The sequence below is a fragment of the Jaculus jaculus genome, chromosome 10, assembly GCF_020740685.1.
Source record: "Jaculus jaculus isolate mJacJac1 chromosome 10, mJacJac1.mat.Y.cur, whole genome shotgun sequence".
In the NCBI taxonomy this organism is placed as follows: Eukaryota; Metazoa; Chordata; class Mammalia; order Rodentia; family Dipodidae; genus Jaculus; species Jaculus jaculus.
In genome coordinates this window covers 76,398,566-76,542,744 of record NC_059111.1, presented here as the reverse complement: position 1 = coordinate 76,542,744, position 144,179 = coordinate 76,398,566, and the positions used below count along the sequence as shown (strand labels likewise).

Sequence of the window (144,179 nt, the reverse complement as noted above, 5' to 3'; positions counted from 1 at the left end):
TATCCAAAAAAGGACCTTGTATCATGACTTTTTCTGTATTAATAATTAAGCATGGATTATTAAAACTTTTCAAAACAGGGACAAATGTGGTAGGATTATATCATAAAAGTGAAAGAATTAGTCCCTTCAGTGTTCCTTAAGATTTAAAGACCATAGAAAAGACTACTAGTAGCAAGCTAAACTTAGAGTTTTCCTTAAGAATCATCTTCATATGAACATTGTTTTAGCTGAGCCACAGTTTTCAGACATTTCTGAATTTTTGTCTAGAAAGTTTTAAAGCAGCCATTACTGTGACCCCTTATTGGTACAGACATGCATCAATAATGTCCTCTAGCATTTCCTATCTTTGAGTTATGGCTTAAGGCTTTTGAGTGATTTACTATATATTTTAATTGCTTTTCCCTACTCTCTTCTGCAATCAGTGGTAGTTTAAAAGTAAAAACCCAGGGCTAGAAAAAATGGCTTAGTGGTTAAAAGTACTTACTTTCAATCCCATTGGCCAAATTTGAGCCGGATGCAAAGTACCACAAGTGTCTGTTGTCCCAACACTTCTAAAAGCAACAGGAAGAAGAAGTGGGAGTATCCTGAAAATCTGGAGCCAGCTAGACTGGTGCATGCAGCAGAAAACAGCCAACAGAGAGACCCTATCTAGAATGAAGAACACAAATGTGGTGAGGTTGTCTTCAGACCTTCACATGAACAACAAAATACTAATAAATTATATGAAACCCTCTCTCTCCAACTATTTATTTATGTAGCCAGTTGGGTCTGAAATTGGGATAAATAGTTTAAACATTTTTAAAACTAACCCAGTTGATGGATCCAGAAAGCAGCGTATGTGTTAAATATATTTAAAATTATTACTTTCCACCATTATCTTCTTTTCTACACTACAATGGGAGCATATTGCTTCTTTCTCTACATTGTTATTAACTTTCCCCCTTTTATCAAAAAAAGGATCTTACCTTCTTTGATGCTCTTACTGATATTTTAAAAGGACTACCCTCCTCCTGCCCTCTTTTTCTGTCTCTCTCAGGCAAGTCTCATCTCAATTGTCCTTTGTTGTTCATTGTTAGGTTTTGTGTCTATACTCTTAACCCAGCTTAATGTGTTTTTTTTTTTCTCTCTGTATTTTTGGGGGTGGTGGTTTGGTTTGTAGAAGTGTAAGGCATTTGCATTGGGAGTCTTACATCAGTTTTATCCTTAAGAAAAATGCAATAATTCTTAAGTGGAAATTAGAGTATATACCAAGAAGTCAAGTTTCTTTGTTTTAGTAAATTGAAGTCTCATGCAACCCACACTCTTTTAAGAAAATGTAATACAGAACTCCTAAATCACTCATAACTGGAGTTTCCTGATCATGGGCTTTCATCCTTGCATGGAGCTGAGAGACATCTGCTTCAGTACTCCCACCTGGCTGTACACAGGCATCACATGCTCCGTATACATTTGCTCTTGTTTCTGTGCCCATCTGCTTGCATGGTATGCATTCACCATAACATATTTTCAGACCCTTGCTATAGGGCAGAAGTGCTAAGCAATTATTTGTTGAGATAGATAGCCCACATCATACTGTAAGTGCCATCTGTGCCTAGGAAATCACTCCCTGGTGGCAGCAGTGTCATCCTGACAGCTCACAGGAACATCAGAGTTGACATACAGGGACAATTGCATGCTTAATCTTAGCCTGAATTCTCACTCTGAAGGCATCTGATACCAGATGCTTTAGAGAGCCATGTAACCCCTTAGTTCTTTCTCTTGCTCTCTCTATACCAATGATAATTGGCAATACTACACTATGGGGAAAACGTCTCCCTGACCCCAGCTGGTAACCAAATTATACCCTAAAGCATGAACATTGACATACTTTATATTTTATTGCAACTATGATGGTGAAAAAAAGAAACATTTTCATGTTAGTATGCTTATTAGATTGACCTAAATAATAGCTCAAAAAACAAGTCCCAGAAATTACTCTTAATGACTGATTATTTAGCACAATCACAAAGGCAGAAGAATATTTTCTTCCTTTATGAGTGCTTTACAATGTTTGGCAATTAGTTCTGTTAAAAAGTATTTCATATAAATGGTAAGAAAAATGGGTGATAGTCTATAGTGACATATGGCTGGAAGCTTTGTATATAGGTATATTTAGCAAAAAACATATTAATTAGTTTTGAGAAAACTCTGAATTTGTTGAATTTTAGCTATTTAATGTTAAGAAGGTGGGTGGAAATTGAAGTGATAACCATAATTGATAAATATACAATACAGTATGCAAATAGGTCTTACAAAAATGATTCAATTTCCAATGTTATCTAAAGTGACACTGTTAATTCCTTCAAATCATCCTATCAGAACACTATTAGAACAAGAAAATTCCAAAACGTTATGAGGATATAATTATGAAATGCTTTTAAAATGAACTATTGAAATGAAACTAATATATTACACAATTGTTTCAATCAAATTACTCGTTTATATTTAAGTTAAACACTTGATAATAAGTTGTATTCATCTTATCTTGCTGTTCTTGCATCACCCTGAAAAAACTGGTGACTTCAAATAACTCTTTTTCCTCTTTATAAGTCTCTCGGTTTGAAGTACAAGGTTTTTACACCCATGTTGTTGGGTAACTGACCTAGAGACTGGTCATTTAGGAGCCTCACTCAAATCTTGCTGTACCTTGGCTGTTCTCTGGGCTCTGCACCTCTTGCAGATATCTTATCTCTGCCATTTGTAGCACGGATCTTAAAGCAGGAAGAGAAGACTAATATGTACTTTGCTTTAAACTTGCACTTGCATGATGTCCCACAGGCCAAGTCAACATTGTTTTATCCAAAATATATTTATATTCCTTTGTAATATGTAATAGAATAAATACAGGAATCAGATACAGGAAGGCACAACTTAGTAATTTATTAGGTACCTTATGATATCCTGTCTGTTGCTATCCAGAGTACTGAGTGGCAGAAACACACTTTCCTGGTTATTTAAGACAGTACAGCCATTACCAGAATGTTCTGTTAAATTTAGTAGATCTACAGTGAAACTTTTGGAAACATCATAAATTTTACATAAAGATTACTTTATCATTCTCTCTATATATTTTTGATAAATTTTAATTTACCAATTATTTCTTACAAATTTTGCTTTTGTGTTACCACTTTTAATTTGTTATTAGGCTAATGTTGCTCATATTTAAAAAGAATTTTTACATCAAACTCCACACATCAATATATATATATATATATATATATATATATATATATATATATATACACACACACACACACACCACTCCAGCCAAGGCTGATCTAGAATTTACTTCACAGTCCCAGGTTGGTCTTGAATTCACAGCAATCCTCCTACCTCTGCCTCACAAGTGCTGGGATTAAAGGCATGAACCACCATGCCTGGCAATGATATTATTTTCTATTCTTTTTTCATTGTGTTTGGCTTTTGTTATTTGGCTAATATTGACTTCAGAAAAGGATTTGGAATATATCATTTGCTCTGGAGAAATTGTGCAGAGTTGAAGCCAAATTTTAATGTTTGGTGGATTTCTCTGCTTAAGTCATCTATACCTACAGACGTTTTGGTAAGCTTTTAAAAATTACAAATTCTGTTACTTCAATAGTTTTAGGGTATTGACATCCCCAATTATAATTATGTATTTATCTAGCTTCCTTTCAGTTCTATCAATTTTTGTTATATATATTTTGATGAACCTTTATTGGATGTACATACATGTGGATTACTCTTGACTGCTATGTAATGTTCTTATTTATTTCTATTAAGCTTCGTTTCTCAGAATCTTGCTTTATTTGATATTAATATAACTGCTACTGCTGTAAAAATTAATGATTGCATGACATATCTTTTTCTCATTATTCGATCACCCTATATTATTAAGTTTTAGATAAGTTTATGATGGGTAGAATGGAATCTTATTATATCTTAATCCATCTATATAATTTTTGTTTTCAGTGATACATTTAGAACTGTGTTAATGCTAATATTGGTGTATTAGGGTTGAGCCTGCTATTTTGTTTTCTATTTGTTCAATCTCTCATTCTTCTGTCTTCTCTTCCTTTCTAGGGAATGTTTGAATGTGGGACATGTTTTGGAATTTCCTTTTGATTTATTTACAGTCTTTTTCTGAATATATATTGCTGTATAGCTTCTTAATAGTTGTTTTTCTGTGTTACAATGAGCATTTATCTACTGCTATGGACTATGTACTATAGTCTACTGGTAGTAATACTTTATTTCTTTGATTAAAGCATGGAATAACTATTTATATTCCTTTACTTTGTTCAATTTCTAAATAAAATTTCCTAGCTTTTATGTGTAAAATGAACACATGCATTAGAATTAACACATCACTGTTTTTTCATGATACATCAAACATGATTTTTAAATATATAGAACAAACTAAAAACTCAACAATAAGAAAATGACTCAATTTTTTTTAAAAAATATTTTATTTATTTGTTTATTTACTTGAGAGATAGAGAGCCCGATGGAGAGACAGCATGGGTGAATGGGCATGCCAGGGACTGTAGCCACTGTAAATGAACTCCAGACCTATTGTCACCTAGTGCATCTGGCTTTACTTGGATACTGGGAATTGAACCTAGGCCCTAAGGTTTTGCAGGCAAGTACTTCAACCAGTGGGCCATCTCTCCAGCCCCAAATGACTCAATTTTAAAATTGGAAAAAATATTGAAGTACTTTATCAAAGTATATACAGAAATGGAAAACAAGCATATATAAATAGGCTCAACATTGTATGTATTCAGGAGATTACAAATTAAATTGACAATAAAATACTACTATGTATTTATAATAATGGCTAAAACTTAAAATGCTGAAAGTATATAGTGCCAGTAAAGATACAAAATAGGCAAACATTTTGAAAGACAACCTGGTACTTTCTACCAGAGGAAAATATAGTCATCCCAAATGGCTAAGCATCATATTGCTTTGAATTTATCCAAAGCAGCTCTAAACTTATATCCACACAGAAAACCTGTACAGAAAGATGTATGTCACTGTTACTTATAATTGCCCAACTTAGAAGCAACCAAGACATTAAGTAAATTTGCAAACATGCTTTACTATACCCATACAATAAAACAGTATTAGTAAAAAGATAGTCTGTCATGGCACATATAGGTATAGAAAAACTTTATAATACTTATGTCTAAGAGAAAGAAACAAGTCCGAAACTTTATATGTTATGATTTTTCTTACAGGACATCCTGGAAGGCAAGGACAGTAAAATGATGATGGGTTTCTATGAGAATCCAAGAAATGGTAGAGGGATGGATGGCTTGGTGTATCATTTGCCAAGACAAATATAACTATGGGAGCAAAAAAGTGAACCCTAATGTAAAATATGAGCATTAGTTAAATAAATAATACTGCATCTCTATCAGCTCATCAGTTTTACTAAGTGGATCAGCATAACACAAGATATTAATAACAGAAAACTGAGAGAATGAGGAGAGAAGATATATAAGTGAATTTTTCATTTTCTGTGTAATATTTTATTCTATAAGACCAAGATAGCCATTAAAAGTATCTTTCATATTTTAGGAATTCAAGGCTAGTGTAGCATTTTTCAAACCCTTTAAAAGAAACTCAACTGGCCTTTTTTTTTTTTTTTTTTTTTTTTCTGAATTCCTAAGCCTCTTTCTGGCACTATCTTCTTTCTGGCTGGAGACTTCTTAGTAATTTTAAAAAATATTTTATTTTTATCTATTTATTTGACAGAGAAAGAGGGAGGGGAAGATAGATAGATAGATAGACAGATAAATAGATAGATAGATACAAAGAGAGAGTGAGAGTGAGAGAGAGAGAGAGAGAGAGTGTGAGTGAACACAAATGGGCACACCAGGGCCTCCAGGAACTGCAAACAAACCTCAGATGTGTGTGCCTCCTTGTGCATCTGGCTAACGTGGGGGTCCTGGGGAATCAAACCTGAGTCCCTTGGCTTTGCAGGCAAATGCCTTAACCAATAAGCCATCCATCCAGCCCAGTAATTTTTTTTTAACAGATAGATTATTTCAGATTTTCTTTTCATACTTATACTTGAAAATTATTTTCACCAGATATAGAATTTGACTTTGGCCAGTTTTTTTTCCCCTCTAGCACCTGAAGGTACTTCCTTCTGCCTCTCATGGTTTAACATAAGAAATTACTGTCATATGAATCAGCATTTAGTTATAGAAAATGATAATTTCTAGTTTCAATAACTTTGTTTCACAATAGTTTCTATTTCTTGCTTTAAAGTTTGATTAAGATTTGTTTTGGGGGGAGTTGAATTTCAAGTGATTTTTGTCTATTGACTTTTTGTGGGGCCTGGGAGGAATTATTTTCTATAATCTGAGTGGGCCTAATCTAATCAGTTCAATTTATGTAACAGCAGAACTGAGGCTTCCCCAAGGAAGAGTATCTTGTTGGTATAGAAGCTTTAGCTCCTGTCATAGTGGCAGAGTTTGAGGTTTTGAATTGGCCTACCTTTATTTTGCTGATTCTTAAACCTATTTATCATTTGCAACAGTTTGGGGCAAGTTTAAGCATAACTTAATTATTTTTCATGAACCCATGACACAGAAGCTAGATTTTTAAAATTATTAAAAACATATTTTGTATGGATTTATCATGTGTTGGTACCATCATTTCCCCCCTCCATGCCCCATTCCACAGGTGGCCCTCCTCAGTGGAGATGTTGGTATTCTGCATGGGGTTGTGGGTTATGCATTGTGGGAGCTGCAGTCAGTTACTGAGGGAGGCAGTGACTCTGGGCATGACATCCCAACCTGTGACTCTTAGAATCTTTCTGCCCCATCTTCCACAAAATTCCCTGAGCATTGGTTTGTGTGTTTTAAGTCTACTTTAGTGATGAACTCTTAGGAGCCTCTAGGTTTCTGCTTTGGTATGTGCTGAGCATCCTCAGAGTTTGCTTCCTTGCTGAGAGTCAGACTCACCATGGGAGCATCACTCTTGCTCCTCTCCCCAGTCCCTCTGTGGTTTCACCTGGGCCTGGACTGAGGTTTATCTCCTTGGGTCATGCTACCTTCTGAAAGAGAAAAAAACGGCTTCTCCAATGGAAAGTAACATCAGCATAGGATATTTGGATAAGCACTATTAATGTGGAGAGAGTTTGATGGGTGTAGACCCTCTTTTCACCAAAGACTAGTTAGAGCTTGACTTTGGAGATCATAATCTTTGTCTTTATAGGATTCATACCTTGTTTCCAGTTCCAGACATGGGTTCCTTTCCACTGAGCAGATCTCTTAGTCAATCTGAAAGCCATTGGTTACTCATCAAGATTGTGTGCCACCATTACACTGGCGTGCACTTCTTGACAGGGTGGTTGTTTCTGAGTAGCTTAGACTCCTGATTGTTCACACCATTGTTAGTCACTTTCTCTCCAGTAGTGCATGTAGCACTTACCAGCCCTAGATGGGCTAACTGTGTGGGGACTGGCTTGCTTCTGGATTTCAGCCAGGTCTCTCTGTGTTCTGTGTCCACAGTATATGGTGTCTTCAGCAATGGGGTCTTACCTTTTACCTCAGGTGGGTAATCAAGTGCTTTGACAGAAGCCTGTCTTGTTTTGGGGACCTAGTAGGTTTCTCCAATCAACAGCTCATTGTGGATAGCACTTATTTCTGGTATTGTGAATTACAGATTAGAGCCAAAGTTTTGTTTTGTTTTTTTTTAATAGTTTTTGTTCATTTTTATTTATTTATTTGAGAGTGATAGAGAGAGAGGGAGAGAAACAGACAGATAGAAAAAGAATGGGCACGCCAGAGCCTCCAGCCACTGCAAATGAACTCCAGATGCTTGCGCCTCCTTGTTTGTGCATCTGGCTAACGTGGGTCCTGGAGAATCGAGCTTAGCTGCTCAAAAGCCAAAGTTTTTTACGGTTAGGCTTCATCCACCTTCTCCAAGGCACTTCTTTTCAGACATTCCTACTATACTCTTGTTGAGAATTATATCTTTTAGTTTACCTTCAAGGAGAAAGGTTTCTGTAGTACCAGTGCATTTGTGGTTTAGTTTTGTGTTTATTTCCTCCCCTACTCTTCCACTCCCCTCCCCCCAAAAACCCTTCCATCCCTATTTTCTGGGCCTCAAATTATCTGTCTGGTATGCCATCAACTCAGGTCTCTGAAGTTCTATTGATTACTTTTAAAAATCAGTTTTTTTTTCTTTCTTGCTCAGAATAGATTCAATCGATTTGTCCTCAATTTCACTGACTTTTATGTTCTGTCATCTTTTGGTCTGACATTTATTTTTGCATTCATTCAGGAAGTTTTTATAAATTAGGCTATTGTATTTATCAGTTATGTAATTTCAACTTTGTTTCCTTTTTATGTCTATTTTCTAATTTTTTTTTTTGTTTGGTTTTTCAAGGTAGGGTCTTGCCCTAGCTCAGGCTGACCTGGACCTCACTATGTAGTCTCATGCTTGCCTTGGGCTCATAGCAGTGATCCTCCTACCTCTGCCTCCCAAGTGCTGGGATTAAAGGAGTGTTCCACCATACCTAGCCTATTTTTTTCTTAGGTTTATTATAATTTGATACTTCTGAAACATTGTTATAGTGTTGATGTGAATTCTTCTTAAGTGTCATCAGTTTTGGTATTTATTGATTGTCTGTTATCACTAAAACAGTGACTTTCCTGATCAATGTATGAGTGATATTTTCATTGGATTCTCAGCATTTTAGATTTTGGGTTTGGAAACTTTGGGTCTTATTTAGGTATTTGATTTTAGTAGGCAATATACATGTCTTACTATAAGAGTAATAGCAGTGTAAATAAATGAACAAGCATTAAGAGACTTTATGAAGAAATAGTATCTGTTTCTGTTAATGGATATATGTGTTGAGTGGTGGGGCTGATGTTAGGTGAGCTTATAAGGGAATAAATGCTTTAATACAAAATGCCTGGAAAACAGTTGGTTCTATGAGAATCACTGTGTTTCTTTTAATTAATGGAGAAATGTTCAAGTTGTGTTGAGTTTGAGGAAAGGCTAGGACAGTGGCAGAAAGTAGTATTAGGATTGGTCTTTATTTGGCAGTTATTTGCAGAGGTAATATATCTATGGGAAAAATAGAATCTTGTACTACACCCACAGTTGAAAGTATAAGACAGAGAAAAGAAAGAAAGACTGAGAATGGCAGATCACAAAGAAAATAGTATAATGCAATGAGGCTCAAAGAAAAAAATACTCAGGTACAGGAGACTTTCAAAATGCTATGGAAACTAATAAAAGAAATGTGCAATTTATAGATACAATTTGAGATAATTATAATTGGCCTTTGAAAATGTCATAATTTCAAACATTAGGAATAGAAGCTTAATTACACAATATTATTGAGAAACTTCAGAGAACAAAAGTTTGCTTTGAAAGTGAAAGGGGTGAAGGGAAAAACCAGATTACAATTTCAGAGTATATAATGGGCAAATTTTAGGATTAGGATAAAAATTATAGCATTTATGAGCCACACCACACATATTAGGTCTTACATATAAAGCTTGGATTGAATATATATTTGTATTTACATGTGTGTGTCCATATTTGCACTCATGTGCTACAATATAACCTTTCTATCCATTCGTGGGTCTACACCCTACACACACACACACACACACATTTGTTTGCACAGTTGCTATAGTTGCCTTAGTGGAAATGTTTTCATTTTCAGTAAAACAGAAAAACTTTGGGGTGCAGGGTATTAGTAAAGGTGAGTTAAGGCAGCAAAGTTTTGAAAATTCAATGGTTTTATGGCCAAATATTAGACTGCATTTTAAAAGGTCAGACTCCAAAAGGGATATTAAGTAACCAACTCTGTATTATAAATTCTGTAAATCTTAGATACTATTTTAATTATGTCTTTGCAAGTGGGCATTACACCTGTTAATTAAAGTTGAAAAAATAACCAGCATCCTCATTATTAGAACCTATAAGTAGCAATTCATCTGCTGGATATCTCAGGTATATATATTTAAAACACAATGTGCTGCATGAAATCAGTGATCCTAAGTTTAATTACCATCTGATGGGAGTTAGCAATTTGACTTCAATTTACAGCATAAAGGTTACGTATGGTGTGCTCATTCTACAGTGGTGGTGCTATTATAATAATGAATGCTAAATTGATCACTGAATAAAAAATAATAGTAGAGGAAATCTATCCATAAGCTGAATAATTTGGAAGGCTATCACATCCTGAAGAAATACACTCCTATTTTTAATTTTTAGATACATTTGTCATTACATGGTAATGCTTACAGGAAGCTAAAACTTGAATTTTAGTCTAGACCTGGCATAATGAGAAAAAGTAATCCCATGAACAGCAGTTGGCCTTATTCATTTGACTTCAAACCAGTTCTGACACTTATAAAACTGCTCAGGTTACCAAATGCTGGGGGCAAATTCTCTGTAGTGTTTATGATCTCATGCTTAGGAATCAAGATTATTTATGGCATTTTTCTGCCTCCTTGATGTACTTAAAACGACCTCATATGTTATTTTGTTGGTGTTCAATCTAGTGGTTTCTATGCTTTCCTATTTTCCTTGTACATTTTGGTTTTGTGGACTCATGCCTCTTTTAAAACTATTTTATTTATTGGTTTATTCATTTGTTTGTTTGTTTATTCATTTGAGAGACAGAAAGAATGAATGGACACATAAGAGCCTCTTGTGCATCTGGCTTATGTGGGTACTGGGGAATCAAACCTGGGTCCTTAGGCTTTACAGCCAACCACCTTAACTGTGAAGCCATATCTCTACCCTCATCTCTCTTTCTGTGTGCATGTCTGTATAGCTGTTTATATATGTGTGTGGGGGGGGGGCGGGCTGTGTATGCACATGTTTTCATGTATGTGTGGAGATCTGGGGTTCATGTATATGCCTTTTATATTGTTTTCCACCTTATGTATTTGAGACAGGGCTTCTTCATTAGACCATAAACAAAGAATTTAGTAAATATAGCCAGCTTTTCCTCAATATCTGCCCATGCCTGCTTCATGAGAACTTGGATTATACACATGCCTCCACTCTATGTCCAACATTTATGTGGGTGTTTGGGTATGAACTCAATTCTGCATGCTTGTGTAGAAAACATTATACTAACTGAGCCATTTCCCAAGTTCCACAGTGTTGTAGTTACTTTCTTGTTGCTGATACAAAACATCTGAACAAAATCAGATGATGGGAGGAATGATTTTATTTTGGCTTATACTCTAGAGGGGAATCTTCACGATGGCAGGGCGAAACATGGCACAAACAGACAACTCTTCCACAGCAAGTGGGCAACAACTGCAAGAGAGTGAGCCAAACTATTGCAAGGGAGAACTGGGCTATAACACCGCAGTAACACAGGTGCCCAGTAACACACATCCTCCAGCAAGGCTCCACTTCACAAATTTCCACAAACCTGAGGAACAAGTACACAAAACAAGTGAGTCTATGGGGGACATCTGGTTCAATCCATCCAACTCAGCTTACTTTTAAGATAAAAAGAAAATGAAACAAAGTAAAAACAAGCCATTTTATCTAAAAATTTTGTAAAGAAACTGTAGGAAGGCAATATAATGAACACAATCAATGTTTCTTTATAGGGTGGGTGCATTTAAGTATTGTGTGTGTGTGTGTGTGTGTGTGTATAAAGACAAGATCTAAGCCTATTGCTTTCTTTAAAACTTGAAATTGGTATGCAAATATAGTTATTTATTGGGTACTTGAATATTATTTGAATGAATTCATGAATTAATAAAACAGCTACAGATTCTTTTGTCTTTCTTAAGGATGATTAGTTTACTCATCCCGACTCTTGGTTTATATGATCATGAAGACATTTATTGGCCCATGTACTGGTTTTACTTGCACTTTGTTGCTGAGCCTATGGAAAATGATAAGTGACAGTTTTCCAGCAATATTGAAACTTCTGCAAGACAGTTTTGATACAGTATTAGAGCTCTAACTTGGACAGTGGTCAAATACTCAATGACAATTGAGGTGACTATTTTGTAGTCTTAAAAAATAGCAAAGGGAGAGAGATAGTGATTCCAAAACACACAAGTTAACTAATATACTAATGTGGTGAGTATCTTCATTAGCTATGGTTCTGATGTTAAATAATCTAAAGGAATGTTATCAAGTTAATTATTAATTTACATACATGTTTCAATTTTTTTTAACTTTTTTTCTAATCTTTTATTTTACTTTATTTTTATTAGTTTTCTATTCTGCAAGTACAGGCAGTTTGGTGCCATTATTAGGCTCATCCATGACCTACCCCCTCTCCCCATTATCCCCTCCTTGTTGAAGTATATGGGTCGTGCATTGTGGAGTTAGCCCACAGTTATTGGTATGATAAATGTCTCTGTATATCATGACCCAACATGTGGCTCTGACATTCTTTCCGCCCCCTCTTCTGAAAAATTTCCCTGAGCTATGTTGGTTTCATTTTTGGTCTGCTTCGGTGATGAGGCGTCGAGGGCCTCTGGGGCTCTGGGGCTCTGATTTGGTAGGCGTTGATTTTTCTCTGTGTTGGTCTCCTTCCCCCTTGTGCTGGTATCCTGTTCATCAGGAAAACAGCACCCTTGCTTGTTTTGCCAATTTTCCTTAGTTTCAGCTGGGTCCCTTTTGAGGTATGATGGGGTGGCTTTCTCCTTAGGATGTGCATCTATCTGAACAAGAGAAGCAGATTCTCCAACAGATAGTAAGTTAGCTCCAGGACAAATGAGATAGCCCTTACTTTTTTTTTTATAGAGAGTTTAATAGGTGTAGGCCCTCTTGTAGCCCATGATTGATGGTAGCTTGATATTAGAGAGTGGTCTTATGTTTGGATATGGTTCTGACTTGTTTCCCAGCTCCAGCTATGGGTCTGGTACAACTGAGGGGTTCAGTTAGCCTAATCGAGAGCAGTTGGTTCCCCACCATGGCTGTGTGCCACTATTGCACTTGTGTGGGCATCACAACGGGTTATTTGCTGCTAAGTAGGTTGGACCATGAGTTGCTTGGACAGATATTGGTCGTTTCCCCCAGTCGCACATGTAGCACCTTTTGGCACTAGATGTGCTGACTGGGGACTGACTCTCTCCTGGCTTCCAGCCATGCCGTTCCATTTTACATGTCAGCTGCATATGGTGTCTTCAGCAGTAGGGTCTTAGCACTAACCTTTGGTGGGTCATGAGGTACTCTGACAGAAATCTGTCATTTTTTTAGAAAACCTGGTAGGTTTCTCTGATCAAAGGCTCATTGTGGGTGATAGCCCCATGCTGGTACTAGGAGTTACAGGTCAGTGTCCCCTAAGAAAATGAGGAAAAAAGGTAACTAATAACTAGGAGTGGTATATATACACAATGGAATTCTATACAGCAGTAAGAAAAAATGACACAAAGAAATTTGAGGAGAAATGGTTGAACTTGGAACAGATCATTCTCAGTGAACTTACCCAATCACAGAAAAAAAATCGCCACATAGTCTCACTCATCTACAGCACCTAACCTGAATCTACCCAAGTTACCTTACATACCCAGCAAGCATCTCACGGACTAGACACTAGAAGGGATGGGGAGGGAAGGGAGGGCATCGAAGGGGTGGGAAACACTAATCTAGACCCAAATGGTAATGGTACCATACAATTCAACTTCCTAAAAGGCAGATCAAATGGCTGAAACTTCACCAGGCCCTTACAGGAAGCACCTGAACCACAAGACACTGGAGAGGGTAGGATCAAGTCTAACCTAAATCCTTTACATTGTCCCTCCCTCCCTCTCCCTCTCCCTCTCTCTCTCTCTCCTCTCTAACTCCTATATATTTGTTTCAATTTTTTTTTTAAAAAAACTTTGTTTCCTATAAATTAATCCTACTTGGAAAAAAACATGGTAGCTGAAGAGCAAAATGCTAAATATCTTATTATGTTCATTTTGCCTTAGGAAACATACTTGTTTTAGAATTGATGGAATACATGAAAGACATATTTGCCAAAATTTTTGTCTATTTAAGTCTGCAGTTCCAAAGCAATTTTTTAATCCTATTAAACCCAATTGAATGGACAGTCTACACGCTTTGTCAGTTAGGTGAAATTCAAGTTGTAACTAGTATTAAAGGAATAGAGATACAAGAAACAAAGTAACATCTAACTCCTGCATTTATTCTTTGTACTTGAACTTTAGAACATTGTACAAAGAGCAAGCACTTCCTGAGTTCACAGGACAATTCACTGGAGGTATTGACATGAGATTTGGTCTCTAAAGGACTATTAGTAGTATAAAAATGGACTCTATGTTGGCAAGTTTAATTGTGACTTTATGGCAGATCTAGTAGCTCTGCTGATCAACTCTTGTCTGACAGTGTGTCTGCTAAACCACCACTCAACAGAGCAAATATCTTCACTATTAAAATTTTGCTCTTGGCTAAAGTTGCCATCAAGTTTCCAGTCTAGAAGCCATTTTGTCTTAAAGGTTCAGTTTAGCCATTTTAACTTACAGGTAAAAGGGGTCAACGAAAATCTATAGCCTATGACTTTCCTTTTGATTGTAGTTATGAAATTTTTTAAATTTCCTGTTCTAAAATATTTTTTGGGGCCAGGATCTCATACTAGCCCAGGCTAACCTAGAATTTACTCTTTAGCCCCAAGACTGCCTTGAACCCAGAGTGATCCTCCTACCTCAGCTTCCCAAGTGCTGTGACTAAAACAAACAAACAAAAAATGAATGACATTTGACAGTAGAAGTTTTTCTATGTGTCTAAATGGACACATGAACTTATAAAGAGAGGAGTTTGAAACATGATATAGTTTCAGTCTCAGAAAGTTTTGCAAATCAAATAAATATGTTTGAATTCTTATTGATATTTTAAAGAAATATTTATGTGGGAGATGTTTCTTCATTGAGAGTACAACAAATTTAATTTTGACATTTGTTTTGAGGCCAGATATCTTTGTTTATAGAGGTTTTTGAGTCTCTGTTTGTAGTCTCTCATAGAAAAAAATTGTAAATAAAGAGTGCCAACTTTATAATATTAGAGGAATTACAAATGCTTATGAAATACCTGTGGGATGAATCTTTGCCTTTGGGGCAGCTCTGTGAAGGTGTTTCTAGGTAACATTAACTGGCCTTCCTTCCAAATGGGCTCCCTTTTCCTGGGAAACTACTTAAGGAAGTTCTAGGAAACTGCTAGGGTATTATATTTTTCTTTTTAAAAATGTTTGTTCATTTACTTATTTACTTATGGGAGAAACATAGAAGAGGTAGATAGAGAGAGAATGGGTACCCCAGGACCTCCAGCCACTGCAAACAAACTCCAGATGCATGTACCACCTTGGACATTCAAGGTTTGTAATTTTCTGAAAGAGATTTCTCTCCAGTAGCCATATAGTTCAATAGCAGAAAACCAAACCCAAGCTCTAACTACATGATAGGTGACCTTACAAATTAAGTTCAAGACCCAGCTGGACAGATGTCTGCAGCTAAAGTGAGGGCACTAATTGGAGGTGAGGTAGAAAGTGTGACCAATGAGGAGGTGTGAAAGAAAGGAACTTCAAGCATTTTCTAATTCATTCAAGCCAAGGTCTGGGACATAAGTGTGGGAATGAATTTTAAGGGTGTGGGATGATAGAAGAAAGAATGTAAAATTAAACTAAACTGAGTTTGTCAATATGGGCCCATTAAGCAGAGGTTCTAGGTTTAATAATGCAGCCCTCATAGTTTAAAGAGGGACCAACACTGGGTATGCTGGCTCACACCTTTAATCCCAGAACTTGGGAGGCAGAAGTGGGAGGATCGCCATGAGTTCAAGGCCACAGTGAATTCCAGGTCAGCCTGAGATAGAGTGAGATTCTACCTCGAAAAGACAAAAACAAAATAAAGAGGGACCAAAGGTTTATTTGATTGACCTACTGTGAATGAATTGGATCTTCCTTATGTTCCTTGGCTTGATGTTGATAAAGGGATTAAGTGTTTGTGGGAAATTGAACTGATGGGGGTAGATTTGCCATATAAAACCTTATCCTCCATAATGGGAGGGTCCAGAAGATGTGTTCCTCACTAAAACAAAAAGAAATAGATTTATAAGGAGCACCAGGATGCTTGAAGAGCTTAGTCATTCCTCTTCTTTGTAACATAAACCTTATAGGAGAAATTGTTGCAGAATGAGATGATTTTTATGCAACTCGTCTAACTGGATCCCAGTGTTGCAAGGAAGGGCCACATGACAACAGTGAATTGTCAAAGGTGAGGTGGGCATATTTACTGTAATAGGCAGTATGGACAAAGCAATATTAATAACTGTATGACTCCTGTAGGTCTTGCTGACTGATCAGCTATAATGTTGCCAGAAGTAAAATACTTAGGAAACCTACTAAGTTCTTGCTTTATCTGCATAAGCTGGAAAGATCCAAGGCAAACAAACAAAAGGCCACTTTGAGTCATATTAACAGAGATTCATGGCCTTTTCACCTATTTTCAGACTTGAGCTAGTTTATGGACCTATAATCCCTTGAAGGAAGGGGAGGGAGTTCAGGTCCTGTTGAGGAAGGACCATTCTGAAATGTTTTCATTATTAATCGTTCTCCCATTTGAAATATTGGCTCCAAATTGACATTGAAACCCCCAAATAGTGATATGGTTCTCCAGTTAAAGTGGGTTCTGATGGAGGTCAAGTGTTTAATGGAGTTTTAACCAAAGTATGACTCACAATGGACCAGGGTCCCTGAACCCATCCTTGGTTATTTTCACAGTCTTCAAATGTATAATTGGGATAGATACACTTATAAATTGGCAGAACCCCCACATTGGTTCCTTGACCTGTGGGTTGAAGACTATTATGGTTGAAAAGACCAAATGAAAACCATTAGTGCTGTTCTTACCATGGACAATATTGAACCAAGAACAAAATCATATCCCTGGAAGGATTTTAGAGATCAGAGCCACTGTAAAGGGCTTGAAAGGTGCAGGGATGGGGATTCCCACCATATCTTTCATTAACACTCCTATTTGACCTATTCATAAGACTGATGGATCATGGAGTATGGCAGTTGATTATCAGAAATTTAATCAAGTGGTGAATACAATTGCAGCTGCTGTACTAGAAGTGGTTTCTTTACTTCAGCACATTAACCTATATCTTAGCAGCTAGTATGCAGCTATTGATCCTACCAATGCTCTGCTCTGCATACCTGTCCAGAAAGGCCACTAGACAACTTTTTTCAGTTGGCAAGGCCAGCAATAGACATTTTCTGTTTTACTCTAAGGTTATATTAATTTTCCAGTCATGTGTCATAATTTAGTATGTAGGGATCTTGATCATTTGTACCTCCCCCAAGCTATCATATTGGTCCATTATATTGCTATATTTATGACATTCTGGTTATTTAACCATGGGGGCAGTTGGTTACAACCACTCTAAGTTGTTGGCACAGTATATGTGTATCAGAAGATGGGTCATGAATCCAACCAAAGTTAAATCTGAGTGAAATTTCTACAAGCCAAATGGTGTGGGGCATATATACAGTGATACTCATTTTAAGGTTTCATTTCATTTCATTCTACTGTGAAAGATAAGCTATTGTACCTAGCTCCACATAAGAAAGACCCCAATGAACTAAGAAAGAACACAATGCCTAGTGGGCCTTTTTGGATTTTGGAGGCAACATATTCCTCATTTGGATGTGTTACTGTGACTCATATACCAAGTGATTTGTAAACCTGCTAACTTTTAGTAGGGACCAGAATAGGTGAAGGCTCTTCAACAGAGCCAGGCTGCTCTGCATATTAGGTCATATGATCTAGTAGAGCTGATAGAACTTGAGATGAATGTGGTACCTTTTGGAGGTGGAGCGTTGGTACAGGAAGTGTGTCAGTGGAAGCTGACCTTGAAGTTTTGTTTTGGCTCACTTTATTTATTTATTCTGAGGTTTCACTCTAGCTTCAGCTGACCTGGAATTCACTATGTACTCTCAGGGTGGCCTAGAACTCATGGTGATCCTCCTACCTCTGCCTCCCAAGTGTTGGGATTTAAAGTGTGTACCATTATGTCTGGTGACCTTGAAGTTTTTAAATCAAGCTCTACTGGGTGTTGATGGGTGTTGACTAGTGTGTTCACTCTTGCTATCCTACCCTGCTGCTAATGTATGAAGATGAGAGTTGGCTGCCTGCTCTGCCATGCTTTTTTCCACCATGATGACACTTCCCTTGGAAACTATAAGTCTGAAATAAACCCTTTCCTTCCATATGCTGATATTTATGGTTGAATATTTTGTCTTAGCCATGAGAAATTCTGCTACACAAAATTAACTATGACTAATACTGTTATATATATATACATATATATATATATTATACATATATATATTATAGATATTAATATTACATACTAATGGGTTTCACTATGGCATTTTCATATATATGTAGAATGTACTTTGATCATATGCATCTACTTTTTCTTGTTCCTTTCCCACTCCAATTGATCTAATTATCCTGGACATTTTATTTTGATTGGATACAAATTTAGGAGGATGAATGCTAAATGTGGTCATTTTATTTAATAATATTCACCTGAAATGTTTCTTAAACATGAAATGACTTTGGTTTGTGAGACATTCTAGCAAAATGTTTAGCATATTTTTACATAGTTTATTCTGAATAAATATATTTTAAGTGAAATTTTATTGGAGTATAGCACTGGTGTGACTCAGTGGCATTGAGGGTTAGTTTGAAGGCATTATTATTATTATTATCTGGCTTTTTTTTTTTTGAGACAAGTTCTTACTGTGTAGCTCAATCTCACCTACAACTTGTATTCCTCCTACCTATACCCCCAATGTGCTGGGCATTATAGGAATGCCACCACATCCAGCTAGTTTGAAATTTAAAGCATTTATTGATATCTCTTGCTTGCAATTATCTTAAGATGATCATGGATCATATGCCAAATGAATTTGTCACAAAATTTCTAACAATGGTCCTAATCATTACAGATTAAGATTATAGGTTATTAATGTCTTATTGGAAAAGTGACTTAATTATTAGTGTGGCTGTTACAGGATGTTACTCATTTCTATATTTTCTGGACCAAGAGCTACCTCACCTATAGATCCAAGAAGAAATATTTAGAAACAAATGTTAGAACAGAATTGCTTACTTATAGCATTTTTGTTCTATCTCAATGAAGACGCTTACTAACAGCTTAGTTCATAATCATGGGTTGGTGGACCATACCACTGTCTCTGTTTGTGTCAAGCACTGAGTAACCATTTTTTTTTTAATTCCAGAGGTGGTTGGGCAAGGTGTTTTATACCTCTAATCCAGCACTCAAGAGGAAGGAGTAGGAGGGCTGCTGTGAGATTGAAGTAAGCCTGGAACTACAGAGTGAGTTCCAGGTCAACCTTGGCTAAAGTGAGAACCTACTTTGAAAAAAATATACAAACAAAAAAATTACAGATGTGATATCCAAATATCACCTAATACTCATATTATTCCTTAGCATTTGTTAATAATTCATTGAGGGAAGATGGTATTTTTGAATACTGCAGTTTGAGAAATATTCTAGGAAATGAGGACAAGGACTCTTGAATGGTCATTTGATAGTGACCTTTCACAGATTTTCTGGTCCTAAATGTTATACCAGTAATTCTGGGAATTGTTCATTGTGTGACTAATCAGAAATGGACAGAGATGTATATTTAGTTAGACAAGCTGGACATAGGGAGAGGATGACTAGAATTACTTCTGAGAGACTCAACACCAGTCTAGAGCACCCCTCTGTATTTCAGATATAGAAGCTCAAGTTAGAAAGGAAAAACTTTAGAAACATTCACTTTTAAGCCATCATTTACCTTTAATTTTCATTAAGAAAAGCAGCTACGTATGTTAATAAATCATGGAGAAAGAAGCTAAATTTAAAAGAGAATAATTGTCATTCTGAAAATGAGGACTAGACAAGCCACAGACAGTGAAAGATCTATTTTGCAGTGGTTATGTAAGAGACAATTAATTCTTGGAACTATTTTTTGCCATCTTAATGTTAATATTAGAGCATCTTATGAAAGAGAGGTTAAAAGGATACATTTAATAACTTTGGAATCATAGCTGGTTATTTTATCAGAGTGGGTTAGCTTTATCAAAAGGTCATTTGAGAAGTTCTGTCATTGATAACACTCCCAGATTGTGAGCTAACTAAATACACACACATAGTTTTAGCGAAAGGTGAAATCTATGTAACTGAGTGAATGGTATGTCTGATCTCTGTGGAGGTAATCATTTTATTTTAACTTCATTTTATTCTTGGGATATTTAATGAAATCTATAAACAAACTTAAAAAATCTTATTCTGGGCATGGTGGTACATGCCTTTAATCCCAGCATTCGGGAGGCAGATTGGTAGGAGAATCGCCATGAGTTTGAGGCCACTCTGAGTCTCCATAGTGAATTCCAGGTCAGCCTGGGCCAGAGTGAGACCCTACCTCAAAAACAAAAACAAAAGCAAAAATCTTATTCAACAGTTTTCTATGTGGGTTTTTAAACACATTTTCATTTACCATGAGCTTATTAACCAGTTCTTTTGATACTTACTTGGTGCCAGATGTGATTGGATCATCTCTTTAATAAAAATTAACAGATACAACCTTTTGGATAAAGTAATTCCATAAATTATACCTTCAATCCATGTCTCATGGGAAGGAGTACAGAAATCTAACATAGAAAAATATCAGATGTATGGAGCTTCTATTTAACAACTGATCCCTTGCTTTACTTTTTTCTTAGTCTAAAATGCTTTCATGTGGGCTGGAGAGATGGCTTAGTGGTTAAGTGCTTGCCTGTGAAGCCTAAGGACCCTGGTTCGAGGCTAGGTTCCCCAGGTGCCACGTTAGCCAGATACACAAGGGGGCGCACGCGTCTGGAGTTCGTTTGCAGAGACTGGAAGCCTTGGCGTGCCCATTCTCTCTCTCTCCCTCTATCTGTCTTTCTCTCTGTGTCTGTTGCTCTCAAATAAAAAAAAAAAAAATTAAAATGCTTTCATGTGTCCCTGCACAAAAATCAATTATCTCATTGTATCTTAAATAAAGTATAAATTATTTTTTTCATAGTCTAAAGCAGCCGAAAGGATGTGCTTCCTATCTGACTTCTGAATCTAGTCCCAGGCTCTTTTTTCCCCCCCTTTCATTGAGTTGCTCACTGGCCCTAATTCAGCTCCTCAGACCCAGCATGCTCACTGCTAGTAAGCGTTTGCACATAAGGTTCATTCTGCCCTGCTCTTTGCATGGCTGATTTCTTTTTCTTCTTGAAGATGATGGTATGTGTTCTCCTTTTCCAATGTAGCCTGTGTGGATTTATATGTAATGTTTATTTAATGATCTTTGATTAGCCTAAAGTTGACTAATTCTGTTTTTTCTCAGAAATCACCAGCCAATGCTTGATGCTTAGAAGCTGCTCAATAATTACCAATGAATACAATAACCAACAATGAATCTAGTGATTAGTTCCTGCATCTCTCCGAAACAAGTACCTTTTAAATTATTAGATACTTTTTAAAACCAAGACAGATAGAAAAATGGATATTTGAAGATTATGAAAAAATATTATAAAACCAGGTCTAGTGTTGTATATCCATGGAAACCCTTTTGTTTTTTATTAATTTCAGAATTTCTGTAATGACTAAATGTTGGGCATTTTTCAGAAGCTATGTAAACTTATGAGTTGACTTTTCAAAAAACTTGATAACTTAGAAGTTAACTGACAGAATCTGGTGTGTATATGGGATAAAAATCAAAATTTCTCTGAAAAGAAAACTAATAAATTAAATTAAAAAAATAAAGTGGAAAACCAAGTTAAAAAAATCAAAATTTCTGTTTAAATCTGTGCTTGAAAATGTGAACCAAATGAATTTTTATTGGATTGGACTGGACTGTGACTCAATACAGAAGGTTATAGTGATTTAATGTTGTTAATTACTTAAAAATTGGTTACATATTTTTTAATTATAAGTTTTGTGGTTATGACATAAGTAGTGCAGAACAACTTTTTACCATTAGAAGTTTTGGGAAGGTTATATCATGAAAAATAAGTTCTAATCAAACCATAATGTTGCCTTATTCTCTAGGTAACTCAGTGAAAATATTTTAGGCAAAGCTTGAAAAAAAATGCTGGAAGGTCAAGCAAAAAAAAAAAAAAAAAAGCCAAGAATTTGGTTAATTGGCATAATACAAGGTGGCTGGGCACAGTTGGTAAAAGTGTCAGTGTATGGAGAATCCTTACCAAGAAAGACGGTTTTTACAATTAGCTCTCTGAACTTTAACCCTTCTAGAATAATTAATGAGTAACAGAGGGGATCAAGACAAAGACACAAAGTGATATGGTAGATGCTGGAAAGTAATACATCAAAGGATGCTCATAATTGGCCCTGTGGCTTTCATTCTTTGCCCTATTTCTTTCAATTCATTGACTCAAAATAATGGGTTCAGGTTCATTATCAACAGGTTTTAGCTGTAAGAGTACAACATTGCAACAAAGCTTAGATTGTGGCAGAGCTAGCTGAAGGCTAAGAGTTTGCAGTTGATAACCACTCTTTAAAGAAGGAAGATTACATATCCCCTCTGAATGAACCCACAGCTGTTACACTCATATTTAGAATCTTGAAAGCTTTATATTTTCCAGCTCTACAATGCTAGGATATGGTTGCTGTGGACAGGTATGTATGTTTCCATTTCAGTGATGTTTAAAATCAGGGTGAGAGGGTTTGTATTATTTTAAATGACATTTAAGTTATTGTTAGATCATATTTAAATCACTATTTGCTCCCTTCAAGAATATGGTTATATAATTTTTATGTTTTTGAATAATACAGTTTGTAGAAGTTTTAATTCCCTTTGATTATTCACATTTGTGATTGTAGCAGGAGAAAAGTGGAAAGTTTATTAAAAAATTTCTAAGATGTATCCTTAATTTGTCTGTTTTAATAAGATATATTTCTTTTACAGGTAACTGATGTTTTAATTATAACTTAAATAGGCAACAATTTTAAAGACTTTTGCTTTGTTTTTTTAATTTTGTGTGCTCCCTTTGAAAGCCAAAATAAATTTTAGTTTTGAATTTGGTAACTAGGCATTATTTTCCTTTAGTAATCACTCAAAAGTCATTAGGAGAAGTTATCATTTTAGGCATTAATTTTGATTTTCATGCTATCATATCTATTTTTATTTTAGAAATTTAGGTAGTTATGAAATTTAACAGATCACCGAAATTAATCAATGCAGATGTTTATCATTTTACTTTAAAATATTTTTCAAAGTACTATTACTACTATTTTAAAAGGTTTTTAGAAACATATATATTGAAAAGAAATTTTTTGATAATCTTCTGTAGTTTTAATTATTATATTGTCTTTTACAAGCATACTGTAGATTGGTAAGACATATTTGTTGTTGATATTTCAGTAATATTTTGTAGAAATTTGAAGACAAATTGAAGGAAAATGTCAAATAAATTGAGTTAGAAATTTATTTTTATAATTCATACCCAGTAATGCACCTATTAAAATGTATTGAACATGACTGAAAGATATTAGACATTTAAGTAAAACCTTGTCTTGGCACTGGATTTGTGTATTTATATAGTAATGAAATCTGTAATCCTTACAGAATGTATCTATTAAATATTTGATAATTGCTAGCAGAAAATTTATGACACCATCTCTAATTCATATAAGCATATTAGTGGAAAAACCACTGATTCCCTATGAAGTCATAAGTCTGAAAACTTAGCTCTTATCGTTTCTGGCATATGGTGTTTACCATGGTATGTTTTCTTTATCTTAGTTCATACCTGCATGATAATTTTTATGGATTTTATTATCCTGAGTGGTAGAATGTACCTTTTTGATTTGGGTTGAAAAATGACTTGTGAATACCATTTATTGACCAGATATTTTCTCTTGGAAGTTAACATTCATTAGACTTATAACCTTAGAGTTTTAAAAGCTTTAGATACCAGCTTTTGACTACCAAATCTCAAGTTAGTCTAGTGGAAGTCCTCCTAGCTCAAATAGTCCATATTAAAATGGAAGTAGTGAAATGAGGAAGTTGGCATTTACCTCTCTGTTAAGGGAGCTCCTCACCTGAAGCAAATGTGTGTGCCCACACATTTATCACTCCTGTGGACATTCTGTGCTTGCATTAATAGTAAGTAAACCTTTCTTGGTGTAACAACTTTTGTAATAGATGGATTAGAAAGTCAGAGATGCATAAGTATGTCACCACTAAGCTCAGAAAAAGGAAACATAATAGCAGCCAATTCCATTCTTTATATGCATTATGCTAAAAACTAAATATACACACTTACAAATTTACATATTTATACATATATGTTCATCATAAACAGAAGATAGGAGCCAGTAAATCACATGAATGTAGTCCTAATGGACTTCATAAAGAGGTGACAGTTAGATATGGGTTGGTGATAGAAGGAGTAAACATGATATTTGAAGTGACGATGGCATAAAGCACATGCAATGTTCTCAAAGCAACAAATTTGCTTAAAAGATTTACTTGAGTCAGAGTATTGCATAGAAAGTTGTTGGATATTATGGTAATGTATGGTGGGGTCAGGTTGGAAAGTACCCCTGTTTCCTGGCTTCAGATTTTATACATCATTCTGGGGAGCTCTGGAATGAACTTTGTAGTGTGTGCTTTAGGAAGAAGGCAGATGTGTAGATAATGGGTAACTGTTGTGGACAGGGTAGAGTCTGGTGGCAGCAGCAAGAACTACTGAGAAGATGTTGTAAGTTAGGAGACACTGAAACATGGCCTACGCCACAGTCAGGGTCAGTGCTCATGGTCAAGGGTGGGCTGGTGCATAATAAATTGCTGAGAGAGATTCAAGGGAATAGGAGACTGAAACTTCAAGATAGTATCATTGAGGGAAACCATAATATTGTTATTTTTGTTTGAGAAATAGTTGGCGCAACATTTCTTTGTGAAAAGGTAATGGATATTAAAAGTACAATTCACTGAGATATAATTCATAGATCATTCAGTTGACCCATGTAAAGGGTTTTAATATATCACAGCTTTGCACAAACGCTACCACAATCTAACCTTAGAATATTTTCATCACCTTCTCCCTCAGAATACCAATTTCCAGCCACTCCTCATTTGTCACCATTGCCCAATGACTGCATTCATTTATGTTGTAGCATGTGTCAGAATTTCTTCATTTGTTTTTATTGACAAATAATATTTCATCAAGGTATACCACAGTTAATTTATTTATTATTGGATAGTGGACATTTAAGTTGCTTCTACTTTTGGCTGTTGCAAATAATATAGCTATAATATACATTTAGAAGTTTTGTATGGATAATTTTATTTTACTGATATATTTATCTATATCTATATATCTATAATCTATTTATAGCTATTTATCATCTGTCTGTCTATCTATCTATCTATCTATCTATCTATCTATCTATCTATCTATCTATCTATCTATCTATCATCTATCTACCTATCATCTATCATCATCAATGCTTCATTTTACTTATATACCATAGTGTATAATTTCTGGGTCATGGGGTAAGCTAAAATTTAACATTTTAAAGGCACTCCTATTTACCTTTCTTAGTTAGAAAGGGGTAAAAATTTATTTTTCTCTCTATCATCATTAAAATATATCCTTGTCTTTAAAAATTTTTTTTGTTTTTTTTAAATTTTTATGTATTGATTTAAGAGGGACAGACAGAGAGAGAAAGAGGCAGAGCAAGAGAGAGACAGAATGGACACACCAGGGCCTCCAGCCACTGCAAATGAACTCCAGACACGTACACCCCCTTGTGCATCTGGCTAACATGGGTCCTGGGGAATCGAGCCTTGAACCGCTTAATTAACTGCTAAGCCCTCTCTCCAGCCCTGCCTTTGTCCTTTCGTTTATTCATCCTAGTGCAATGGAAGTGGAACCTCACTGGTTTTGATTCTCACTTTCCTAATGAAGAATGATAACTACCACCTTTATGTATTTATCTTCTTTGGAAATTTGTCTTTGCAGATTCCTTACCCATTTTTAAGTTAATTTTTTTTTTGTGTGTGCTTTATTTCTCAGAATTTTAGCCAGTCTCTTGTCATGAATGTGCTTTCAAAGAACATTTTGTTTTTAATTTAAAATTTTTGAGTTTGTGTATTTGTGCATGCAATGTATCATGCCTAATTACCACCCTCACGCATGAATGCATAAATATGTATACATAAACATGCATATCTTTATAATTTTAGCTCCTACATTTAAGTCTGTTACCTGTTTTAAATCATATTTTCATGTGTTTGGTGTGATTAACAAGCCATCTTTAAATTTTTTTTTTAATTTGATTTATTAGTTTTCTTTTCATCAAATACAGGCAGTTTGGTACCATTGTTTAGGCACATCTATTATCTACCCCCTCCCATTAGACCCTCCTTGTTGATGTAAATGGGTCGTGCACTGTGGGGTTAGTCCCCCATAGGAACAGCCAAGTGTTCCAGTGCCATTTATGGAAGACATTAGGCCCATTTTGCTATCTGAACATCCTTGTAGAAAAGCAATGACTGTAAATTAAGGCTTATTTCTGGATGTTCAAGTTTTTCTCAATGATCCCTGATTTTCTTGACCAGTTCTGCAAAGTCTTGAAAACGATAGCTTTGTTGGAACTGTTGAAATTAGAAATATATCTTTAGGCTGGGAAGATGGCTTAGCATGTAAGGGGCTAGTCTGTGAAGTCTAAAGACTCATGTTCAACTCTTCAGGTCCCATGTAGGCCAGATGCATACAGTGATACAAGCACTTCAAGGTAGCTCATGTGCACAAGGGAGCACATGTGTCTGGAGTTTTATTGCATTGGCTGGAAACCCTGGTGCATCAGTTCTCACTCTCTCACTTTTGCTGTCTCATTTAAAAAATAAAGGCCAGCTGGGCTTGCCTAAAAATAAATAAATAAATAAATAAATAAATAAATAAATAAATAAATAAATAAAAAGTAGAAATTATATCTCCTAGCTTAAGTCCTTAAAAATTGTGTCTTTCAACTGATTGATTTTTTTCTTTATAAGACTTGTTGGCAATTCTGGACCCACAATTTCTAGGATCAGCCTGTCAATTTCTGCAAAGTAAGCCAGCTTGGATTTTTTAAGAATATATCTTATTTATTTGTTTGACAGGGAGAAAGAGGAAGAGAGAGAAAGGGAGAGAGAATGGGTGTGCCAGGATCTCTAGTCACTACAAACAAACTCCAGCTGGCTTACATGGGTCATAGAGAATCGAACCCCGATCCTTTGGTTTTGCAGGCAAACAAACACCTTAACTGCTAAGCCATCTCTCCAGCCCTGTCAGCTGGGATTTTGATAGCGATTTCATTGAATCAATAGACAACCAAGAGAATATTAAAATCTCCACAGAATTTCGCGTTCCTATCTATAACCATGAAATGTCTCACAATTATTTAAAGCTTTATTCTTTTCAATAGAATGTTGTAAAACTTTTATGAGAGTGAAAGCATGTGCACACGGGAGGAAGTGGGGGTGTAGGAGGGAGAGAGAGAAAGAGAATTGGCATGCCAGGCCTCTATCCCCTGCAAACAAACTCCACACGTGTGTGTCACCTCATGTGCACGTGGGACTTTGACAACTTGCATCATCATGTGTGTCTGGCTTATGTGGGACCCAGGAGGTTGAACATTGATTCCTAGGCTTCACAGCCAAGCTCCTTAACTGCTAAGCCATCTGTCCATCCCTTCAATAGCATTTTTGAGTTTTACAAATGAAGGCTTTTGCTATGTAATAATACGGATTTTTTTGATGTATTATAAATGGCATTGTTTTCAGGTTGCTAGTTTATTGAAATATTTTTTGTTTGTTGATCTTATATTTTGAAGCTTGCTGAATTTGGATTTTTCTTATAGTTTCTAGTGGATTCATCAGGCTTTTCTGTGTGCAACATCTTGCCATGTGCAAAACAATGATGCTTCTGTTTCTATTTTTTCAACCGAGAAGTATTTTGTTTATTTTTCTTGCCTAATGGCCTTAGTTGATTATCTAGTACAATGATGAGTGAAAATGTCAAGAGCGAGTATCCTTGTCTCTTGGTCCTAGGGAGTCACATCATGTCTTTTATCACTAAATGTCCCATTAGCTGTTCTAGCTAACCTTAATCAGGTTGCCCCTTCTATTCTTGATCTATGGTGGGCTTTGTGTTTTAAACCATGGAAGTGTGTTAGATTTGTCAGAGGCTTTCTCTGTTTCTATTAAGAATATCATATTATTTTGATAAGATGAAATTTAAATTTCAAGTTTAGCAGCTAATGGATACTCCTACTTAAACATTTCCATAATAAACACTTTTGACACTAGGCATTTTAAAGAAAAAATGAGAAAAAATACAAAAATTGAACTATATTTCCTATAATTCAGTGTTTCATACTGAGTACATAATTTTGTATAAATTTGAGTACATTTTTACCCATGATGTAAAAATTACTTTATAATCAACAATGAAGATGTAATTTCAAGTATTATTTATTTAATTATTTACTTGACAGAGGAGGGGGAGAGGGAAGAAGAGGTAGAGGTAGAGAGAGAAAGAGAGAGAGTGAGAGAGAGAGAGAGAATGATTGCACCAGGGTCTCTGGCCACTGGAAAGGAAGATCCAAACACATGTGCCACCATGTGTATCTGTCTTTTTGTGGGAATTAAACCTGGGTCCTTTGGCTTTGCAATGAAGTACCTTAACCACTAATTCGTCTCCTCAGCCCTCAAGTATAATTTTATGTATTTGAAATGAAGAAAGAACAGCCTTTATTTTTGGAAAATAAATGCACTCCTTTGGTCTCATATATATTTTTGCTATGAAAACACATATTTGTTAGTTTAAATTATGTATATTTTACTTAAAATTAATGATATATCCAACATAACTGAAAATAAGTTTCTGCCCTGGTATTTAATCTTGAGAATATACAAGCATATCATTATAGATAGTGAGTATTTTAATGAAAGCAGATGTTTAGATCAGAACAAGATGTGATTAGAATTCATTAGAGAATTTTTAAAAATAGAATCTGTCACAACTGCAGAATTCCTTTCACTATATCCTGATTATAAACTCAACTATATTAAGAAATATTTTTAGATTTAGTCAAAAATACCTTTTAAAGAAAAGTAAGTAAGGTAAGTTTTCAAATTAATAATTCTTAAAATATTAATTCATTTATTTAAAATACATTTCATTCTATAGTATATTAAAATGGCAGTTCAAGATAAATGTTTCTGTATTGCTCTATACCTGAGTTGCCCTTTAAACACCTAATACCTTGATACATATTCAGGTTTTTTTTTTTTTACTTTAGTCTCCCTGCTGTGATGAAAGAGTCATCTCATCTTGTATTAATTTTATTTGATATATGGAATATCATTATGTCATAGCTGTTGGGATAAGCTTAAGTTCAGAGACTCTCTAAAGTTTAAAAGTAATATTTAAAACTTCATTTTTGTCAGATATATTTTTCATTTTAATTTCACTTAGGTCTGATTTTACATCAAATACATATAGTAAAATTTTATGCATTTTATTGTAAATTCTTATTAGCTATGATAAATTTTTTAATAAAACAAAATAAACTATGTTGAAATGTATGCGTGAATACTTTATTATTGAAACTTTGTCCTTATTTCCTTTAATTATTCCATATGTAAGACATAGGCTGTGTTCAAGGTTTGTAACTGAGGATTAGATTTTAAGCACATTTTATTATTCACTATTTTAATGTTTTGTAGTGTGTATGTGGTGTATGTCTTTGTAGTTTTTTGCTTTCTTTTTTAATTCCATGCTCTCATTTTATGGGGTTATGTTTTTAGCTATATTTTGAAAGGAATATTATTTTCCTACTTCCCTGATAAAGATAAATAAAATTAACCTTGTTGAATTTAATACAGATATCTTGGAATGTTTTGTACCTATTCATGAAAGAACCACATTGTTTTAAAAGTGTATTTTGACAAAGAATCTAATAGACATCAGTGATTGTTGTAATACATATTAAATGTAACATTTCCAGATACATTACCCCAAAATATGTGTATTGTGAATTGTGTTATTTTTTTTTCCAATGTGTTAATATATAATGTTTTACTTCCCATTTTATGTCATGGCTTAGTCATGTTCATGTTTGAGGGCATAATACTATACAGTTTAGTATAGAAATACTACAATAATTAATATTTACATTAGCTAATTTCAAAGTTTATTTATTGAATATTTTTTCATAGAAATTATCATTGTACATGGTCTATTTTCCCAAATAAATACATGCTAGTGAACTTTTGTATGAAAAAAACATTTATTTGCTTCAGAGATTAATCTAACCTCTTGATTTTTCTGAGAACACAGAAATAATACATGAATATACACTATATTTTATCATAAGAGCAATGTTGAATTTTGTAACTTTTACTGAAAATTAGGGTGCATTTATTTGGAAATTTTGAAAATTTGCAAATGTATGTGCACATCATATATATATATATTGTTTTAAGTCACAGCAGTCACATGTATATATGTTTATGTATTTGCATATGTAAAATAAATACATGTATTTACATTATTTATCTATTTTGTGAATGATTATATATTTATATGTCGATGTACTTCTGTTGTTTTAAAAGAAGCAGATCTGAGTCACTGGAGGCAAAAAGTGGCCAAATATCTTGATATATTAATGTTACAGTAGACAAATTTGTGGTAAAAGTATAAAAATATTTTTTAATTTTAATTTATTTATTGCAGACAGAGAGGGAGATAAAGAGAGAGAGAGAGAGAATGAGCACGCCAGGGACTCTAGCCACTGCAAATGAACTCCAGATGCGTGCATCACCTTGTGCATCTGGCTTACCTGGGGCCTGGAGAATCAAACCTGGGTCCTTAGGCTTTGCAGGCAAGCACCTTAACCTCTAAGCCATCTCTCCAGCCCTAAAAAAATATTTTAAAATTAACTTGTAGAAAGATGTATTAATTGTGGTTTGCAAAAGAGCATTTAAGAAGTTTTCAGACTAGACACCATAAATCTACCTAAGGCAGGGGTGGTAAGAAGATTTTTAAAATATAATTAGCACATGTCTTGGTGTAATAGCCAGGAAGAGAAAATTATTATGAGTATATGTGAATAGATCACATCCACCTGAAATTGTAGTTAAAATTATGATATTAAACTATTAAAGTGTTGATTACTATCATGTCAGTCTGGAAGAAAGGTTCTCTGAATATTGCTGAAAATGCAGGTTTTAAATGCTTCCTCATTAACATCTTTGTCACCCACATGTCAATTGTTCTCACAATTGTAACCGTGTTGGGATTAGTAACATTGATGTATTATCTTTTAAATCTCCTTTAATCTGTAATTATCTCTTCCACCTTCTCTACCTTTTGATCAATATTTTCAAAGATTTGTCTATTTTATTAGTCGCCCCCAGTACCAATTTAACTCTTATTGATATTTTGGGGGGTGGGGTGGCGTTGTCGATTAGACCAGGACCTAGCATGTTCATGTTGACACTATTGAGTTACATCCCTATTGTCCTTGTTGAATTTCATTATAACATTTTTGGCTTATACTCCATTAAATTTGATAAACAGGCTATATGTTTCATTTCTGTACGAGTCCAGTCAGAACAGTCTGAACTCAGGATGTTAGCTAAAACTCAAAGTATGAAAAATAAAATTTACAACCTTCAACATAACTAGTCTTAAAGAATTATATTTACTTTTCTTATTTCTTTAAATTTGCATTCTTATTTCTATTAGTTCATTGTGTGCATGTCATATTCATTTTAGCTTTTGAAGGTTTTAAGGATTCAATATGTTCTTGGAAATATTCTTGGAAAATGTTGGTGTTTTCATGGAAGCAAGAAGATGCAGATCTTTGTTAAATAGTCTACCTTTGAATTAAAGAACTAGATATATCAGATGCAATTGGGTGCATTCAGGGTGGAACAGCTATAGACAAGACCTAGACACAAGTAATAGGCTTCCTACCATTTCTTTTTTGGCTTTGAAATGCATTTTCTTTCTGTTTACTTTTAGATTTATCATTTATTATTACAGGAGGATAAGCATTTTTTGGAATTGTTAAAATAATCATGAAACTTACATTTCAAAATGTTTCTGTTTATATACAACTGCATTCCTTCTTTATATTTAGTACAAAAATCTCCAGCCAAATTATTTTAAAAACTGTTGCTACAAAACATAGCACATATTAATTAGAACATTAGCATGTTTAGCACCAGGGACTTACTTTTTTTCTAGATCCAGATAGAAAATTTTCAAGTTTTTGCCTTCTCATTTACTGATACACCCACACTGAATGCCCATAATCTGGTTGCTTACCATTGCAGGGTTTTCAAGCCACATTCTCTAAATGCTTGTTTTTAGGTTTTAGTAACAGGCTAAGTAACATGGATGTTGCTTGTCCAGATCTAGTGAACTCAGGGCTGGGCTGATAGCAAGTGGAAGCACGTAGCATGCCAACAGACATAAGGGAAGTAGGGACTTCTCTCCTAACCTAACCGCTCTTAACACAGACAAGAAACTGCCTCAATTTTGTTGGAAATCCTCACTGCTTCTCATGAAATGCTATGAAATTAAACATTCATTTGAGGTACTAAATATTCCCTTTCAAAACAAACAAGAAAAAAAATTTCTCCTATGGTTAACATTTGTATGGATTTATTCTTTTTAAAGTATGGTGAGTTCATTGGAGAGATAAAGTAGGGCCTATGAGAGGAGGAAATGGTGAAGAAACACTAGGTCAAGATTTTTAGTGCAGGATATGTGTAGGTGACATATAATAGATTAAATTAGAAAAGAAATTACTGCATCTTCCTTTTTCTGCTTCATTGGGGTATTTATTAATGACCAAATTGCAAGCTGCATCCTTTAGGTCAATGGACAAACCCATTAGGTCAAGAAAGAATAAGTTGAAGAAGGACTTCAGCTAAGGCCAAGGTCCATTTTGACTACTTTTAGGTTAAGTAAGATTAAATTCGGGGATAATAATGATAGTTACTACATAGTAGATTTAAAAATGATGAAGTAGGTCTGGAGACATGCCTCATCTGTTAAGGCACTTGCATGCAAAACTTAACTACCAGGGTTTGATTTCCCAGTACCCATGCAAAGCCAGGTGCACAAAGGTGCACATGTATCTGGAGTTGTTTGAAATAGCTAGAAGCCCTGGTTCACCCATTCTCTCTCTTTCTCTTAAATAAACAAACAAAATATTAAAAAATAAAATAAAAATGATAAACTAGGACTGGAGAGATTGCTCAGCATTTAAGGCATTTGCCTGCAAAGCCTAATTACTAGGGTTTGATTCCCTGGTACTCACATAAAGCCAGATGCACAAAGTTGCGCAGGCATCTTGAGTTCCTTTGCAGTGCTTAGAGGTCCTGGGCGCCCATTCTCTCTCTCTTCTCCCCCCACCCTCTGCTTGCACACAAGTAAAAAAAAAATGATAAACTACCAAATTAATGCATATTTAATGAAGGGAGAGGCAGGTGTCAAGAAATTTACATGACTATGAGAGTCAGGCACAATTGCTCAATCCTTGACTTGCACCTGGTCTAAACAGCATGAGGGAAAATACAGTCTAGTGAAAACCCTTGTGGTACTGGATATGCAAAATGCTCTATTAAGTAACTGCACCTTTTTTGTTATTTCTCTTATTGTATTAGTTTCTTTCCACAACTTGTTTCTTAATCAAAGAGCTAAGAGGCAGACCAAAAGTGAACCCAACTTGGCTCAGAGAAATTGTGATTCATCATTTGCTTTTTGATCATTTGATTTTTTTTCTCAATACAAATATTTCTTAGATGAAAGAAATTTTAATTGTTTACTTGAAACCAGCAGTTGGCCAAGACAAGTTATGGCCCTTCATGGCACTGTAATTCAGTAGACCATGTCAGTTTATAACTTCTACTTATAGAACAATCCTGGCCTTTTATAAATTGAGTTATCTTCTCAAGACTACCAGAATATTATACAGCTCATTGAAATAGCCATCTTCACCACAGACATAACCATGTTCTACATTCAGTCCCAGAAATATTAAAAAAACCCCATAAGTACATTATAAAAATCACACACAAAACAATTACAATTTGGTTAACTTGGTTCATCTGAACTAGTTTATTCTTCCCCAATGAAGTTGACAGCTTTGTAGCATTTTACACTTTTCCCAGGCTCATTACAACTCAGAGCAAGATATATTTGGGATAAATATATATATTTATCCCAAATGTGCTTTGACATTTAAAAAGTAGAAGATATATTGTTCTTTAGGTTTATCCCATACACTTACTCCCTAGTAGTTTTGAAAACATGATACTATTTCATCTCTACTAACCCATAATTACAAACTAAAAAATCCTATTTTATAGCATATTAAATGTTGATGAATCTCTCAGGGACAGACTTACATTAACCTAGATCAAAAGAAACATGTAACTTACATTAATTTCCAATGAGAAATGCAACTATCACAGGTTGTGTCCTCTGAGGAGTACATTTGATCTTTACAGGTCAGCTTGTGATGGGTCTGGGATCAGAGTGAAGGCAGCTGGCTAAGTGACTCAGACATCTAATGTAGTGGGTAATGATACTTGCCTGTCCTCCTGACCTCCCTAAGGGCAGAATGTTCGTGGGCCATAAAACTAGAAGCATAGTGTATTCTGCCGTCCATGGTCTTTTGACAATGTCAGCATTGGCCAGTCAAATTCTTATTTGACTTTGTCTTACTTACCCATATGAGTATCTGATTTACTGGTGTTTTGCCTAAGCTAATAACCTTACCAAGGTTGCCTTTCATTGTCTATTTAATTGGCAAGACCTTTTTCTCTGTATTAGAGGTTGCTGTGGCGTGATCTGTTATGCTCCCACTCTGCTGCAGAGGGCAGTACAATTCTCCTTAGGGATATGAAGGTTCATTAAACTTATGCATTCTCCACATTATATCCATACATAAATGAGTACCTACTCATAGGCACTTTATTATTATCCACTCATATGATAGGAGATGAAGACCATGGAAACTTCAAAAGATGAAGTGTTCTTTAAGAGCCAATTTATAATTCATATCATTGTGTGAATGTGCTATATTTAAGTGTACTGGATATAAATCTTTTTTTTCTTGCTGCATGCTATTTTTACTAAAGTTATCCATACGTAACTAGTTCACCATACTGTTAGCAACACCAAAAGCCTTCCACTCTCACTAGTTTCCCTCCTTGATTCTCCCTGCCTCAAAAGCAGTTCCTTTCTCACAAGTTTTGCTGACTTGTTTGGTACAAGTTGATTTTCTAGAAAATGTGATTAACCTATTGCTTTTGGTCTATCAGTTTTATGTATTATCAGTTAATTTCCAAGACCAAATGATTGGCAGCTAACTCTTTCCAAAACTCACTCCCATAATCCATTTGCCAAAGCCCAAATTATAAATTTACTTAAAACCTGATGAAATATTATTTTCAGTTTAATTGTGTGGTTTCCTAGTGAGCTTTGTAGATGACAAAGATGTGCCACAATGACAAATAGATACCCTAAAATTGTTTCTAATAAGAAGATAAGTTAAGGGCTGGAGGGATGGCTTAGTGGTTAAGCGCTTGCCTGTGAAGCCTAAGGATTCCGGTTTGAGGCTCGATTCCCCAGGACCCACATTAGCCAGATGCACAAGGGGGAGGCACACGCGTCTGGAGTTCGTTTGCAGTGGCTGGAGGCCCTGGTGCACCCATCCTCTCTCTCCCTCTCTCTCCCTCTTCCTTTCCCTCTGCCTCTCCCTCCCTTCCTCCCTCTCTCTCTCTCTCTCTCTCTCTCTCTCTCTCTCTCTCTCTCTCTCTCTCTCTCTCTCTCCCTCCCTCCTTCTCTGTCTGTCACTCTCAACTAAATAAACAAAAAAAAAGAAGATAAATTAAATAGTGATTAATTTCCTTTACCATTCAAGGTTTGTTTTCCTTGGAGTTATGAATTAGCCTACCTTCTTGTTTAAACTCATTTTTATCTATTTGTAATTGATTCAATGATCATCGTCATCAAATTATCCACCTTCTTTCTGATGATTTTAGAGCACATCAGCATCAGGTAATTTCATCATCTGGGTGGAAGTCAACCTTCTACAGTAGAGTTTGGTTTTTGAGACAGAGCAGACATATATTGCATTTGAATTTTGGCCTAATTCCTTGTCTTGTACAACATACATGTTTATTTCTATATGTCTGAAGATATCTTCTTGCTTGGAGGTTATTTTCTTTCAGAAATATATATAGATATATATATGGTGTGCCATGGCCGCTTACCATTGCAAATAAACTCTAGATGCATGCACCACTTTGTGCATCTGAGTTTAACTTAGTACTGGGATATTTAATCCAGCAGATCGGTTTTTCAGGTAAGTGCCTTTAACTGCTGACCTATCTACTCAGCCACCTTTCAGAATGTTTGAAGTAATTATAGCTCTAGTAATGAATGTGAAGAAGATCCATTCTAGTGTTTGATCTTTTTCTCGGCTACAGCCCAAGTTATAGTATCTGCTTTGCCAAATATATTTTATCTTAATTGCATTTTGGAATTCTTTGGAGTTTCCTCTGAACAGTTTTCATTGGAAACTCCCATTATGGAACTAGGCATTCTTGGTGGAGCCATACTTCCTTGGTTTCTTGTGGATTTGCTTGGTGTTGAGGTTTAGATGGGAGATAATCCCTTTCTCTTGCCTAGAATGTGTTGACAGCAGCTCCACTGGGGTCTGTGTTGAGTTCCCTGGTACTTTGTTCTGGGAGAGGCGTGGGCGGGTGAGGCATGCACAGGTCTGGACAGAGCCTAAGGGTGAGCCTCCTGTCTCCTGCCTTGACCAGGGTGAGAATGGGCAGGAAGTGCTGGGCACAGATGGGAGCTGGACTGGTTGAGCACAGGGAAAGCATTTTCCTACGTCATTTGGCCTAATCTAGTCTAGGTCCTGTTTTTAAGATTTCTATTTAATAAGGCCAACCTAGGACTAGATCTAGGGTTAATAATTCTCAAAATTGACTTGTGATCTTCCTGCTTCCAATGCTCTATGAATCATAAGGTTTCCAATATGGCTTGGGAAAAATGGCACTATTCCTATCCCTGTGTGAGACACCCTCTTCTAAATCATTTCAGTTGGTTATTTCTCTTGACTTTGGTATTTTTCTCACACAAGTGTCTTAATCAATACCTGCTGAAAACTTCAAGAGGGAAATCTTTAGCTAATTCTTTCTGAGAACACTGTCTTGAAGAGTGTGGAATCTAGGTCTATAAAATTAATTTTGTTCCCTCATTTTAGTAAATCAGCTTGTCTTTTTTGGAGTTTACTTTTTTATACCACAGCCTGGAAAGCTGGAATAATCATTGTGCTTACCTTTTTACCTTTTTTGTTTTTTCTTGAGCATTTCCTGTCTTAAGGATTACGTTCATTGTGGAATGATACCCATTCTCTTGCAAACTGATCATATATATATATACACATATATGTGTGTGTGTGTGTATATATATATATATACACATACATACATATGTCATCTATCTATCTATCTATCTATCTATCTATCTATCTATCTATCTATCTAATCTATCTATCCATCTATTTATATATCATTTATCACATCTTTTGTCTGTTTTTATTTTCAGGGTTCCAGTTAGTAGGATAAATTTGGCTCCTATTTCCTTAACTTAGTTTACAACACCAAGTCAATTTGCATATTTAACAATTATAATGCTATTTTTGTCTTACTAAAGATTTCAACATCTTAGCAACGGTCATACAGTGATCTTTAGGAGCTATTAATGATAATTTCGTTCAAAGTAGAAAGAGTACAGTATAATACTTCCAAATAGATACAGCTTAGCATATGGTTTATTATATGAAAAGAGGCGTAAAAACAACAAAGGAATATCTTATTCTTGAATAAATATTATTTTGATTAGCATAGGACTTTAAGTTTTCTGCTTATCCTTAATATTCTTATTTACAAAATAATGGTATTAATTAAAACATTACACTGTCTTAACAATGTGACAATCATTTCAATGTTTGCCTTGTACTTTTAAAATCAACATTACATGCAATTACACAATTCCCTTAAAATTTAATTTCATAAAATATTTGTCACAGGGCTGATGTGATAGCTTAGCAGTTAAGGTGCTTGCCTACAATTCCTAAGGAGCCAGGTTCAATTCCCCTGTACCCACATAAACCAGGTGCTCAAGGTGGTGCATGTGTCTGGAGTTTGTTTGCAGTGGCTAGAGGCCCTGTCACATTCATTCTTTCTCCCTTTCAACTAAAAATAAACAAAATATAAAAAAATTGTTACAAGTGTTTTTCCAGTATGTAGCTTATAGATGTTTATTATATCACTTGATATCACTTATATGTTTCACAAAAATGTCCATAATTTGAAAACATTAAGAGTTCTGATAGATTATATAATCATAATATAAATATTAGAACATATTTGTATTGTTAATTAACTTGGAATTACTTAGATATCTGTTTATGTATTTATTTTCCTATCTCCTGTGATTTTCTCCATAATTCAATAAGGATTGAATTAAAGATGAAATAGCATGAAACAGTATTAGAGAAAGGAAAATTTAATGACATTCTTATGATATTAATTCTAAATTGTGGGGCCCATTGCTTTTAAAAGCATAACTTCAAACATAATACCAAATTTGTTTTAAATGTAACTATAGAATTACTGAGAGGAATCTTTTCCCATTTATATCAAAGATGAAAGATGATTTGTGATAATGCATAGGCTATTTTCCTGTCATCATAATTGGACTTATTCACTCAACTGAATTAACAACAGAGGGATGATCAGGGAGCCTGCCCGTTGAGATCTAACCACATATATAACTAGAGATAAAATTTGTAGATTGCATTTTATACTGTCAAAATACTTTTGCTTTCATAAAATGCCATGTGCATTTATATTTTCATATGAATATAGTATTATATGATCATGGAATACTTTTACTCTAATTTAGAAAACTAGGAGCAAGATTTTGACTTAGTAAGATTTATTTAAGACTTTATTTGTTTACATTAATGCTAGTGGCAGAAATCTATCAAATCTAGTTTAGGGATTCATTCCGTGAATGTGACAGATCTGAATAGCTATGCTGACTCCAATAATAAAGCTGCCAGGTAAAATACAAGATATTTAGCTGCATTTGAAATTCAAATGAACAATAAATAAGTTTTTGGCATGTGTGTGTTTCATGTAATATTTGAAACATACTTTGACTAAAATATTCATTTTAAAGAATTTTAAATTAACATATATATAGACATCCTATAGTTTTGTTCATTAACTCTGGATCCCTATCATTTATCAGGCACAAATGGAAGGTTAATCTCCCTTATTCATTGACCACCTTAGCCCCAATTCCAATCTCCAATTAATAATTTCCATTTGTCTAGTTTATCTGGGAAAATTCTGTCTCTAGAATTTGATTTTTATTCCATTTATCTATAATTATTTGACTCACTTCATTTTTCTAACCTTCATACTTCATGTTCTTATTTCTTTCTTTATTCAATGTACAACGTCTGCCTCATGACAGTATAGAATTATTACTTTGGGCCATATGCTTGGACTAAAAGAGCTTTTTACTTCTTTCACCATTTGTCAGTTGTAACTTTCAATAATCACCCTTATTTCAGCTATAGTTTTCTACCAAATGGGAACAATAATGTGAGGACATGCCACATAATGTTACAGTGATGATTATCAATTTATTGTAAAGTGTGTAGAATTGCTCCTTCCTATTTCACAATTTTCACTCAGGGTTAGCTTTTGTCATCATCCTCACTATCACTATCATCATTGCCAATATTGTGACCATACTTCCAAATCACAAATCAGACATATTTAGATCTCACTGTACCCTGTATATGTACACATAGAAAAAGAGGAATTTACTTGTGGTTATTAAGTACCAACCTCAACCTCAAATTGGCCATCAATGCTGCCCAGAAACCCAGAAATATGCCAAGGATTCATTCTGCCTCCTTTCCCCATCTTCTCTTACCAGCCTCAGTCATCCCTCATACTGTCTCATTGTGCTTCTTCAAGGAAATTTAGTTAGCAAAGAACTTACAGAGACTCATAACCCAGTTTTCCTGTCTGTGAGTCAGCCTCCCACAGACTTCCTTTCTTCTTTATAGTTTATTTATTATTGACTTTGGAGGGAGAGAGAGAATGAGAATATAAGAATATATGTGTCAAGGCCTCTTGCTACTGCAAATGAACTCCATATGCATTTGCCACTTTGTGCATCTGGCTTTACATGGGTACTGAGGAATTGAACTTGGGCCATCAGGATTTGCAAGCAAGTCCCTTTAGCCACTGAGAAATCTATGCAACTCTTTTAAGTCTAAATCACTCTTGGATGTCTTTGCCTTGACTGATCGCCTCTTGTGCATCACATCTAATCCTCCCATGTATGTTGAACATCAGCTTAGCTACGCTGAAGTTAACAGGTCTCAAAGCTATGTGCCTGACATCACTACCTCTAACCATTCAATTCTAAATTCCCCTGACTTCTCAATACTTCTCAGTGGAAATTAGTCTGGAAAAAGAAAACCTCTGACCTAATCAAATATTTTGCATCTGACCTGAGGAAATCATAAATGGGCCTGTAGATCGTACCCCATAGTCTGAGACCCCGTAGCTGCAAGGTATATGAAATTATCAAGATTTAGACTATCTCTTTTGTTGCCATTGCTGTTGTTGTTGAGAAAGTAACTGACATACATGACCTTGAGAATCCCAGAAATTGAATGTCTAACTTTTAAATTCTCTTTCCTAAGAAGAGACAATGCTTCATAGTTATCATTCCAAACTTAACTTCTTCCTCCTTAAGCAAGGAGCTCAATAGTATTTAATTTATTTAATGACCTCAGGAATGTAAGATACATATCAAAAGTTGTACTTCAACTTCTAAGTGCATATTGATTGATTAGTAATTTCCCATGATATTTTTAGTAGGAATGACTCAATAATATTTTCTTAAATATTTAGATTTGTTATTTCATGTAAATTCATTGACCTTTTTCTTCTATTCTTTGCAAGTAAAGGTTTATTACTTTTAATATTTTTTGAGAATTAGATATGGTTTATATTTAACCTGTTTGCATAAATGCGTATAGTTCTTTCAAATTTGAATATAGCTTGCTTAATATGGTTTTAAAAATGAAATACCCTTATTTTTATTTAAATCTTTAAGTACTATGTCCAAGTTTAAAAATTTATGTTTTAGTATGCCATTGTCTCACAAAAACTTGATGTTCAATATTTTTAATGATTTGTTCCATCTATAAACCTATTCACATTTGTGATAACCTTCACTTACACTAGATATGATTTTTTCAAAAACTTTGGTCTTCTGTTTGTAGAGTGTGAGACATCTATTATTAATGTAATATTGGTGTTTTCCCCCTGAATTGTCTTGAGAGAATAATGTTCTCCACTTAGAAAAAAAAGTCCTTTAGACTAGAGTATTCTTACAGAAAAAATCATTATGTCCACATATGTTCATAAGATACACTATTAAATTTAGTAGTCCTATCACATGTAAGCTTCAGATATTGTTGCTTTAATGCATTCCCTCACTACTTTGATAAAAGCCCTAAGATGCTGCCACTAGTTCTTTGATGATTTCCTCTGATGTTACAGTACCTCTTTTTTTCTTCCAAAAAAAAAATCTGTTTTGCATAAACATGAGAAGTCAAGGCAGTTTGAATTAATGAGTAAAGGGACTCAAGTTTTAGTAATGAAAGTACATTTATTTGTGATCAATTCTTCCACAAATTTCTGAATATAATGAAAATTTATGTTAGATTTCTAGAAAATATGAATGATCAGTTTTAAAAACAAATCCAAATATGTCATTCAAGTTTATAATTTTGAGGTTTATTCAGCAATGTCCTCATTGAAGTAATGAGATTTATTAATGGAATTTCAAAAGAGGAAAGTCATATTAACCTAGATATTGACTTATTCATTTTCCCTATCACTCTGGTGTTGCTTTTGAATGAGTTCTGCATTCTGTTGGATGACTATGGCAGTTTTATACATAGATTTATTTTCCAAATATTTTTATGACAATTACACTTAATAGAAAGCCACTGTGTACAATTTATTATATTCAGACTTAAGTTTAATATTCCTGTAGGTGTAAACTATTAGCCTGTTGGTTATAAACTCAAATTTGTCCATTTTAACTGTGAAATTGTCCTTTGAACATAACAGTTGTTCTTCAGAATTAAAAATTACTAGCCAATTAGCATTAACCAACCTTATTGTTGAGGTGGAATGCTGCCTCTCACACTAACTCTTTTTTTCAGTCTGTGATCAAAGTCCAGTGCACTGTGCACCCATGAGCCAAGAAACACTCGTCACTTCCTTTTCATAGGCAACGTAACCCTTCTAATGCTTATGCTATATTTTATATTGTTTAAAGCTAAGAATGTTCTTGTACCTCTATTCTAGGGAAGGATACCCTTCTACCTACACTCAGTGGTACCCATGGGGACTGCATTTTGCCCATTGTGCTAAAATGTCATTTTCACTTTTCCCTCTAGACTCTGTGAACTGATGATTTAAACATCTAAAATCTAGCATTGTCTGATATTTTCAACTGAGTTTTTCTTTAAAATTAAGGTTAGTAGTTCCACTATTGTCCCTTCTCTTTCACACCTGTTGTGCATCTTTAATACCAGATTGCAGCTTTGTGTCTGTAGCAGAAGGTGAGCAGTTGTAGGTCAGCATGTTGTATGAGAAAGGCATGTCTCTTCTTCTTTGTTTTGGGAAATGGCTGAAATTGCAGCACTGTCTTCGTGTTACCATAACCAATAGCTAAATTGCTTGCATGTGTGTAGAAGGTTGTATTTTTATGTGTTATTGTTTCAGAGATGTCATCTGAAATTCAGAGGGCATGATATGGAATGCAAAACTGGTGAAATTTTTTGTGTGTTTTTTAAAGCTCTGCTTGCTTTGCATTGAAACCACACAATAGAGCATAGCTTTCTTCATGATGAACAAGGTCTAGACACAGAAGAAAAGAATTATTTCTGAGCACACCATCATTTGACATAGATTTTCAGCTATACCATCAGGGTCACTGGTAATAGCCACCTCTTTTTTCTCTTGTTTAAAATGGGAATTTTTCAAAGGGCCAAATTTTCCAGTATTCATACTATCTAAAGGTTGTAACCTAATTTTTGTTTTGTTTTGTTTCTTAGATTGCTACATTCTATAACACACGCCAGGGAAACTTCCTGGTACTCAAAACATATGCCCCAAATTACTTGAAGCTGGAACCAATGTTTGGATAGAATGGTGCTGATATTCTTCTACAATAGTTGATATTCCTTTATATTTTGGGGTATTTTTTTCCATTTTCCTTTCTGGGCTTTTGTTACTTTTCCCCATTGTTTGACATCAGTGAATGAAAGGAAGCAGTATTACATGAGAAATATATATGCAAACTATGTTAAAAGGTAAGATTGCTCAAGCATTTCACAACCATGACGATACACATGTTTACTAACATTAGCAAGACACATTCATTCATTTACATTAGGAGGAGATACTTTGGTGAGCAAGTTTACTTGGTCCCTTGGAGATGGAGACTAGGAAAAAGTGGACTGTACAATGGGAAATTGAGGACTAGTTTTCCCTTGATGGAAACCTCTACTCATAACAACAGATTCCACTTGAAATTTCCTAAGCTTTGAGAGCACATGTTATTTATTTTGCTATTTAAACTCTTAAAATAAAAGGAAATACTCCAATGATAGTTCTGTATAATTTTTGTCATACAAATCACAAAACTCACAAATGTAGAAGTAAGTGTAAATCAGAGTCGCAGCATATCCCATGAATCCTACATGGTGACATGAGTCACAGGAAGTGATGTGGAAAGGGAAGGTAGCCAAGGCTTTGTGGATGTGTGAGCTGCTTGATTGCACCTTCTACATTCCATTTCTTACTTTTAGGCATCAGGCTTGACTATCATAGCAATGTATAATTCAAGATGCCTAAAACTGAAATCTAGGGAAAGAAAATAAAACATAGCCTATAATATGTAATCATTTTATAATTTGAATATATTTTTATAAAGTTTTATATTTATCATTCTATAAATCTCTTCTGATGTAAGTGAAAGGGTATTTTAGGATTATATTTTGTTGTATAAAAACTTGTTCATTGAAAGTATAAATCTAGCTCTACACATATCTTTTCACTTTGCAAACTATGATGTTTGAACAATTCATGTTGTATATGTCCTAATATTGTATCAATAAAAGCCAAACAAAAGACATGCTGTCAATGCAATCTGTGTCATAACATTTAGTGACATCTTCATTGATGTGATATTTTTCTTCTTTGTTTCCATACAATAAGTAAGCATGGAGCAAAAGGTTTCCAGACACTATTGACTTTAGTTACTAAGAACACTACAATCCCTAAAAACACACAAAGTTCTTGGTTTATTTCATCTTACTTTGTCCATCTCCCATCTAGATTTTTAATTTTTTTTGGCAAATTACCTCTCTCTTATTTGAGAAAAAGGGAATTTTCTTTTATTTGTCATGCTATGATTTGTCATGTTATTATTTTAATTAATGATATGAATAGAAAATTGTGAAGTGAGGCAAGAATTGCTCATTGAATCTGTGCAAAGGCATTTTTAGCCTCCAAAGAAATGAAAGAATCCCAAATTAGAAAACTAGAAAATATTTTCTCATATTTCTGTCTCTGATAGCATTATCCTTTTAAGATTCTCCTTTACAAATCACAGTATTGCTGTAATTATTATAGTTTATATGGGAACACTAGATTTTTCCTTTAGCAAAATCTGAATTTGTGAAATATTTGAAAGATGACAATTTTCTCCTTTAATGTCCCTTCTTTACTGTACATCTCTTTTCTGATCTCTTGCTCTAAAACTGCTTGTTTCATGAACCATGTTTGTTTGCTATATGACATTATAGAAAGTGCTAAGTTTTGGTATGAAATAATGATTCCCTATGAAAACTACATCTGTTAAAGCAGATGTTCATAACTTCTTGTCCTAATCAATTAATCCAATTATCTTTATTTAGCATAAGATTTAACGTTAATTTCTTTTTGAAGTAGGTATTGCTAATGACTGCTTTGGCAAGTAAATGATGAACAGAAGTGATGAATGTTTCTTCCTGTAGAAGCCTTAAGAACATGCTTATGGACCTATACATCATGTTTTCTACCCAAGCAGTGGTGGAATCATGTGGGAGATGGATCTTCTGGTCTCCTGGTTCCTTGCACAAATATGGAACAAAGCTCCCCACCAATCCACACTGGACATGTCATTTTTAAGTGTTTTGGGGAGTTGTTTGTTATGAAAGCACATCCTATCCTGTCCTGTCTGACAGACAGAAACTGTACAGTTGCAGCAGACTGTAGGAGATTTGTCATTTTCTAATCTCTTGGGAGCTTTAGTGTCAATCATGATAGATGCCATCTCATTTGGTACATCTCACATTACAACATAAAAAGATTCACTTTTATTTACCATGTTCATAATATTTTGTCACCTGAATGTAGAATGCACTGATTAGATGGACAACTCCATGAAATACCTTTGATTTCTCTATATAACCTTTACAATCTTAAGTTTGACTTCACTCCTTTAAGGTTACCTTACCATCCAATATAAATGCCTTTGGGAGGGAAGATATTTTGAATCTTATCAGTCATTTATATTTTAGTGAATAAGATATATAATGAATAATTAGAGTGTTTTCTAAAAATAGTTTTAGATAGCTGCAAAAATGAGGAGATAAGAGACCATGACACCTGTCTCAAAAAAGGACGGGGATAAAGAGGTTGCTTGTTAAACACTAATTTCACTTCAAAAATTTTAGATGGACTTTGTCTTTGTTTAATGCTCTAGTGCATGCCAAGATTAAAAATAAGCTCTAGAGAAATCTCAGCATCGTTGATGTTACAGAAAATTAATTTACATTAATGCCTTAGGGTTTCCAGAGACTTCTGTTTTTCAAAATTGAGTAGTTGGGGGCAGAAAACTTGGGAAAGTCATTTGTTAGTTTGGAATGGTTTTACCTTTTTTTTTTTTTTTTTAATAGCAACAACAAGTAGATATACTTCTACTGAAACTGATAAGAGGCTGATTAGTGGATTTTTCTTAAGTATACTCAGGTGGTAGGAAAACATTTAGAAGTGCAAAGGTGACATTATTGTAATGGTATCATGACCTACACCCATGAAAAGTGCTCTCTCCTGTGCTTGTGCCTAGAATACTTTGATGGGAAGGTCAATATAAAGCACATTAAGAGTTAGCTTTCCATTTAGACTTGTCTATGTGTGACAGGACTGTTTTCTTTTCTTTTTTTAAAGGCATGTTCTCACTCTAGCTAGGGCTGACCTGGAATTTACTCTGGAGTCCCATGCTGGCTTCACACACACACTGATCCTCCTACTTCAGCCTTCCAAGTTATGGAATTATAAATGTGCAATCAACACTGCTGGCTAGGACTGAATCTATGTAGTCATAGCAGGGCCGGGTTGTTGATTTGTCTCAATTTCCATATTTCCTTGTTTAGTGATCTTTCTGTTATTGACAAATGCCTGAAGAAATAATTGTTGAAGAAGAAAAGGTTCACTTTGGCTCACCATTTTGGAAGTTACAGCCCAATCACTTGGTCTCATTTCTTTGAGCTTGTTGTGAGGTACTTTGACATGTAGAACAAATCTTCATGTCCATGAGGGAAAGATCAAGAAAATTTGTGTTTGAGTCCCATAATGCTCTCAAAGGGTGTTTTTTTCAGTGCCCCATAGGCTTTTCATCTCTTAAAGTATCTACCACTTCCTAATAGTATCATGTTAGGACTAAGCTTTTAACCCTTGGGCCTTTAGAGAATATTTGCTTTCCAAGTCACAGCAGCTATCTAGCACATTAGTAGACAGCAGCTTGTCTTCTAAAAGCCCAAAGATTTGTTCTGGAACACTGCTTCCATCTGAGTACAAAGGGCTCTTTCTCCATATGTCTGTGAATTCATGTTTTTTTAGAGCAGCCTGAACCCAGTGACTATCAGGTTTTAAGAAGTGTAAAACCTGCAGCTCTTCTAACCCGAGATATGACATAAACATAGATTTTACCTGATTTTCAGTGTGAGAAAAATTACCATAGAACTAATAATATGAATAAGAAAATATGATCACATTAGTAATCACTTTATCAGCAAATATAAGGGAAAGGGGGGCTGGGGTGATGGTTAAATGATTAAAGGTTCTTGCTTACAAAGCTGGCTGGCCTATGTTAAATTTCCCAGCCATGCACATAAAGCAGGATACAAAAAGTAGCCCAACCATCTGATATTCATTTACAGCAGCAAGAGACACTGGAACACACACACACACATGCATGCACACACGCACACATGCACTCGCATACAAATATTTTTTTAAGTCCAACATAGTATAACACTTATCTATTCATGTTTTGATGGTATTAAATATTTTTCAAGTTTTGCTTTTTCCAAATTTAAAGAATCATTATTTTCTAGAGTGGCTTAAGGATCAGAATTACTTTAGTATTTACTTTGATTATAGAGGGATGATAGGAAGTAGATTTGGACAGGAGAATACAGAACTAGATTTGGGTTTTGAAATAATCATTCAGGTTTCCTGGTGAAAATGACCAGTGTGTGTTGGTTTGTGGAAAGGCAGCAATGGAGAATCAAGGAGGGCAGTTAGAAAGTCTTTGCAGATATCTAGGTGATGGGCAAGATTTTCCTTGACTAGAGTAGTAGCCACCATTGGGTCAAAAAGATAAGATTCTGGACATATGGGAGGAAAGGAGTAAAAATATCAGGAAATAATGAAGCCAAAACCACCTCCAAAGTTTGGAAGGACATAGATTCCAGTAAGGCAGCTAGGGAAGGTTGCAACCAGTCCATGATTAGAAGGATTCATATTGTCTGCTATACACAAAAATGGCAATGTAGAGCAGGTGGTTGGAAATACTTGTATGGTATTTAGGAGAGAGGTCAGACAAGGAGAATGTGTAACCATGAAAGTCACCAGCATACAGATGATACAGAGTCACAAGAGTCAAGGAGGCAGCTAACGTCAAGAATTCTGCTAGACAAGAAGAGAAGAAAGAGCCTTTAGTTCTCTTAGTTTTCATAAATTAGGGAAAAGAGGAGGAAACAAAAAAGGAGACACGAGCCACAGTGAGCTGGAGAAAATCATGAATACATGATATTCATAATAAAATCCATTATTTTGTACAATCAATATATACAAAATATCGGAGGAAGTCCAAAGGAGAGAATAATCACAAGTTGGGACTGAGAAATGACAAGTTATATGTTTTGTTTAGAGCTTTTTGAGAGCTTAACTGAATGATGTTTGAGGATGGAAAACCAAGAGTAGACAACAATGACTATTAACTAATATTTCTTGAGTTTTTAAAAGGGATGGGGAGATGGAGTGACATCTGGGGAGAGAAGTGCTACCAAGAAAACCTTTTTTTCCACTTTAGTAAAAGTACACTTGCTTGGATTCCAGTGGAAAAGATCTAGCAGAGAATTAGTGTTTGACATTGTGGGTTATGGCTGAGAGTAGAAGCAGCAGGGCGATGCTCCTGAGTACATGAGGATTCAGGTCCAACATGGAAAGCTATCTTCTGGACAAGACAATACCATGGTAATGCACAGGGAATCAGGAAATTTGGACACAGGGAATACCCATGAGTATCTGTGCTGGACACTGGGAGATGACAACCAATGTAAGGAAATTGACAAGTAACAAGAATGGAGGACAATTCACATTGTATTTGTTTATGGCCTTGCATGACTGACACAATTTAATAAGCACTTAATCCTAATGACAACCCCACTCTAGGAAGTATTTTTATTACCATGTTCATCCTTACCTCTTTTATAGGTGAAGAGACTGAGGCAAAGACATGGTAAGTACTTAACCAATGTGTCACAGTTAAAAAGAGATGAGGCTGACAGTTGAACTGAAGCACCAAAAGTAATCTAGAAGTTCTATCTACTTTGACATATATCTTTGAGAAACATATTTCATGGACAAATTGGTTAAGCAATGACTATGGAACATGAAAATACTTTCTTTTTACAGAAACACTTTTTAGATGACTCATGAAAAGATGCCTTGCCTTTTGATTGACATGTTATTAATTAACTGAAATGCTTCTTGCAGGAATCCATAAACACCCACTAGGCAATAGCAAAGACAGGACTTAAATTAGAATGACTAATCTGGCAGGTGTTCTTTTTCTTATTAAGAAAAAGATAATTTGTGGTAAGATTGTTTGGGGCAAGTAGTATAGTGTAACTGCAAGTTTTGATACAAAATATATTTTCAATTTAAAATTATATTTTATTACAAATGACACAAATGTTTGTTATAATTAAAATAATAGCTCTTGTATCACTGTTAACTATATATAGCTGCCTTATCTTTTGGCACCTTTCCTACTGCGAAAACCAAATTGATGTATATTCTGAATCTCATAAGTGTATTTATAGAAATGTCTTGATCACATGATATTTCATGAATGTCTTGAACTCTAATTAAATACAATTTCTACTAAGGGTTTAAATCTCAGATGTTTTCAGTCTTATCAATGTTTCTGATAGGAATGCTATTTCTTTTAATATTAATTTAAACAATTTTTATATTATATTATTTACCACTAACACATATTTAATGAAACTTAGATGTACCATAGCATAACCAGCAAATATGAAATGTCTCAAAAATTTTACATGAATCATGCTAGAAGCTTTAAAAACCATAGTTTTAGAGTGGGGTATAACTCAATGGTAAAACACTAGCTTAGCCTGGGTTTCAACCCCTAGTACTTCAAAAATTAAAAACAGGTTAGGAGTCTTTAAATCAAGAAATAAAGTGTCAAGATATTTTCATATAAGCAGTAGTCCTAGACAAACATTAATGTCAGTTGTATTATACATTTTCAAAACCAAATATCAGAAATTTGGCTGTAACCTTTACCTGAAATGTGAGCAATTTACTTGGATATCTTACTTTGTATGTTTTCAAGAATATAAGTAAAATATGCAAATAGTCTAGCAGCTATACAGTAAATTGAAGGTTTTACAGAAAAAAACTATTGAGTGGGAATAAGGTTATATTTTTGACTTTAGCTTATTGCAGATAACTAATTCATAATATAAGGTCTTTACAATCACTTCGTAAGAGTAAATTGTGCTTATCTTTTAAAATTATAAACAGGATATAAATAATAGTCATAATCATTATAAATATCAGGCTATGGATATAGCTCAATTGGTAGGGTACTTGCTAGCAACTACAAAGCTCTGGGTTCTATCCACAGCACGCTAGAAAACCAATGTTGTGGTATACACTTAAAATCCCAGCACCTGTGGGGGTAAGGGATCAGAAGTTCCAGGTCATCTTCAACTACATGGTAAGCTTCAGGCCACCCTAAACTACCTATTTCAAAAAGAAACAAAACAAAGATAAGAAATTTCAAAAGCTATATTGTGTATCCCCATTGACATTGGAGGATAAAACTCCTATGGGTCAAGATTTAAATTATTCTTGAGTAATTTCAATAGAAAAGTGAGATATTGGAACATTTTTCCCAAGTGAAATATGAGAAATTTAATGGTCTTAAACCAAAAATAAATAGAGAATTCGTACTCTAAGTCAAAGAGCAATTCCTAAGAACTGAATAGTGGGATAAGTCAGTTTGTTGAAGAAATGTTACATGTTGCAATAAACATGTTATCTTAGTTCATTTTGATAACAACCATATAGTGCTTGTGTATCTTCTGGGAAAAATTTTAATTATGGGCAATAATGGGACCTGCAGGAGGGATTTTACTATAGCCACACCACTGCAGAGAAGTTTTGTTGAGTGCTATTTCTCAAATTAGTAGAATATTTCAGATAAAGAAAGGAAGTCGCCTTAACTTGAAACTGCTGTGTCATTTCTTCTTCCTTAACTGAAATTCCAACCAGGGTTCAGGAAATGCCCTAGTAAGCCACTTCTCTTTTCTTTCCTCAACTTAGTGGTTTTCAACCAGCTCAAGGCATTCATTCCTGGTGAACAGAACTCTGTGGCTGTCTCTTTGGGCCTGGTGCTTATTTTATGAGAAGAGGGACTGTAATTTGCTGTTATTTGTAGATGTGATTATACTGATAAAATCCAATCATTGCTGGTAGGTAACTAAATTGGCAGATTAATTTTCTGTACTTTAAACAAACTATAAAGACAATCTTAGTCAACATCTGTTTTACTTTGATATGTATAGCTTGTCTGTAATTATGATTTCATTTTGTGTGAGAACTAGAAATCATAGTCAAGCTTTGATTTACTATAATTTTGATGAAGTATAACTGAAGTGCTACTAATGCCCTATTTTAATCAGGATGTAGATATAACTGTTTTAGTTCATAACCAAAGGAATTCATTTTTATAGTTTAAGATAGTCAGATATTTATGAAATCAGATCATAATTTAACATTTTATTGCTTCATATTCTATTTTATGAGTAAATGTTAATTTCTATTTACATTGTATCAATACCTATTTTATTGCTTATTAAAGCTACACATATATAAGTTCTGCACACGGTAGAAATAACACCAGACAATGTATTAACATGTGTTCTTTTCCTAAGATTAAACTATATCATTTTTATGTAGATATGGATATAAATACTTTACTTTGGAGACTTCAGTATTTCAAACCAATAACTTTTAAAGTATTACTTCTTTAATCACAACATTTAAAAGAGTTTTAATGACTTAGTAATTAGTGTTATTTTCTCTCTTTATAGAACACAATATATCTGTGTGTGTGTTGTGTGTTTATATGCACATGTATTTGTTTTATGATTATTCTATGCTTTCAATGTTGTCTCAGGATGTTTCATTGGAATAAGCACTTGGATAACAATAAGAAACCCAAGGTAATATTTGATTCAGCCCGAGTAGTTTATTAGTAATTTATTTACTAGAAACTTCATTTAATGTTAAGAGTTAAAAACAATTGCCTTTTCAGATGCTATGTCAACAAAGCAAAATGATAGAGAATCTAGAGTTCATTACCAAAATTATTCAGACTAAACTGTTTCATTTGTATTTTAAATTTTATTATTTATGATTTTCTAGGAGAGACAGGAGAGAGAGAGAAAATAAGAATGAGTGAGAATGAATGAGCATGTTAGGGCCTCTTGGCCCTGCAAATGAACTACAGTAGTATCTACCACTTTGTGCATCTGGCTTTTTGGGGATAATGGGGAGTCAAACTCAGACTGTCAGGCTTGCAGGCAAGGGCCTTAAACTGCTGAGCAATCTCTCCAGCCTCTTGTGTTTTAGATGCATTTGAGTTACAGGTATATACTTTCAGGTGGCTTTTGAAATAATATTAGAATATTTGCACTTTATGTGCAAGCTACCTTAAATAAACCATATTTATGATTTGCAACTTGGGTATTAAAAAAAAAAACCTGCAAAACTACAAAACAAACACCATGCATTGACTATTTATAATGTGCATTTCATGGGTTTTCATCTTATTTTTTAGTTTTCAGTTTCAAAGCATTCAAATAATGCAGTGTGTGAGTATATTTTGTTGAACTGAAATGTGGAGTTGCTATCAAAAATGAAATAAGTTTTGTAGAAGTCAGCTAATTTTAGTATCTGAAGCATACATGTTCATGATCTAGATAGCTAAGGCACTTACAAGATGCTCATATCTCATAAACTCTTAGCACTAGTAGCCTTCTCAGAAATGTAGCAATTTGCCTAGTTGAAGTAGAAAATACATTTTAAAGTAGTGGTTTAATCTGAAAGGAGAAATAAGGGTAGGAGAAACTGAAAGAAACAAATTATTCTTACACAATAATCTCAACAAACTGATAAATATCATTTATATGTGTGGGATACAGATCTACAAACATGCATATGTGGAAATGCAGACAGTTCATCTATTGTATATCACTGTATCAGTCCAACTGTCTCTGAAATAAGTTTAATATCCTATGTTATTCATGAAGATAAACTCTTATAGTATATAACATCAAAAACAACACTAGATCAAGAAATACAGTGATAAGAGATCCAGAACAGGGCAAAGTTTATAGATAACAGATTGCTATTTTCCACTATCTGGCAAGGAAACAGAGCACATGCAGTACATAAAATATAATTCTTACTCAGGTTTTACTGGTGATATTTACTAAGGCCAAGGAGAAGAATATGAGGCATAATGCAATAGGAATGGCAAATATGTACAAAACCATAACCTATGAAGACAGGTTAATAGTAGTTTTATAGAAAGGGAGAGAATGAACAGTTGAGGGAGGGAGGGAGAGAGGAAGAGCGAACAATTTACAAAACTATCCCTTACATTACCAAGTTGTAAATTATTAGTCAATCAATCAATCTGTGGAGTTCGGTTGTAGGTCTTTGAAGATGTATCCACATTTGGCAGAGATCACCTCAGTGTAGTTGATGGTGATAGTCTCGTGAGCACTGTGATTACATTAATTTGACTTTTGGGGACATGGAAAGTCCTGCCCAATTCCCATCCAAAAGAAAAATATGAGAATAGATGTAATTTATGTTTAGATTTAAGAATGGGGAATCCGAGCCGGGAGTGGTGGCCCACACCTTAATCTTAGCACTCAGGAGGCAGAAGTAGGAAGATTGTTGTGAATTCCAGGTCAGCCTGAGCTAGAGTGATACCCTACCTTGAAAAACAAACAAACAAGAAAAAGGGAATACCTATATTGAAAATGTGAAATAGTACAAAAGCTTGTAGATTCTTCTCAGGTGATCAGTGTTAAGAACAGATTGATTGCTTGGTGTGGGACATATGCCTATAATCCCTGGATTTGGGAGGCAGAAACTGGAGGATTACAAGAGTTTAAGTTAGTTGTGAAAACTTGGAGATACAATGTTTGGAAATTTCTAAACATATCCATCCTTAATTTGAGTAGGAACAAGGTATTAGACAGATCTGAATAGTGTTGTAACTTCATCCTCTGAAGACATCACCGAATACATGATTTTAACTGTACTCAATCCATGTAAACTTCGCTAAGTTAAATAGAACCATGCAACTGGTCCCAAACAAATCTAGGTTCTGAAAAGATAACAATACCTGTCAATGAGAAGGTCCTGTTTTTCAGCAATTATTGTAGAAACAAATGTTGAAAGAGAAGATGAATTTTCTGTGAGTCTGAGGTCATTAAGAATGACTCAGAGAGAGCTGGAGAGATGGCTTAGTGGCTAAGCACTGGCCTGTGAAGCCTAAGGACCCCAGTTCAAGGCTCGATTTCCCAGGACCCATGTTAGCCAGATGCACAAGGGGGTGCACACATCTGGAGTTTGTTTGCAGTGGCTGGAAGCCCTGGCACGCCCATTCTCTGTCTGTCTCTATCTGCCTCTTTCTCTGTCGCTCTTAAATAAATAAATAAACAAAAAATTAAAAAAAAAAGAATGACTCAGAGAGAAGATGGTTGAAATGTCTCTTGAAAAACGAATTGGCTATTCTCCAGCCAGGTAACTGATGTTTTAGACAAAAAACTAGCATATACCAAGTCTGTGCCACATTCTGTGGCTTTCCATTAGCATTTGGGCTGTTGTGAGGAATAACATGAAGTGAGTTTGGAGCTGTTGTTTGGGACAAACTATGAAAAGCTATCCTTTTAAGACATTTAGGGTTTAACATGAAAAGTAGGTTGATGGATGTGATCATCCTTCAGTAGGATCTCTCTGGCTTGAGTCATTTGCAGTTCAGATTGAAGGATAAAACTAGAATGGCTCATTTCAGATTTTTATTTATGCAGTTCCTCTGGCTGTTCAAGATGTGTGTGATGTTTCTGGTCATTATTTTGCAATGAGGATTGTCTTTGCCAAGCACAGAAGGAAAGTGCATAGCTGAGGATATTATACAACCAACACCATGAAAGATGGAAGGTGAAATACAATGATATTTTCTACTGTAGAAACAATCATTTAAGTGAACATGGATTAGCTCTCAACGAAGTGGAACAAGCAAACATATACACATGATTCAGTGATTTGTGTGTGTGTGTGTGTGTGATTTCTTGAATTGGAGTTGGTGGAACACACATCAAAATAGGAAGTCAGAAGTTACTAATTTCCCATGTGACTTTGAATATGTCTCTGTGTATTTGTAAGTAGAACTGACACATAGTGTGTAGAATAAAGGTCTAGGGTCCTGTCTGAGGATTAAAGATGAGGAAACTGGTGGATATGGTGGATCTTAAAGTCTGCTCCTGCACTCAAAGACTAGCTCTAAATTTATTCCTAGGAGACCAGACTTGCATTTGACACAGAAATCCAGCTCATAACAGAGGACCTCTCTTTGCTTCTCTGTGAAGCAAGCCTCAGTTCCACATTTCTGATAGAGTTTCATAACATTAAACCAACAATGGGCCTTATTTATCTTTAAAAAGGCCTTGAAAGTTCTGCTGTATGATAGTTTCCAGAGGATTAGAGAATGAGACAATTCTTTGCAGAATTTGGAAAGTAGCTGTTAATTTGCCTCTTCTTCTTAAGATACTTAACTTTTCCATATTTCTCCCAAGTGTACTGTCATTGTGTTTGCCTTTTTCCAGGTTCTATTTGATTCCCTGATTGTACTAGGCTGCCTCTTTGTTTGGATTCTATCCCACTGAATCAATCAGATGTATGACAAAGATTTCGTGGATTTGCATAAAGATGAAGAGAATCACCATAACAAAAAGTAGTGTGCAATGTTATCCTACAATTTGCTAGGAAACACTTTATAAAATAAGTAAATAATCTAAAATATTTGTTCCTTTAGTGGGGAAGAAATGCAAAACTGAATTTCTCCCACTCATGCCTGAATAGAAGGTATTTTTAGAGTGTTTTTTTTTTGAGCAGCAAATCTAGTTAAATATCATGAAATATTGTTTCCTAACTCCTTCCTCATTCCTTTCCCTTTTCTTTCTCCTCTCATTTTGTCTTTCCTTTCCTCTGAAGTGATAATAGGGAACATTAAGTATGCTCTCTTCATGTGCTAAAGGCTCCATGTGTCACCTCATTTGAGTCCCAAAACACTCTTGATAGAAGAGAAAGTCAGGATTTTGAATAGATGGAGACCTTTCTAGGATGACCACTGACTCAGTGATTTGTCAGGAACTAAATGGGTCTAAGTCTGTATAATGCTTAAACTTAGATAAGTTATACAATTTTTTATGGGACACTTAAATTTAAATTTTAGTTCTCATTAAAAAAAAAAAAACAAGCTTCCATCTTTATAGCAGAGAGGGGACAGAAGAGGGAAGGTTTGGGGGACATCAGAAATGATGGCTATGCTAAAAATGTTTCCTAGGCTCACACAAGGATAACGAGGCCTTTGACTGTATTCGATTTGCAAAAATAGCAGATGCAGAGGTAACAAGGGACCAGAGGAGATGTCTGTATTTCATGAAAGAAAGGAGCAAAGTGAAGAGACTCATTAATGTCGAAACAGTGGATGGATAACCAGTGACAAATATCAAGTAGATTTGCTTCAGTTTGGGCAGAGAAAGGTCATTGATTATTTTTGGTTAAACTGGTTCACAGAGGCCAGGGCTCCACTAAAAAAGGGAATTAATTGCTTCCATTTCCCACTAATTGCCTCAACATTTCCCTTTGCTTTGTCATTGGAGATTTGGTCAGAGAGGAGAAAAGTCAAAAGTCAGAGTTTGATGGAATCTACATAAAAAGGGAATCTGAGGAGACCAAATTATGGCATTTGGTGTAATAATGATAATGATATTTAGCATTTTTCCCTGGGAGTGCTGTGGATTTTTAGAGCCCTTTTCAATCTTTAATCAGACCATAGGGCACATTTAAAAGAGTTCACTGTTTTTATTTCCATCTAGAGGATAAGGCATCACAGAGAGATGAACTGACCCAGGGCAAGTCTCCTGAGATGTAAACCTGTACGTTAGATTACACCATCCAATGCTGAGTTTGAGCTGGTAACCTGGGCTCTTCCCAGTGGTACCACTCATTGCCACTCCTTCAGTGTCTTTAGGAATTTTGTACACTGCTGATTGAGATTTCTACCTCTATTGGTGGCTGAAAGATCACCCCTCCACCTATGAAAACAGTGTGCAATCATTTTGATGTTGCAGGAATTGTTTTTTTAACATTAAATCTATGCCTGCTTGAATTATCCTCATGCAGCAGGGCACTATGCCTTGTGTTTGCTGAATTAACTAGTCTTTGAAATTCTTTATAGTTCCAAGTCCATTGGAATATGTGAGATTCATCTCAAAAGTTTAGTTTTTTATTCCTTTGCAAACCAACATGGTAATTCAGAAAGTAAAAATCACAGGATCTGGAACATCCTTGATTCACATTGGATTTTTCTGCCCTTTATCATTTATTCATAACTCTTCCTCTGGTCCAACAGTTAAATGCTTCTTTTTAGGAAGCGACGATTTTTCAGAAACACACACATGCACACACTCTTATACAAGCTATTATTAATTAGGTATTTATTACATTAAGAGTTGTAAGAAACAGGATGGATGAGAATGTTAAGTTTAAAGCGAGACAACCTCAAAACAAATCATAATCAGTTGTTTGATCCCAGAGAGGTTATATAAATGACTGGCAATCAATTTCTTCTCTGCAAACCTGATATAGCTTGTAGGAGTTTCATAGTTAAGGGTGCAGCTTCTAGCTCAGTGTCTTCTCAGAATGGTGATCTTGTAACCTTAGCCATTATGCTTATTAGATCACTAGAGCATGTAAGCATGTTGAATGGTTACTAATGGGAATGAGACTTGAACAGAAGATGATATATGGTCCCCTACTTTATAAATGCTTTATGTGAAAAATATGCTATCATAGTTATGTTGCACTTCATTCACCTGGGTCATCTTCCTCTGATCTAAGCAAGTCCTCACCATGACAGAATGCTTTACCCACACCAAATAATTTAGTAATTAGAACACCACGGGGAATTCAGGAGATGTCATTGATTATGCAATTAAGGGTATCTGTACACTGGTAAGGAAATATCTGTCCCAAAGGTACAATATTTGTCAATCAATAGCCATGAGGCTTGGTCATTGGGTAGACCAACTCCAATACCTAGGATTGTAATGGCTGCTATAGCAAAGCATTGTAAGTAACACATTATATGTCAACACTGGAAGTTTTACATGCTAAGAAATTAAATACACTAAAGAGATTTTCTTAAGGCCATCACTTCTGACAAATAGGATATTCCTACTTAAAAAAAAATCTAAAAAAATCCTTCAACAGTGATGTTACTTTCATCAATTGCCCATGGTATTCTTCAGTGTTTCTTTCTTATTTTATTCAAAATATTTTATTTTATTTATTTTTAAGGATAGAAGTGGGGAGAAGAGAGAGAATGGGTGCACCAATGCCTCTTGCTGCTTCAAATGAACTCCAGAAGCATGCACCACTTTGTGTATCTGGTTTTCAGTGGGTACTGGGGAATAAAACCCAAGTTGTGAGACCACTGGGCCATCTCTCCAGCCCTTATTTATTTATGATTGAGAGAAAGAAGAAAGAGAGAGAATGAGAATATGGGCACACCAAGGCCTTCTGTTACTGAAAATAAGCTCCAGAAATAATACACCATGTTGTACACTGGGCTTTAATGGGTAATGGTGAATTGAACCAGAACCAGAGCTAGTACACTTTGTAAGCAAGTGCCTTTAACTGCCTAGGCATTTTTCTTGTCCCCTTCTTCAATATTTTCATTTACTCTCAGCAACTATTAAGAGCTCATTCCCTGGCCAGGACACATGTGTTAGTCCCCTGAGCTGGAAACATTATCATCTGGCCTTGTGGGAGGTTGCAAGTGCTATCTACTTCTCCAGCCATGCCTGCTTCCCACAGCTCTCCTGCACCCTGGAGTCTTTTCTTCTGAGTTCTACAGCTGAAGGCTAACTTGGAGAATTTTTGGATTTGTTTATCTTAAATAATGTAACTCAATAAAACTCTCTTCAAATATATAAACAGGTCACAACTACCCCGACAGCAAGCACCAAGGCCATGTACATGAAAAACCAGGTTTGACTGTTTTGATTAGTTTGACTGCTCAAGTCAGTCAAAAAATAATCTTCAGTTTAAGGCAGTCGTTTTGACAGGTTGTTGGCTCACTTTCTATGTGTTTAGCTGGCTTGCCTGTCAGGTTGAAATGGTCAGATTGACTGGGGACGTCGTAATAGAAAATTTTGACTTGGGAGAATGTGGGTGGCTGTATACCAGGATCTACTTTAAATAACCTTATTTGAAAGCAATATCTATTTTCTTGGGATGAGGGATAGAAGTTTGAAAGTGACATTCATGCAGAAGTAGACTTTCTAGAGTGAGATGTCTCATTGCTTGTTAGAGCTGGCTCTATATTTATAAGCTACAACACAATCCCATTTTCTGATGCACATAGTATTCAATAAGACTGAAACTTGGTTCTAACTTGGGGAGCTGCTGACTTTTCTGAAGGGTTGATGATGTACATATGACAGTATCTCAGAAATGGCACTGATTTGATCAGCAGCAATTTGTAGTAAAGAGTTGACCTTGTAACTAGCAGTAGTCATCCTTGTAAGGGGAATTCAGGAGAGAAATTAGAAAAAAAAGTACCAAACAACATTTTACAACAGGCAAGAGAATTTGATGGAAGCTATTATTTGAGTTGTCTTTAAAGCAAGCATTTTTATATATCAATTTTAATGTCCCTTTAGAAACATTATTTTGAAATGAGCTTCTAAAATTGGGCAAGACAAAAATAACACCATAAAATGGAAAGAATGGTTTATGTTTAAATTATAGTCTTAGATTTAATGGGGGAGATATAATGAGGTTATTGTCTGCTGTAAGCATAGCTTTATAAAGTCTGGTTTATGTTGGTTTAGTATCTTAATGTATTTATATTGGGAATTTGAAATATCCTATTACTGTTTGAAAGACTTATTCATGTGCTAACTTTTCAACTAAACATATTTTGTAAAAGTTCAGCACTTAGATGTTATCTCATGTACTTTTGTATATATATTTTTGTAAACAATTTTTTTAAATTTATTTATTTGAGAGCGACAGACACAGAGAGAAAGATAGATAGAGGGAGAGAGAGAGAATGGGCGCGCCAGGGCTTCCAGCCTCTGCAAACGAACTCCAGATGCGTGCGCCCCGTTGTGCATCTGGCTAACGTGGGACCTGGGGAACCGAGCCTCGAACCGGGGTCCTTAGGCTTCACAGGCAAGCGCTTAACTGCTAAGCCATCTCTCCAGCCCTGTAAACAATTTTTTGTTCATTTTTATTTATTTATTTGAGAGTGACCAATAGAGAGAGAGAGAATGGGCATTTCAGGGCTTCCAGCCACTGCAAACGAACTCCAGATGCGTGCGCCCCCTTGTGCATCTGGATAATGTGGGTACTGGAGAATCGAGCCTCAAACTGAGGCCCTTAGGCTTCACAGGAAAGCACTTAACCGCTAAGTCATCTCTCCAGCCCTCTCGTGTACTTTTAAAAGATAAATTCAACGCCAAGATTAGATAGATTTTAGGGGCAAGATGTCCATAATGACTTTAAAATGATGACACATTTCTTAAAATAGTGTAGTAGTCACATTTTCTCTGTGTTAGAGTCACTTTAGGTATCAATCTCTGTTTTTAAATATTGTGAAAATTGAGGAAATGGAAGCATTGGCTTTGCCTTCCAAGTTTATGCTTTCTAGTCACTCTATGAGTGACTGTTCTTAGCCATCAAGTCTTGTAACCTGAGTGAAAGAAAAAAATTGCATAAAACACTATCTTATAAGGAATTATCAGGAGGCCATGGGGATGTTCTGTTTAATTTGTAATATTCTTTACATTATAGCATAATTTTTTAGATTTGGAAATATTTCCTTAGGCTATGCAAATGTATTGTATATCTTTACCTCCTGCATAATAACTCATAAAGATCCTTATTGCAGTGTTTTCTCCTCAACAGTAGACATTCTCCCCCCTTCCAAAAAATATATTTGTTGGATTGGAGAGATAGCTTAGTATTTATGGTGCTTGCCTGCAAAGGCTAAGGACCCAAATTTGGTTCCCTAGTACCTACATAAGCCAGATGCACAATGTGATGCATGCATCTTGAGTTCATTTGCAGTGGCTGAAGGTCTTGGCACACCAATTCTCTCCCTTCCTCCCTCCCTCTCACTTTCTCTTTCTCTCTCCCTACCTCTCTCTGCCTCTTTTATTCTATCTCAAATAAATAAATAAATAAATAAATAAAATAATTTTTAAAAAGTTAACTTGAGAGACAAAACTGTTTAAATGATTACTACTGATTGGAAGCAAAGATTCTGCAGTGAACTGGTGTGTTTAGGATTGCTTGCTTTGCTCTAGCACTCCTTACATAGTCATCCAGTTCTAGTTTCTTGTGTGTTGTGGTGGGCATAGAAAGAGTTAATGTGCTCACCTCACTAGCTTGATATGATGATCACGTGAGAACAGCACTTGAGAACAGATAGATAGGGCACCAAGAAACATGTGTGATTCAAAGCATACATTTTGTACTTAGCAAGTAGTGCTGTCATCATTGAGATGATTAGTGTAATTTTTAACTTTCAAGAGAGCACCTGGACAGAGGCAAGTACACATGGCTCAATTTTAATCTTTGTGTGCTAGCTTTGTTACTCTGACCTTTACTTAACTGCAAATATATATGTGCATATATATATATACACACATATATATAACAAGGAACCATAGTCATAAGTGATCAAATATGAGCTCATAGAAGGTATTAAGTAAACCAATGATATCAATATGCCCTACAAACACAAAAATATTATGTAGATGTTTTTCATTGTACTTATGTCTTTGAATGTATTGCTTGTCCTATAAACTTGTGGCTATATATTAAACAACTCTATTTGAATGGTAGAAGACATTCATATAAACCAAGCTCCTGATGTTGAAAGGTATTAAATGTTAGAAACATTTACATAATAACTTTTCTGTGTAATAAATTACTATAATTTTGTTTTGGTCTGATGGAAATTTGTCATATTTAAAATTAAGAAAATAGCTACAATTTTGTCATTGTATTCTATGAACTGTAATGACATCAAAACCATATTTGACACCACAGATTTTGTAGATGTTTCTCAGTGAGGGAATGGAGTGTGGTTGACAAACAAGCTACTTGACAATAAATCTTTTATGGTACAACAGTTGTCACGGCAAAAGCAGGCAATCAGTTCTAATAAGCAAGAGCCATTTACTGATCTGCTAGGTGGTTTCCTTAAACAATGTTAGTGGATACTTGAAGGGAATGATAACTACATTGTAAAAGTTCATGAAGGCATACTAGAGAGTAGCTTCATCTTAGGTTTTGGAGCTTTCTAAAGTGTTCCAAGTCCTAGGCTGGGCCACAGTACTCAGCCTTCAGCTCTCTTGCCACCTTGCATCCTGTATATTTGCTTTTGGCCCAATGGAGGCTCTTTATTCACTGGATCCTCCTCTTTTTCACCCTGTGGCTCTTTTCACATCCAGCCTTCATCTCTCTTCCTGTCCAGATTCAGTTCTCACAGTTAGTCCAATATCTTCTTGTGTCCTTGTTCTTCTGTCACCCCTGATCATCCTTGGCCAGTGCTGCCTCTAGGTTACAGCCATGAGAGCCAGCCCCCCCAACAATATGCAACTTGATCTTCTGTAAGCTTGTAATTGGCAACCTCAGCTAGCGAATGCTCTCTCTTCCATCCTACTTGACAGATTTCTCAGATTTTACTACCCTTATTCAACTTCAGATCTCATCATACCTATCAGTAGTTGAATTTGCATATAATCTTGGTCAGAAAATCTATTATAAAGAAAGTTTCAACTCTCTCCCTAGAAATCTAAATGTTATATTCTGTCTCACAGAAAATGATTAGAACAAACCCGGGCTCCTTTCCTGTGGTCTAATATATGTTTTACATTCATGTACCATTCTTGTTTAGGTTTTAAGCCTGTTCTTAATAACCCATTACCTTCTACATGAAAATATGGTAGTAACAAATTCCATTTATAACCAAAAACACAAAGACACACACATACATATACAAACATATCTATTAACCCTAAAACCATTGTAATGACTGAAATCCCCAGGGATTTCTTTCTGTTTGTGGTTATTCATATATAGATGCCTTCAAAGGTGCTTCAAAACACATTATGTAGTACAGCAGCTTCATCTATGCCTTCAGGAAAGAGAAAATTTTCAAGCCGTACAACCTTGAAACTAGTGTTTTATTGGAATGTAAATGATATAATTCCTTTGGAAATAGATGTCATTCTCAACATAAAAAGTAAGTATAGGAAAGAAAGCATGTCTGATTATGAGTCCTGTGGCTCCTCTAATGCATTTCTGAAATCATTCTATTCTAGGTGCCACCTCATAGAGAGATCATCTAAGTAAATTTGGGAGTTATTGGTATCTAGCTGGCATTTCAAAAGAAAAGAAAAGATGAGCTCTTCCATTGAGCTTGTGGACATAAAGGAACTTGTGGCTCTTCTAAGCCATGAGGTCTCCTTATTCACAATTCACTGGCCCTATAGGCTGAACTCCATTGTCCAAATGTCCCTGAAAGCATTCTCCTCCCAAGCTTCAGTGACCCAGTTATTTCCAGGTTTGCTGGTAATGTCTTCTGCTCATTCTGTCTCCTCTGTGAGATTTGACTTTGTTAAACACGTTTTTCTTGAAAATCTGTCCCACATTGACTTTGTTATACTTCACAGTCCTCGTTGTACCAGCACGTTCCTGAGATCCTTTCAGTTACTTTCACCCTTTATGTAGATGTTCCTCAGAACTCTGCACATTCTGTCCTGATTTTTGTTCTTCCTCCTGGGTGAGTATGAAAATCCTCAACTCAGCGACTTCTAAACTTTACATGAAGCCCATGCTTGTACTTTTCTGAGCACTTTCATTAAACGTCAGGCCTCCTTCTTGGAGGCAGTGCAGGCTCTCATGTCATGATGTCTATACTGAGTTCATCTTCCTTTCAAAATTTTTGCTTCTACTTTTATTTACCTCAGTTGGTAATTCATCTCCCTCACGAGTCCCCCTTTCATATCACAGCATTATATATGAATCTTTTCTCCCCTTTAAAACCAGTATGGCATAAATCAGATCCAGCACATATATTTTAATATTATTTTGTCTAAATTATGGGTAACATTTGGCTTAGATTTTTACAACTTTAAAATTTGTCTTATTTGTTTACAATTCCAGAAACAATTGGGCCTATATTCTACTCTCTCAGTACAATACCCTCACTGCTATTCATTCTTGGCCCTTGGATGGTCTTTTGGTAAATTAATTTTGATAGTATAGCTTGAAAGATATGTTGAATTGGTAATTGATTATGATGATATTAAGCAATCAATGCCATAACAGAATTTAAGCACAGCCTATGAGTGGTGTTTCACCTCTTTATCAACTGTCTTCTACTTCATTTGTTTTCACATGGGCTTTGTTGAGATCATACAGAGAAGGGAAGGAAAGAGAAAGAAATATTTTGCCTGTCCTACTTCTTTCTGGGGAATTTTAGTAGCATTGAGGAATATTACAGGCCTTTGATTTGGGGAACTTTTTTTTTTTTTTGTTTGTTTGTTTTTCAAGATAGGGATTATTTCTAGCTCAGGCTGACCTGGAATTTGCTATTTAGTCTCAGGGTGGCCTTAAACTCACAGCGATCCTCCTACTTCTGCCTCCTGAGTGCTGGGATTAAAGGCATGGGCCACCAAACCCAGTTTAGGGAACTGGTTTTTGTTAGCATTTTCCTCAAGTAACTTCAGCAATGGTTGGGAAATAGAATATTATTGGCATTCTAGGCCAGCTGTTTCTTAGAAGCCATCATCAAAATTCATCATGTTGTAAGTATGAGAAAATAAAATAGAACTTTAAAAACTATATCTTAGTTTCTTTTCTATTGCTGATTTAACAAATATATCAAAAACTTAGGTTTTTTTCTACTAAAACAAATTGTTTTTGAAAATGCCAGGATGAATGAATCTATGTTGAATGATACATAAATCTCTGTATGTAAATTTAAAAAATAGAATAATAAAATCAGGACAAAAATTATTGTCTTATAGGTCTGGTGTACCAAGTTTGCTACACGTTAAACTAGGCTGTATTCAAAATGTTGGCATATAGTATAGTATAGTATAGTATAGTATAGTTCCTTTCTTGGGGCACCAGGGTAGACATCTGTTTCCTGCCAGTTCCAGCTTTGTTGGCTTAGAGTCTGACATCATGTTGACATTAGCTTTCATTGATATATCTTCTGACTGACTCTGCCTATCTTGTCTTCATTTTATAAGGGCCTTTGAGATTACATTGGGCCTGGTCAGATGAGGCTAACATCTTCATCCAGGGTCCTTTATCTAATCATACCTGCAGGGTGGCTTGCATAATGCAGAGTTAAATATGCAGAAGTTCCAGGGAGTAAGATATGGATAACTTTGGTTGGGGAGGAATGAGCTTACCTACTATAGTCCTTATAAATCATGGAAAAGGTTCAAAAATGGGTAAAAAATATATATTTTTCTAATGCATTTTCCTCTTTTTGGCTTTCATTCTTTTTAAATTGATTTGTCTGCTCAAATAAGTATAGAGAAAAAAAATCTAAATTCTTTTCAAGGAATTCACCCAAATATTTTTCATATCTTCTAAAACTCTGATGCTGCTTAGCATTTTGATTTTATTGTGTTTCTCAGGAATGCCTAATACAGAACAAAGATCTTACTGAGATCCTCCAGTCATGTGAGTCCTGATTAAAAGTATAATTATTTTCCTGCTCCCTCCCACCTCTCACTCTGTTGTATTTTGAAAATACATTAGATAGTTTCAGAAAAGAAGATATTAAGGTACAGCAAAAATTGTATAAGGAAACATTTTCCCCCCTGCAGAAGTAGGGTAGGCGTCTAAACAATGTACATAGACCTAGAAACTAAGGTGTAACCTAGCATGTTGAAGAAAGAAAGTACTTATCTGGAATTCATATTTTCTGGAGGTATATTTTAATTATATCACTTTCTGTACTGTACAGAGAACCAAGATTTTGAAGCATTTGTTAGTTACAGGACAGCTTAGTTTAAACAATAAAATCAAACAAAAACTAAATGATGAATACATCAAGTCAAGTTCCACTAAAATTGGGGAAGTGATTCCAACAGTTTTTTGTTATTTTTTTTAAATCACAGAGTGAGCTAGATTGATTCCTGTCTGTTTGTCTCTGTAGATACACATTATTTATTTGTGTTCATGTCTACGTGGACTCTATGCTACATGCTGGATTTAGATTTCATTATCTTTTAAATTTTTTTTTAAAATTTATTTATTTGAGAGCGACAGAGAGATAAAGAGGGAGTGAGAGAGAAGGAGAGAATGGGTGCACCAGGGCCTCCAGCCACTGCAAAGGAACTCCAGACGTGTGCGCCTCCTTGTGCATCTGGGGAATCAAGCCTCAAACTGCTGTCCTTAGGCTTCACAGGCAAGCGCTTAACCACAAAGCCATCTCTCCAGCCCAGATTTTACTATCTTTATTGACAAATATTAGATAGCTTTCAGTTAAAAAAATAGCCTACTTATAATCAAATAATAAGAAATTGAGGTTGCTTGTTACCTGCAAGATTATGAGCAAGCCCGATAACCTGCTGACACTTCAATCTCTTTATCTAAAGAAGCAACGAAACACACTAATTTAAATCTCTAGGCCGCTTAATTAAAAAAATGACTGATGGCCATGATTTTGCATGCTGGGACTTTCAACCAACCTGTGAGATTCTGTGATTCTTCACCAATGAATTAATGTTTTATGGCTATGTACTTTTTATAATCATAAAACATTTTAAGCAGAAGTGTGTTTATGGGTGTATAAAGAAACATTCCTCTTCAGTTACAAAGGTAATGTGAAACTATGAGAACTCTATAGCTGAGATATTTCCAAAGAGAGGTACCATATTTGAAGAATTTGATTAAGAAAAATTTCTCATAATATGTGCATTTAATTTGGTCTGCCTTTTAGGAAGTAGAATTTTATGGTACCATTGCTGTTTGGGTCCAGATTAGTGTTTCCCACCCCTTCCAGAAACAATCATATAGACTATTTATGTAAAACAAAGACAAGATCAATTTTCCCATGTTCTCAGAAATACTTGGAAAATCAAGTCATTGTAATATACTTATTAAACAAGGCCATTTTCTGCAGTTTGTCAATCAAAATGAATAATATCAAAGTCTCATTTTCAATTAGGTTATTTTAATATTTAACTACCTAAAATGCCCCAATCATACTCTTTAGAAAATCGTTAGACTAGAATACTGCAGTTTTTAATGATGACATTTTATTATGATAGAAATGACTTCATTAATTGAAGATCATATATCAACCCATAAAGTAAGTAGATAAAAGATACGGAAAGTTTTCCAGCTAAATACACAATATAATCATTTGAATTGTTTTCTTTTATGCTTACAAAATGTAGATATACATTAAATTTCATTTATAAAATCTGAATACATTGGCACTATGTTGGTATCATCCCAAAGCCAAGCTGTGGTATATAATTTAAATAATAAATATATTAGAACAGAATGACATAAGACATTTAAAAATAATGTGGCTCAGATTCTTCTCTCCAGTGTTACCATTTGCAGCTTCAGATATACTTTAGAACATGTAGATTTTTAAAAGATGCATTTGTAACTGTAAAATATTTGAAATATGACCTTTTAAAGAAAACAGTCCTGTTTCTTCTTTATTCTCAGCACATTTGAAAAAGCATTAACTATTTCATAATGAAATGATATCAAAAGGTCACTATGTGGGGCATGAAAATAGTACAGATAAACATTACATGGGAACTTTGCTTTATCATGAAAGTAACTACTAACAATAAGCCATCACCTAACAAAACTGTGATTTCTGTAGTTTTACTTCATATGTCCTTTTAATATATACCAATACTTAAACTCTAATGCAGTCAGATAAATGAAGTTCAAAAAAATTTTCAGACAGTCCTTTAGTTCAGGTAAAATTTTGTATTTCAGGTTGAACTTAAATTATAGGGGTTCTTAAGCACCTGAAAAGCATATAAGCATTGATATTAATTTACTTAAGTTTAGCCACAAATTGTATATATAAGCTGAGGCAATAATATACAAATATAATGTTATTATACCAGGATAATGTGTGTTTGTTAAATAAATAATTCATTTTTCATTCATATAATTGACTTCCTTAATGGAAATGAGAGTTACTCATCATATTATTTCCAAGATATAGCATATGCTCAATTTGAATTTTATTTGTGATACCTTGTAATTTACAAGTATAATAAGCAATTAAATATTATAATGAAGGGTTTTAAAGATTATTTTTATTTTTTTAAGTGGGGAGGTCTCACTACTGCCCAGACTAGCTTCAAACTCCTGGGTTCAGGTGATCCTCCTGCCTCTTGGCTTCCTGTGTAAAGAGAGTAAGGGGATGTGACACTTCACTCTGCTGGGTACTGAAGTTTTCTTTTTAATTTTGTAGGTCCCTTAGGGTTTTTGATGTGAATTTTTATGATATCATGAAATTAAATAATGTAGCATATGTCTTTCTACCTATTATTCACTAAATAAACAACAAATAGATAAAAGTCTATCACCAAAAATTCTAGGGCTTGATGTGCTTTATAGTTCCTAGTGATTCATATCTGGAATGGTAATATATAATGCATGTAATTTATTATTTAACACCCTTGGGGGTTCAAGTCAGCATTGCACAATCAAACATATTATCTACAGAAATGTCTATAAATACATACTCTTAAGTAGGATAAAGAAACTCTCTATATGTAGTCATTTTTTTATTTCAGGTATGTTTTGTACACTAATTAGAGGTTGTGTCAATTTGTAGAAAAAGAATCCTTTTTCAAATTTTTTTTTTAAATTTTTGAATTGTTGGTGGGGATTTAAGATTGGTTGTATGAAAGTTTTAATACAAGGAGACCATATATAAGACTATATATGGATTATATATTGAATATATATTAAAATCAAACAGACTATAATTATCTAAATAAGGAGGTCTTACCCAACACTATAACACACAGACTTCAAATAACCATTTTGTAAATGTTCAAACAAATCAGTAGGCTGTAGGAAAAGGAGGTTAGCATTGAAACAGATTTTTCAATGTGTAATTAGAAGTTGTCAGCTCTAAGCCCTCTCTGCATTAAGGACATACTTCTGGGTTCATCTCATCTGTTATTACCTAAGTTTAGCTATCATGTAAATTATACGTTTTCATATAATTAGACTTGAAACTTGCCTCTAAGTATAACAGGCATATATATATATATATATATATATATATATATATATATATATATACACACACACACACACACACACACACACACACATACATACATATACCTTCCATTCATACTGGATATGTTTAAGGCATCAAAAATATCATATAGTCAAAACCAATTTTATGATTCTCTGCTGTACCTAGTACGCAGTCTTCTCTGTGAAAGTCATCACTATTTATCCTGTTATTTAAGGCAGGGTGTGATTTCTTGACCATTTTGAAACATCTCTTCAATCCAGCTGTTTGAGTTCCTTATTCTGAACATATGGTCTCTGGGTAAAAAAATTCTTTGTTGATGAATATTCATTTACCTCTGAAAAGTTCATGTAGTTGAACTACAATGTTTCTTTCTTTGAAATGACAAGATATTGAAATACCTAAACGATTATAAGAGCATATCCTACTGGTCTGGAACCTCCTTTTCAGTAGGTTTTCTCATCTGTTACCTCTTGCTTCATGGTCCTTGCATGTCATGTTCCATCTCATGCGTTTGCTTTCCCCTACCATCTTCTAGTTATTCCCAATTGCTCCCTCAGATGCAGTCCTCAGCTGCTTTTCAGGGAAGATCTTTTCCATACCAGTATGAATATGGAGAAAAAGAATATTTTCTTGTCCTTCTTATTACCTAGAGTGTTTAAAATTAATAGCTATTTGTGTGATTGTTCGAATAAAATCTGTCTCTTCTACTCTCAATGTGCTACATGTAGAGAGGGACCAAGTTTGACTTTGTGACAATTGTTCCTGGCAAAAATGCATATTGTACACAAGCCTGCATAAATTTGTTACAAGAATGAGCTGAGGGAGGGTGGCTCATGTAGTCATGTAGTCATGAGACTACAAAGTGAATTCTACTTCAGCCTGTGCTGGAGTGAGACTCTACCTCGAAAAAAAAAAAAAAAATAAGAAGAAGAAAGAAAGAAAGAAAAGGAAAAAGAAAATAAATCAGTGAAATTCATAACAAAAACTGTCTTTCATTTGAATGCCTTGTTCATATTTTATCTAGGTCTTCATGTTTGATTTCATAATACCTTTTGGTTCATAGGTCTTGTCACATTGTATTGTATATGCTTAAATACTGATCTCTCCTAATAGACTGAACTCTTTTTAAAATGTGTTATGGATGTTTTGCTATCATATTCCCAGAGCCTGTGAAACCTGACCTGTATTTGGCACACAAAAATATGTATAGAATCAAGCTGGCTATCGTAGTTCAGTGGTAGAGTATTTATTTAGCTAGCATGACATGGGCCCTGGCATTGAGTACAAACACACCAGGGTTGGGGTAGACAGTGTGAAAAAATTAATGATTCTTGACTTGTGTTTACAGTTTTTAAATACAGACTTTAAAGTATCATGGAAGCTGGAGAGATGGCTCAGTGGTTAAGGTGCTTGCTTGCAAAGCCAAAGGACCCAGTATTGATTCTCCAGTACCTATGTAAAACCAGATATACAAAGTAGTGCAAGTATCTGGATTTTGTTTGAGTAGGTAGAGACCTTGATGTGTCCATTCTCTCTTTCTCTCTGTCTCATATATACATATATAAATAAATAAGTAAATGTTTTTATACAGTATTATGGTTTGAATATTTTATGTTCTATAATCATTCACATGGTTGTTAATGACTGTGTGTATGGTTATTTACTGTTTTGAAACAAATTTAAAAAATATATGTTGTGATTCTTTTTTTTAGGATTTTTTTTATTAATTAGTTTTGTATTCAGCAAATACAGGCAGTTTGGTACCATTATTAGGCTCATCCGTGACCTTCCCCCTCCGATTGGCCCCTCCTTGTTGAGGTATATGGGTCGTGCATTGTGGAGTTAGCCCACAGTTATGGGTAAGATAAGTGTCTCTGCATATCATGACCCAACATGTGGCTCTGACATTCTTTCTGCCTCCTCTTCTGCAAAATTTCCCTCAGCCATGTTGGGTTCATTTTTGGTCTGCTTCATTGATGAGGCATTGGGGGCTTCTGGGGCTCTGGCTCTCTGATTTGGTATGAGTTGATTTTTCTCTGTGTTGATCTCCTTCCCCCTTGTGATGCTATCCGGTTCATCAGGAAAGCAGCACCCTTGCTTGTTTTGCCAATTGTTCTTATTTTCAGCCGGGGACCTTTTGAGGTATGATGGGGTGGCTCTCTCCTAAGGATCTACATCTATCTATAAAAGGGAAGCAGATTCTCCAATGGAGAGTAAGTTAGCACCAGGACAAATGAAATAACCCTTGCTTTTTTTTATAGAGAATTTAATAGGTGTAGGCCCTCTTGTAGCCCATGATTGATGGTAGCTTGATATTGGAGAGTGGGCTTATGTTTGGGTATGGTTCTGACTTGTTTCCCAGCTCCAGCTATGGGTCCTGTACCACTGAGGGAATCAGTTAGCCTAATTGAGAGCAGTTGGTTCCCCACCATGGCTGTGTGCCACTATTGCACTTGTGTGGGCATCACAACAGGTTATTTGCTGCTAAGTAGGTTAGACTATGAGTTGCTTGGACGGATATTAGTCATTTTCCCCCCAGTCACCCATATAGAACCCTCTGGCACTAGACGTGTTGAATGTCTGGGGACTGACTCTTTTCCAACTTCCAGCCATACCATTCCATTTTTCATGTCAACCACATAAGGTGTCTTCAGCAGTAGGGTCTTACCACTAACCTTTGGTGGGTCATCAAGTACTCTGACAGAAATCTGTCATTCTTTTATGTAACCTTGTAGGTTTCTCTGATCAAAAGCTCATTGTGGATGATAGCCACATGCTAGTACTGGGAGTTACAGGTCAGTGCCCACAAAGAAAAGGAGGAAAAAGATAACTAATATACAAGAGTTAGAGAGAAGAGAGAGAGAGAGAGAGAGACAGGGAGTGGGAGGGGGGGAGGGAAGATGTAGAAGATTAAGGTTAGTCTTCATCGTACCCTCTCCAGTGTCTTGTGTTTCAAATGTTTGCTGTAAGGGCATAGTGAAGGTTCTGTCATTTGGTCTGCCTTTTAGGAAGTAGAATTTTATGGTACCATTGCTATTTGGGTCTAGATTTGTGTTTCCCACACCTCCATTGCCCTTCCCTCCCTCCCCACCTATCATATTGTCTAGTCTATGAGATGCTTGCTGGGTATGTAAGGCATCTTGGGTAGATTCAGATTAGGCACTGTAGATGAGTGAAACTATGTGGCGATTTTTTTCTGTGATTAGGTAAGTTCACTGAGAATGATCTGTTCCTGGTTCAACCATTTTTCCTCAAATTTCATTGTGTCATTTTTTCTTACTGCTGTATAGAATTCCACTGTGTAGATATACCACATCTTAGTTATCCATTCTTCTAGTGATGGACATCTGGGTTGATTCTAGCTCTCAGCTATTATGAATTGAGCTGCTACAAACATGGTTGAGCAAATCTCTCTGGGCTGTAGTTTGAAGGTTTTAGGGTAGATGGCCAGTAAGGGAATAACTGGGTATTTTGGTATCTCTATAGTCAGCTTTTTCAGGAGTCTCCATACTGCTTTGTTTCTGGATCAAAATTTTTAATGACATTCTATTAAAAAGCAGGCCAGCTGGGTGTGGTGGTGCACACCTTTAATCCCAGCATTCAGGAGGCAGAGGTAGGAGGATCACTGTGAGTTCAAGGCCACCCTGAGACTACATAGTAAATTCCAGGTCAGCCTGGGCTAGAGTGAGACCCAACCTCAAAAACAAAACAAAACAAAAAGCTGGCCAAACCAAATAGTAGTCATTGCTGGTATTTGTTATATTTGAGAAGCTAATATACAGAGAAATATATAAATATAGCATATATATTAGCTAATGTAAAGAAATAATGTAAAATGTGTACATGGAGCTAGATGGAGTTGGAAGGTAAGGGAAGCTAGATGTTTTTGGTCTAAATATTAATACTTATTTAATGGAAGGACTTTGATGCTAGAAAACTATTTAAGTAGAAGAACTCTGTTTAACATTATTCAAGCTTTTCTGATTTTTTTTTGTTGTTTTTTGTTTTTCGAGGTAGGGTCTCACTCTAGCCCAGGCTGACCTGGAATTCACTATGGAGTCTCAGGGTGGCCTCGAACTCATGGCAATCCTCCTATCTCTGCCTCCAGAGTGCTGGGATTAAAGGCTTGCGCCACCACACCCAGCCTGAATTCTTTTATGTGTGTATCTTGACTCAAAAGATGCACCACCAGAATTACCCAAATTCAAATGATCAGAAAGGAAAAATATATTATGAGCACATTTTATGTTATTATCCATTAAATAGCTTTGGATTATATAATACTCAGTTGAAATATGCTGACACTTATTCAAAAATCTAAGTAAAACTTTTGATGAACTGAGTCCTACTTTAGTTCAGCAGTTATATCTCAATCAGACAAGCTCGACTGTAATTTTTTTTTTCGACTGTATAATTTTAGGTTTAGTCAAGATGAGATTTATGGGTATATCATATCCACAGACTGCTGTGAGAAAAGTAAGATTTGAAGAAATGAGTTATTAATCTTTACTGCAGAGCATTAACACACATCATGTGGCTATTATGAGTTGGTACCTAGGAGGTAGGAGATTCATAAGACCCCCAAAATAGTTTTCCTCTTATATACCCCTGATATCAGAGACATAATTAATAGTTACCTATTACTCACTTATGAAGTCCAAATGTTTGACTTCATTAATTAAATTCATGCTTAGTATAAAATTAACAAAATTAAGTAGGGGCTGTCATACTGTAGTGAATATGATTGTCTGTCTTGTTTTTTGATGTGTCTGTATGCATGTGTGGGTATAACTGGTGATTGTGTATAATAAGCTTTCTTTACTATGACCAAGAAAGTATTTAATATATTAATTAGTTTTACTTCTGTTTGTTCAGATGGTCTTGTTAGTTAGGTATTTGTGTTTGCTTGGATAATATGATTAGCCAGTCAAATGCCTGGCTTTAATATTTTTGCTTGTATAACTTCTGGAAAAAGTCAGATATAACTCTTATTTTTTTTCATTTTTAGGTAAAATATTTTTCACTATCTTCGTTCAGAGTGCTTTTTCACTTTGATTTTTGATATGATATGTCAAGACCTCATTAATTGGCTACTATTTCTTTTGTTTTATATATCATTACCTTTTTTCTTTTCATCACTTACTTATTCATCTTTTTACTGCTTTTTGTGTCTATTCTTATTTTTTTTTCCCAAGATTTCTGATCTGTGGCTTGATGTCTGATTGTAATTTGGAAAAATCATGTCATTATTGTTACAAGTACTACCCTATTCTTTTCTTGTTATTAGGCAAAGAGACTTTAGTAACTTCACAGGTTTCAGATATTTTGAGTTTCCAAAATACCTTTTATATCTCTTTGCATTTAAATTATTGAAATGACTATGGAGGAACCCATCCTCAAACTCAGGTGTTCTTTCTTCAGTTGTATCCCAAGTAGTAAGTCTGCCAAATGGATTGCTCATTTTGTTCCCATGTTTTTTGATCTCTATTGTTTCTTTCTGACTTTCTATTAGAATATCCATCCATTGTTTAGATTGTTCATTCATTCTTGCATGTGACCCACTCTACCCATTAGCAGTTTTAGCACATTAACCAAAGTCTTTCACTTTCAACTTCTTGGCCCTGTCCAAGTCTGGTTCCGATGAGTTGTTGAATTTACAGCTTCAAATTGTGCTTTTTGACTTTTAGTATGACCTCTACTTTTCCTTTATAGTCAGTCATGGTGTACCATGCACAGAACAAAAACACAAACTACCAAACTGTTACAAATTTAATGTGACAGTAAGAAGTGTGGGAAGTAGAAGCATTCTACACATACTTTGATTTAGTATGTTAGGAAAATAACTCAGGATTTTGGATATATGGATTATTCATTATTTGCAGTAGCAAAATGCCCATTCATTTCCAGTGGTCATAATCTCTTTGTCCAGCAAGAAACAAAATCTATGTGTTAGCCCTAACATTTAAGACTGATATTCTGTTTATGACATAGCTTCCCACATAGTGATGCTTGAGGTTCCCTGTGGTGGCCTTAATGCTCATCATATATAGTGGATTTTATTGATTGTTCTTTCTTTTATTAATGCACACCTGTGAGCTTGTTTGTTAAAATACCTATTGTGCGTCTTTTCTGGATTATAAACAGCAAGCATGATAACAGAGCATCTAGCCAGTTGAATATAGTCCTTGCCCTTGGAGAAGTCATTTCTTACTTCCCTGTCCATGATAAGACTAGACTAAACCATTGACGACACACTCTGTCTCAGTCTCCCTCAACTTTCAGAGCTTTGCATAGGACTCACACATTTGACACTTATAAGTCTATCTTGACTTAATGGGAAAAGGAACAGCAAACAATTAAATTTACTCCATCCCACCAAATATTGGAGCACTTGATGAAACAAAAATCCAGCAAAAAAATTTAGGACTTTGAACCCAGGAAATTTGAGTGTTTTGATGTGGCTGCACATTGTTTAATAGGTGTTTCACATTGACTTGTCCCATTGTTCTGGTTATCAATCTGTGACTGGAAGTCAGCGATTTTATGAGGAGTAGTACAATCACACTTTACTGACTTTTCCCCTGCTCTGGAAACTTTAAGACTCTTTTGCTTAGTTGATAGATGATGTATAGACAGAGTCCAAAACAGTTGAAGACAATTCTCACTTTTGCCTACGAAGCCTTTGCAATTCCCCGTAAATTGCTAGCACTTTAGGTAAAGTTAGTTCCAGTGTAGATTTTATTCTATTCTGGTAGAATTGCCATAAGGAAAGATGGCAGTATTGTTCCAGAAAAAGGCCAGTGATTGAGTTATTTTACATGACAAAGATTGTGACTCTTTTGTCACTTCTTATATCATCTAGATCCTTTCTGTTTGATATTTCTTTTCTTTTTACCATGCAAGACCATCTCTATCTTGTACCTGGCTTTTAATCACTTTCTTTTACACTGTGCTTATAAAAAAAGCACTCCTTTTTTGTGTCACTTAAAATCCTTCACTTAAATTACTGAAACCTTCTTTTATATTTGGCTCACTTAAGTCATCTGCTCAGGATCCAATGTTGCAATATACAGATGATGATAGCCTCTGTATTACAGGTCTATCCCTTACTAGCTGAGTGACAAGAGTGTCATTTAACCTTTCTAAATATCAGTTATTAATTACAGTACAATGGGAATACTAATGAGACCTATTTCCTAGGTTTGAAAGAAAAACTAAATAAAATATTACCCAAGTTTTCTAGTCCTAAGACTGTTACTTGTAGTTTCATAACATTGCTGCTACTGTTGTTGTTGTGGTTGAAACTAATTCTGCCTGATAGATTTCAAACACCAAGAACCCTGCTATTACAGGTATCTACAGCTTCTCTTGTATTCTTAATATCACATGCAAATATGTGCTTCCATAAATGCTTTCAAAATCAATGCGTGTAGAGTGAAAACTAATAGACTTGATGAAGTTTATAAATTCTGAATCAACATGACTTTGGTGGAACAGGAGATGTTTTCTATTTGTCACTACACAATGTTCTGTAGCATTCAGTCACACAGTATGAAAGATTGTTCAGATCTGTGAAACTGAATCCTTATAATGTATAGTCTAGTAACTGTATGCAGACTAAGAGGGATTGAGCTAAATCTGTAGGATAATCTAAACAGTTACTCTTTAAAAATTACCACTGGCATTTTAATGAAATGTTATTTTACAACTTTAAAGCTCATAGCAATATAATTAGTAATATGTGTAATCTTTATTACCAATTTTAATCTTTTTTATAAGACTGAAAAATCATTTTATGGTGGCACAATTAAAATAATGCTAAAGCTGTCAGCATAACAGAGTTAGAATAAAGTAACTACTACAATATTGTACTCCAAACCAGCTAATTTATATGCAAAATACTGCCTAAAGGCTATTTATCTGTTCTAATGCATGGTAAGGGATTTAAGAAGTAGTTTGTGTAACTGAAATAAAAAGAAAAATAAGCACTGTACAGCAATCTTTGTTATTGTTTAACAGGAAGGAAAATTAAATAGGTTTATACATGGGCCACTTGAGGGAAATGTATTAAACTCCAGATCACAGCATAGTAAATATAAAGATAACTGTCAGCAATATCACATCCCAGGCTTTTAAAGGGAAAGCTTGAAATGCTTGAGATTGTCTTTTACAAATGATGGGATAAGATTAACTGTGGTAACTAAATAAAGATATTCAGAGTTTCAAAGGGTTTTATAAAGGAGATTTCAGAGATAAGTGTTGTTGTTTAGGTAGACATCTAGTAATTGTTAGAAGTTGTTTTCAATGTTTTCATCTGTCAGTTGTGGAAATGTGGCAATTTGTTACTATTACAGAATACAATATAGAAAATGTAAAGAAAAAAAGAGAATAAAAAATCTGTTCTCAGACAGATACATTGGAAAATACAGAGGGTTAAAAATTCACTAGGTTTTTCTACTGATCACATTTAATATTATACTTCATAATTAAGGCATACATTTTTAGTTTCTGCTCCCTCATGGATAGTATTTTAATTTTCATTATATTACATGGAATTTTTGTGTAAAGGAAACCAGTTGTGCATGTGTGTGTATATATAATATATATATATATATATATTATAACATATAATATATATAATATATATATATAATAACATATAATATACATATACATATATATATATATACACACATATATATTAAAACTGTTGAAACTGCTGCTTGTGATGTTTTAGGTTTTGTTGTTTTGAGACACTCCAAGAATATTGCTGCTATTTTAGGTTTATTCCTAATTTGTAGGAGCTATTCATTTTCAAAATCTGGTTAACAATAAGATCATTGTAAATTTGACCTGTGTTGCAGTTGTAGTTACCTTCTCACTGCAGATACAAAGCATCTGACCAAAAGCAGGCATTTATTTGGGCTTACAGTCTCAAGGGGAAGCCTCATGATGGCAGAGGGGAGGTTAGCATGAAAAGAGGCTTATCATCTCCTCTGCCACAGAAAGTAGATAACAGCAGCAAGAGAGTGAGTCAAACTAACATTGGCAAATTAGGGGCTACTAAGCCTCAAGGTTCACACCCAGCAACACACTTCTTCAACAAGGCTCCATCTTTTAAATTACCATCAGTTGGGGACCATGTATATAAAATACATTAGATTTTTGGTGACATCTGATCCAAACCACCACAACTTGCTTGATAAAAATCTTTGGTAACTTAGGACAGGGGCATGGAGCATTGTCTGAGAATAGATATGCTGCAGGGTGTTTCCTGGCATATTTCTGTTACTGGAACCAGAACTCTGATTTGCCACGTGATGCCCCACTTTGCCTTTGTTTACCTGTATTTCTTTAGGTCCATCCTCACTTGGAAAGTCCTAGGAGGCCTGAGCGCCAGAAGGTCCCGAGATATCAAGTAAAACCCTTCATGACCCTCGACCACCAAATCATCAACCAGACTCTCAAACGGCCACCCCCTCCAGCACCAGGCTGTGTGTTTGTGGCTCAGCATGGACACATGAGTCCTGACAGTGACACTGGCCTGGCAACCAATCCATTCATGAGACTGCTGACTCTGGAGACAGAGGATGGCACTACAGAATGGCAAGTATGTTTAACAGCTGGTTGTGAAAACTATATCATTACTGTTGAGAAACAGACTGCTAAGGAAGAAGTTAATAATTTTGTAGTTTCAGATGCAAATTAAATTATCTAATAAGAGCTTTTAATTAATTAATTTATAATTACTAATTATATCTATATTGGTAATTATGCATAATACATTATTACCATTCCTTTTTAATACTCATTATCAATGAAGCACTAGTATTCATATATATTTAAAAGATTTAACTCTAGTTGTAAATGTATTCTGAGTAACTATAGCTGAAGAATGTATCAATGCTTATCTTAAATATCCACCAAAATGAAACAGGCAGAAATTATTTAGATGGTTTGGTACTTTGAATAGATGGCCCCCAATATATTCAGTGTTTTATTAGTTTGTAGCTTGCATCTGCAGCCACCTGGCTGGTGTAGGTGTCACTGGACTGATCATAAGGTATGGTGGTGGGTTTGAAATTCTAATCTAAAGATATGCAAAATTCTTAGCTCCTCCTGGAGTTCCTGAAGTGTGCTGTTTGGTGTGGCTTTTGGCTTTTCTTTCTTTTCACTTGTGGCTTCTTTTTCTCTGCTTAGACCTGTGAAAGCAGGCCAACTTCTTCTGCCATTGTAGAACTTCCCCTGGATCTGTAAGCTTCAATAAATCCATTCCTCCATAACTGTGACTGGTCTGGAAGTTCATCTCAGTGAACCTGAAGTTGTCTACTATAGATAGCATTTAATTTGTGCTCTAAAATTATTCATTAAAATACAACTAATTATATTATATTTTATGTGTGTTATAGTATAGTTCATAGAAATGTATCTGAATTTTTAAGTTTTAATTTTAAATAAATTTCTATTTTCAATAAATTCTTTTCTAGTACTTACTAAATTACTAGAACATAATTGTCCTGAGTGCCTAGTTTCAAGGAGTTTGTGTCTATTTTACTTGAAATGAACTTTCAGGGCTACAGAAATGGCTTAGCAGTTAAGTGCTTGCTTGTGAAACCTAAGGACCCTGGTTAGAGGCTCACTTCTCCAGGACCCACATAAGCCAAATGCACAAGGTAGCGCATACCTCTGGAGTTCTTTTGTAGTGGCTGGAGGCCCTGGCGCACTCATTCTCTCTCTCTCTCTGCCTCTTTTTCTCTTTGTCATTAGCTCTCAAATAAATGAATAAAAATAAACAAAAACTTTAAAAAAAAATGAACCTTCAAAAATATTGATGAATGAGATAGACACGGAGGATACTCAAAGCGTACCAAAGTAAAAATCCAGAAGCTGCAGAGAGCTCAATGCTAAAGTAGACTTAAAGCAACACCTACCACGGCTCAGAGAACTTGGCAGAAGAGATAGTGGCAAGAGTGTGAGAGCCACAGGGTGGGAGGGAATATTCAGAGGCATTACCACTCCCCACAAACACTGACTGCTGGTCTCACAACTCACAACCTACACCCCCATGGTGAAAACCAGCCATCCCACTGAAGAGGGTCCTCAGTGGAATGGGGGCAGGGAGGAGGGGAATGATAGTACCAACACATGATGTGTCCATACAAAGTTTCTATGAAATAATAATAATAGTAATAATAATATTTATGAATAAAATATTTGGGAAATAATTAGAACTTGGATAAATATTTTATCTGTGTAGAAAAACTGTGTTATAACTGAGTTTTCTCTTTTTTAATTTCTATTTGATTGATTAGATTGGACCAAGTTTCTATTTCAATAAACTCTTTCTTAGTACTTACTAAATCACTAGAATGCAATAGTCCTGAATGCCTAGCTTTATGGAGTCATGAATATTGCTACTTGCTATAAAATGAACCTTCAAAAATATTGACAGATGAGATAGACACTGAGGATACTCAAAATATACCAAAGCAGAAATCAGAATCCCATTACTTCAATACTAATGGTTTTATGAAACAAAATTTACATTAACTTGGAAAATAGAAAAGAATACAGATCATTTGTTCAATGAAAAACAAAACAATTGTCCTGTAGGACTCTCTGAAACCCCAAACTAGATATAAATCTCTGTGCGTATATTGACTTAAACTTTTCAGTAGTAGATGTATAACGGACCTTCAGAAATGGAATGTAGAACCAGCTCCACTGTTCACTTTGTGAAGAATGGAAAATATATGTAGGCTGAAAATCATTTGCACAGTAAATATTAGAACTATGCCCATATAATTTACCTCACAACCACCTCTTCCAAAGTTCATTTTCTTGTGTGGAAGATTGATTTTTCAAGGAAAAACTCAAATCCCAAAGGGTATGAATATACCAGTCAATTTTAGGCAAAAATATAGTCATCTTGTATCTAATAAAGTGTGTTTTCTAACAAACAAGATAGATAAATAGCATATATTAATCTTTTGGCATTTTTCAGTACATTGGATATCCCTCAGGCTCACAGTTTACCTTTGCTTTTATAATTGTGTATATCTGAAGGATATTTGTCATTAGTGTTCTGTGCATGACCTCAGAGGAAGAGAATTACATAGGTTAGAAAGTTGTTGTTGCAGTCAGGTTTGCATTGGTGCCAGAAATTGCATGCCCAAGAGCTGCCTTGGGGGGAAAAATCAAAAGGTTTATTTTGTCTTAGAGACTTGAGGGGGAAGCTCCATCGTGGTAGGAGAAAGTGATGGCATGAACAGAGTGTGGATATTACCCCCTTGCCAACATAAAGTGGACAATAGCAACAGGAGAGTATGCCACACACTGGCAAGGAGAAATTAGCTATAATGTTCATAAACCCACCTCCAACTGTACACTGCCTCCAGGAGGTGTTAATTCCTAAATCTCAAACAGCTAGAAACCTAGCATTCAGAACACCTAAATTTATGGGAGACATCTGAATCAAACCATCACAGGTGTTTATCTCCAGGGGAAGAGTTATCCAGGCACAATCTGTATAAGAGCTGCAGATATTTTCTATGATTTTAAACATTGCAATTCAAACTACATATAGAAAGTGCTTCACAGCCATCATAATCATAAAGCCGATTTAATTGTAGCTTTTTTCAGACTATAATGGTTTTGAACAATGTATAGTATCTGAATTTCTTCTACCATGTACTCATTATTACACACTGCCATCAGTCACAGATAATAAGCTAGGATGTATCTTATGTTGTTGCAATTTCCTAATGTACTTTACTGCTAGGAATACATGTTTCAAAGTAGAAAATAGACAATCTGGATAATGACAGTGCACTATAGAACTCTCATCCACTAGTTATGTTGCCTCAAATTAAATTCTCCAAGTTTTGTACTGTAATGATTTTGTTTGGTGTTTTAAAAAAATATTTTATTTATTGCATGGAGAGAGTGAGAAAGGAAGGAAGAAAGGAAGGAAGGAAGGAAGGAAGGAAGGAAGGAAGGAAGGAAGGAAGGAAGGAAGGAAGGAAGGAAGAAAGAAAGAAAGAAGGAAAGAAAGATGGAAAGATTGTGTGTGCCAAGGCCTCTGGCTACTACAAATGAACTCCAGATGCAATCTCTAATTTGTGTATCTGGCTTTACATGGGTACTTGGGACTCAAACCTAGTTCATTAGGCTTTGCAGGCAAGCACCTTAACTGCAGAGTCATCTCTGAGCCCTGTTTGGTGTTTTCTTATTCCTATTTTTGTTTCGTTTGTTTGAAATAGGCTTTCTTTATGTACCTTAGGGCAGCTATGACCTCTGATCATCCCAAGCTGGCCTTGGTTCCATGGTCCTCCTGCTTTGGTCTCCTCAGTGATGGGCTTATAGCAGCGCACCACCATGGGTAGCATAAAAGTCATTTTGATGCTTACAGTCTAAAAGTTCTATGTCCAGTGCCATGTTGGGAGCTCAGGAGATAGTAGCTATTGAATTTTTTGTTTCCTTCTAAGATTTTAAAAATGTTTTTAATTAGCATGTATTAATTATTTGTAATTATGGATTTGGTGGTTATATATTCATACATATATAATGTGTTAATCTTCTACGAACTCTCTTATCCCCAGCATGCTCACTGGTGCCCTTCATCTTCCTGACTACTTTAATTATATTTTCATATCTACTTTTATGCCCATTTGTTTTTGTGACCTAGTGAGTTTAATATAAATTGCTTTTAGGAGCATGGGTAAGGGGTTATTTACAGGAACATGATCATCTTTCCAGTGGCTACACCTCTGAAGACATTATCTCTCCCTCTCCCACAGACCATTAGCTGCCTATAAATCTTCATGGAGGGGTGTAGCCTCCTGATCCCCTCACCTTTAGAAATCGTTAACTATCTGTAAATCCTTAGGTCAGACAAGGCCTTTGGAATATCTCCCTTCCCCTATGGGGGATGTTGACAAACTCTATCTAATGGAAGCCTTGCAGGTAATTGTACCTGCTGAAAACTCCACAGTGCAATAACCTTGTCATGCTCAGAAGACAATGTTCCATAACTCTGTACCCATACTTTTGTTCTTACATTCTTTGCATTCTTCTCTGATTGTGTTCCCTCAGCATGTGAGGAGGTGTCCCATAGGGGTCTGAGTATTCAACAGTCATATATTCTCAGCACTTTGACTAGTTATGAGTATCAGAAGTAACTACTGCACACTGCTAAAAAATAGTCTCTGGTCAAAGCTGACATTAATCTGGGCATAAACACATGTTTAAAAATGAATTTGATAGGCACATCATGTGTATTTAGCAAAACCATTAGCAGTATATTTTCCACTATGGCCTAGACCACTCCAACTTTGGGGTTTTGCAAACTTTATAGTACCAGATGTGAATTCTTTCTTATAGAGCATGTCTCAAGTTCAATTAGAAAGCAGTTGGTTATCTCCATAACAGTCATTTCCTTATTGCATCAGTGGGAACATCTTACCCATTGAGTTGATATTGGTCAGTATTGTAGCATACATGGTCCACAACTTACTAAGATTGCTGACTACATTTTTCACTGTGCAGCATGCATAACACCTGGCACCTTGAAAGTTAGCTAGATGGGAACAAGCTTCTAGTCCAGGCTCTAATTGATTTTTGTATGTCCAGCAACCAAACTGTGTGGTGTCCTCAGAAACAGGGTTATGTAATGTACTTTTGGTGGGCAAACAACAGCAGGAGCTATAGCCTGTACTGTTTGGGGTCCTCAGAGGCTTGTAGAGCTTATAGGAAGGCCACACCTAGCAGTAGGATTTTTATTTAATAACCCCATGAATTAAGGCACCAGTTCTATCTATAAACACAAAGTACTTTTGTTCAATCTATTTTTTTTAAAAAATATTTATTCATTTAAGAGAGGTGGGAGGGAGAGACTGGGAATGTCATGGTCTCTAGCCACTGCAAGTAAACTCCAGATGCATGCACCACCTTGTGCATCTGGCTTTACGTGGGGACTGAGGAATAAAACTCGGGTCCTTTGTCTTTGAAGGCAGGAAACTTAACCACTGAAATATCTCTTCAGCCCTATTTAGTTTATTTTTAATTACCTTACTTAGTAGCAGGTTTCCTTAGGACCTCTTCATACAGACTTAGCTTAACCTGATCTGCACCTTCACCTCATCTCCATGCTGCCCATTCCCTTTCTATGGTTAATGGACCCATTAATGGTTCTAATCACTACCTCCCTTTTCACTTTGACACCACAGCTGTTCTACTGTTCTTCCTCTCCCTTCCTCCTTTAAACATCAGGAAAGGTTTCATTAATTCAAAAAATGATCCTGACTTAGTATAATCCTTTCCAGGCTCATCCATTTTTCTGCAAATTTCATAACTTCATTTTTCTTTACCGCTGAGTAGAACTCCATTGTATAAATGTGCCACATCTTCATTATCCACTCATCAGTTGAGGGATATCTAGGCTGGTTCCATTTCCCAGCTATTATAAATTGAGCAGCAATAAACATGGTTGAGCATGTACTTCTAAGGCAATGAGATGAGTCCTTAGGATATATGCCTAGGAGTGCTATAGCTGGGTCATATGGTAGATCAATCTTTAGCTGTTTTAGGAACTGCCACACTGTTTTCCACAATGGCTGGACCAGATTGCATTTCCACCAGCAGTGTAAAAGGGTTCTTTTTTTTCCACATCCCCGCCAACATTTATGATCATTTGTTTTCATGATGGTGGCCAATCTGACAGGAGTGAGATGGAATCTCAATGTAGTTTTAATCTGCATTTCCCTGATTATTAGTGACGTAGAACATTTTTTTAGATGCTTATATGCCATTCGTATTTCTTCCTTTGAGAAGTCTCTATTTAGCTCCATAGCCCATTTTTTGATTGGCTTGTTTGATTCCTTAATATTTAACTTTTTGAGTTCTTTGTATATCCTAGATATTAATCCTCTATCAGATATATAGCTGGTGAAGATTTTTTTCCCATTCTGTAGGTTGCCTTTTTGCTTTTTTCACTGTGTCCTTTGCAGTGCAAAATCTTTGTAATTTCATGAGGTCCCAGTGATTAATCTGTGGTTTTATTACCTGAGTAATTGGGGTTGTATTCAGAAAGTCTTTGCCAAGACCAATATGTTGAAGGGTTTCCCCTACTTTTTCCTCTAGCAGTTTCAGAGTTTCAGGTCTGAGGTAACCCAGGCCCAGAAAGCCAAGCGCCACATGTTCTCTCTCATATGTGGATCCTAGCTACAGATGATGTGGCTTCTGCGTGAGAATGAAAATACTTAGTAGCAGAGGCCAGTAAGTTAAAAAGGAGACATAAAGGGAAGAGAAAGGAAGGGAGGAGGATACTTAATAGGTTAATGTTGTAAATATGTAATTACAATGATTGTAATGGGTAGGTAATATGATGGAGAATGGAATTTCAAATGGGAAAGTGTGGGGGGTGGGGGTGGGGTAGGAGGGATTTACCATGGGATATATTTTATAATCATGGAAAATGTTAATAAAAATTTTAAAAAAGTGATCCTGGAAATCATAGTACCACTGGATATATATGTGAGAATACTGTTAGATTTAGAATTTGGTGATTGGAATTAGTGATAAGTTGGACATGTAAAACTCAAGAGAAATATTTTTCAGCACGTGTCTTTCCAGTACAAAATTGACATTTATATTCATAATGATAGGACACTTCCACAATAATCGTTCTTAGCCCAGACTTTTCATTTAGCATCCCTGTGTCACTCTGAACTTAAGCCATATGTTTCCACTCTGGTGCCTGGGTTTCTTTCCTAAGTCCTTTCATTACCTGCTCTCATTCAATTTATTTCATTTGTTTGAATTCCCTCACACTCTGAAACATTAACTTGAGAAATCTTTTCTATGGTTTTCCACTGGTGATTCTTCAAATATGTTTGGCACCAATTTTCTGAGTTGTTTTTTATAGCAACACTTAAATCATATAGGTAACAAAAGTATTTATCATGTAATTTTCAAAGCAAATGATATAAATATTTAAGTTCTCTTTTTTGTTCTTAGGTTATTGATTCCTTGATGAAAATATCACACCATTTTAATATTTATATGTAATTTCCTAAGAAAATAGTCCAATAATTATCAGTGCATATTTTTGACAAGTATGAAAGTAACTGCATAATGAATCCATTCAATGTCTATATCTATGGGCCCACTGTCTGCTTCCTCAACAGAACTTGAATTCCTTGAATTCAGGAACTTTACACTGTTGGCTATTGTAGCTCTAGTTCTGATAATTAATATTGTATGATAAATATATGTTAGATTTCTACATGAATAGTGTTGTGACTTACTGGCAAATCATCTTTGGGAGTATCTTAGTAGAAGTCTCTCGACACATGGTTCAACTTGGCCATCAGCATTGTTTTGATGATTACATTAATTAGGACATAAAACATTTTTCTCTATCTACATGATCTTACTTTTGGTTATTTCCTAATATATCATGGGAAATTCACAGAACTGTTCTTAGGTAAACTCAGCTCTTATGGTGTCGCTTAGTTGATACATTTTAAAATTTCACTGAAGACAATCTTATGGGAGACAGGACAGATAGAGCTACAGTGAAGAGAAAAAAAGAACAGAAAAAGCAAGAGAGAAAGAAAGAGAAAATATACCCTTTTAAAGATATATATGCTTTCAGGGGCTGGGGAGATGGCTCAGTAGTTAAAGGAACTTGCTTTCAAAGCCAGGTGGCCCAGGTTTAGTCCCAAACTGCCCACATGAGCTGGATGCAAAAAGTATTGCAAGAATCTGGTGCTTTGTTTGCACAGAGGCAAAAGATCATGACAACATCCCCTCTACCAATAAACAAGTAAAAATTAACACCCCCCCCCAACAACTTATAAAATCATCCTTAGCTCAAAGCATCTCTAAAGAGCTAAGGAAGTTTGTTTTTGAAAAAAGTTGAGAAAGTGAACAGAAGTTCCACTGAAGTTAGGACAAATTTTTCTCCATCACTCACAACCTATATAACTTATTATTAGCCAGGTACTTCTTTTTATTCAAGTTTTCTCTTCTGCCTAATGGAGATAAAAACAGTACCTACCTCATGGGTTAAATAATGTAAGGATTAAATAATGTATGCAAAGCACTTAAACACTGCCTGGCACATTTCATTCACTATAGAAGGCTGTGGTATTATTACTATTTAAGAGCTTATGAGTACTGGTGTTATTATTCATGTTACTTTATTATTTATTACTAGAGAAGGTGAGAATGATATGTTTTCATTATAGTCCACATCTGTGTGACTAGTCAGCTAATATTTGACCATTGATCTTTGGGTTTTTACCTGTAAGAGGCAACCAAACCTTTTAAAAGAACAATATGATGCTTATAGGAAGTCTTTCAAAAGTTAATGTGTGGACTAGGTGGTCTTTCATGAGAACACTCTGTTTATATACATACTGATTTCTAAAGTTGTGGCCCAGTGGATTTACTCAGCAGTCTCCTGTAAGTGGGGGATAAAACTGCAGGGAAAAGAGCATGTCAGTGTCATCTTGACATTATGTAAAGTCTTAAATATTCTTGGCTTTCATATACATGGCTGATATTTAAAAATTAAAAATTAAAATACTTCTAGAGCTTATTAAAATCCATTTGTTTTATGTGAGAGCGCCACTTTCATCATTGTTTACAGTATTCTAAATACATTGTGTTTTTCTAGGTGGAGGATGTTATTGAGGATATAATTAGTATGGAATCAAGTTTTAAAGAGGAAGGAACAGGCTCTCCTCTGCTAATGCAAAGAACGGTAAGTTTTTCCAGACCCAAGTTGGTCAATGAAACTGAAATGAATAATAGCCCTTGATGATTAAAATTATAATTGCATTTGACTACTAAACAGTGTTTACTTATGCACTTTTCAAGTAGAAAATAATGTGAATATTAGTAAATACTTGAGGCAAATCAAAATAAATATATATAATACTTATTGTTTATTTCAGGGGACTTCTTACTTTCTGTCTCTTCCTCTACAAGGAGAATATCTACCTATCCTCTATCATCTGCCATCTATCTAATCTCTCTATATAAGCATATATAATTTACATGTTTATATGTAAGCATATCTAATTTGCTGTAGCATTTTCCAGGGGTAATTTCATCTGCACATTTATTATTTACAATAGTGCTTGCAATCAAATATCTTCATGAGGCCCTGATTTTGTGAGTACTTTACTATAAGTTATAGATTTATAAGTTCTACATCTTTGTAGTGAAAAGAAAAAATACATTAATAAAACAGAAAATACAGAACAGTCCTCCTCACCTTAATGTAAACTTCTCTATTGAAGTCAGTACCATTTTCCGCACAACTATTCAATGAGGAGATAGTGTCTTTTCTGCTATTTGACATTTATTGCCTTGTCATTATTTATTTCTTATTAATAGAAAATGTTGTTGGTAAAGTGTGAATAATTCTTTCTATATGATTTGTAGGCATAGTGCTGCTGTATCTACCTTCTTGTGGCTAGGAAAAGCCACCTACCCAAAAGCAGCTGATGGGAGGAAAGGTTGTATATTGGTTTATAGTCTTGATGGAAAGCTCCACGATGGTGAAAGAAAAGGTAGCATGAGCAGAGAGGCTTGATGGACATCTCTTCTGCCACGGCAAGGGAAAATAGCAGCAATAGGGTGAGCCGAGCTTTGGCAAGGATGAGCTGGCTATAACATGCTAACGTCTACCTCTTCCACCAAGGCTTCAACCCACAAGGTGTTTCTGCTGCGTTCCAAGCACTCAAAACAGATAAGCTTACGGAGGCATTGATTCAAAGCATCACAAGTGCTGTCTGGGTTCTTTGTGAGGTTAAGACCTTTTAGACTACAAGAGATTTTAACTGAATTTTTACTTTAAAGATCTCCTTTAAGGAGTATGAATTGCTGTATTTTATAGACTGGGGTAGACTGATAATCTGTAAATCAGTCAACTGGACTATATTAAAATTAATGTTTTAAACTCTGAGCATTAAGATAAATTCTTGAAACATTTCTTGTTTCTTTATTAATTCATAGACTTTCTAATTAAAGACTTCTGTCTTTCTTCATTTATATTTCTGACAAGCAAGACTCCAAGTGTATCACATTGCTAATATTATTTGCCAAGGTTCAAATGAGATTTGAAATCTATCTTTGTTATTATTGTTACTTTTTAAGATGAAGTGACAATCTTTTCTCTTCAAATTCCAAGTAAAATAAAAATTGACTCATTTTCAGGGTAAATATGTAACAAATGTTGATCTTTTTCCTGGTATAATTTCACAGCATGTGGATAATTTTTTTTCACTAGTATTCACCTTTATTTGAGGAAATGATATTATTTCCTGCTATCTACTCTTCCTTGCATATGGTGCTTACTTCATTGAACTTATATATTGAAATGTTCTCTGCCAAATTATTTTACTTATTTTGGAATGGCTGTTGAAAATGCCTCATTCAGTACAAATGAGTAGTAATGAGTTTTATCAATTTGATTTTAATCCATAGACTGCACTATTACATAGATTGGATACTACTGCCCTAGATGCATTGATATAATTATATTTACCAATAAATGACCATTGATCTTTTATAAATCTACATATTATACTATTTAATTCAATTAACCAAATATTGACAGAATACATACATCATTCAAAGTATGACTCTCTCATCAACAAGTCTATAATGTGACTGAGACTTTATAGTAGGTCAATATGACGTGTTATACCTGAAATGCAGAGAGGAAGAGGTGGCTTTTTATCGCAAGATCAACCTAGACATTACCAAGTCACATAAGCTAACACTGTTGTGCTTTCTTTTTCTGTATTATGAAAATAATTGGAAATGTTGTCTCTGAGGCCTTTTCAACTTATATCTTAGTAGGCTCCTGGTTTATACTTAAAATGTTACTCATAGAGTTTCTTTTGAGCTTGAATTAAGGAAACTTGATGCTTAATTGAGAATTTGAGGATATGCATTACAAAGAAATGATTTTTTTTTATGCAGTCATGAAATATAGTCAAGACTTAAGGGTGCAGGAATAAAGATGGCAGAAAATCAAAAGTTAAGAGAATAAAATCAGGCAAAAAGCAAGGAAAAGCAGGTAGAATAGGGGGAGGAGAAGATTTTATAATGAGTGAAGATAAAAATAAATACCTTCTTTGATCCAGAGGAATGCTGTGAGTAACTGTATTAGCCAATGAACTTTTGGTATCAAGTGGTAGGTCTCCATTCATATGTAGTTTAAGCATGAAAGGTATTTATTGGCTCATGCCATCTAAAAATCCTTAAGTGATATTGTATGTGATAATCCCTCCATAAATTTGCCTCTGTTGTCTTCTGTGCTGGCTTTATTCGCTACCATTGAGCAGAGACTGCCATAGCCTAGTCCCAAAGATGTATACACATTTTTCTTTTTGCTTGCTATTTCTTTTTATTTAATTTATTAGTTTTCTTTTCAGTAAATACAGGCAGTTTGGTACCATTGTTTAGGCTCATCCATGATCTACCCCCTCCCATCGGACCCTCCTTGTTGAAGAAAATGGGTCGTGCATTGTGGAGTTAGCTCCCAGTTATTGGTATGATAAATGTCTCTGCAAATCATGACCCAACATGTGACTCTGACATTCTTTCCACCCCCTCTTCCACAAAATTTCCCTGAGCCATGTTGGGTTCATTTTTGGTCTGCTTCGGTGCTGAGGTGTTGGGGGCCTCTGAGGCTCTGGCTCTCTGATTTGGTAGGAGTTGATTTTTCTCTGCGTTGGTCTCCTTCCCCTTTGTGCTGGTATCTGGTTCGCAGGAAAACATCACCCAACTGGCTTGTTTCGCCAGTTGTCCTTAGTTTCAGTTTGGCCCCTTTTGAGGTATGTTGGGGCAGCTCTCTTCTTAGGATCTGCATCTATCTGGAAAAGAGAAGCAGATTCTCCAACGGAGAGTAAGTTAGCACCCAGAGAATTGAGATAACACTTACTTTTTTGATAGACAGTATGATAGGTGTAGGCCCTCTTATACCCCATGACTGATGGTAGCTTGATATTGTAGAGTGGGCTTGTATTTGGGTATGGTTCTGACTTGTTTCCCAGCTCCAGCTGTGGGTCTAGTACCACTGAGTGGATCAGTTAGCCAAATCAAGAGCAATTGGTTCCTCACCATGGCTGTGTACCACTATTGCACTTGTGTGGGCATCACATCAGGTTATTTGTTGCTTATTAGGTTAAACAATGCGTTGCTTGGACAGATCTTGGTCATTTCCCCCAGTCACCTATGTAGCACCTTCTGGCACTAGACACGCTGACTGTCTTGGGACTGACTCTCTCCTGGCTTCCAGCCATGTCATTCCATTTTACCCGTCAGCTGCATATGGAGTCTTCAGCAATAGGGTCTTACCACTGGCCTTTGGTGGGTCATCAAGTACTCTGACAGAAGTCTGTCATTGTTTTGGGAAACCTTGTAGGTTTCTCTGATCAAAAGCTCATTGTGGATGGTAGGCCCAAGCTGGAAGTGGGGGTTACAGGTCAGTGTCCACTAAGAAATTGAGGAAAAAGATAACTAATATACAAGAGTTAGAGAGGAGAGAGATAGAGGGGAGAGGGGGAGAGGGAGGGAGGGAAGATGTAGGAAATTTAGGTCAGTCTTGATCCTACCCTCTCCAGTGTCTTGTGGTTCAGGTGTTTCCTGTAAGGGTCTAGTGAAGGTTCAGCCATTTGGTCTGTCTTTTAGGAAGTAGAATTTTATGGTACCATTGCCGTTTGGGTCCGGATTACTGTTTTCCACTCTTCGATGCCCTCCCCGCCCTCCCATCCATCTTATTGTCTAGTCCATGAGGTGCTTGCTGGGTATATAAGGTATCTTGGGTAGATTCAGGTTAGGTGTTGTAGATGAGTGAGACTATGTGTCTATTTTTTTTTTATGTGATTGGGTAAGTTTGTTGAGAATGATCTGTTCCAGGTTCAACCATTTTTCCTCAAATTTCTTTATGTTGTTTTTTTCTTACTGCTGTATAGAATTCCATTGTGTAGATACACCACATCTTTGTTATCCATTCTTCTAATGATGGACATCTGGGTTGATTCCAGCTTTTAGCTATTATGAATTGAGCCACTACGAACATGGTTGAGCAAATCTCTCTGGCTTTTGGTTTGAAGGTTTTAGGGTAGATGCTCAGTAATGGTATAACTGGGTCTGTTGGTATTTCTATAGTCAGCTTTTTCAGGAGTCTCCATATTGCTTTCCAAAGTGGTTGTACCATCCTGCATTCCCACCAACAGTGAATGAGTGTCCCTGCTTCTCCACATCCTCGCCAGCATTTATTTTCATTTGACCTTTTGATGTTGGCTATCCTTATTGGGGTAAGGTGGAATCTTATAGTTGTTTTAATTTGCATTTCTCTGATGATTAGGGATAATGAACATTTTCTTAAGTGTGTGTTTGCCATTTGTATCTCTTCCTCTGTGAATTGCCTGTTTAAGTTTTGTAGGCTTCTACTTGTATTAAGAAAAGGAAGTCTCTGATTAATTCAAGGCAATTTTGTTGGACCTGGAAAAGTAAAGCAAGGCAAGGGTTGTGTACATCAATTTCTCCCAAGTACTTTTGACATAATGAATCTTGAATATCTAGGGTTTGAGTTGATAATACCTGTGAGTTCAAGAGAGTTGTTAGTCAAGGAATATACAGATAATTAGTTTCTGTTGCAACCAACCAAAATGTAAGAAGCATTTACTCCATCAAACTTGCCCTCTCTGCTTCCCCACCTCTTAGCACCAAGAAGGTTTGTCTTCCTATTTCCACCATGCCTCATATGCTCAGAGCTGAGATCTTGTCCATGCCAATTTCTCTATTTACCTACCATGTTATTGCACATATTTTATCACTTATCCCAGTTTTTTTTTTTTTCAGTGTGCTTCCTCTTACCTTGCTAGTTTACTGATTATTTAAGTTTATTTGGATAACAAAGTAAGTGGAGCTACCATGGTTTTCAATAGCTACTAATTCTCCCTGTCATGTTTGTAAATCTTTCTGGCCCTATGTAGCATCCTTGATCTTCACTACAGCACTATAACACTATAATTCTTTCTGCAAGCACTATTGTCAGTCCCATTTTCCTTCATTTTACTATTCTTGACAAATTCTAACCCTTATACTATATCTTAATCTAAGCAGACAAATTAGTAGGATTCTACTACATTGCCCTTACTGGTCATCTCAAGCATATTACCTAAACTTCACAGGAGTATTTAAGAGTATGAGAGAAAACTGTAGCCATTTTCTGGTAAAATCACCAATAATTGAGATCACCTAGTGTCTTCTCTCCATTAATTTTCAAGTTTTCCCAACTTTTATATACTTTTCAGATTCCTCTTAACAACATTCTTCATGGAGAAATGATCTGCAGTCAGATTAGAATGTGTCCCTTGAGCCTTACATCACTGGCTCTCCTATACTTTTGAGTTCTTCTTTCTCTGCCATTCCAATTATAAGAGAGTAATTGTTCTAGCTCAAAACCAAAAGTCAGTCCATGACTTATTTCCTGGATCCTATTTATTCTTAAATGTCCAAGTATTTTGCTTCTCTACATGAGTGATCCTCTATTGTCAGCATATTGGGATAATCTATAGGATTGTAAATATAAGCATTACACTAGTCTTCTATAATATTCACAAGTAATCAGGCCATATCAAACACATTTCTTCAAATACATCTTCTTCCTGGGTACAATGTAATTTCAATACCTCTGGAAAAACATGCCATAACACAAACAAAAAGAACAGAAAACTCACAAGCCCAACAAAAGTAATAAAAACAATCATTATACAAAAACCAGCATAACCAAAAATCCTCAATGCTTGCTTTTCATCCATGTCTACACCTCTTCTCCATTCTATCCTCTTCAATCAAGCTTTTGTGTTGATTCTAAAATGATTTTGGGGGCTGGAGGGATGGCTTAGCTGTTAAGGCATTTGCCTGCAAAGTCAAAGGACCAAGGTTCGATTCCCCAGGACCCACGTTAGCCAAATGCATAAGGTGGCGCATGCATCTGGAGTTTGTTTGCAGTGGCTGGAGGCCCTGGTGCATCCATATTCTCTCTTTCTCTCTCTCTCTCCCTATTTCTCTGTAAAATAAATAAATTAATTGAAATAACTTATAAAAAATAAAAAGATTTGTGAAACCAACCAGTGCAAAAGCCAGTTTTTAAGTCTCCATTCTCATGGACCCTGACTTCTCTTCAGCAAGATTGACCACTCCTGAAGCAATGTGAGATACCTGGAATCTTACACTGTCAGAATTCTATATTTCTTACTTTAGTTCTCTCTCCTCTAACATAATTTTAGATGTGACGTGTACCAACATTCAGACTTTTTTCCTCATACTTCTGTGAAAATGTTATAGGGGCTAACAACCCATATCCAACCTATGTCTCTCTTCTATATGTGCAACTCAGATATCCTACTTCTTGATATATTTTCTGATTTAAAAGATACTTCAAACAACATGGATGCAATGATGATTTTGTTTCCCTAATTTTACTTTTGGTTGGTCTGGAACCACAACAAAAACTCCATTGAGCATTGTATCTTATTTTATCTTATATTCTTACACCCACACCTACTGTTTGCCCTAGTGGGTATCAGCATTTCCTAGTATCTCGGTGCTCCTCAGCCTTTCTTCTCTTAGGACAATAGGCTGTTCATTATTTAATTCTTACACCTAGCATAGTGACTCACACATGGGACAGCAAACACATAGTAAATACACAAAACTAAATAACACAGGGGATAAATATCCCTAATATAATTTCTATTTAGGAATATGCATAATGGTTAAAGAGTAGCAACAGTAAGTTTCAGGCAAACACTAAAACATGGCAATCTATATTTCATATACACTGTGTGATAATGATTTTCTATACTTTTCCTGAAAAGTATTGTACAATCTTTGGAACAAACCCATGTTGTAGAGACCTCTAATATTTTTGCATGTGTAGAAAGATGCTTAGAGAAATTCAATAATTTACCCTTGTGCCTTCATTAAATAAACAGCGGATTCAGGATTTGGCTACAGCCCTAGATAAAAACCCAGTACAACATTATCACCCACACTAAGTTAGCAGGTACTGGAATGTGACTATATATCATTAGAAATATAGAATTTTAAGATATCAAAGGACTGAAGAGAGAAGTGAAATGTCATATTGCATTTGATTGACTGTTTAGCATCAAACTTTAGATCTGACTCTCTATGACTTCCAACCATTGGTCTTAGCTCACTTTTTTTTCTTTCAGAGACATGGTTGTGTATACGAACTCACTTCTTTTAACATCTATAGATATTTTTCAATCAGGTATCTGTAAATGCTGGTGGCATTTGGCAATCTAAGTAAACTGTTATAGTTCAAGACCATTCCAGAGATGAGGACTGAGTAAATATTAACAACCCCCTGTGCTTGGTTGGAACTTGAAAGGACTGAATGACATCAGTGAGCAAGCTTCTGTCAATTGCAGCCTAGACCAGATTAGTCTTAAAGTCCAAGGAAGAACCAAAGTTCACCTTAGTGCAGAAGTGTCTCCACTCTGCTCCCAGTTGTTGTTTGCAAGTTTAAGGAAAAGAAAACTATGAAGGAAAAAGACACAAGCAGTGCTATTGTAAAAGTTGTAGATTCATCGAAGTTAAAACTGGTGAGCAAGTGAATTTTGAAATTCTTTCAGTATTTGGAGATGAAACCGGCTTAAACACTGAATTTAATTTTTAAAAAATCTTCTAGCCAATTAATAAGGTATGTAGAAATTGAGGTTTTATTAGTATAAAATATAATTTACTGTCTTGAGAGCTTATTTTCTTATAAGAGCTATTTAGTTAAAATTGCTAACTTAAAGTAATGCTTTATTATAATTTTCTATGAAAAGGCAAGTATTCCACTAATTTCTTGTTTTGCGTTAATATTACCAACCATTTTATTGATTTAGAACTAGAAAGACATTGAACATATAAAATATGTGATGTGAAAATATTTGTCCTCTTTGAGTTTTATTTTTTCTATTTGTGGCAAAGCTAGCTTGCTAAAGAAACTTCTACTCCAGCCCCACTCATTATTTTTATTCACTTATAACGGGGCAAAATAATAATAACAAAATAACAGCAGGATATCTGGGGTCAGTATTTGTGACTTAAGCCTCATAGTGATGTTTTCAACAAATAATAAACTTCACGGGAAATCAGTAAGTTTGTGTCCTAAAACTGGCAAAATCTGACTTACTGAATCTAAATGAATCAACACCCACAAGGAAGGAAAATAATCTTTCAAATGTCAGTGTTTCATGTATGCATACATTGTACAGTATATGGTTCCCTACAGTGTTCTGCTCCTATCAGAAGTGGATCTTCTTTTTATGTCTACGGTCATTCTAGCTAATAGTCTCCTGCTCATTTTTAACAATTTAGACTCCTAGTGAATATCTGTACAGAAAAGCAAAGTAGAGATCTAAACAACGTTAAAATTTCCTTCAGTTTCCTTTGAAAATCACACTGAATATGTGACATGGCACATGCACACACACATAGAAAAAATGACTCTGTTTTCTTTTGTTATTTATTCTGGGAAACTATCTGAAAAATATAACATTTGACCTTACATAGGCTTTTCTTTACTTCTATGTATTTATAATGAGATTATCTAGGAGATTACCAATATCTATAATGTATGTGTATTGTTTTCAGAAACTATCTCAGGCCTTTTACAAATGATATTATTTTTGGAACATGGTTAGCTAATACTAAGATATTTTCTCTGTTGCTAAATAAATATAAATTAAAATAGTTAAAATAATAAATGTGCCCACTCACCTCAGCACTGAAGCAGACCAAAAATGAACCCAACATGGCTCAGGGAAATTTTGCAGAAGAGGGGGCAGGAAGAATGTCAGAGTCACATGTTGGGTCATGATTTGCAGAGACATTTAGCATACCAATAACTGGGGACTAACCCCACAGTGCACGACCCATTTACATCAACAAGGAGGGTCTAGTGGGAGGGGGTAGATCATAGATGAGCCTAAACAATGGTACCAAACTGCCTGTATTTGATGAAAAGAAAACTAATAAATCAAATTTAAAAAAATAATAAATGTGAATTAAATTAAAAATAACTATATCCAGTTTATTTTGGTGAAGAGGAAAATAAACTAGGTTTCTATGAGGGAGAGTATTGCAGAAGCATTGGCCCCAAAATTGAGCCTTGGAGAGGAAGTGGCTGATTTTAATAGTGATGAAGTAAGTTTCAAAAAAAATAGTAAGGCAAAGACTAAAACATAAAAAATAGAGTCCAATGGCTATTAATTGTTTTGAGTATTCAAAGAATGTAACATTAAATGTTTTAAAGGCAAGAAGACTCTACAATAGGGTAGGTACAGCCTTTGTGTCATGTAAGCCCGAGTTTTAATCTTATTCCTCAACAACAACAACAATAATAATATTTGGTATTTTGTGGTAGGGTTTCACTAGCTCAGGCTGACCTGGAATTCACTATGTAGTCTCAGGGTGGCCTGAAACTCATGGCAATCCTCCTACCTTTGCCTCCTGAGTGCTGGGATTAAAGGTGTGCACCACCACGCCTGACTTCTCTCTATTATTTTTAAAGCTCCATGATCCTGGGATCATTACTTTTCCTCTCAGAGCTACAGTTATTTATCTTTTATAATGGTAGTTATATTTATATTACAGACTTGTTATAAACATTACTTGAGATGTTATTTCCATTATTATTATTATAGAATATACATCTGTCAATGCTGGTATGCAATAAGTAATGAACTATATATGACATAATATAGATTATAATGCTTATGTTTTATTATCTATAAAAAAAACCATGTACATGGGTTCACATATTCATAATAGTAGAAACTCCTTCCTCATAGTGGAGCCTGGAATCACTACTTAAAGTCCAACCGTATATCCATGTACTGATGACAAGCCTTGCAAAGCTTGAGAGTAGTGGGAAATAATGCTGAATAGGCAAAGGCCCTTTAAAGATGTAATTTATGTGTAGGGCCATGAGACTTGAAGCATGAAAACAGAGAAGAAAATATGAACCGAAGAATGGTTGTTTTAAAAAGTTGTGGCAGAGTCAAATTGGATGTAGCAAATGGAGAGTAAGTAGGCTAAACCAATGGAAATGTTGTATGTGGAATTTGGGTCACATGTTGTCCTGATAAGAGGAAGTGGATAGATCCAGATTTTTTCATATTTTACTTAGATACTTCTACCACACTTGTAGATACAGATTTTAGTTTTGTATAGAACAGTACACTATTTTCAGTAGTGACAAAGCCATTTTTCTCCATGGTTGTGGAAAGTTAGTCACTGAGTTCTCAAAATCATGTCTCCGCTACACGGATTTCAATAGAAATTTCCTTGTTTTATCCCTTTAGATTTAAAGTTGCAATTTGAAGAGGATAGTAACTTTTTAAGGGGGAAAAACACAAGATTTCATTAAATGTAAAAGAAAATGAACATTATTTCTTATCATAACAGTAAGAAAACATTAAATTGAAGTATTAGATATGGAGAGATTTCTCAGTGGTTAAAGCAGTTGCCTGCAAATCCTAATGACTTGGGTTCAGTTCTTCAGTACCTACCTAAAGTCAGATGCACAGAGTTGTACATACATCTAGAGTTTGTTCACAGTGGCTAGAGGTCCTGTTGTGCTCATTCTCCCTCTCTCTCTCTCTCTCTCTTTCTCTCCCTCTCTGCTTGCAAAATAAATTAAATATTGAACAATCTTGATCTATACAAATTTCCGAGGCAAGAAATATTTGATAAGCTCTATTACATAGTATTGTATAGAACCTGATGTAGAAAATACAAATTATAAATGCATCCAATCATTACAGAATCTTTGTATCACATGCCATACCAGTGAGCTATATCCCCAACATCTCTGTACAATAGAAAAGGAGGAAAATGAGAATAACAAAATTAGTGAATGAATCAGTATACACTAGACTGAAATGGTAAGGAAAACTTCTCTTTAGGAAATAATTCATAAGTAGAGTTTTTATTAGAAAAAATACTGTATAAAATTATTTATATTATCCAAAGAAATCTATAAAACATACAATTATGCATATAGTTGTTTTCAGATAAATGTAAATTAAAATGATCTCTATGAAGAAAACTAGTTACAGACTTACTTTTTCCTTCTTAAGCTTTGCATTATTGTTTAAAGTCATTGACATTTCTATTATTGTTATACTTGAAGGCCTCAACCTTTTCTATTCTGTTGTTTGCTAATCTGCCATACTTTAGCTGAGAAATAGCAAACTTGGTTCTTATTTAAGTGGTTTTAAACTTGTATGTGTTAAGTATATGATCTGCTACACTATGTGAATATATTGATTGCATATCATTTTCTACATGTAGAAGGAGACTTGTTTCTGTAAGCATATCTCTTTTCTTCTCCTCTTTATTACCTAGGCTAGCCATACAAATACAAAGTTAAAGAATGCCAAAAGGAGTGGTCTCCATGGAAATAATTTGAATATTTTAACAATTAGAATCCTATTTATTCTAGTAGTTCAGATACATTTCATTGGGTTAAGGAAGTTTCCTTTGCTTCCTAGAAAACCAAGAATTCTATTGTAATGGTATTAACTTGTCAAATGCTATTTCTGAATTTATTGAGATAGTCCTAAATGTCTTTCTCTTTGATATTATAAAATCCACCATGGGAAACACAAATTGATTATGGGAATTATTTATACTTGTTTTTGGATTGAAATTGATGTTAACATTTTGCTTACCTTTTTAATCATGAGTGAAATGGACCTTCTTTATGAATGGTTCCTTCTTTATAATGGTTCCTTCTTTAGAACATCTCCATGATTTCAGTGTTAGTTAAATCACATGCTCTCCTGCCTCTATTGTTTGGAATTATTCCTGCAATAGTGGCACAATATGTTGTTGCAGTTAGCTTCATTTTGGTATCTCAAAACATCCAACCAGAGAAGCCTGTGGGAGGCAAAGGTTTCTTTTGGTTACAGACTGGAGAGGAAGCTCCATGATGGTAGGAGAAAACCCAATTTTCACCAAATTTTCATCAGCTGGGGCCCTAGCATTCAGAACTCCCTAAGAGTTAGTTTACGGGAGACACCAAATTCAAAAAAACAAATGCATATCTTAAAAATGAGACATTTTTTCACCATAAGGTTATGTAGTCCAGGTAATTTTCTTGTCCAGCATATTGAGTTTTTTTAGTGACCATAAGACTGTTTCAGCCACAACGTTTATAGGTTGTTCTATCACAAGATATGTTTACTTTAACAAATTTGTGCATCTATCTTAGCCTGCACAATCATACACCAATTATCAATGGTAAGCTCTCTTCTCCTTTCACTGTGGTTAGAATAGAATTTGACATTTTGAAATTTTTAAGCATATAACTCAGTGGCATTAATTTCCTACACTTAGAATGTAATGCAACAGTTAATGCTGCCAGTTTTGTGCACTGTTTGTTTTCCAAATAGAAACTCTTACCCATTAGCCAATAATACTCCCTGACTCTGGTTATCTTCACTATACTTTTGTCTTCATAAATTTGATTATGCAAGGTACCTCAGTCCTACAAATAGAACTATATGAAAAATTTCCCCTTTGCGTCTGGGGTATTTCTTCTAGTATAATGCATTTAAAGATTACCCACATTGTAGCATATGTCCAGATATGCTTTTAAAGCTGATTAATATTCCATTCTATGACAAAACATATTTTATTAATCTATCTGTTGGTGGATATTTGAGTTGTTTCCACCTTTAAATTATTGTGAATATGGGTACTTATTTGTTAAAATATTTGTGTTCAGTTATTTGGGGTACAATACTAGAAGTGGAGTTGATGGAATGATTCTGTATGTAACTTTTGGGGAACCCATGCTGTTTACCATAACACTATACCATCTCCCATTCTCTCCAGAAATGTACCAACGTTCTCATTTCTCTACATCCTCTCCAACACTTGCTGTCACCATGCCCTTTCCTTTTTTGATAATAGCCATCCTAATGAATGTGAAATGGAATTCTGTGTGGCTTTGATTTGCATGTCCCTAAGAGTTAGTGATGTTGGTTTTCGTATGCTTACTGGCCATTCTTGTATCTTTTTAGAAGAAATGTCTGCAGGATACTTTGGCTCATTTTGAAAACTTAGTGGATACATTTCTCTTGCTGTCAACTGTCTCTTTCTCAAATACGGTGTCTCATATTAATTTAATCTTTGTAAAACATACATGGAAGATTCAAAAATGTGGATGTCTTTTCACTTGCTTGATAGCATTTTTTTATTTATACAAAACTTTAAATTTTGGGTAACGTCTAATTATACATTATTTTCTTTTGTTGACTGAGATTATTGTATGTGTCCACAAAAATCATAGCCAAAGGCTGGAGAGATGGCTTAGTGGTTAAGCACTTGCCTGTGAAGCCTAAGGACCCCAGGAGCCACGTTAGCCAGGTGCAGAAGGGGGCGCAAGCATCTGGAGCTCGTCTTCAGTAGCTGGAGACCCTGGCACACCCATTCTCTCTCTCTCTCTCTCTCTCTCTCTCTCTCTCTCTCTCTCTCTACCTGCCTCTTTCTCTGTCTGTCATTCTCAAATAAATAAATAAAAATAATAAACAAAAAAATTTTAAAAATCATAGCCAAATCTAATGTCATGAAGCTTTTACTCTTTTATTATTCTTAGAGAATTATTTAGTACACTTGGAGTTAATTTTAAATGTGGCATAACACAGGGCCAAACTTCATTCTTTTTCCTGCAGTAATCCAGTGAAAGCAATCCTATTTGTTTAAAATGTCCATTCCCTATGGGGTGACATGGCAACCTTGTCAAAATTATTTGCTCATATATTAGAGGGTATATCTTTGGCCTTTTTATTATACTCATTAGGTTTATGTACTTGTCAGGATGTCAAAATCACACTGTTTAGATCACTATAATATTGTGGCAAGTTTTAAAATCCAGAAGTGTTAATACTTCCAGTTTGTTAATTTTCAAGATGGTATCAGTTTGTTAATGCTCCTTGTTATTCCATATAATTTTAATATGCATGTACCTATTTCTTCGAAAAATGTACTTGGGATTTAATAGAGATTACATCGAATTTGTAGATTGTGCGTAGTAGTATCATATTGATAACCTTAAATCTTCCTAAGCACATAGGATATCTTTCCATTCGCTTACATATTCCTTAATTTCAACTGTAACTTTAATTTTCAGTACATAGGTCTTTCCTATATGAGAGTTAACTTTGTTCCTAAGTGTTTCATTCTTTTTGGTATCATTTTTAAATGGATATTTTCTTAAATTTTTTTCTATTTTTCTTCATCCAGGTATAAACATACAAATGGTTTTGTGTATTGATTTATGTTGAAACCTTGGATGAATTCATTTGTGAACTCAAATAAGATTGAGATTACTTTTGGTGGAATCCTAGGATTTTTTGAATATGAGATCATGGATCATATCACCTTTTAGTGGAGGCCATTTCCCATATTGTTTTATAATTTGTGTGGCTTTTTAAAAAATGAATTGTTCTGTCTAGACAACCCAAAATTACATTGAATAGAGTTGAAAACAGACATCCTTGTCTTGATTCACATCCTAAGGGAAAACACATTTTTTTTTTAATTCTAGCTTTCTACTTTGTGTCCATTTATTTGAAATACTTTGACATGTCTCTTTCAGTCTTGTTAGAAACATGACAATCATATTATTTTGTTTTCCCCAAGACAAGAAATTTATTATCTGTAAATATTAATTATTTTCACTTTTCATAGTTGTGTTATTTGATATACATTAGTTGATCACGTTTTGTAATTTTTATCATTATATTTTAATTATTAATCCTTATACATGCATATAATATATTTTTATCATAATCCACTCCCATTATCTTCTCTTGATCTGCCTTCCTATCTCCTTACTCTGAATTCCTTTTTCTTCCTGACTAATCCCTCTCTACTTCGATGTCACTTTTGTTTATCATGTGTGGGTGTGAACCACTTAGTTCAGTCAGGGTTACCTTCATCGGCACCAGTAGGGGATTATTTCCAATGTATGTGGGTCCTTCTAGTGGCTTTACCACCATAAGGAAATGTTTCCCACCTCATCTCTTGAGAGTCAAATTTAGTTTAACTAGCACCATACTTAATCTGTCTTCACATATAATTAAGGCTGCAAATTCCTTGATATTGTTTTCATGTCTCAGAAACGACTTCATGCACATTTTCATTATTTTTCTTTTGCTGTTAAATTTTATCTTTACTCTTTATTTGACTAATAACTTTAACATTGTTCCCAATATTTGGTAATCCAGTGCTCCATGAATTTTTTTAAGGATTTCTTTTGGCTGAGTACATGATAATTTTTTAATGTGTCATATGTACTTGAGGAAATTATATTCTATCTATTTTTGCATCAAAAATCATATACCCATCTATGAGGCTACACTCTTCCTTTTATTGTTCAAATATTCTTTAACATCACTCATTTTTTTATGTTTGGCTTTTCAAAAATGTGTTGAAATCTTCCCATATGATTGGAAATAATTTCCACTGTAGACTTAAGTCTTTTCTTGCATATTTGGAATGCTTTTTCATTTGCTACATGAATGCTTGTAATTGCTAGACTTTATTTGAAAAATCTTAGGGAGGATTTATATTAATTTGATTTTTTTGTTCCTTGGTCCAACATTTCCTCTTTTTAAGCTTGTAGATTTAATTTTGTTATTGTGTATACTTAAATGTTAGTTTTATATGTCTGAGTTTTTGTTTTTCCTGTCTTTTTTCTTCTCATTTTATACATGCTTTGATTTTTAAATAAATATAAAATTATAATAAAATAAAATGAAATTAGGTGAAATAAAATGTTATAGTCTTTATGTGGTGCATTTAAAATAATATTTCCATCCTTCTTATTTTATTTTCTCTTTGTTATGAGTATTATTATTAATGATTTAGTCCTAAACACATATTGTTTAGGTTTTCATATGTCTTGTCTTTGATTATTTTGTTTGTTTGCTTTTTGAGATACTGTCTCACTCTAGCCCAGGTTGACCTGGAATTTACAATATAGTCACAGTCTGTCCTCAAATTCATAGTGATCCTCCTACCTCCAAGTGAGGTAATTAAAGGTATGTGCCAGCATGTCCAGCATTGATTCTTTTTTTAATCTTCTTTAAAAATTACCTTAATTTGGTACTATACTTGATGAGTTTATTGCTTTCCCAATGCATTCATTGTGCTATTTTATTTACTTATTTATTTATTTATTTATTTATTTACTTATTTTGGGGTTTTCAAGGCAGAGTCTCACTCTAGCCCAGGCTGACCTGGAATTCACTATGTAGTCTCAGGGTGGCCTTGAACTCATGGCAATACTCCTACCTCTGCCTCGAGTGCTGAGATTAAAGGCATGCACCACCATGCCCGGCTTCATTGTGCTATTTTTTTCATTAGTTTTGTACACAGTGTGCATACAGCCATGTTGGTACCATTGTTACCCTCCTCCCTGTCATTCCCCCTCTGCAGGAACCCACCTCTTTGGGGAATGTGGATTGTGCATTGTGTGGATAACCATCATTTGTGGATAAGAGACACTCTTGTCAATTTCCCTAATTACTCTTGGTTTTAGCTGGGATGCTGGTGAGGTGTGATAGGCTGGTTCTCACCTCAGGATCTGCATCCATCTGAAAAAGAGAAGCAAATTCCCTAACAGAGAGTGAAGTCAGCACCAGTTATTGGGATAACCATTATTAACTTAGAGAGAATTTAATAGGTATAGGCTCTCTTGTAACCCACGATTGGTGGGAGCTTGATAATGAAGAACAGGCTTATTTTTCGGATATGGTTCTGACTTGTTTCCCAGCACCAGCTATGAGTTTCATTCCACTGAGTGGATCACTTATCTAAATCAAGAGCAGTTGGTTATCCAGCATGATTGTGTGCCACTATTGAACTTGTGTGAGCATCACATCAGGTTATTTGATGCTGAGTAGTTTAGACCACAGGTTGCTTGGACAAATGTTGGTCATTTTCCTCCAGTCACTCATATAGCACCTTCTGGCACTAGACAAGCTAACTTTCTGGGGACTGACTCTCTTCCATAGTCCAGCCAGGTCATTCCATGTTCTGTACTAACAGCATATGGTGTTTTTGGCAGTATGGTCTTACCACTAACATTTGGTGGGACATCAAGTACTTTCACAGAAATCTTTCTTCTTTTGGGAAACCTTGTAGGTCTTTCTGATCAATAGCTCAGTGTGAATGTTAACCACATGCTGGCACTGGGAATTATAGCTCAGCACCAAATAAAAAATAGGTAATATAAAGAAGAGATAGAGAGAACAGAGAGGAGAGAGAGAAATAGAAACAAAAGATTAAGGGCAGTCTTCATCACACCCTCTCCAGGGCCCTGTAATTCCGATGTTTTCTCTAGGGACCTGATGAAGGTACAACCATTTAGTCTGTCTTTTAAGACACAGATTTTTATGGTATCACTGCCATTTGGATCCAGTTTTGTGTCTCCTACCTCCACCCTTGCCCTACCCCCCTTCCCTATTGTCCAGTCCTCGGGATGCTTATTAGGTATGTCAGCATCTTGGGCAGATTCAGGGTAGGAACCACAGATGAGTGATACTATATGATGCTTATATTTCTGTGATTGATTGAGTTCACTGAGAATGATCTGTTCCAGGTTCAACCATTTTTCTTCAAATTTCATTGTGTCAGTTTTCCTTACTGCTATGTAGAATTCCATTGTGTAGATATACCAAATCTTGGTTATCTATTCCTCTAATGATGGATATCTTGATTAATCAATACTCCATTATCAGCAATAGATAGATCATCCAAACAGAAAATTAACAGGGAAGTGAGAGAGCTCAACAAAATCATAGAACAATTAGAACTAATGGACACCTACAGAGCATTCTACCCCAAATCCACAAACTACACATTGTTCTCATCAGCCCATGGAACCTTCTCTAAAATAGATCATCTACTGTGTCATAAAGCCTGCCTCCATATATTTAGGAGGATCAACATAACTTTCTGAATGATGTCAGATCACAATGTTGTATTGCTAGAAATTAACAACCAAAGATGTGCCAGGAATCCCATTAGCTCCTGGAAACAGAACAACACATTTTTAAACAATAAATGGGTAGTGGAAGAAGTAAAAAATGAGATTGTGAAATTTCTAGAAATTAATGATGATGAGAACACATTGTTTAAATATTTCATCTCCTATTTTTGCTTGGTCACTCAATTTATTGGTCTTTATTATGTTTCCTTATTATCTTCTATTGAAAATTATTCTAAACACCTTTCTTACTTATTTAGGCTAATTTAAGAAACTTGGTTTCATTTAATTTATAAGTTTTTTCTCTTTATATCGTTTTTAATCTTGCATACTGTTTACTGTTGAAGTTGTCATTTTCCTTAGGTGCTTTGCTATTTTGGCCTGTGATCTTATTTTTGTTTTCAGAAAATATTGTGTTGGATGGAAAGAATATGTAGAACATTCTAATCCAGTCTATTTCTGTTCAAGTAATTTCAGTAGGAGATGAATGAATAAAATCTAAATACTATGAAACTGTAATATCTAAGCAACTTTTCAGATCCACAGATCCACTCCTTCCCATTATTTATTGATATACTGAAGTAAAGACTTTTACCTGTTATCTAAGCGTCATATATTTAACAAATGTAGATTAAAATATGCTTGATCAGCTTCTTCAGACGTGTTTGAACTCATGTAATTTTTACTAACATTGTATTCTCACAACTATTAATGGAGAAAAAGCACTCTGGATTACATGAAGTGTATTACATACTCTGAAATTGAAACCCAATAGTCTAATGATATTCAAAAAGTGATTAGCCATTTACATAAAATAGAACAGTACCTGCAGCATAAAATTAAATAGGATATTAATCACTGTGCTCTAGGGCATAAATTAGACAATAACCAAGGAGAAGTAATATAGCTATAGTTAAGCAGGATTAGATTCATTACCAGAACCCAGCCCCATGTCTATGGAATGATGGACAGAGTGCTGTCTGGACAGGTAATACGAGGTGATCATCAGGAACTGCTCAGTTCTTTGTGACAGTGTGCATGAACTAGAGTTCTTTTCTCCTCTAATATTACTACAGTTTGCCACTTCTGCATTGGTATCCATCTGAACTCAAGGTCTTCAGAGGAAACATGCCTTTTCTCAAGTTCTATCCCCCTTACTCTCTGTCTTTTTGTTCTGTATGTCCATTATATTTCTCACAGTCACAGTGGACATGTACAATTTAGACTGGTGATGCCTTAGCTTACAATCACTAGGCTTCTCATACATGATCTTGGAAAATTTGTCTATTTAGGGGCATCTTAGTAAACGAATGCCTTTTGGACTCCCTCCTACTTGTATTTATTTGATACTCATATTCATCTTCTTTCCAGTATAGTCAACTTTGTCTTTAGTTTCACAGATAAGGAACTTGCAAAAGAGTAGGTACTTGACTTAAATAACTCATTTCTAATACCTATAAGTATAAATGTATTTTAAAACAATGAGATTATTGTGCTGAGAGTGTAAGTCATGGACAGTACACTGACATAGCGTATGTAAGGACATGCACTTAATCCTCAGCACTGCAAACATTACATTAAATTAACAAATAAAGAATGATTGACTTTGTATAAAATAAAAGTTAGCAGTTGTAATAAGTTAATGAGGAATAAGTGAATATATGAATATGATTTCAATTATGTTTTCAGATTTATTTTCCTCAGGAATATATAGAGTTTATTCCATGTATTATACTGAGATATTTCTCCAGAAACTAGTTTCATCTTGATATGTTCTTGTTTCATATTTATTGCCAGTTTGATTTTATAAATATCCAATGGTTGTCTCAGCTTGAACTGGACTTTTGCAACAGTGAGAGTGTGGAGTAGGAGTCTTTGCACTAATTTTCTTATGGAATACTATATGTATTGTTCCAGACCTTAAGAAAAGGAAGAAGTTTACTTCTTATTCAGTTTATGGTTAACTGCTAAGAAATGAAATAAAGATACTTAGAAAAATATTTTTAATTCTAATCCTATATTCTAAATACATATGATATGAAATAATTGACATTAAGTTAAAATATGAATATTATTTAAATTTAGTTTTCTTGGAAAATCAAATTAGTAAACATATTTTGAATAATAAATCATCACCACTTTGCATTGTGTCTAAAGTTCTTTTGGTTTCTGAAAAATTATTCCTGTAAAGCAACTTCAAGAATTGCAGACAATATAACTGGATGTATTTGATATTTATATATGCAAAAGTAGTCTTAGAGTACTTTGAGCTACTAACTGGTATATTCTTAATAATCTAGAACATTAAGTGTGCAGTGAGAAAGAGTGCCTTTCAGAAATGAGAGTTACTTACTTTATTAACATGTAAAATGCCTATTGACATTAGTTACAGGTAGTACTGATGGCATTATTAAGGTTCCAGGTGTTCCACTGTTACACTTAATAAGTAGTCTGCAAGAACATTCCAGTTCTACTAACACATCTATTAATTTTATCTAAAATGATATTTTAAATTATATTTACATAGAACCATGTTATAATATGGCTCAAACTTCCATAACATTGTAAATATTCATCAGAATTTTCCTTCATGAATGAACAAATTTCTCGTTGTGTTTAAATACAGTTTTTCATTATATCTGATCCACATGCATTTAAAATGGTCAAAGCATGTTCTTGTTTAAAATTAAAATGCAGGCTGGAGAAGTAGCTAAGTGGTTAAGGCACTTGCTTCTAAGGCTAAAGACCAAGGTTTGATTCCCTAGTACCCACATAAGCCAGATGTACATGCATCTGGAATTCATTTGCAGTGGCTGAAGGCTCTGATATGCTTATTTTCTCTTTTTGTCTCTATCTGTCTTTCTGCCTCTTTCTTTCTCTCAAATAAATAAATAAATAAGTCAAAATGCCATGTAATGATATTATTACTAGCAAAGTGGTAAATTTAAAATGAAACACTGAAACTTTACTACTCAATATATCCATGTAAATATAGAAGGATTAATTGATATTTTCTCCCTTTTTCCTTTAAGTTATCTGGAAGTGTTTTGGATGTATACAGTGGTGATCAGGGGATTTCATCAGTTAATATGGGTCTCACAAGTGCTTCCTGCCCAAGTGGTCTACCAATGAAAAAAGAATTTACAGGTATTGCTCTTACAGTTTTAGCCTTTTGAATTTTTATCACTTACATTAAAATATGAATGGCATATTGTCACACTGATTTGTGTTTTAAATATTATCAAAATAGTTAAAATAAGACATTGAGAGAACTAACCTATCATTTTTGAATTGTAACTAGTTGTAAAGTCATTTTAGCAGTGTAACTAAATTGATTCATTATTTTAATAGTTGTTCATATGTTTCATAGACATACATCTATAACAAATCACAACTTTATTTAACTGAAGTTCCTATTTCTACTGAATGCATGTAATTTATTAACATGAAATTATTCTTGGTATATAAAATTTGATATAGAACAAAAGCTTAGATTCTTTTTGTGTTTTGTTTGGGGTTTTCATGATAGACTTATTTTAAACTTCTCAACTAAGTAAATCCCACAACTGTTATACTTTATTTCAAAACATTTTAAACTTAAACAAATTATAGGAATATAATTAAATGCTTCAAACTATCTAGATGAAAAAAATCTAGGGTCAGAAGAGTTATTTTCCTGAAATGTTATAGGAGAAATTAACTTGTGTAAGGTTTCCTTACTTACAAACCTTATAGTAGATATTTCATAAGAAGAGAAACAAAATTGTCCTAATATTTAATGTATTTTAAACTAGAGCTTAAAAACTGGCAGTAAACAACTTTACACAATAAACACTCACATTTTATGTAAATAGGAAATAGTTCTTGAACTTAATTATGACTCAAAACTGGCAATGCAATGCACTCAAATTTTTTAGAATAAAATTAGTGACTATAGTTTTAAATAAATACATCTAAATAACTTATTATTAATTTTTTGACCTATAATTCTAAGAATAGTATACTACTTATAAAATAACAAGTATTGCAGCCAGTTTCATATTGCTGACACAAACATTCCTACCAAAAGCAGTTATGGGAGGAAAGAGCTTGTTTTGGCTTACAGACTCCATGATGGCAGGGAAAAATGACAGCAGGAACAGAGGCTGGACATCACCTGGCCAAAAATCAGGTGGACAACAGCAGCAGGAGAGTGTGCTGAACACTGGCAAAGGGAACTAGATTCAAAACAGACAGGGCAAACATCACACTCTGTAACTCCAAGTCCAACAACTTTAATCAGTGAAAAGTTTCCAATCTGATAATTCTAACCAGTGATGAGTCTCTGGAGTTCCAATTATGCCCCTTCAGCTAGGCTACTCACAGTCTGAGAAAACTTCATGTGGTGTCAGCAGCTCTCCTTGACAGTCATCCCATAGTTCTGGCATCTCCATTATGTCTCCACTGTAACCCATCATTCATCTTCATGGCTCTTTTGGACCTTCACACATTCCATACTTCTTATTGCATTCAGGTCTTCCAACTTGAAACAAGCCTATTTCCAATTAGCCATAGCCATTTTTTAAAATTTGTTTTTATTAGATATGGACATATTTAGTATGTAAACAACACATGTGGGTACCGTCCTTTCTCTCTTCCCTTCCCCTTTTCTGAAGAGGCCCTCCTTGTTGGAGATGCAAGTCAATACTATGGGGATTATGGGGCATGCATTAGTCCATGGCCATTTCTAAAACACAAGACCATGTTGCAAACTCAATGATCCTTTCTATCCTGTATTTGTTATACTGCATTGTACCAGGTGGCTACCAACTTGTTAATTCAGGGGAGAACAAAGAAGACCTTGAAGACCCCTGCAGCAATCAGGCCCCTTACTTCAAAAAAGCCTGCATTTTTCCTATTGTCCAAATACATCTCAATGGTTTTAATCTCTCAAACAATTGCAGCTGAATGGGCAGCAATTTAAACCCAAAGATTTCCTTTTCTTTCTGTACCATATCCATCTACACACACCACTCCATTTCTACACAATGCCACCCTGCACAAGTTCTCAGGACAGGGGCATAACAGCAAGCCTCTCACACAAACTGCTTCTAGCTCAGTCTGAGAAAAACTCTTTTTCACCCCAATAAGCCAAACCTCACAGTCCCTAGTTTTTATTGCATTCAGGGCTTCTAGCTCTAACCAGAATGGCTCATCAAGCTGGATTTATAGCATTTCAAGATGTCTCTTAGGCCAAGGTTTCAAATCTTTCCACATTCCTCCATCAAAGGCCACACAGTCAGGTTTCTAGCAATAATGACCTTACTTCTTGGTACCAATTTTACTGTTATAGTCAGCTTCACATTGCTGGTAGAAAACACCCAATCAGGAGCACCTTGTTGGAGGAAAGGATTTATTTTGGCTTATAAACTTGAGGGGAAGCTCAATGATGGCAGGGGAAAACAAAACAATGGCATGTGCAGAAGGTGGACATCATCTCCTGGCCAACATCAGGTGGACAACAACAGCAGGGTGCTAAACTCTGCCAAGGGGAATCTATCTATTACATCTATAAGCCCTTCCCCAGCAATACAGTGCCTCCAGGAGACTCAAATTGCCACCATCTGGGTATCTAGCATTCAAAATACATGTTTATGGTGGGCACCTGAATCAAACCACCACAAGTTACCCAAAACTTTAGCAGCTGGAGATAAGTATTATAATCTATTCTGAACTTCTTGGGCTTAGTAAGATCTAGAAAAGGTATAGCCAAAATTGGGCCTTTAGGCTGGTGTCAAGATGTCAGCCTGAAGTAAACACTGTGACATTTGACTCGGTGAGAGGAGTCACTCTTAAGATGTTCTCTTCCTGTTGTAAATAGTTATCATGTTTTCTAACCATGTGTTTCTCTCTGTAAGGTGCAAGTGTGAGAATATTTAAAAATTGTCCATTCAAAAGGTACCAAAGCGGAAGTGTAGATTTTCACACTGTGGAGAACTTAGTCCTAGAAGCAGGGAAAATTAGGCACATGAACATAGAAGTATGGGTAAGGCAGAGGATATTTATTCAAAGAAAGATAAAGAAGCCCCAAGGTTCTAGGACAAGCATGTGAAGTATTTACACCAACATTCAGTGAAGAGAAAGAATAAACAAAAGGGAAAATTATGCTTTTTAAGTTACAACTCAGGAAAACAGGTTTAGCCACTAGAATCCTTGGCCATGTGCAATGAGGGAGGGGATTCTAGAGGTATAAGTACACTACCTCACCAAAGGGATAAATATCTTTCTACTTCTGTAGTGTGTCTCCTGACCAGCAGATCAAAGGCTCAGCTGGATTATCTCTTAAGGGAAGGGATCGTCTTCTTGACTTTTGCTTAGTTTAGAATGGCACATTCTCACCCACCCAGGGTCTAAGGTTAAAACTCAAATTAGCTTTATCTCAACAAAAATCCCTGATATTTCTATCCTTATTTTCCTGTAGTACTATAAATCCTATGGAGGAACAAATGTGGTGCTTTCCTTCATATGTTATCAGGAAAACAACAAGTTGAGCCTGTCCTTCATTGACATCTAAGCCTAAACTCCTGTCAGAAGCTGAACAGGTTTTCTATGATCTGGCTTTCTAAGCCACAGTAAGGATTTCCATAGCATTCTGTTGTCAACCCTGGCAGATATACCTAGTGTGTGAGTAACAGGAAGTGAGAGTCATTGTGGGCAATCATGGAGGCTGATGACCACAGACACACTTACATAGTGCACAGAGGCTAGTATTATTTTCTGAAAGACAGTGTGGAATTGTTTGATATAAATATCTGAGAAATGTAGATTCAAATATTATGATATAAAAATCAAAATTATTTATGAGGAATTTAGATTAATTTCTGACAATTAAAACTGTGGGCATAATTGTAGAAATGATTGAGGAGTTTGATGTTGCCTGGACACTGTGCCCCTGTATACAAAGCATATTGATTAGGAGGTAGGTATGACAGTACACTCATCTTACAGAAGAAAAGCACGAGACACAGAAGAGGCTTGAATTCTCATATATGTATTTTAGATCAAAAGCCAGGAATCAAATTCACTTTTACTATTCTAGACCTTCTAGGTTTTGCAATTGCCTTTTATTCAACAGTTCTTTGTTCCAAATTCCTGGATACTTGTACCAAAAATACTATTAGTGCAGGATATTGAGTCTTAGGAGGGGTTCCCTAAGTTTATGAACCCGAATTTTGTGTCCTGTGCTATTTTTAATAAAGAATTGATAAATAGGGACTTAAGGAGAAAGTGTAAATTATATTTATTTAGGATAAATAACAAATTTGGGGTTTATTTAAAGGGAATTGGAATCTAGGAAGAAGGCTAGAGCAGAGCCATAAGCAGTGGAAAGTAGGAAACATGCATTCAGATGGAAGGTACAACAGAGTTCATGAGGCTCATTTAAGAGAAATGGAGGTCTTTATGAGGATTCCACAAGCATTCAGGAAATAGAGTCTAGGAGTGTGTGTAGGGAGATTCAGAAGGAACACAAGAGCATTCACATTAAGCTTCCCAATGGAAGAAAGTAAAGAGGGCAAATTGTGGTGGCTTCAGGAAGAATAGCAGGGGGGAAATATCAAGTCAGAGACCAATAAATGAAAAATGATTCAAAATGAGTAGTACAGAAAGTTACACCCCTGGGTTTAGAGAAATTCCACATGTAGCTGGCCCAGTTTAGAGAAAGCACCAAAGTGGTAGATCTAGAATGTAAGAGAAATACACTTGTGGTAGATTCAGAGACTAGAGGAAAATCATCAATGTATTCAAAGTGAGAAATTACCCCAAAGCATAAAACAGAAGCAATAAGAAGAGTTACCAAGGTCACGAAACAGTACTGTGTTTTCCCCTTATACAGTCTGTGTGTGAGGTGGTGAGTCAGATTCATGTGTATCCCTGTTAACAGAGCAAGGAGAGGCACACACACACACACACACACACACACACACACACACACACACAGAGAGAGAGAGAGAGAGAGAGAGAGAGAGAGAGAGAGAGAGAGAGAGAGGGGGAGAGAAAGTCTGGAAACAGCACATACAGGACTTTATATTTGATTGAAAGTTGTTTCTTTCATCAGATTCAGGTATGCTAGGGAAAACCCGATTGGTTTGTCGATTTCAAGGGCAGACCCTACACAGTAGCCCACTAGGTAGTATGTTAGACTGTGAGCAGCAGGGAGGACTGTAGCTGTTATAGATGAATCTGGATCAGACATGAGTTCCATTCTTGAGTTGCGTTCCTGTTGTTGACATATAGAGGCAGCATCTCCTGGTTCCCTCTTTGGGCTTCTGTCTCTAACCAAGACTGCCTAAAAGAAGCTAGCTTTCTCCTGAGTCTCCTACATGATTGTCATTTTGGAGCAAATATCATTGTATTTACACCTAGTCATTTGGAACTGTTGTTGTACAGAAAAGGTTAAGGTGGAACTAAGCATTCTTTCAATTCTTTTTGTTTTTCTTAGAAACTGACACAAGAGCTTTGGCAAAAGAAAGACAGAAGAAGGATAATCATAACCTCAGTGAGTACCCTGTCCTTTTCTCCAAACAAAATCAATACCACAGGAAAAGCATGGGGATTCAAGTCTGGGTTTGTTGTTGTCATTCCATAAGTACTTGAAATTGATGACTGAAATTTATTCTGCATGCTCATAAACTTGAGCTATTTTTGGATCTCTCAAAAAAGCTACTTGTTTTTCTAAAAAGAGACAACTTGAACTCTCTCCTTGAGTCTCCATTCCCTAGGAGTCTGGGATCTACTGAGATGATGGAATTTTGTTATGTTTGGTTATGCTCACCAATTAAAGATTTACAGAAATAAATTAACTATGAGATGCCCTTGACAGTAAGAAACACAAGTCCAGATATTCAGTTAAGTTCTTCCTCCTGTCTTAATGATATGTTATCTGAAAGGCATTGCTAATGATGTAATATGGAAGTCTTTAGGCTTCATTGGTCAATCTGACTGTGATAACAGGTCACGTGAGATAGAGAAATATAAGCAAGACAAGTTGAAGAGCAGCAAGGCCAAGAATTGTAGTCCTTGATTATGTTTTCATTGCTTTGTTGTGTCAAGTGAGCTTGACTAATTCTGTGTAAAGCTTTGGTTGTTGTTGTTGTTGTTGTTCTGAGAGCCAAAACAAAAAATTGATAACAAGGAGTAACAAAAAATAATGAAAAAGTAAAAGCCTAAGGTAAATCAGCAATCTCCTGGAGCACAGTAGACTGAAACTGATTCAGCATGTACCTGTGATTCCTGCATCCTTGCATAATACACTTGCTGCATTAGGGTGGTGAATCAGCTGACTGTGAGCTGGCATGTGATTTTAAGAATCCCCACTGCAATGATCTCAGATTCTCATAGACCTTAATGGCAGAGCAGATAACTTTGATTTATGTTACAAGATAAGATGGACATGAGGGGAGAGGGCCAATGACTGGCAGAAGTAGCTAGTACACCAAGGAACTATGGAGTTCTCACAGGAAACCTGATCCTTGTTCTTCCCTTCTCTCCTAAATATCTGCATCTTAGCAACAGGTCACTTCCTGTAAAGTATGGTAAAATCTAAGCTGTGCCTTATCAAGGCATTTTGTAGTCTGGATTCTCTTGCTATGTCATCTTTCTGTTGAAGGGAATCAATATTTAAAAATGCCATAGATTTATAATTGTAATAAATATAAAACAACACTTAAAATATAAATTTGTGAAGTAATCACAAAAGTACAAAGGTGGCTCCTTGTTGCAGTCAGGTTTGCCTAGCTAACAGAAATCACCCAACCAAGAGCATCTTGTGGGGCAAAAAGGGTTTATTTTGGCTTACAGGCTCGAGGGGGAGCTCCATAATGGCAGGGAAATTGATGGCATAATTAGAGGGTGGACATCACCTCATCACCAACATCAGATGGACAACAGTGACAGGAGAGTGTGCCCAACACTGGCAAGAGGAAACTGGCTATAATACTCATGAGCCCACCCCCAACAATACACTGCCTCTAGGAGGCATTAATTTCCAAATTTCCATCTTCTGGGAACCTAGCATTCAGAACATCTAAGTTTATGGGGGATTTCTGAATCAAACCATAACACTCCTTTTATTAGATTTCTAAATATGTAAAAGTATTAATGAACTTAGATAATTCTAAGTACTATGTTCCATCCTTCCTCAAGGCTGGAAAGCCAGGAGTGAATTTAGAATTCTCAGTGACCTCAATGACCTCATTGGAGTTTGGAATGTCACTTTTCAGCTGACTTTGCTTCTATTTTCCATTTCTTGCTGCTAATCGCCTCAAATACTCTGCCTGATAGATTCAAGCTTAATGCATGCACACCTCTGCAAAAAAAAATTTACCTTTTGACTATGTAAGCCTAGGGGAATTATGTTCCTCACTCAAGAGAATAGACTGCAAAAAATTGCCTGCACAAGCTGTGGAAATTGGCCCAGAAAACAAGAAGGAATTCCCTGTGTATGTTAGAGTGTGTGTGGTCCAGCAGGATTCTCTTGCCCTTGTGGCTGCCTTGCTCAGAGTGATCAGATCTGACCAGAAGAGGCAAAAATGGCCTCAGAATATAGTAGGCCTGAGTAGAAGCCTCCTTTGCCCAGATGTAAGGACAGATTTGACTAATATGTCATATTGTTGTGAAGATAAAACCATATAGCATATAATAATGTAGTAATTCCTTAAAACATGACTCAGATATGAACAACATTGATGACCCCACATTGTAAGTAATGTTTTAAAAATTTATACATAAAAAGCTGGAGAGATGGATAAGCAGTTAAGGTGCTTGCCTGTGAAACCTAAGGACCCAGGTTTGATTCCCCAGTGCCCACATAAGCCAGATGTACTAGGTGGCACATGCATCTGGAGTTCATCTTCAGTGACTAGAGCCCATGGTGTGCCCATTCTGACTTTCTCTATCCCAAGTAAATAAATAAATGAAGTATTTTTAATAATTTTTTAAATTTATTTAAATTTTTATTTAAATAAATTTAAATTTTATTTTTACTTAGTTAAATTTAAATAAATGAAATATTCTCTATTTCAAGTAAATAAATAAATGAGATAGTTTTAAAACATTTATACATAGAAACTAAAATGAGTAAAAGCATTTCTGAAAGTCTGCATAAGGTGAAATTGAATAAGAAGTTTTGGGGCTGGAGAGATGGCTTAGCGGTTAAGCAATTGCCTGTGAAGCCTAAGGACCCCGGTTCGAGGCTCGGTTCCCCAGGTCCCACGTTAGCCAGATGCACAAGGGGGCGCATGCGTCTGGAGTTCGTTTGCAGAGGCTGGAAGCCCCGGCGCACCCATTCTCTCTCTCTCCCTCTATCTGTCTTTCTCTCTGTGTCTGTCGCTCTCAAATAAATAAATAAATGATTTAAAAAAAAAAAAAGAAGTTTTGAAGAGGGCTGGAGAGATTGCTTAGTGGTTAAGGCATTTGCCTGCAAAGTCCAAGAACCCAGATTTGATTCCCTAGGACCCATATAACCAGATGCACAAGGTGACACATGTGTCTGGAATTTGTTTGTAGTGGCTGGAGGCCCTGGTGTGACCATTCTCTTTATCTGACTTTTCCTTTCTCTCCTCTTCTCTCTCCAATATGTAAATAAATAAAATATTTTTAAAAGTTTTGAAGAAACATGTTGATATTACCCATTTTGATGTGGAGCCATAGCTGTGAATCATAGCTATTACTTATTGAATTTATACTATAGCAAATAATATGTTTGGACATTAAACTATGAATAAAATCTCACTGCAACCTAATTATATATTTCTATTAGCTTTACAATTGTTTATTTCTTCCTTATGTGGTATTATTTAACTATTTTTGAATCATATTGAATCATACAGAGATAGTAGAATTGATGTAAAGGTGAATACTATTTCTCAAAATCAATTAATTTTAATTTTAGATGTATTAGTCCTGAAGATCAACCCCGTTCATGGTTTTTTTGATTGGAGATGTGGTTCATCATAACAATTAATATTCTATAATGGCTCCCTATATTACTCATTACAGGTCTTAGTCCCCCAGAGTGCATTTTTCCATATGGCATCTTCCTACTTACACATCCCTGAGTACTTAAAACACATTATTCATGGAAAAGCATTATCCATAAGTATTTTGGTAGGAATATAGGCTGGCCTTAGAGTCAATACAGGAAAGCCACCATATATGTGACACTTCTTGAGTAGTTACTATATATACAAAATTGCCATAAGTCATGAATGAATGAAAATATAAATAGGACTGTCTTGAATCTATATCAGTCCTTCTCAGATTGTGGACCTTGTATAGATATCAGCCACCTGGGGCTTGTCAGAAATGCATTTTCTAGCTACAAAAATCAAAATATACAGGTGTGAGGTATAATCTATTTAACAAGCTCTCCAGATATGTCTGATATAAACTACACCTTAAAATATTGATCTATTTATTATTAAAGCTTTACATTAGAAATAATTAATTGCTAGTGCAATCTACATTTATTTAGCACATTTTCTATATGCCAGGCTCTGTGGGTTTTTTTTTTTAAAGTGAGTAATGAGGGGTAGGGGCGGTGGCTCCGTGGTAAGAGTGCTTGCTGCATAAGCATGAGGGTCTGAGTTAGAGCTCTGGTACCTATGGAAAAAGCGACACATGCCTGGAACCCTTGATGCAACAATGACAGCTCCTGGTTCAGTGAGAGACTCTGTCTCAAAGAAAAATGAGTAATGAGATAGGACCTGTGAGTTGATCATATATATAGCTATAATGTGCTGAATATACAGCATACATGAGAAGAGCAAATCATGTTCCACAACCTGAGATCAACATAGAGAACAATCAGCTCCTACCAAATCAGATATCCAGAGACCCAGAGGCTCCCAACATATCATCACTGAAGCAGACCAAAAATGAACCCAACGTGGATCAGGGAAATTTTGTGGAAGAGGGGGCACAAAGAATGTCAGAGCCACACATTGGGTCATGATACACAGAGACATTTCTCCTATCCATAACTGTGGGTTAACTCCAGAATGCATGACCCATATACCTCACCAAAGAGGGGCCAGGGGGAGGGGTTAGGACATGGACGAACCTAACAAGGGTACCAACTTGACTGTATTCACTGAGTACAAAACTAATTAATAAAAAATTAATTAATTAACAAAAATAAAAATAATAAGACAAATTGACTGGCAAAATATTTATATGTAGCTAACCAAACAGGATAAATATGTGGGGAGATACATACACACACACACACACACACACACACACGTATGTATATATAACATATGTGGGTGGGTATCATATAATAACTCAAAGAATGAAAAAAGTTTTAGGGAAAATATTTTTAATATTACAAATATAATTATGTATTTATATTTCTAGCATTGCAAATTCTACTGTTATTTTATCATTTAAAATACTACCTATTGACTAATGAAACTATTTTTACTCATTTCTTAAAAAGATTATTAAATTCACAGCTGACCAAAAGTGTACTGTGCTTTAATGAGAATAATCAATAATATTTTTCCTTCATAGTTGAAAGAAGAAGAAGGTATAATATTAATTACCGAATCAAGGAGCTTGGCACTCTTATTCCCAAGTCTAATGATCCGTGAGTTGAAAATCATTTATGCAATAATATTATAGTTTCAATACCCCCACAAGTGCGTGGGAGGTAAAATGGGAGGACAGATACGATGACTGAGAAACTAAGCAATTTACAGCTAAAATAAAGCTATTGCTGGTCTAACTTTCATGTATCTTTCCAGGATGGTGATTAGAAAGCTTCAAGTCTGTTTCTAGTGTTATATTTCTGAGAATAAAAATGAAAAGCTCACTAGTCAGTTCATAACAATATTTCAAGTTCAATGATTGTTATGGTTACCTTCGTGTTGCTGGGACAAAAAAACTTGATCAAAAAACGGCTGATGCAAGGAAAGGATTTATTTTGGCTTACATTGTTGAAGGGAAGTTTTATCATGGCAGAAAAAGGATGGGCATCAATTCTTGTCACAGCAGCTGGCAGAAAGCAGCAAGAGAAGGAGCTGAACTCTACCTGGCTATGACACCTGTAAGTCTGCCCCAACAGCACATTCAGTCCTACAAGGCTCAAGCCCCCACCCAAATTGCCACCAGCTGAAGACCAGGCATTCAAAACACAAGAATCTATGGAGAATATTTGACTACAGTGTTAAAAGCTATTTATTATACTGACTGGGATACTCAGTTTATTGTTATAACATTTCTTCCAATGTAATATTTGTGTTTTTGAAAATGGAATAGTCAGAATTTCAGATGTGCCCAAATTCTGGAGATATACAGGTAAAAAGGGGGAATTATAAAAACTTGTTGATTGATAACCAGGTTTGTAGTGCAAACAGGGTTAAATAGACTGTTAAATGTTATAAATCTTAAGAATTAGTAAATCAACAATCCAATTTAGACTGTGGAATGCATAAAATAAACATACAAACACCATTCATAGCATAAATTATGATCTGAAAATGGCCACCCCAAGCACACAATTATTCATGGTCCAGAAATGTGGGACCTTGATGGAGTGATATCTTGATACCTTGATTGAGTATTGAATGTATTATTTCCCTACAGCTCAATTTCATAATTGCCTTGAAGCTTAAATCTGTGTGATTTTTTTAAAAGCTGCATGATTTAAAGGAGTACAGTATTCATCCTCATAAGCCTACCAGACAATGCAGGCTTCGAGTGTGAGTGGCAGAGTAGCTCCAGATAGAAAATAGAAAGAGTCCAGGCCTGATTAGAGTTCTGCTCATCATCTTTCAAATCTGCTAACTTCTCTAAGAGTAGGACTTTTTCTGTTAGCCTTTCCTATAGTGCTAGGGGTTATGAGAATACATCATAAATTATAAAAATTGTATGAGGAATCATGTGACCTAACATATTACAGATGATTTTATCACTTAAAGATTACTTTAGATTAACTTGTTATGTAGCATAGCAGAAAGCACGATTGTGTGTAACCGTGTCAAGCTCTGTGGTCCTTGCAGTCTGTATTGCAGTTACTTCATATTGTCAGTATAACCCAGTAGCATACATAGCTTTTCTGACAATAATCACAAAATAGACTTAAGGCTATCTTTGTCTGGACTGGTCTAGAATATGGAAAATAACTTACCATAGATCATACCAGAAATAAAATGTAGCTGAAAAAACTTCATTATAAGTGTTCTTGAGTCTTCTTCCCTTCCTTATGGAGCTCAGATTCTTCTGAATCTCAGAAAGCAGGGCCATTATTAGTCTTGATTCTGTTATGCGATATTTAGGCAAGTAACATGAGGTTCTAAGTTGAAATGCCTTGAACAATCACATAGTGAAGATGTGTGTTTATGTATGTTTGACATGGGTAGAGAATCTTGAAGTGTTATTCTAAATACCCAAACACTGATTCTTTTTTTTTCTTTGTAATACATTTCATTGCTTGACTTGCTATGGCCTTGCTTATCACTTTAGGGTTCTTCAGGGTTCAGCAGTGTGAATGCCTTGGTTAATATAGAATCTAGAATTATATATAATATAGAATAGAAAAGTGGGCTACCTGAGAAGTAGTGCTTGGGTCCTTGAACTGAAAGAGTTATCATGTATTCTATAACACTATTTGGAATCATTTGTTAAATCTCCTGCTGTTCATACAGATAATCCAAAACTTTTTTAAAAATTACTATAGAAAGATAGTGGGGCTAATACAGAAAAGGCAAGTTTCAGTTTGGAGATGGGAAAGTGAGTAAAGAACTGGTGTCACCATGTTACTATAAAAGCAACATGAAAAGGTTCATCAGAGAGCAAAACAGATCAAACCAGAAACTACTTTAATAAATTTCAGACTAATATTTTTGCATAGGTGACAATAACCGTTAAAATGATTAAGAATGCTTCTTTTAAAAGATAAGAAAACACATGGATGTGGTGGCTCATAGCAGTGATCTCAGCACCCTAGACACTGAGGCAGGCATGCTACTCAGTGTTTAAGGCCAGCCTGGACCACATACTGAGTTTTAGGCTATTCTGGTCTATGCAACCATACTACTTTTAGAATAACAAAATAAAACAAAGCCAAAATAATCCCAAGTTTTCTTTACTTTTTTAAAAATTTAATTTATTACTCTGTGTCACAGGATTAGCTGCTTGGGATCCATCCTGTTTTGAAGGAGCTTTGCCTTCTTTTTCCTTCTCTTAAGCCCTATAAGATATTTCTAAAGGTTTTTTACCTTCAGATAAGAGAATTTTTGTCATAATAATTAATTTATCATGAAGCCAATCAAATTAAAAAGACAGACAAAGCTGAGCTATGTTACATGTCATGGTATGGGTAATAGTAACATCTGCTGAAAACTGTTGCATTATTTTGCTGATAGCACATCTAGTTACAAAATAAAACAAACTTCTTATGAAAGATTCATTTGAAACAAACAAGAGAAAGACACAGGCTTGTGGAAAGGCCATCCAGGGGAATGAGTGCACCTGAGCTTGTTTTCTAAAAGTCAAATGTTCTTAGTTACTGAGGAGTGCTTCAACTCTGAGGACATTTGCAGCTGATGATGCATTTAAACTTTAGGGTAGGAAATAAGAGTTAATACCTGAGATGACAAATTCAGTGAAGTTGCTATTTTTATGTATTAGTAACACTGAGGGCTGGAGTGATGGCTTAGTGGTTAAGGTGTTTGCTTGCAAAGTCTTAGGACCCAGGTTTGATTCCCCATTACTCATGTAAGCCAGATGCACAAGGAGGCACATGAGTCTGGAGTTTATTTGCAGTGGCTGGGAGCCGTAGTGCACCCATTCTCTTCCCACTCCACCACCTCTCTGCCTCTTTCTGTCTCAAATAAATAAATACTTAAAAATATTAAATAAAGCATTGACAGTAGATGGAAAGATGGCTCAGTGGTAAGGATAGCTTCCCATGCACACAAGAAGGCCTAAGGTGTATTGAAACCACTCATGTCTGATTCCACAGCACCCACATAAATAGCTGGCATTGCCAAACACATGTAACCCCAGCCCTGTGAGGAGCAGATGAGAGAATCACAAGGTCTCATGCAAACAGTGAGTTCTAGTGTCAGTAATAGACTGTGTCTCAAGAAACAAGCAGATGAGCAATGGTGTAGGAAAACCTCATGTTTTCTTCTGAGCTGTACACACACAAGCAAGTGTTGTGTGGATCTTCATACATACCCTACATGCACCAGACACATTCCAACACACATACCATACCACACAAACTACACACACACACACAAAGTAAGTTCAGAGACTTATATGTCTTTGTACCTCAAAATAATGGAGTGAGAAAGGAAAATTATACAGAAAAACTATAGTGGAGAAGTATAATTTGAGAGAAATGTAATTTAAACATGTTGTATTTTCTGCCTTTAAAAATATTTTATCTATTTATTTGACAGAGAGAGGCAGATAGAGAGAGTGGTGTGCCAGGGCCTCTAACCACTGCAAATAAACTGCAGATTCATGTGTCATCTTGTACCTCTGGCATTAGGTGGTACTGGGGAAATGAACTCAGGTCCTTAGGCTTTTCTGACAAGTGCCTTAACAACTAAGCCATCTATACAGCCTATTTTGTACCTTTTAATTTGAAAATATTAATGCTTATATTTAAGTGGATGAGAATACCTAAGGTGAGAAGTGTACTTACATTTTCCATAGTTCCTCTTGATGAAATTCCTACCATAATTTATATATTGGCACTTCTTGCTTTGCATCCAGGCTTTGAGCTCCACTCTCCCACTCTCATTTTAAGTTCATCAAAGAAAAGAAAAAAGCCAGTGTTGACATTCTTTATTTATACATTCTTATTAGCTTATGATTTTAGGATACCCTCATATTAATTTAAAATGTTTTAAATGCTGAGGTACTTGAAATTACCTTAGAGAGAAGCAAAAATCCCTTTCCATATAGAAAACAAAATATCATAAGAGCCAAAACTTGTATTTTCAAACGCTTCCAAATAGGGAAAACTTTTGAAAGCAGTTTGAACAACATCACGTAAATTGGAAGAAGTGTTTTCAGTCACTATTTTAAAGGTATGTTTTAGATCAACAACACAGTACTTTAGGCTTCAAGGTTGGCTAGGACTATCTTTCTCTACCATTTAGCTTTTCTGAAGGAATGAAACCAAATTAAGGTTCCATAAGGATCCAGCTACTGCTCAGAGTTACACATTCATAGAGAGAGGCATGTCCCAGTTACAGATACTCTGTTGATTCAGTGACAAAACTAATTTCTTTTCAGTTTATTTCACAGGGAGATGAAGCGTAGTTAGTAGGCTTGTCCTCAGTAACCATGATGGACCTAGCAAACTGAATAAAGCACTTTCAAGTCAGCAAATGCTGATAGTACTCAGGTCTGCTAGTGTAGATGATGGCTTAATGAGGCCCTAATATGCCTTTGTACCAGGAGGTCAAAAAGTACATCTTCCTTTAATTGTTACATGACATGGTCACCTAACCTGAACTTCCTTAGAGTGAGACATATGCCATTCTTTCTTCAGCTGTATTCCCCACATTGGACCCTTAATAAGTATATTATAATTTCACAATATGTTAATGAATTTTTATTAATTATATAAACTAAAATATGCATAATATATTTTAGACCATATAAACCAAAACTGTTTTCAGGGAAATATGAATATTTCCTACACTCTTAATTTATACTGTACTCAAACCATCTCAATACTAATTTGAAAATTCACCGAGGTTTTCTAACTACTCTGATTAATGTCTAGCAATTAGGCTCTTCTTATTCTCAATGCATATTAACACTTCTCATGCAGTATTGCATTCATCAATTTATGTTTCCACACATTAAAATCTGTATTAGCCTGTTCCATACTTCCATACCTGTGTTTTAACATTTTTCTACACTATAGCCTAAAAGAATTGCCATCAATGTTTTCTAGTTCTATTTATCATAAACTTATTTAAAAACTCATTTCTATATCCATCTTGAAAAGAGAACTTGATGTCATTTGTGGAGGAAAAAATAATCAAATGGTTAGAAAAATTTTGCTCTATTGCTTAAAGCAATGTTACCCAACTCTGCTGTGTTTCATAATTACTCAGGAACAACATTCAGGAGATACTCTATTTTTTTTTTCTTAGAAACAAAAGCAACCTTTTAGGAAATAGGTTACAAGATTAGTGCATTTGAAATGATCTTAAAAAATTTAGGCTTAAGTCATCAGTAATGTACATTCCTTAGTTCATTAATGCAGAAACACTGCACATAGATTTTAATCTTAGAGTTAATAATAAAAGCAATTTTCACTAAAAATATAAAAACTGTAATGGTAGAATCATGATATTGCATTTAGCTCTCCCACAAAAAGTCACTTTATTACTTTCTTTTGACACTTATTTTCATTCTGGGATTAATTTTACTATATAAGGGCTTCTTAACTATTCTATTAAAATTTCTATTCAGAAGCAATAATATCTAAGAGTGAATAATAGTCATGTAAATCATTATTTCATATTAATGTAAAAGATTTTGTAAGTTCTTATGAATTCTGCTGACATGCACAATTGTGAAAAGGTTATCTCTTCGTTCTTCAGTGATACGCGCTGGAACAAAGGAACCATTCTGAAAGCGTCTGTGGAGTACATCAAGTGGCTACAAAAAGAACAACAGAAAACCCGGGAGTTAGAACACAGGCAGAAGAAATTAGAGCAGGCTAACAGGCGGCTCCTACTCCGGATTCAGGTTTTTATAAGAACTTTGCCATGAGCTGCATGGCGAGTGTATGACTGGCATGTCGTTGGTTTTATTCACTGCACTCATTTATATTTTCCTTATTAAGTTATTTTTCTTTCTGAAAGATGATTTTATTACCTTTTTGAAGTTCATGAGTTGGGTTGTTTCAATTAGATATTGATTAGAAATCCAGGATCAAGACGACTTAAGATATACATATAATGAATGACAATTAATTACCAAATCAGAAAATAAAACTCATTTCATAAATACACATGATATTATCCTAGAAAAAATACTGAGTATTTGCTTGGTAGATAATATTGGACACTAAATTATTCGCATCCCTTTCATTGCCTTTGTAACATTGCTATGGGTTTCATGGCCTCCAGGCAGATCATACCAGTTTTATTAAGTTACTTCTCATCTGTTCATGTGACATAAGATATTAAAACATGGGCTTTTATAACTCTCTTTCTATCTTTTTTTAATGCAAGCATGCATAGAGCCAGGTAAAGCATTTACCCTGTTTCTATGAAATGGTCTGGAATTATGATAAGAAATTAATCAGGAGGGAGAGATACAAGATTTTTCACTATGTCCATATATCACTATATTGTTATTGAAGCCACTATGGGGGTATCGTATAGAGTGAAGAATTTTACAGAAAATAAGAAAATCTTTTTTTAAATTAGATATTTTTTTCTGGGTTATATATAATTTTTAATGGTTAAGTGCACTAATAATTTGTGTTACTGAGGTTGTGTTCTACTTCTGATTTAGTGTCTAGAATTAAGTCTGCCTCGCATTGTGTTATTTAATGATTTTTGTTGTCCATTGCAGGAACTAGAAATACAGGCTCGTGCTCATGGTCTGCCAGCACTGGCTTCACTTGGATTGGTTGATTTAGGTGCTCACATCACCAAACAGCAGACCCACCCTGAGCAAAATTCTGTAGACTATCCTCAACAACTGAATTCTTCTCAGGGCCCAAGCCCAGAGTTCTGTGGTCAAGCAGTGGCCTTCTCTGATCCTTTGTCGCATTTCACAGATTTATCATTTAGTGCTGCTTTGAAAGAGGAACAAAGACTGGAAGACATGTTGCTGGAAGACACAATATCCCCATTTGGAATGGACCCTCTGCTATCCGCCACTTCCCCTGCGATTTCTAAAGCAAGCAGTAGGAGTAGCTTTAGCTCAGAGGAAGGTGATGAGTTGTAAGACATAAGCAGGCTCATTTCATCAACTGCGAAGCAACTTTATACTGGTGCTATGCCATTAAATTCTGGGTTTCCTATACTTCTTTTGTTTAATTTTGTACAAAGAATATATTTTACACAAAAGAATGATTAGAAGCAATGGAAGAAATCATTGTAAGAAGAAACCTGAACACTGAACAAGGACTGAGGACCAGAGTAATGTTTTCTTAATTTTTCCCAACATTATTTAGATTTCATTTTTCTAGAAATAAGTATAACATGAAAATGGCTCTGAGGTGATGTTTTAAGAGCAGGGCACAATGAGATTTCATTGGGACTCACAGCCCTAAAATGTGCACTGACTGAAATATACAGCTCTGTGGTCATTCCCTTACTTATTTTATTTCACCTCTTACCACACGAGTTTTGAAGAATACAAGCATCAGATCTGATGATTTTTGCCTTTTTATTGTGTGGTGGACATGCTGTCTAAGATTCAAATATTATAGGGAAGATACTTTTAAAATATCTTTTCTGTCACATTGCAATTGAAAACTCAACCTAAATAAACATGATTTTTTTTTCAAAATGAAATATAGGACATTTATAAAAATATTTTCTAATACTAACTCCTAATTCCTTCAGTCATTTCAATAATACTGGTTCTGAAAATTATCTTACATGTTTTTGTCTCTATGTTCTGTTCAGAAGGAACATGCTGAATGAGTTCCTCCAGAATGCAGTACTGAACTTTAACATTTCACACAAACACATGCACACAATGCAGGTATTATGGATTATTTTTGTTTAGTTTATTCCTTCAATTTTCTGATCAACAATAGAAATTACACTTCAAGTTCTCTTTGTTTTCAAGAAATGTCAGATAAATCAATTTCATTGATTAAAATATAAAATTTCTCCTTAGTAGGAAAATTTGTCAAGTATTTAAAATTGATCATCAGCTCCAATGCTGGATGGAGATTAGTTACTTATATACATTTTCTTCACATTGATGAAATAATCAAAATTGGATTGCTGACTAACAGTAAAGCAGGAAATGCACTTGATTATATTCTTCCCTGAGTGGAGGATAAATTTCTATTCCCCATGGTACTTAGTGTGCCCTGTGATATGGCTGCTCTCTTACTATAACAATAAGCAATGTAGCTACAGTGTTTCTTTCACAGTTTTATGTCTTGAGCGTTTTGTGAACTTTGGGAATTAATTCATTACACATGTTGCACTGGAGTCAATGAGCAATCATCAGTAAATCAATATTTGTGAGAGAACTCAGAACTATAATGGGTCTTGTGGAATTATGTAGATTAGAAAGATCTGATTTTAATATTGGGTAGGGTGAGCAGTCAAGATCACACGTAAAGAAACAACAAAGGGAGAAAATATATATAATTAAAACCTAAGCAAGCTGTAAAATTGAAAAATTCAAAGAAAATGAAAATGATGGCCCAAGTTCAGAGGAAATGCAAATTTTAACTTCAGTTTTAAAGACTTTTTATTAGGTGGAAGGGGCATAGATAGGGGAATATTAATCAAGGAATAAAAGTGAGTATAAGAGGTGGATGTGTCTTCATAGACATTCAACCCAAAATCTGGACCCACTTTTAAGCTTCCTATTGGGTGCTTCTGGAAAATAAAATTTGCAGCACGGTGTGGAGGTCATTGAAAAGTAGAATGAAATAATCAAATAAAGAATAAAATGTGTTACTAGAGGGAAGAAACTTAAAAAATACATGATTCTTGATTGACACATAACACTTTCATTAATATTAAACTTTAGGATAAAATTTGAAAGGGCCTTAGGGTTTTTTACCATATGGAAAAAATATATCATTGCACAATTTGAGATTCTAATTCTGATGAGAATTGGATGAAATACTAAATCTTTATGGTGCAAAGATTATCTTATGTGTAGCTTACATCATTAGCTCTGATTCTGGCAAAATAGAATAACTTGTTTGACGTAGAAAAACAATTAGTAGGGGCTGGAGAGATGGATTAGTGGTTAAAGTGGTTGCCTGTAAAGCCTAAGGACACAGGTTGATTTCCCAGTACCCACATAAGCCATATGCACAAGGTTATACATGCATCTGGAGTTTGTTTGCAGTGGCTGGAGGCCCTGGCATGTCCATTCACTCTATCTACTTCTCTCTGTACCAAATAAATAAATAATAAATATGATATTTAAAAAGAAAAGAAAAAGCAATTAGTAGTTAAATAGTCATATAAGCCAGGTTGATTACAACCATGTGAAATCTGCTATGTGGAAGAGAATAACTGTATAGACTCAGTAATTGTAGGAGGGAATTATATACTTTTAACTATAATGACAAAATTTAACATTGTCTTGTAAGTTCAATTGATTTGACTTTTCAAATTTTATGGGAGTAAATGTTTAGGGAGTCATGGAGTACACGTCATCCTAGGTAGAAGATAATTTCTGTTCTCATTTTTTTTTCATATTCTTTTATTATCTTATTATTTATTTATTTTTAAAAACATTATTTATCCACTTATTTATTTATTGGAGGGAGAGAAGAGGCACATGTAGAGAGAAAATGGGTATGCCAGGTCCTCTAGCCACTGCAAATGAATCCCAGATGCATGTACCACCTTGTGCTTCTGGCTTACGTGAATTCTGAGGAATTGAACATGGGTCTTTAGGCTTCTCAGGCAAGCACCTTAACTGCTATCTCTCCAGTCTGTTTTTTTCATATTTGTAAATACCTTGCACTGACACCATTTTGAATTTTGTTGAAGAACTACTAGTTGCCTCTGATACCTATTAGTCACAATTGTATCTCACTTAAAGACTTGGTGTACCATGGTAAAACCTGGACACAAGAGACCTGTGGAGGGACTAATATTATCCTGCTACATTCAGATCACAGAACTACAAAATGGGTAAAGAAGTTTTAATGATGGAGTAAAGAGTGATGTGGTGTCCCAGCTTACCAAAATTGGCTAAAGATTAGGCATTTTTTACAAATCTTCAAATTATCCTTTTTATTGCTTGCATAATTTTCTAGTTTGCTCATGTGCTATAATTACTGTGTCATTCCTTTTTGTGTGTGTAACTTTTCAGTTTTGTTACATCCTGAGGAAGAATTCGAAGAGTTTTTTTGGATGAATAATAGGTTTTCATTAAATGAATGGCATTGATTTTGCCTCCAAACATAATTTGAGTATCTTTATGGTCTGAGTAATTGAACAAGTTCATGTTTTTCCTTCAGTTAACAACAAGGGCTTCAATGAACAAGAAATAATTACAAAACATTTTCCCCTACAATTAGATTTCATCCTTTTTGGGAAAGGTGGAAGCAGTGGGATAAAAGTCTGCCCAGATGTGAGCCTTTTCCTTGGGGGATCAGGAAGGTCAACAGATAGTACAGTATTAGAACTACTCACTCCCATGTAGTTCTGGCTTACCAAGATAAAAGTTCATGCAGAAAATCTTGTCACCCAAAGGCAATGACCAACACAACAGTATGTTCCAGGGCATGCACATTTGTCCTTCTCATATCTTCTAAGTTCAGTTTCTGCTGTTTAATAAAAATGCAGGATGTTTTGCTGGAATTTATCATGGACTCACCAGGCTGCTCTCTTTTGTAGAAATAATCACAAACCATAAAACACATAAGAATTACAACAGAGTGTATGACACTCATATAAAGAGAACTGTGATTTAAGACACAGGAAATGTAATTATGTGTTGCTAAAGTTCTTGTCTTCCATTATGCTTGTGCAAGCGCACAGTGAACATAAAGTTCTCATGTCCTTACCAGACAGGGCCAAATGTTGCTACAACCTTGGTGGAGAAATCTCAAGACTCAAGTCTGAAAATCACCTATCCTGACATAGAAATTTGGAATTGGCCACAGATTGTGAGTGTGTGTGTGTGTGTTACTGAATTGATGGAAGAGTGAATTAATGTAAGAAATAGCCACATTCACATGTAATGTGATAGCCCCATTATTTACACAATAGATATCTAGGTAATACCTCTTTATTTTTTCTTTCATATTTATTTTTATTAGATATGGACATATTTTATACATAAACATCACATGTTGGTACCATCCTTTCCCTCCTCCCTGCCCCTTTTCTGAAGAGGTCCTCCTTCTTGGGGATGCAGGTCAACCCCATTGGGATTGTGGGTCATGCATTGTGAGTGGGGGGAGGGAGGGGAAATGTCTGTGTGCAAAACGTTCCAACATTTGGCTCTAAAACAGTCTTTCTGACCCCTCTTCCACAAAATTCCCTGAGCCGCGCTGGGAGCACTTTAAGTCTACTTCAGTGATGGGTACTTAGGGGCATTTAGATCTCTGGTTTGGTAGGTGTTAAATGTCCTCATTATCTTCCTCTATCATCCTTGTGCTGATAACAGCTTTACTAAGAAAGCAGCACTTTTGCTCATTTCCCCAATTCCTCTGTGGTTTTAGCTGGGTCCAGAATGGAGTGCGCTGGGTCATTTATCTCCTCAGGTCCAGTTCTCATTACAGACTGCAGCACCTGCTGGCACACTGACCAAGACCAAGGAGCTCAGAGCCTGGAGTTGGGAGGGTTGGGAGGTGCCAGAAATGGGTCTGGCCTACTCACTCCAGTCCACAGCGCTTGCCCACATACTGATGGCGCCTAGGCATGTTTTGTTTATGTTTTTGTTTTTGTTTTTGTTTTGTTTTTCCAGGTAGGGTCTCCCTCTGGCCCAGGCTGACCTGGAATTAGCTATTAGTCTCAGGGTGGCCTCAAACTCGTGGCAATCCTTCTACATCTGCCTCCCGAGTGCAAATAAGGCGTGCGTTGCCACGCCGGCTTAATTTTTATTTATTTATATTTTTTAAACTTTGCATGGCATGGATGGCTTGAGAACTTAAGAAAATTATCCTCCCCTTTGCCGGGCGTTGTGGCGCATGCCTTTAATCCCAGCACTCGGGAGGCAGAGGTAGGAGGATTGCCATGAGTTCAAGGCCACCCTGAGATGACAGAGTTAATTCCAGTCAGCCTGGACCAGAGTGAGACCCTACCTCAAACAAAAAAACAAAAAAAAAAAAAAAAGAAAGAAAAGAAAATTATCCTCCCCTTAGAACTGTGTAAATGGACAATGTTTTGCATTCATCAAAATGCTGTAGAACCCTCCCAAATGTGTCCTTGGGACCAGATGAGAGATTTAGGCAAAAATATCTTTAACTTACATTGGCAACTACTTAACTGTATAAATCAAGAGATGGATGCTGTAGCTAATGTCCTAGGTGATGGGCAGGGTAAGGGGCCTTACTTATCCTCAACGTCATTATTCCAATTCTAACAGCATTGAGGCTTCATGGAAAAATAAAAGTGTACTGAACATTAGATGATTTCCTACAAAAGTAGGTCTTAGAGGCTGAGGAGTTAGCTCAGTTGGGATAGGACTTGCCCTGCAAGTATCAGATCTCTAGATTCCACATGACAAAATGCTGGGTGTGGAGATGCATGCTTGCAATTCCACACTAGAGAAGCTGATCCTTAGGGTTCACTGGACAGCCAGTCAATCCTACTTTTGGAGTTCCAACTCAGCAAAAGACCATGTCTCACAGAAAGTTGAGCAGCTCCTAAGAAATGGCACCTGAGGTTGTCATCTGACTTCCATATGCCCTCACACACATGTACATGTATACCTGAAAACATGCATGTGTTTTCATACCCTCAAACTCTCACACACAAACCCACAAAATTTATTCACTTTTGAATTAGATTCCTCCCCATTCAATAAACTATTCCTCCTGTGTATTACTAGTTACAGGGTCTCTGTGAGTATTAGATGGTATATACATCTGACCATAGACGTTTACATGTAGCCTATAAATTCCAAACTAATAATAGTATAAGTTCAAAAGTAAGTTATGTGAGTATGTAACAATATATGAAGATGCTTGAGGAAAAGGAGGAATATCTAGAATATTGTGGCAAATATGGGACTTTTAGTAAAAGAAGAAATTCATTTGTCAAAGAATTTTGTCATAAAAGCATCAGTAACTGCATAATTATCACATGACAATTAGTAAACCATCCTCTATGCTTTGTTAGTGCAGATAATGCATAATGGCAATGGTAGCCTTCTTACTTTAGTAAAGTAATTAATAAATTCTATTTTTTTAATTTAGTGATTATTTTTAAGACAATGTCTCTACCAATTTCTCTATTCATTTATTATTAAACGTTGACTACGTTTTTGTAGATATTAATTAATCAGTCTACCTCAGTGACATTTGTCATTTACCTTGCATTGAGAATTCCTGTGAAGGGGCTAGAGAGATGGTTTGCAGTTAAGGTGCATGCCTGTGAAGCCTAAGAACCCATTTTCGATTCTCTAGGTCCCATGTAAGGCAGAAACACATGGTGGCACATTTGTCTGGAGTTTGTTGCCATGGGCAAACAAACTCCAGACAAATGGCTAGAGGCCTTGGCATGCCCATTCTTTCTTTCTCTGTTTCTATCTCTCCTCTCTCTGTCTCTTATAAATAAATAAATAAATAAATAAATAAATATTAAAGAATTCCAGTAAATAGATATAGCTCTGTACTAACTCTTTTATTTTAGTGCTTTTCCTTTAGAAATATTTCCTGTTTTACCAGTTATCATTGCTATCTTTACGTAGACAAAAAGATATCTTCATAATAAATAGCCAGATGAGCTAAGGATTTTAAGAAACAGCATTCCTCTGCCCACATGACTATACATAAAACACTTAATACCTTTTAATTTAACAAAAGCATGCACACATATTTCTTCATTTTGTGTGCAAATTTTCCAAAAGTCAGGGGAGAAATTAGATTTCATAAATAAAAAATGATTCATTTCTCCTTTAATAGACTGAGTCAATCAAATTTTGCTTATATTTCAAGGTATTCTGAAAATACTTTTATCTTGTTCTGATATCATGGGATTTAAATGCATAAGTAAATAAATATCAGCCAAATGTTCAAAAGTTCTTTTTAAATGGATATATAATATTGATAACAGATGAATATAAATATTCTTTTTCATTATAAATCAAAACAGAAGCCTATGAACTCACTCATGTTTTCCGTAGTATCTGCGTATTCATGATTACTGACCTATACTATTTAAGCTGTACATGAAAATGGAACTATTAGCCAGTGCTGTGTTATCAACACTAGATCTACCAGATGGATTTCTTGAAAATACCTGAGGTTCAAATTTACTTCAGTTCTCAGATGGAAACAGCCTATATGTCTGTTCAGAATTATATCATTTACACCACCCCCACAATGTCCTATATGCCGATAAGTTTAGACCTCAGCCTAAGTCAGTATATGTGATCTATACAGAAATTTTGTTACTTATCCCTAATACGTAAGAAACACATTTGGAATGTTGGCGATCAAATGTGTCATATGATCCACTGGCATTCATCAGTGACATATCAGTATTTGATTGTATATGTATGTATTTGAAAACAAGGGTCAAAAAATAGTCTTCACCAAGATAATGTCACACACTATTAATTCAAGAACTTGAGAAGCTGAGGCAGGACAATGGTGACTTCACAGCTTGTATGACCTATGTAGTAATTATAAGGTGAGCCTGGCCTACATAGCAAGATTATGTCTCACAAAAAGAAAGAAAGAAAGAAAGAAAGAAAGAAAGAAAGAAAGAAAGAAAGAAAGAAAGAAAGAAAGAAAGAGAGAAAGGATAAAAGCCTATTTCAAAATTTCTGTGGCACGTCTTTTCCTGTGATCTTCATGGAGAATTTGTATGTAAGAAATTATCAGAACACCGTTTTGTTTTTTATTTAAAACAACCTCCCCCAAGAATCACCCAATTTAAGGATAAAATACATTTGTGTACTCTTCACACAAAAAGGGAATACATTTATCTACATGAAAGGGATTGGTATGCATAGTTCTACATCATCAAATAATTTCTATTATCTTCTACTGATGAAATCTTAAGTAAAATACTTTTTTTTTCCCAACATTACCCAGAAGAATTAATGAAGAAAATTAATGACTTTATATCATTGTAAAATTACCTATCCCATTACTAAACTACGTTTTTTATTTAAGAAATTCCATACCCCTTATTTTTAAAAATGCAACTATGGAGGTTTAAGCAAATAAAATACTAGAATCATATCTAGCAGCAGAACAGTTGCTTATGGCAGGCCAAGCTAAAATTAATTCAGCTATTTAATCTTAATAATAACAATGTAGTTAAAATATCCTTGACTTTAATAGCATTTTATACATATGAGTAGCTAAAGAAACATTCCAATAATTTTAAACTAACATTGGTTATATCAAGAAAACATTGTTAATATAATAAGACTGTAGAATTTGTAATTATTGCTATTTTTCATTTTTAATAACCAAGTAATGTGTCTTGGTTTCTAAGAAAAGAAATAACATTGGTGTGCTTTAATATATACATGAATTTTTGTACAAGTACTTTTAAAATGTACCAATGTTTTCTTTGCATATATTAAATGAAAAACTAAAATCATTAAATGTTTTAATATACTTTTCATTCTTCTCCTGTGTATAGACTTCAGGGAAATATATCAACTGTGAGCAAGATATTTAACAGTCACAACTCTTGATTGACAAATGCTCGCTATGTAGTCCACACTGAAAATGAGGATCCAATACTTGTCCATTATTGAGAGTAATCATTACATTTTCTAATATTGTCTCTTACCATCTGTTTTGCCATGCTTCTATGACTTTGATTTATGGAAAATATTTACCAGCATGTTGCAAAATTGCTAAAAGGCATGATAGCAGCGGTGAAATCATGAAGAACCTGCAAAGCCTTTTAATATACTAGATGTTCCCCAGACAATCTAGGATAAACATAATCCCAGACTCTAATATGCAAAATGTTTTAAAGCTCCTAATTGCTATTGACTACTATACCCATCCCTTGGTAGTGAAATTAATAAGAATTTTAGTAGTGTTAAGACTTTCTAATATGCAATACTTTATATGCCTGTTTCAAAAATGGTAAAATAGGACTGCACTGAGGTGATTATAAAAAAATGATGTTCTGGGGCTGAAGAGATGGCTTAGTGGTTAAGCGCTTGCCTGTGAAGCCTAAGGACCCCGGTTCGAGGCTCGGTTCTCCAGGTCCCACGTTAGGCAGATGCACAAGGGGGCGCATGCGTCTGGAGTTCGTTTGCAGAGGCTGGAAGCCCTGGCGCACCCATTCTCTCTCTCTCCCTCTATCTGTCTTTCTCTCTGTGTCTGTCGCTCTCAAATAAATAAATAAATAATTTAAAAAAATGATGTTCTGTATTTAAATATAGGCTCATTGCCTTTAAAAATTAGTATCCCATTAACAAATATTGTGAAGCACTACCATTGTCTATAATACTGATCAACATTATCATTTCTATGTGGAAAAAATAACTCATCTAATACAAGTAAAAGTAAGGTTATAAATAAAATTCTATATAGACTAAAAAGATGAATGATGAATGGATTATATGCTTCATTATAGTTGTATGTATGTGCGCATGTGTGGTGTTTGCACATGCATACCTTTGAGGGAGCTTATGTCTACATTGGAACCAATTCTACATAGTTAACTATGTTATTCTTTAATTGATATTCCCTCACACAACTGAGAAACATTTGAAACCATCTTCAAATCTCTTTATTGGCAGCATACACACAAAACACCTACACACTTTATCATGAGTCAGTCAAGAAGACAAAGATTGATTTACGAAGTTTCAATTAACGTTTTTCACTAAAATAGGAGATAATTACAAAACATTAAAATATATAACACAAGCTTGATTATGTTGACCAACAAAAGGACTATCAAAACCCATCTTTACTGTTGTCATTATTTGTATTGCTTTCAGAGGACTAACTATGCTGGCAAGAGGTAAAATACAGTAAGGTTTACTGGTTATCTTATACATGGCCACCATGTTAAACAGACACAGTTTCATTAATTGTCAACCATAAGGCAAGAAGTCAACTCACTGGGTGGTGGTGATTTTGATAAGATCTACCACATTGTGGCTAAGTCTATGATACTCATCATAATAAAAAGTTGCCTCTGGGCTATTGTTCCTAGCCAGGATTAAAATTTACATATTGCTTCTCCTTATGTCAAAACATCTGGTGCCTGCAAATGCTAACATTTTTGTTAAAAAGTTTCACAGGCCAGGAAAAGTGGATTGGAAACATTGCATATGAATCATTCAGGCATTATAATAGAATAAGAGGTATTTTCAGACAAAAAAAAAAATCTCGATAGGTGCAAACAATACTGTAGTCAAGATTATAATTTATTTGCTTACACAAGTGAAAATCATGTTGTATGTATATGTAGAGGCAAATAATGTTTGAATTTAGGGCAGTCACTTCAAAAATTCTTATTTTGTATAATTATATGGAACATACAGATTTTAAACTGTGTTAGAAGCAGTGTGTAGTCATAAAAAGCCTGTTCTGACATTTCTAAGAGACATTTATTCATTATGAGAGTATATTACTCTGTCTCTCTCTCTCTCTTTCTCTCTCTCTGTCTCTGTCTCTCTCTCTCTGTGTGTGTGTGTGTGTGTATGTATGTGTGTGTGTGCTTGTGTTACCAGAGGAAAACATCGGGTATTCTCCTCTGTCAGTCTTCTGCCTTATTTCCCTGAGATATGAGACATAGTCTCTCAGTGAACCTGGAGATTCCCATTTTTTGTTAGCCCAGATGAGCAGGGAGTACCTGTGCCCCCTCAATACTGGGCTTAGAGGCATGAGTGGCCACATCATTTTACATGGGTGCTGGGATTGAACTCAGATGATGATGCATGTGTATCAAGCACTTTTCACTTGCTGAATCATATCCCTAGCCACTTCAGTCTATATTTCTTTTTTTAAAAAAAAAAAAAATTTAATTTATTTATTTATTTATTTGAGAGCGACAGACACAGAGAGAAAGACAGATAGAGGGAGAGAGAGAGAATGGGCGTGCCAGGGCTTCCAGCCTCTGCAAATGAACTTCAGACGTGTGCGCCCCCTTGTGCATCTGGCTAACGTGGGACCTGGGGAACCGAGCCTCGAACCGGGGTCCTTAGGCTTCACAGGCAAGCACTTAACCGCTAAGCCATCTCTCCAGCCCATTCAGTCTATATTTCTAGTAGTAAATGTAAAGAGTACATTGGAGATATAGATGTGGTTATCTTTTCTATGAAAGTTTTTAATAATATCAGTCTAGTCTGTGCACCTTCCATGCTAGTCTCTCTCTCTCTCTCTGTGTATGCATGTATGTGAGTACCCTTATGTGTGTGTATGTACATGTGTACATGACTGTGGAGGCCAGAAAATGACATCCCTTGGTCACCCTCTTAATTTTTGAGACAAGGTCTCACATTGAATGTGGAGTTCACCAATTTACTTAGGTTTACTAGCTAGTGATCCCCAGGGATCCAGTGTCTCTGCCTTCCCCAGTTTGGGCACACCATCTTGCTTGCTTAGGACCCCAACTCAAGATCTCATGGCTGGTGATGCAAACACTTTTTGCCCTGAGCCATCTCCCCAGCTCCTGTTTGTCTGCTCTTCAGTTTAATAAGGCCACTCAGGAGCATTAATCACTTAATAACCTTAATAAATAATAAATAAATAAATTAATTAATAACCTTAATAACTCTAGTCAATGGTGACCTTCATAAAGATATTTTCTTGTGTACCAGCCAATTGGCTCTTAAAATCTACCCTTGCATTACTCTAATACTTAGATTATCACTCAATAGTGAATGGGCATGTATAAACATATATGTGTATTTCAGTGTGTATGTGCTTTTCAGATATATCTTACTTCAGTTAGTGTTTTGCTTAGCCTGATCTTTCCATAACCAATAATTTAATTATGCATATTTATAGGTTAGGGAGACATGCACATGTCCAACTTTTCAGATAATGAAATCTTACTCAAGTCAGTGACTAGTCATTCAAATGTTCACCTTTCAAACTTTGTAGTTCTTTATAGTGAACTGAGTTATTTGTGTTTTGGGGGAGTATATAACATATGACAGAAGTAAAACATTGTCCAATCTTATTTTGAGAGCATTTCATTTATTAAGGCAGTAAGTTTTCTGAAGGAGCAGTGACTTTCTGAGGAGATTGTAAAGGATGAGTCATTTGAATTCTTTGGGAATTTGTGGGCGTGTTATACTGGCAGTATGATGGATGTGCTGGAAGCACCTATCAGGGCATCTGAACCCATCTCTGGCAAACAGATCTAAAGGCAGATGGGAGATAGGTAGCCTGGTACATTTGGGAGCCAGCCTGGTACAGAGAGGAAGAGAGAAACAGAAGGACAAAATCCTTTAAGCTCACACACCCTGTCAGATCCACATAACTCATTCAGGGGCCTCATTAAAACTTCCTATATAATGGGATACAACTTTTTAGAAAATTTGAATTACTTGGAATAGATTCTTTAAAACATCTCCTTAATATACATGACCCATGCTATTCAGGAAAGGGACACTTTGTCAGAAGTTCCTTTCGTTACTTCTCCTATGTCCAAAAACATGATTATGTTTCTATTTCTCTACTTTTTGTTCTCCTTTTAATTTTTCTTTTTATATTTTTGTCCTCCCTTTTTCTTCTCTTCCTCCTTTTCCATATAATTTTTCTTATTATGTTTAGACTTGAAGTCTACTCCACCAGAGGAATTTTATACCTGTAGTATAATCTTTGTCAATTGCCTTTGGCTAGGGACATGGGCCATAGGGAGTACCTACTACTGTCATTATGTTAAATGAACATCATGTCTAGCTACCTTCTAAATATCTATATTAGTTTCTATAGATTATTACTTCCAGAAGCTGTAATCATGGAAATTCCTTGCTACAGTGGCCAGAGGTTAATGCAGCGTGGGAAAAAAATGCTGAGAATAAGTGTCTACTACCTGCTCAGCTTCAAACATCTCAATCACCCCTCCAAGGCTCAAGAACCTGGCAGAAAAGGGGGTAGATAGGATGTAAGAGAAAGAGATGGAATAGAGGGGTGTCCATCACTAGTACCTGCTTACATGCAGCCTTTACATTCATGCTTCCACAGTGATTGTGGTTTCCAGCATCAGTATGTCATCCTCAATGGAGGAAGGATATATGAGACCCCAGACCTCCCAGAATAGCTAATGGCTGCTAATAGTTGCTGGGAGATACAAGTTAGGCTATCAGTGGTGTATCCACTGGCAAGTTGCCCATTCCATGGTTAATAACTTTCCACCCATGATTGTGAAAGCCACTCAAATATAACTCAATGAGTAAAAATTATATGAAAGTAGGATGGGCATTAGTGTGGGAGAAGGGTATTAATGGGAGGGAGAGAAAGAGGGAGTATGATAATGTAATTAAGGGGAATAAGATTATAGTACATTTTATATACATATATAAGTGTCAAAATGTAAAAAATAGCAATTTTAAAAAGTAGAAAGTCTTTTTTCTAAAATATAAAGAAGACTTCACATCTTAAGTATGAGGAAAGTCACAACACATATATATATACAATACTTTGGGGAGCATGTAATTTAGGGTGATATAGATGGTCTTATTTTGGGTACTGTAGGGTAGAGGTGATTTGTGTAGATTAACAAGGAATCTCATGGAGATTGTATCTTACTCCATTTAGGCTACTACATGTGGCCATTAGCAATAGGAATTTATGTCTTACAGATCTAGAGGCTAGAAAGTCTCATAATGAAGATTATGGCAGATTCAGGGCCCACATCACTCTCAGCCTTTTGGCTAAGATTCAGAGCAGTGTTTACTGATTTAGAGTGTTCTCTCTCTCTTTCACAATGTTCTCCAATGGCAAGAAGCATAAAAAAATTCTCTATGAACTATTTCATAAAGGCAGTAATCCCATTCAGAAAGGCTCTGCTTTCATGACTCACCTGTCAAGGGCATTATCTCAACATGATCAGCTCGGTAGTCAGTTCTTCAGCATATGGTTTTTAGGGGGTTGTGAATGGTGTATAGCAGATTTGAGACTGGTTATGGTGGATTTGTTATCCTTTCATAAAAATACATAGAATCTTGCAAATGTAAAACAGAAAAAGACTACATAAGAAAAGAACTCAAATGGCTTAACAGAAAGGAATAAGGAAGAAACAACAGAAGGTAAAAAAAAGAAAGAAAGGAGTAAGCTGGAGTGAGGGGCAGAGGCGCTGAGGAAACAAAGTTGAAGAAGAGGAAGAAACAAGGGTGAGATGTCTGTCTGGTTTCAGGAGAGGAGGAAGATCAACTTTTTGTCATGTAAAATATAATGCTCTACTGTAGGTTCTATTGTTTTAAGCTACATTTTTGAGTCACCTGTTAAGTAGGTATTTTTTCCAGATAGATCACATTTATTTAGCAGGTAAGGAAGGAGACTTCTACAAGGATCTGCTAGATCCATAAGCATGTGGTGTCAGAACTCTACAGTCTTTAGAGTCAAGTCTCTCCTCTGAAATGGAAGCATTATGTGACCTGGAGGATCCACCGTATTTCATTCATCTCCCCAATATGCAAACTGGGAAAGTGTGTGATAATCATGCATCAAGACTCTCATTTTATTTAAGTAAATCAGGCACATAAAGGATTTAGCTTAATCCTTTGTACATGGTTTAGCACCTAGTAAACAATAACTATGTAAGTTATTAGACATGGAGTGATTCTCTATTATTGTTACTAAAGACATGTTATTTATTTAATTTTTTATGGGAGCTATTTCATGACACTCTATTTCCACATTTTTTTTTTCTGAGTGTCTTTTAGTTCATTCTTGTTTTTTTTTTAAGTAGAAATTTTGTATGGACGCATCATGTGTTGGTACCATTCTCCTCCTACCTGCCCCCATTCCACTGAGGACTCTCCTCAGTGGGATTGCTGGTATTTCCTCTGCAGTTGTGCATTATATGATGTGAGACCATCAGCCAGTCATTGTAAGGGTGGAGGACAGTGCTTCTGGATATTCCCTTCCACTCTGTGGCTCTTATATTCTTTCTACCCTCTCTTATGTGAAATTCTCTGAGACATGGCCAATGTGTTTTAAGTCTCCTTTAGTGTTGAGCTCCCAGCAGCTTCTGAATTTCTGCTTTGTTATGTTTTGATTATCTTCAGTGTCTGTCTCTATCACATCGGCACATGTTGTCAGGCTCATCCATTGAAGCAGCACTCTGGCCCATCTTGCTAATATCTCTGTGGTTTCTCCTGGGCCCTGCCTGATGTGTGAAGAATGATTCATCTTCTCATTTCTCACTGCCTTACTGCACATGTGCAGGATCCCAGCAGCCACACACCAATAGCAGGCTACTTCCAGATCGTTATCACATGTTCCACCACTTAATTCCATCTGTCTATATAACCATCCATTCCATGGACTCATTGATAGAAAGACTTCCTAATAATAAAAAAGAACTTAAAATACATAGGGCCCTACAATTTTCAAGGTGATTTCCTATTCTGTTTCAACTTGTACATCATAAGTATCCAACATCTTGTCATAAGAGTGATGCATGACCAGCCTTATATACCCTAACCCAAATCACAATCCTGGCTGTAGGAGAATAATCAATCAGAAAATTAAAAAAAGAGAGATGATGACTATGAAAAACTTGTAAAAATACTTACAGAATTTCTGAATGTAGTTGACTATTGGGAAGGACAGGAAAGAGCTTGAAGAAGAGATAGTGATAACAGTGGAGATAACTTCTTAAACATAATTAGGGAGGGATTCCCATATGACAAAACAATGGAACTGCAATCTCAACATGGTGGAAATGCAACTCCTGAAAAGGATCAGAATGGAGAGAAGAGGAAGCGCTAAACAGGGCTCAGTGTGTGCAGATGGTCTTGTCCGAGGAATAATAAGACTAACAAGGAGCACACTATCAAGAAAGAAAGTTCTACTAGAGATGTAGCTTTAAGAAAGGAGGGGTTTTCAAATTACACAGGCATTTCTGTGTCTTCCTATTACAGGTTGCTTTTCTTTTCCTTGTTTCTTTTTTGTTTTGTTTGGTTTGGTTTGGCTTTTTGAGGTAGAGTTTCACTCTAGCTCAGGCTCTCCTGGAATTCACTATATAGTCTCAGGGTGGCCTCGAACTCATGGCAATCCTCCTACCTCTGCCTTGCGAGTGCTGGGATTAAAGGCATGCGCCACCACGCCCAGCAACATGTTGCTTTTCTAAACTTGTCATAGACAGGGCAGGCCTGTCTGTATTGACTCATGGATGAGAAGTATGAATATGTTTGGTAACAGCAGGTTGTTAATTCCTCAGTTTGCCATTTTTAGATGCTATGTTTGGATTGGTTTTAATGTCCTCTGATGGCTAACATGTCAAAATCTCAGTCCAGAACATGTTATTTGGGGGAAATAATCAAATCTTTAAGGGGTGGGCCTAGTAGGAGGTTTCGATCCATTGAAGGAATGCATTTGTGGGCTTGTGCACCCTGCTTCTTCCAAAATCTCTCCACCTTGGTTTGCTGCCTTTCAAATAATATGACCAAATGATCAGATAACTATAAGCCAAAATGCACCC

At 35.4% G+C, this 144,179-nt stretch overlaps 1 protein-coding gene across 2 annotated transcripts; it reads left to right on the top strand.

Annotated features, from left to right (window-relative positions):
* The first annotated feature begins 51,248 nt into the window (after positions 1-51,248).
* Tfec (transcription factor EC) lies at positions 51,249-128,410 on the top strand. 2 transcript variants are annotated; one of them, XM_004658565.2, is made up of 8 exons: positions 51,249-51,360; positions 78,913-79,164; positions 88,237-88,323; positions 109,704-109,818; positions 115,151-115,207; positions 120,223-120,298; positions 126,291-126,438; positions 127,273-128,410. In XM_004658565.2, exons 2-8 carry the CDS (start codon positions 78,985-78,987, stop codon positions 127,648-127,650), a joined length of 1,041 nt encoding a protein of 346 aa, XP_004658622.2. In that variant the 5' UTR covers positions 51,249-51,360; positions 78,913-78,984; the 3' UTR covers positions 127,651-128,410. The 2 variants fall into 2 exon arrangements, with proteins under 2 accessions (XP_004658622.2, XP_045016735.1); XM_045160800.1 differs by lacking the exons at positions 51,249-51,360; positions 78,913-79,164; positions 88,237-88,323 and adding an exon at positions 96,110-96,220.
* The last annotated feature ends 15,769 nt before the right edge of the window (positions 128,411-144,179 follow it).

Bases quoted from the DNA above. Each gene is read 5' to 3' on its own strand.
- Tfec (XM_004658565.2), top strand. From the start codon at position 78,985: ATGACCCTCGACCACCAAATCATCAACCAGACTCTCAAACGGCCACCC. The intron at 115,208-120,222 runs GTGAGTACCCTG...TTTCCTTCATAG, and splicing joins GAAGGATAATCATAACCTCA to TTGAAAGAAGAAGAAGGTAT. The intron at 126,439-127,272 runs GTTTTTATAAGA...TGTCCATTGCAG, and splicing joins GGCTCCTACTCCGGATTCAG to GAACTAGAAATACAGGCTCG.